Here is a 129,728-nt window from a genome sequence, read left to right as displayed (position 1 = left end):
CAGATACAGTAAAAGTCCGATACAGTGGGGCCTCGACTTCCAATGATATTGACATCTGATATTCTCAAGAACCGATTTACCTTCCATACGATCTTTTATTTTAAGGACTGATGATATTTCCAGGAACCGATGGCTTTCTGATGTAGCTGGAATGGTGCATTGGTGGAAATTTTCAGAAGTGTGGCACACGGAACATCATTAGTATGATTATTCCCAACAATTAGTCTTTGTTATTGTTCAACACAACTATAACACGTGGGAATCCACATGTTACAGTGCTTAGAACAGTTTCTTTGTCTTCTGTTTTATGCACTTGTCTAGTGTGTAAGCAGAGTGTATTTTTGTTAATTATACGAAACTGGCCTCTTCTGGAAGTGAATGCCCAGGAGAACGTTCATCACCAAGGATGAGGCTAGTTTACCTGGACATAAGCCTATGGAAGACGGGTTCACTCTCCCGTTAGGTGCCAGTGCCTATGGAGATTTTAAGTCGAAGCCTTTGCTGGTATCAATCTAACATCCTCAGAGATTTAAACAACAAAACATCAGAGACATGTGGGAGTGTTTTGGCACAGCAGTAAGAAGGCCTGGGTTACAAGATATGTCTTCAATGGGTGCGTGAAGTTTTCTGTCCTTCATTGAAGGGTTATCTCGAAGGCACTGCTCCTGCTGGCTAATGCACCAGGCCATAATCCTGACTTGTTCAATCTCTTGAGGCACAATTTGAATTTGTGCAAGTCAGAGCATTTCAGAACACTGAAATGCTCTGATGCCACTCGAACACCACTCCTCTTCTTCAACCAATAAACCAGCAAGTGATTGCAAACTTCAAGAAAATGTTTACAGGTTGCTTTGCAGTGACCTCTGTTGAAATTGCTGTCATCATCAAAGATTTTTGGAGGTCGAAGTTCAACATCCTGGACTGTGTAAGGCTAATCGTAAGTTCTTGGAATGATGCTTTCACCAGATGCTTAAATTCAGCCTGGAAAAACACTTGGCTTTTAATCATCCATAACTTTGACTGATTTGAAGATGATGGTGCTTTGAAAAATGATATTGTCACTCTTGGTAAATCAGTGGGTCTGGAGGTTGACGAAAAGGATGTGGAGGACCTTATTGACACTCATGGGCATGAGCTAACAACAGAAGAGCTACAAGAGGTGGAGAAAATTATGAAGAGTGACACTGGAGAGGAAGAGGACACCCAAAAAGTGTAAGCTGAAGAGTTGAAGGCTGTCATTTCTTGTTGGGAGCATTTAAGAGAAGGCCTGCATCCTGCAGTGAATTGAAAATGACTGATGATGGAGAGAAGTGGTAAAAAAAAAACACACCAACATTGAAAACACCGAACTCGTGATGTGCAAAATGGAAGACAAAATCATTTCTTACTTTAGAAAGCTACAAAAAAGTCGTCAAAAACAGTTCACTTTTGACAGTTTCTTTGCAAGTAGTGACAAAAGACTGAAAAGATGCCTGACGTTTGATCTAATCCCACCATCACTATGTTACTATTGATTTCATCAGCCCTGCACTTCAAGTCTAAGGTAAATGCTAATTTATTTTATCTTAAGATGTTTTATAAATATTTATTAAATCTTTATAAAACACTCATTTTTAATGTACAAATCAAGTATAACATGTAAGAAATACCTATTTTATGTATTGTTGGGGTCACCTACCAAGAGTTTAGAATGAATTACAGGAAATCGGTGTATTATTGGTTTCAACTTACAATATTTTCAACATACAATGGGTTTTGTGGAACAGATTACCATCAGATGTTGGGGGCCCCACTGTAATTATCCTTCCTGTGGATTCCTAATTATCAGACTTCTACTGTATTATTGGACTTTTATTGTATTATTTTATCTTTCCTAATTAATAGGGTACATGATCACTGATACAATTGATGCAAAGATCAATATCATATATAATTTTTAATATATATATAATTTAATATTGTTTACTATATATAAATTATATAATTATCTGCATTAAAAAATATATATATTGTTTTCCTTAGGTTTATTGCCTCCTATGTGTTATTTCACAGTACCAAGTTTTATCCACCATTGAAGAGCAAAGATTTTACATACTTGTACCTCGAGATTAGAAAGTAGTTGTGTGCTTAAACACAAGACTACTTTTTATTCATTTACAAACTTAGACTAATCCATTTGAAAGATTAGTCAGTAAATGTATAGAAATACATGTTTTGTATATAAATATATGGCCACTGCCTCCAAATGAAATATCTGCCATTATCTGTGTCATACTGAGGGATATCATTAAAAAAAAAAAAAAAAAAAATTCAGATTTATCCATTTTAGTCGTTAATTTTAAATCCCCTCTCATTGCATTCCTATTATGCCCGGTGCCAATTTAGATGCTGAATTCCTTCATTGTTCATCTGAATCAAATACTAACAGCAATGCAAATCATCATACAGTGAACTTCTTTACAGTAATTGTCCATGCAGTTGAGGCACAACCACTACTCAGAGTTGATTGTATGTTTTTTGAAATATACCTAAGAATGTATCATTGCCATTAGTTGTACTTGTGCTTATATTCATTGTTTATTCATTTACATTGATCACCATATTTACTATGATTTATTGTAGATATTTCTTTGGTAATATTGTCTAGCCAATTTGGTTTTACATTTTCAGTAACGTTCCAATAAAATAAATTTTCTGTGGATGTTAATATAAAAATATTCATAATAACTAAGTATAATATATAAAAATTAAGATACTGATCCACCCTCAATACTGAATCTGATTAACTGGTCCCTCACTTGAGCCATGTTCTTATGTAGTATTAAGTATCGTATATCTGTAAGTTCAAAGATTAGTTTTCTTATCGCTAGTTTTTAATATCAGAATTTTCTGGTGAGATACCAATTCCTCTTCAATGCATGTGTAGTTTATTTTATATTGAATAGAGATTTTTCAGTGTCATCTCTTGATTCAATCAGTAAGGTTAGTTGTTCTACTAGTCAGTTTTAACCAGGAATTTTATCAGAGTACATAGTCATTTGGAAAAGCAGGTTTTTTTTTTTTTTTCTCTCTCGTTGTTTTATTGTTTTTTTACATTTAATGAATGGCTGTTCGAGATCATGTTAAATACATACTACAGAAGATCAGAAACCTCAGCATAAGATTCAACAAGTTACTGATTCCAGCTTTTACATATTGCTGCATGTTTTCACAAGCTACCAGTATGTAGTAGGATGAATGTTATACCATTTATGTTGCAATACGAATGCTAATTCTGATATGGCTGAAGGTAAAATATGCATCAGCTGCATTATGGATGTTTTGGTGTGGATATTTGTCTGATCAAAAAGTTCATCAGGACTATCAAAGACATAGCTAATTCCATATCTTAAAAGACAGTCTTGTGATTCACTAACTCCCACTACTTTTTCACTCATTTGCCCTTCTGAGAAATGGTGTTGATCCTGTTGGTGCCAAATCTTGATTTGGTGCCTCTATCCATTTGGTCCACTCCTCGTACATGAATACTTTAAATGAAACTAATGATTTAATATGGGTTAGTTTAATAAGAAAAAAAAAAAGAGTTAAATTTTAACATATATGTATATATATTATTTTATTTGATATATATATCAAATAAAATAATGATAGAGCCTTACAACTTTATAAAGAAGTAAAACTGTTGCACTACAAATAAAGAAAAGAAAACATCAAGCAAAATTTAAAAAAATAAATAATAATAATAAAAAAAATTGCACCCTTCCTTTTGTTCCCTGCTTTAAAAGTTTGTTAATTGAGTTTTTCAATGGCTGCAGTTGGCCGAGGCCTTCTGGAATTACAGCAAACTCTGATTCAGAAACTGTCCTTACACACTGTGTGATATTTTTAGAAGGCCACTTGGAAGTTATGACCATACTGTTTATAGCCACAGCCAAAAATAAATACATTACTATATGCACCTAGTATACCTTTAGACATAAGATGCAGGGGGATTTTCCAGTGAAAAAAGGTTTATAATCATGAAAATACAGTAAACTCCAGACAATATCCAACCTCTGCCATACAATTTGCAGCACCAACAGCAATATGCCAGAGTGCGCCTCCTCTGGTTCATGGTGGATGGTATAGTCCCACCCCACACTAACTACATTTATAACAGAGAATTATTTTGTTTACATTTTTTCCCCCCAAAAAAATTTCGTTTAAAATAAGCAAAAACATACTTTTTAGTTAGTAGCTGAGGATCATGATAGAATAACGGATTAGTATGAAAGAGGTTGTTTATGCATGGATATGGCACTTCCATAATTTCTACTACTACCCAGGTAGTATGAATGCATCGTTTATTCATATCTCATATTGTGAACACCTTCACAATGAGTTGCCTACTTCGAATAAGTAACACTTCTCTGGTAGAGAAGTCTTCTCTACCAGAGAAGTATTACTTATTCGAAGTAGTGCAATACCTAGGCAACTCGTGAAGGTGTTACCAACAGTATTTGTGGACAACTGGAAAATGGTGTTCTGGTATGATAGGGCACATAATACCTTGACTGAAGAAACCTGCAGTAAGAGGGGGTCCTCTGATGGCATGGCAGAGTACCAAATACTGTTAAAAACCCACTCTATCCCACCATAAGCTGATTTTCATCAGACAGTGAAAGACATTTCAGCTATACATCTGCCATGCTGGCAGATAGAGGTGAGTTTGGACCCTATGCTCCAATTTACAAAAAAAATTGAGATATACAATTTATTAGATGAAAATCAGACTGTGAAATGGACACAATAGTAAGAGAAATAAGGATAACTGTACTTTATTGCTGGTATAGCTGATAGCACACTCAGTGATATGTTTTCACAGAAGAAAAGAATGCACTGTCCCTAACTTGTATCTGGAGAAATGTTTTTCAAAACTAACACATAAAAACTTGCATGCAGCCAACAAAACTTCCAAGGCAGTTTTACTTGGCATTTTTGAATGAAAATGACATTAATATCAATGCATTAGTAATTTATACTTGCTAGCTTTAAAGAGTTTCAAGTAATAACTTCTTAAAACTGTAAGTATAGAAATTTGCATAGTTGATATTCTATACAAATTTTATGTGCTTTACTTAATGCAAAATTGGCTGTAATTTTATTATAGTCCAATTCACTATTAATGTCATTTTCATTCAAAAATGCCAAGTAAACCTGCCTTGGAAGTTTTGTTGGCTGCATGCAAATTTCTGTGTTAGTTCTGAAAAACTTTTCTCCAGATGCAAGTTAAGGAGAGTGCATTCTTTTCTTTTGTGAAACACATATCACTGAGTGTGCTGTCAGCTATACCAGCAACAAAATACAGTTACGGTATTCCTATTTCTCTTAAATTTTATTTGGTGTTCATTTCTCAGTCTGATTTTCATCTAACAAATTGTATATCTCATTTTTTTTGTAAGTTGGAACACAGGGTCCAAACTCACCTCTATCTGCCAGCATGGCAGATGTATAGCTGAAATGTCCTTCACTGTCTGATAAAAATCAGGCTTATGGTGGGATATAGTGGGTTTTTAACAGTATTTGGGTACTCTGCCATGCCATCAGAGGACTTACCGCAGGTTTCTTCTGTCAAGGCATTATGTGCAGACCCTATCATACAAGAACACCATTTTCCAGTTGTTCACAAATACTGTTGATAATCTTTGCACTGCTTGCTGCAGGGGTGTTTTTTTTTTTTTTTTTGTCTTACTGTGATAAGTTTTATAGATGGAGTATCAACTGCCAAATCAGAGTTCCTTTCCACATCATTCAAAGGAAATTACATATTCAAGCATTCTGTAGGTCTCCTTTTTGTCAAACAGCATCTGTAGTGTATGTAGGTACATCACATGACTACCCATTACTCTTGTTTTGCATATACAAGCAGTATATACTGTGACAGAGGCTTCTATTATGGTTTGCATATGAATGTTATTGTAATAAATTATATTGCATATATTTCTGTGTTAATACTTATAGAATCACAGCCTGAGGGTTTCTAGTTATCCAAATAACAGTCACAAATGGAATATAATCCACTTTACAAAATATAACTCACCTCTAGAGAGGTGAGTTATCTTTGTAAAGAAGTGGTCTACTTTATTTGTGATGCATTTCTGTGCTAAAGTAATTTTATCTGTTAGTTTCCTGTCCATAAGAAATTAAATTTTATAAAATTTTACCTATAAAATGTAGACAGAAGGGATGCTCATACCAAGAATACTTCTGCAGGCATTTGCCCTTTATTAAATTAAGTATTCTGTATTATAAGAGAAAATCTCTTATATTTTGGAATTTTGAATCTATCGGTACATGCGTTTTATAAATTTTAGTATAAGCCTAGTTGCAATAAATAACTGTTAGTATTAAATATGAGAATTCAGTTTATGATCTCTTAAACTAAATATTTTTCTTGGTTTTGTTTTACTGATTATTTTTATGCAGAAAAAATTAATTCATTTTTCTGCATAAAATGCATTTTATGATTAGGCAGTTGCATTTGTTAACATGTTTTATTTATTGATATTAAAATATTTTTTATATTTTTAAGCTTTTATTAGTATCAGTTATCGAATAATCTTTTATGTCAACAAATTATTTAATATTGTGTATCCTACTCTCTCTCCGTCCAGCTGCATTTTTATAAATTTAGTATTGAACAACTTAAATCCCATTTCTTGTACTCTTATGTATACTTTTTAAGTTTTTGTAGCATTCTTTTTGGTATGAATTTATTGTACATGTTTAATTTAACCATTCTTTTTGGTGTGAATTTTTTTGTACATGTTTAACTTAGCCATTCTCACGGAAGAAACATTCTTAACATGAATTTATACAGTGCCATGTTTAGAATTACTGTTAGTTGAGGTTTTTTTTTTTGTTGTTTATATTAAAAGGTTAGCAACAACCACAATATTTACAGCTGATATGGAATCCATGTATGATGTGACAGACATCTTTATTGTACAATTATTTCTTATGTTAAGTGTTTAGTCTATTTAGTTATAAAGTGCAAGACATCTGACAGCTAAGTTTGTGAATTTGTGTACTAAGAAACAATTTGTTTATATATTTTACTAATATTTTTCAACATGGATACCGTGATAATAAAGTCATTCTTAGAATTGAATGTGATGCAATTTCTGCGATTCTTTTGTTAAATTATTAGTTCTTGTTAGCATAGTGAAATGTTGGGGTACAGATAACACTGGAAAAATTTCTGTGAGGGGAAGCTTGTGAATTTGTCCCTGCCTTCAAAAAAGAATTTATGAATTAAGAAGCAAAATGGGGGGGGGGGGAGGTAATTTTAATCTCCCCACTCAAATTTGGCCCATTACAGATTGCACATGTGATGTGATTATATGATAACATTCAAAGAAAAATGCAAAATAAAAATTTTTTAAAAAAATCTCAGTATTTTGTTTGCAGTAACCATCATTCTTGTATTTCAGTTCATATTAAACACACACACAAAGGTGTGATCCAAAAATGCAGTCCTTGAACTTTTTGAAAAGTTCAGTCATAAACTTCATTGAAAAATGAAGCTTGCCAGCATTTGGATGTATCTCCTTTGAATTTCAGGAAAGATTTTGACACTGTTGCACATGGAAGACTACTGTACAAATTGGAGCAGAATGGTATTAAGGGTAATTGCTACAATGGATAAAAGGATGGTTGAGTGGGAGAAGACAGAGGGTGGTAATCAATGGGCACTGCTCTTCGTGGACTAATGTTATTAGTGGAGTTCCAGAGGGTTCGGCGTTGGGCCCACTGTTGTTTTGTATATTTATCAATGATATTGATGAAGGTATATCAGGCTTAGTGTTGAAGTTTGCAGATGATACAAAGGTTGGCAGGGTTGTTAATGACAGTAATGGCAGTGTGCTACTGCAACAGGATCTAGAAAATTTGGGCAGATGGCTGAGAAGTGGCAGCTGAAGTTTAACATTGACAAATGCAAAGTACTGCATATAAGTAGAAGTAACCCCATAGCAACGTACCAACTGTGCTGTACTACACTTAGGGTGGTAGAAAATGAAAAAGACCTGGAAGTAATTGTGCAGTCAGATATGAAGTTTTCTGAGCAATGCAGACAGGCTGCAAGAGCAGGTCATGGGGTTTTGTCAATGATATAAAGGAATTTTGCTAGCAGGGAAAAGGAGGTGATTGTCCCTTTGTGTCTGGAGGCCTCATTTTAGGAAGGATGTAGATTTGCTTGAGCATGTGCAGAGAAGGGCAACAAGATTGGTGAGGAGAGTGAAGGGATCCTCTTACCAAGAGAGGCTTAAGTTCTGCAGATTGCAGCAGCTGGAGACTAGGCACCTGCAAGGTGATCTGATTGATGTATATAAGGCCTTGAATGGGTTGAGCACACTGAATTCTGATGCGATTCTTCCATTTGCTCAGATTACGACCCTAAGGGGGCATAAATTCAAATTGAAAAAGACAGTTGTAGAATAGATGTGCAGAAATTTGCTTTTAGTCAGTGGGTGGTTAATTGCTGGAACAAATTTCCATCTGTCGTGGAGGAAGTTGATAGGTTAAATAAATTTAAGGAGGAACTGGACAAACATTTAGAGGGAATGGTTGTGTGATTTTTTTTTTTTTTTTTTTGGCTGATGCTACATAAGCTCATACGCTTGCTTTCTTGCATCACATGCCACAATTACTACTACATGGTGTCAAGGAGGACTTCTGGAAACGTTCCTGTGTTCTAAGTTTCTTCAGCTTGAACAACCTTTTTTGGCTATGAGCTAAAACATTGATGGTTGCAGGCTGCATGAGTTCTTGCACGAAATGAATTGGGAATCACATGAACAGTTCCTTACCACTAATTATCATTTTTACACAATAGAACTTAATTTTGTTATCAATATTTATGTTTATAGTTTAATTTTTGTTATATTTAATATGTTATATTTAATTTTAATAAGTAAAAACAAACAATTATTGTTTGATTTTATACCATTTCTAGTATAGTAAGTGATTATATTTTTAAATACCAAGGAAGATAGATAAAACATAAGAAAGCAATATAAAAAATGATTATTAAAACAGATATTTTTAATGTATATTTTGTGATGTGCTGGATTTAAAATAAAGGGATGCATAACACTTTAGGCTACACACACAGCTTGCTCATCCCCTAAAATTGATAGTGAAAAGTTTGCAGGGGTATTGTCAAGATACAATTGGCAATTACTAGTTGATTTCCCTTGATTAGATCACAAATACAAGCAAACTGAATCATGGACTTTTGGAGTTGAAGGGTAGACAGAGCAAGGATTCTCTTATGGACTTAGACGCCTTCTTAAAACTTTACAAACCACTGTAAAGTCTTCTGACACATATCTCCAAATGCAGTTTTTAATGTGGGCTTTGGCTTCTGCTGCACTTTTCCATTTGAAACAGAATTTGTTGCAGATTCACTGTTCAGTAAAATCACACTTTAAAATGTGACAATGCTTAAAACACTTATTCAACACATGCTGATTGCAAATAATGGATAATTTATGTTACTATGTCTAGTTGTCACCAAATATGTTACAAGTTACAGCTCACTACAGTGTTCCAATTTCAAGGTGCAAAATCAGTCCCAGAAATCATGCATATATATATTTATTGGCTTTGCATTAGCAATACCTTCTGGGATCACCTTTTGCCCATAATATGGCCCATACACATCTTGGCATGGACCCCACAAGATGTTATGATGTAGTTGCACATCGTGTACCCATTATTTCCACAGTGTCCAGTAATGCTTGTATATTTTAGGTGGATGGTCATAGCATTGAATCTCCTTTTTCCAGGAGAGACTAAACGTGCTCAATTGTGTTGAGGTTTGGTGGTGAGGGGGGGTTTTGGAAAACTCTGGCCTTGTGGCATGGCATGTCTTGATAGATGCCAGAATTGTCTGTAAACATGTTCATCATGATGGAGTGTACAACCAAGTACATCCCAACATGATGTTGTAAGAGAGGCATTCCCAATGAGCTGTTCATTAGCAATGATCTAAGGACCCAAAGCATTCCATGAAAATAGTCTCCAAACTGTAACACTGTCTCCAGCCTGCCAAATACCAGCAATGCATCCAAGTGCCATTGCCCTGTGTTGCTTTCTCCAAGGATATGCCTATCATCATGATAGAGATGAAAACAGGATTCATCAGACCAGGATTTCCACATCAATGGTCCAGTGTTGGTGCTGGCATGCCCATGTGAAGTGCGGTTTCTTGTTTGACTGCTGTTAATGAGCTAATGCCCAGCTCATAGTCCATGTGGATATTGCTCTTGCTATTCCTGTATTGTACCGGGTGGTAAGCTGGGCTATTGTGAAAAGACAGTGCTCCCCATGGGAATCAGCTACATCTGTCCTGCTTGTATTACCTTTGGCTGTTTGTTCAACTGCTGTTGAGCCAGTCACAGTAGCCTCATGACACCACAGAATGGGAGCACTTATCCACATTGGCTGATGTCAAGATACTGGCACTTGCACATCTTACCCATGCAATTATTCCAAGTTTTTCAGTCAGAAAGATCTCGATGTTGACCCATTCTTCCTTGCAGACACTCAAAAACTGATCACCATGTATGTACAGTGAAACTTCTAACGGACATCTCTCTACAACGGACATTTTCAAATTCCCCAACTCACCTCCATCGGTTTTAACGTGTTTGCAGCTTCTGTCTAGCGGACATTCTCTGTAACGGATGCGGACAGGCAATCTGCACTGTTTCGTTTAGATTTTCACATAATTTGATCTCCCCATAACGGACAGCGGGCGCGCTCACGCCCTTTTTCTAGGAACGTTTCTTCCACGTATTGCCTCAATCGTGTGTTTATTTTCTGTTTCCGATTCTCTGAATTTTATCAAGGTTTACATCGCGGTTCTAAACCCTTTTTCAAGAATTTTAAGGCACGTGTAAAACTTCTGATGAATTCGGTGTGTGCAGGGGGGGGAATATGGTCGGCCTTTCGTCTTTTCAGTTTTCAGTTTTGTTCAGTGTCGTGTGAAGTGCACAATGTCTTCTCGTAAACATTTAACTTTAAAAGATAGTCGAACTCATTAATGCGTATGATCGGCAATAAAATAGTGTTCGCAATCTCGCTGTAAAATTCAAAATCGGGAAGACGCAGGTAAGCGACATCCTAAAGAAAACAAATGAACTGCTCAAACAATTTTGGCAACACGTAAATGATCAGGTTCAAAAATCATTCCCGAAAACTGTTGGACTTCAAATTTATTGCACACGTGCTAAAAAAAATTCCCATTAATGGGCCTATTATTAGGGAAAAGGCTTTGGAGGTTGCGAAATCTATGGGAGTAAATGAGTTCTGTGGGATGGCTAGACAAGTTCAAAACTCGGCATAAAATTTCTTGGAAAACCGTAAGTGGTGAAGGTGGATCTGTTGATACTGGGGTTGTAACAGAGTGGACCGTCAAATTGGAAGAGTTATGTCGTGATTTTGAAGCTAAGGATATTTACAACTGTGACGAAACAGGATTGTTTTTTTAAAGCTCTTCCTGAAAACACAATGAGTTTAAAAAACGAAAATGCCAGGGCGGAAAAATTTCTAAGGAACGCTTGACTGTACTATTGTGTACAAATATGCTGGGAGACTTTGAACAACCTCTTGTTATAGGAAACCCACAAAATCCTCGTTGTTTCAAGGGCATAAAGTTGAATCTTTTGGATGTTGACTGGAAGTCTAATAAAAAAGCGTGGATGACACGAGATATCATGAACGAATGGATAAGTCACTTTAACCAAAACATGATTCGTCAGAACAGAAAAATTATTCATTTCATGGATAATGCTGCATCTCACCCGCACATTGAATTGTCCAACATTCAAATCATTTTTCTGCCACCAAACACATCTGCAGAGTGTCAGCCCTTGGATTAAGGGATAATAAAAAATTTTAAACTTCACTACAGAAAACGTGTTTTAAGACATCTCATTGCAAACATGAACGATGTAACATGTGCGAGTGACCTTGCAAAGAAAATCAGCATCCTAGATGCGATTCAATGGATTTCCTCTTCAGTAAACACAATTAGAAAACAAACTGTCATGAACTGTTTTGTAAAGTCTGGCTTCTCAAACGCAAAATTGAAGTTGTGAACAGCAATGTGGAGCACCAAGAAGAACAAGTACTTCAACATCTATTGATAATGTACGATACTTCAGCTACAAGTGACCCTGGCTACAAAGATATAGACTCAAACCTCAGTACAGAAGATGGTGCTCTAAATATCAACGACATTATCATCGATATTTTTCAAGAAGTTCCTCATGAGGATGAAGAAATGGAAGGAGGTCATTCTGTTGAAGAACATATTAACGACGAACCCCCGATGAAAATAGAAGCACTCATACAAATCAATCATTTAAAAATGTTTTTCGCCGCTGAAGAAGATACTGAAGGACTTTCGTTGGTTTCTTCACTCCAAACAAATGTTGAAAACAAAATTATCAGCCGGAAGAAGGTGCAGAAGAAAATAAGTGATTACTGTATGTATTTTTCTTAAGATAAAGTCATAATATGCATAGCACAATTGTATGTATATTATTTACAAAAATATTGTGCAAAATCTGTATTTAATTTAATTTTACATTAAACGTTTAACAATTTTTCTTTCTTTTTTTTTTTTCTCCCTCAGACTTCTTGTTAGCGGACACTTCTCTCTAACGGACACATTTTCGTTCCCTGTGGCTGTCCGTTAAAGGGAAGTTTCGCTGTATTTTCTATAATCTTTTCCAGCCATACCTATTATTTTTGCCTCCACCACACCAGATGCCCATTTCTACACAAGGTGACATTGCTAATGCAAAGCCAACTCGGTATGTGCACTGCACTACCATTAATATTGTGATACTTGCATATCTACAAATAACCTTTATTTATGAAAAACTGTGTGTTGAAACATTAAGCCTTTATGACAGCTTGTCACTATGGAACACTCCACTAGTTTCTTATAAATATCCTATTTTCTGCCATTCAGCATTCAAAGCAACCTGTTCAGCTGTTTTTGGTACTCTCCTCACAGAATACAATTTATCCCATAAGTTCTCTGTGGGATTGTTGTCAGGAGGCCCTTGACACTAATGTCCTCAAACAATGCAATCAGTATAACATGGAGCATTGTCCTACTTGTACCACAATGTAGATATGTTACTGTCTGGAACATCTAGACAGACCTCATTGTTCATGGTTTTGTTCAAAATAACCGATGGTCCCAGGCTAAACCACAAACAATGGTCCTAGACCATCGTGCTGCCTCCTCCAAACTTCATTGTCAGGTGATAAGGCAGCTCCAGGCACAACTGGTAGGCCACGTACCTTTCCTCATCACAGCAAAACAGCTTTCCATTGGTTTATGGGCCTTACACCAAATTAATGTCTGGCATTAGTCAGGCTGATTAGTGGCTTGTTGATGGATGCATGGCCTTAATAACCCACATGCAGCATCTTGTGCTGAGTGGTGTTAACAGGAGAGACTGCTTCTACAGGGATGGGATACACTTAAATAGAAAGGGTGCAAGAATGTTTGCTGATGCTATTGAGGCGGTGTTAGGTGGGTCAGAAAACTGCTAGACTGGGGGGATACAAGGACTAATAGATTAACAGTAGCCACTGGCAGAGGTGAAAGTGATTCTTGCACTGCTTCTATTGGAATGAGCGGCAGAATGGAAAATAAGATGCAGGATATTTCAGAGACTGCTGGGAATCATTGGGGTACAAATAAACACATGGCTTGTGTTAGGGTGGCTAAGAGGAAGAGCAGGTGCATGTATACTTGCGTGTACACCAATCCTAGGAGTTTAGTAAATGAATTTGAGGTATTGCTCAAAACATCAAAGGCAGATATTGTTGGGATTTCAGAGACGTGGTGTCACACAGATATAAGGAATGCAGAACTGGAATTTGGGGAGTACAATGTCTACAGAAGGGAGGAGGGGTTATGCTATTAGTTAAGAAACACATAAAATCCAAGGAAGTGAAGCCAGTCGACATTGCTGGACAGTGCAGTGTCGAGTCAGTTTGGTGTAACATAAGCATTGGGAGATCAAAATTGAGAGTAGGAGTGTGCTATAGGCCTAATGACTCTGATGAGTATAATAAGAAATTGTACAGGGAAATAGAGTGGGCCAGTAAATCAGAGAGTCTTATAATGGGGGATTTTAATTTCCCAGATCTTGACTGGAATTTGGAGGCTGGTCACTCACACACTAGCAAGGCTTTTGTGGATGATTGGTTTCTACATCAGCATGTTCCCAAGGCAACTGGAGGGAGTAATACTCTTGATTTGATTATCAGTAGTGATTCTTCATGCATTAAGAATCTGCAGGTTAATGAACCGCTAGGTGGCAGTGATCACAGTGTGCTGAAGTGGGATTTACTCAAAGAGGTAACTACCATTAGGGGTAAAGGGAAGGGTTATTGCTTTTGTAAAGGTGATTACAATGGACTGAGACAGTATTTAAATTCTATACAGTGGGACCAACTGATGATGTTACCAACAGCAAATTCAAAATGGGAAGCATTCAAAGAATTTATCTTGGAAGCTATTAGGCTTTACATACCAACTAAGAAATATTGTTCAAAGTTTAGGCCTAAGTGGACGTCAGATGAACTAATGAAACATATGGCAGAGAAGAAAAATGCATGGGATGCATACAAATTAACACATGACACAGAAGCCTATGATAGATACAAGTTCATCTGTAACCAAGTTACAAAGGAGGTTAGGCAGGCAAAGGCAGATTATGAGAAATCTTTGGCAAGGGATGCAATGAAAAACAGCAAAGAGTTCTTTACTTATGTAATCTCTAGAAGGAAGGGGATGAATCAGATTGGTCTACTTGATATCGATGGGTCAACTGTTGATGATCCTGCTCAGGTAGCTAACAAATTAAATGAATATTTTGCATCGACATTCACACATGAGGAGTTATTCAGCAAGGGGAATGCCAAAGGTGTATTCAACTCTGCCAGTAAGCTAGAGAATCTTGTAATAACTGAGAGTAAAGTGGAGGAAAAATTGTTGAAGATAAATACAAGAAAGGCACCTGGGGTGGATGGGATCTATCCAGTTATATTAAAGGAGGCAGCAAAGGAAGTAAGCAAACCCTCAGCCATAATTATGAGAGCTTCCTTGGACTCAAGGGAAGTACCCATGGACTGGAGATGTGCAAATGTGACCCCAATTCACAAAGGAGGATTAAGGGGCAACAAGTAATTACAGACCTGTTTAACTTCTGTTCCCAGAAAATTAATGGAGGCACTGATTAAAGAAGCACTGCAGGATCATCTAGCCAAGACTTCAGTTATAGCTCAGACACAGCATGGTTTTGTTAAGGGGAAGTGTTGCCTGACCAATTTAATTGGATACTATGATGCAGCCACAAAAGAACTGGATGCAGGGAATAACTTTGATATTATATACTTGGATCTTAGAAAGGCTTTTGCTACTGTTGCACATGGAAGACTGCTGCACAAATTTGAGCAGTGTGGCATTGGAGGCAAATTGCTGCTATGGATAAAGGGGTGGTTGAGCGGGAGAAGACAGAGTGGTAATCAATGGACACTGCTCATCGTGGACTAATATTATTAGTGGAGTCCCTCAGGGTTCAGTATTGGGTCCATTGTTTTCTGTATTTATAAATGATATTGATGATGGTATATCCAGCTTAATGTCCAAGTTTGCAGACGATACGAAGGTTGGCAGGGTTGTCAAGGGCACTACTGAGACACTATGCTACTGCAACAGGATCTCGAAAGGTTGAGCAGATGGGCTGAGAGGTTCCAAATGAAGTTTAACATTGACAAATGTAAAGTACTACATATGGGAAACAGCAACCCCACAGCAACGTATCAACTCCGTGGTACTACACTGACAGTGGTAGAGAATTAAAGGGACCTGGGTGTTCTTGTGCAAGCAGATATGAATTTTTCTTACAGTGCAGACAGGCTGCAAGAGTAGCTCATGGTGTATTGTCAATGATATATAGGAATTTTTCTACCAGTTATAAGGAGGTGATTATGCCCTTGTATAAGGCAATGGTCAGGCCACACCTAGAGTACTGTATACAGGTCTGGAGGCCTCATTTCAAGAAGTATGTAGAGATGCTGGAACGAGTACAGAGAAGGGCAACAAAATTGGTGAATGGAACAAAGGGGTGCTCTTACGAAGAAAGGCTTAAGTTTTGCAAATTACAGTGGCTGGAGACTAGGCACCAGCGAGGTGATCTGATAGAGGTGTATAAAGCCTTGATTGGTGTGAGCATGCTCAATGCTGATGGGATTCTTCCTCTTGCTCAGAATAATCACCTGAGAGGGCATAAATTAAAATTGAGGAAAGACAGATGTAGGATAGATGTGATGAAATTTGCCTTTAGCCAGCGGGTGGTTGGTTGGTGGAACAGACTTCCATCCCTTGTTGTGGAAGTTGATAGCCTAAGTAAGTTTAAGGCTCAGCTGGACAGGTATTCCAAACAAACAGAAGGGTGAAGTGGAAGTGGTTATTTTTTATTTTTTTTTTTTTTGGCTGATGCTGCATAAGCTTGCTTTCTTGCATCAAATGCCTCTACTAATGCTAATGGTGTTAACGTGTGTCCCAGTGATCTCACTGTGGACCTACATTTGCGCATCATTCTTTGCATACCTCTCCTGTCACATTACATCAGCTTTTTCAGTTTTCTAAGTTGTTTCATGACAATTCCATCAAATCAGCCTCCAATGTACAGATCAATTGCCAACCTATAAATCTTTAATGCCATCAAAATGTCATATGTATAGATGGATTGTCATTCCATACTGGAAGTCCATTAACTCTTTTGATCACAGCATTTGCATTCCACTTGTACTACTGTCTTCTCAGGCTTAAAAGCATATTTGTAGTAGTTTGACAAATGGTGCCTGGGTGAGAACAAAACTATCAGTGGAGGGGGGTGTCCAAATATTATTAATAGGGCTGTATATATATATACACTAGCTAAAAAAAATATGAACCTTTATTCAGTATCAAATAACAGGAAATGCACAGTGCAGCATTTGGTCTGCAACCATTCCAGCAAAATATCACACGGCTGTGGCAAAGTTGAAGGAAGAGTACCTCGCTACAGCAAATTTATATTGCAGGGCAGTTCTGGGTTTGGTTGAATTCAGATGTTATTTTCATGGGGTGTCCTATATTTCCATACAGTATGACAGCTTTGCACTTGAAGTATTGTTTATCTGCCACATTTATGCCTTTGAGATGTGGAAGAACTGCTTGCTTTCAAATCATTAAAAATCTTTCAGATAGATACTTTTGAGAAATGTTGTCTCATTTCTTGAATTGTGGCTCCTAAATGTACCCTGATGACTTTTTTTCAAAATCTGATAGATCATGCATTTTCCTCATCCTGACTTCATATCACTGCAGTTGAAGGGCCTGTGCAGTCTTTATCTCAACAAGGCAATATATTCATCTGTCACTTTTCATTTGTAATATTTCTTCTGTCTGACTGTCTTAATACAAATGTTTATATTTTTCTTGGCTGGTGCATATATGTACATATTTTTTGGTATGAATTTTTTCATGCCAAATTGGACTTGCTAAGTCTGCCAGAATATAGAAAGAATATTGTCATGGGTTTATGAGCTGAAGGTGCCCTTATATTAACTGGATAATTGCATAGTACAGTACTCACTGATTATAACACTATTACTTATTTTTTTTTTATTTTATTTTTTTTTTATTTTATTTTTTTTTTATGTAAACCCCAAACACGAGAGGTATTAGAACCTATAGTACTTGGGTTGGAGGTTGAGAAGACGAAAGAAGATATTTGTTGACATTGGACTTAACTTCTGTAGACTAATTTTCAGGAAATACGTATGAAGGAAGGTTGGTCCAGAAAACTGCAGCTGAATGAATAAACGAGGAAGATAAAGTTGGTTCTGTGAGTTTGAAGTTGGACAGTAAATGGATGCTGGCTGGTGGTGGCACGTGTTCGGATTTTGAAAGAGAGAGCGGGCATTATAGAAGCCAATTCATAAGAACAGCACCCCATGGAAATATCTGTAAAAGAGGCATGTAGCAGAAACAGTACATCTATGAGACAGCGAGTGGAGAGACTCTGTTAGAGACGAATAATTAATTAACCTAACTGCCCTCTTCTGAATGGAATCAAGAAGCCCGAGAGAGGTTTTTGGGGGCACCACCCCAGATGTCGAAACAATATTCCATGGCAGGGCAGATTTGTAATTTATAGAGTGAGCAGATGTTTGGAAGAAAAGTAACGCCGAGAGCGAAAGAGAAAACCAACTTTTTTAGATGCAGAGGAAGCAATATTTGTAACGTGCTTGTGCCAAGAGAGATAAGAAGTCAGGGTCATCCCCAAAAGAGATATCATTTTGCCTAGAAATCAGTGTCACCAAAGATAAGCATAGGAGCAGAAGAATCCTTTTGGCAAGATATAAGACAAGACTGAGTTTTAGAAGGATTGAAATCAACTAAGTTGTCTTTGCCCCACTGGAGAATTACCTGGAGATCAGCATTTAAGGAATTCGTAACAGATTTTCGAGAAGTCGAAGCTGATTGAGCAAGGCAAGGTTTCTCAAATTGGAAAGGGGATGCAATGTGCTATCATCGGCAAAACTATGGATAGGATTTCCAGTCAATGGAAAAACATCATTAATATACAAGAGGAAAAGAGTGGAGGAAAGAACTGAACCTTTGGGGTACACCAGCATTAGTGGAGAAGTTAGAAAACAGAGAGCCATTACCCTCAGTGAGCAACCAGAGAGAAAACTGGATAACCAATTACAAAAAACAGTTGGCAAACCATAAGATGGAAGTATGTTTAGACCTTTATGCCAAACACGATCAAAAGCCACTGCTTGTTTACCCGAACCTTACCATTGAATTAGCCCATAAATGGGTAACATTAAGCCAGAACAGTGGATCGACACTGACGTTGATCAGACAGGTTTCTAGGTAGTTTAAGACTTGGCGATTAATTGATTTCTCCATTACTTTAGAAAGAGTAAAAGTAATTGCAATAGGAGGGGGATTTGTCACCCTTTTAAGGAACTGACTGGATATGAGCAAATTTCCAAGCAGAAGGAAAAACACCTTTGGAATAAGAAAGTGAAAAAAAAAAAGGCGGCAAAGAATAGGAGTAAGTTCAGGAGCACAGGTTTTGAGAACAAGTGGAGAAATACCATCGGGACCTGGAGCTTTCTTAGCATCAAGATTTGTGAAAATCCTTCTGACGGAAGACCACAGGAGGCATTGAATGGGGCATGTTGGGAGTGGTGTGAGGTGTTTTACCAAGATCATTAATACACGAGTTGGAAGAAAGATGGGATGCTAGCAGGTCAGCTTTATCCTTGGCAGAAGTGACAACAGAACCATCTGGTTTGGACAGAGGTGGGAGCAGAGATGGGCAAAAGTTCCAGCCAATAGCTTTGGCAAGAGACTAGAATGCTCGGCTACTATTAGGGCAAGAAGCAAGTTTTCTACTCTTATCCTGTTCAAAATCTAGTTTGGACTGATTAATAACTGCTTCACAATTGTTGCAAGCTTTGGTGTAGGCAGAAAATGAAACCGAAGAATTAGAAACAAGCCAATCACAATATGCAATGTTCTTCTCTTGAACAGCCTTAGCACATTTATTGGAAAACCAAGGTTTAGATAAAGGATGAGATTTTAAAGTGGAGTGTGGGATCAAGGATTCCATTCCGGCAAGAATAATTTCACTGACACAATCTTAGCAAACATTGACATCAGAAGTTTTGAAGGAAAAGAAGAAATCTCGCAGGTCATCCCATTTTGCATTCTTGTAATGCCAAACAACACGAGGTTTGGAATAGCCATGAGGTAAAGGCTCCATTGGAGAAGAGACAATCACCAAGTTGTGATCTGAGGTGCCTAAAGGACCACTCACTTCAACCGTATACTTAGAAGGGTTGTTTGTGAGAAAAAGATCAAGTGTGTTGGCTGTATGGTTAGGATTGTCCGGTATTCTTGTAGGTAAACGAACAATCTGTGCAAGGTCATTAGTAATTGCAAAAGCCTCAGCATCTCGACCAGTTGGTTCGGTGTGACTAGAAAATGGAAGCCAGCTGGAGTTGTGAACATTAAAATCACCAAGGAAAATTGCCTGTTAGGAAAGTTGGACTGGAGAAAGTCCAGTTGCAAAGAGAGGAAGTCAACAAGCTCCAAGTGATTAGTGGAGTTGGGAGAAAGGTAGAGACAACAGATGAATTTGACACAATGAGCTAGAGAAGATCGAAAAGAGGAGATTCCAAATTAACAAGTCTCTGACAGAGGATATTGGAACGGACATATGCAATAGTATCACCTTTGAGGTGAAAGGAATCATACAGTGAATAATTTGGGCAACTGAGATGAGCAGTAGTTGAATCAACCGATAACTGAGATTCTATCAGAAAAAGTACATGGGGTTTGGCAGACTGTAAGTGGAAATCGTTGAGATTAGAATTGAGACCACGTATATTTGTGAAATGAATTAGCAAGTGTTTGGGAGGTTTAGATCTTTTCGCAGATAAGCTTACTCTATTAGTTTGACAATTCATGGTGTATTGAATAGTAAGGAAAAGTGGGAGGGACATGCTGTATGAAGTAATGAATTTTTCGGATATGGCATACACATGGTAAGAATATACCCAGATCCTTGACATAATGTGGCTTCGACAATGTACTGAACAAATATTATAATCTTTGATTTATTTATTTTTGCAAATGAAAAAAAGCATAGGTAACTATTTGTAGTTAATCGACAAGTGTTCCGGTACTATTTTTTTTTTAGCAATACACCTGGATTTTTTAGCCAAAAATTCAGGGAATATTGTAATGTTGAATCATTATCTAAAATTAGTTTTCAGAAAGACAAATTCTAGAAGATATGAAGCATAGCATTAACTGGCACCAATAGTAGGGAAACAAAACAGAATGAGAAAATTAATGGAATTCACTGTTAGTACACCATGTAAAATCTATGCATGTATCTGAAATACCAATGACAGAAAGAGTGGAACAGAAAACCTTTATTTAGAATTTAATGATCAAGAAAAGGTGAATGACAAATAAGATGACCTAAATATATAGTCTTTCAAATTAGAAAAATGTAGCATCAAGGAAGAAATTTCTTATAAAAACTACAAATCTCAAGTGAGAATTGAAGGAAAGATTTGGAAGTGATCTAAAGTGAAACTTGGTATGAAGCAACAATGAATCTCATCACATTTTCATGAACCATTTAATGAAAGAATACAATTTGCTGACAAAATTTAATACAGAGTTGCAAAAACCTGATTACATAATGCTGAGAATACAAAATATTTTCCTGTTAACCCAAGATTTTCATGAATTTCAGAATAAATTAAAGGTTACAAGCAATCTGGTGTGAAAATTATCTGCACAGAAATGTTCTGAAAACTGAAGGAATAGGATATTGGTGGAGAAAAATTTATTTTGACAAAATTAACCAAAAACTGGAACAAGTTAATTTTTACATCTAGGAATAGTCTTTAATGAAGATGGAAGGTTAGACGAGGAAAATATTACCTCTTTATAAGTTTAAGTCTAAGACGTTAAGGAGTACATGAATTAATAAAAAGTTAGATAGGATTAGATTGGAGCATGACACAAAAATAATATCAGAAATGAGATGGATGGATAGCACTAACTAGAGTAAGCCCTTTCTTCTAATGGTACCAAAGAACCATTAGAAGAAAGGGCTTACTCTAGTTAGTGCTAAAGCTCCAAGAAAAATTACAGATGAAAAGTAGTGAAGGAAGCAGCACAAGTATATCATATTGCACTGGGCAGTATATGTATGCTTATGCAGTAAATTTTGCCCATGTACAAAAACCAAGACCACTAAACTCAGTCATTTCAATTATATGAACTAGCTCCACAAAGCTCACTCATTGCAAAAAATTTTCAAACTAATTTTCAAAAAATTTTTTAATATGTGAGATATCAAAAATTAAATATGGCTCATTATTCCCACAATAACTTGTATGTAAAATTAAGTCAGTTTGAAATTGCAGTACTATACTGAAGAAGTCACATGATAAAGTATGCAAGGATTCACTGAATTAATATTTAAAATGTCTTAAAAGCTTCAGGAAGCAATTAAAAGAAAATTAAAGAATTTTACAAATGCAACAAGATTTATTGATTGTTCTATTTTAGAGGTGAATGAGGTAAGCCAAGGTACTTGACCTTGGATGGGCAAAATATACAAAGTTATTTTTCTGTTTTGACTGTACACAATGTAGAATACTGGCCACTGAAGTTACTTCTACTCTTCATTGGCACAACACCAAAAGATGCCTCAATTTCACAATTTACATCACAAACACTCATAATGCAACATGTAGTTTATATTACCAAGGTGACTGTGTTACAAAAATACAGTGCAGAATGCTTAAAAATTTTAACAGCAATGGTAGGCACATATAATAACCAGTAACATACAGGACTAACTACAACACTCACTTTTTTTTTTTTTTTGCTTTATACATATTTTACAATTTTTACAAAATATTTTCCTACATTTTTACAACTTGACCAGCTATTAACTATCACCAGGAGTATCACCTAATCCAGAGACTCATGCTGGCCTGTAGCAAATCACAAATACATTGAGAACAACAAAACCTCTAAACCATTGAACTTGTGGATTGCAAACAGTACTCTTGTATATTTGTGCTACTTGAAAATTTATGATACATAAGTTGCTTCTTATGCACACTGTTCTTCATAAGGAATATATATACTAGAAATACTGAGCAACACAGAAATCTTCTTAGTATTCAACTTCAGGAACATTACCTGCACAGAAGAATGCTGGTTTCAAGAGGTATAATTCTACCTCTCAAAAATGCTGTACCATCAGATCTCACAATTCATAAACACTTGAACTGTTCTACAGTTATCATTATGCCAACTACATAAACAGAAAACATGCTAAAAAAAAAAAGTGAAGAATCAATTTTGACCAAACCATCAATATCCATGAAATAGTTAATATTACATGTAAATACTTTATAATGCACAAAGGTTTGCTAACACCTTCCCTTAAAATTCACCTGGCATCAATACTTGGTAAATACCTTCAATATAAACAGTTCTCTTAAAAGCACCGGAGATTTATATCACCTTTACGTACTCATACCAAAACGTACACTAGCAAACCCAAAGAACATATGTCACAAAAGACAATACACACATGTATACAAGAAATATAAATTGAATTTATATAGGATAGATCAAGGTAATTTAAACAGACTAAAAATTTGACACTATGTTGGTTATTAAAATGGCAGGTTTGACTTTGACGCATGAATAATACCGTATTAGCTTTTCCTTCTTTTGCATAAGTAGCAGATATCAATCCAAAATGAAATCTGGATGTAAATACTCCTAAGCCAGTGTTGTACACCAAAAGTAGGGAGAACTTGTGCTTTTCTTTAGTGGATATTTGTACCACTAAGTATTTTCATAAAGGACAATGAAAAACAAAAGGTATTTATGTAATACAATACACTTTTCCCCATTTGAATGGCACTTGCTTGTACCTTAAGTATTTTACAAAAGCAGAAAAAAGCATCAAACTAATGTATCTGCACTAAAAATGAACACTTTTGATTAATGTGTTTATAACATCCAGTGGCTTTGCTTTGTTTCCTTTCTGTCACTAAAATTCAGGACGAAGTACAAGAAATCAAAAACTATAAATGCTTGTTTTTAACTCAACAGGGCATTGTGCACTATATTTCAAAAACTTATGTATCACACAGCTGACACAACAGATGGAGGTGGAAGATCAGCCAAAGGAGAAAGTCCATCATGCATTGCTGCTGAGCCACAAAGTGATGCACCTTCTTCTCTGTAGAGCTGTTTTATGCTGTCATATATATCTTCTACATCCGTCTGCTCCATCTACAAAATATAAAATGTTAAATTAGCCAAAAGAAAACAAATCAATCAAGCTTTATACAAATAAAGATAAACAATACTTATTGAACTGCACTGGTGTGTGTGCACACACAGTTACATATATAAAGAATTATATTTAATTCTTCATATATAAATATGTATAACTAGAGGCTACGTATGTTGTAGATACTAGAGCCCAGCAAATATTAAAGCTCTAAAAGGAGCAAAATAAGTGTGCCATAAGCTAAAATTGAAGAGGAAAAAAATATATATAGAAAAGCTCTAAACACACTCACACACTAAGATTACTGACAATTATTAGTATAAGGATATAATGTATTCAAGGGCTAGCACCATTTAATAGATCACAATAATAAACAGCATAGATTATCCACTTCCGATTGCTATCTGATAGTAAACATGGGACATACAGGACAACAGGCCATATCATGAGAATGTAATATTCTAAATAATTTAGTAGCTTACTAGCAGAATAGCTGCCAGCTCAAAAGATAGCAGAGAGGAAAATTATATATGCCAATTACATATGATGAGAGTTGGGGGGGGGATGTTAGAAGAGGACAAGTGATAAGCTTCGGTTAAATTAAGCAAAGCAAATGGAAGAAAGAAGATAGTAATAGTACCACAATCATTCTCGAACACTAATAATTCATGGGGTATAAAAATTAGAATAAGAAATCCTAAAGATTTAAAGAGAAGAGCAAAACATATGCCAATGGGTAATCAGACATATCAAGAGTATAGCTGCATATTCCAGAAGGTGTGGGTCCTGGTAATTCAGTAAGACAATAATAAAAAAGCAATAATAAAATCAAACCAGATATAACTAATAAGAATATGGAGGATACTAAGAACACTCCTAAGGCAAAAGAGATATAAAAGCACCAAATAAAGGAATATTAAGATTTTTATATATATATATATATATATATATATATGTGTGTGTGTGTGTGTGTTTATAGGAGGTGTGGCAATAAAGTTCCCAGACTGGCGCAATAAAAATAACAGGTGAAGGGGCTCAAATCACCACCTGATTGAATACATTAATTTCACTATTGTAAAAGTTTCTGAAAAGACAGTGAAGATGTCCAAAGAGATGCTGTCGGTTCAGTTTTTTCTTTGTTCTCAACATCCTGAAATCTTTCCTTTGAGCATTTTGACTTTAGGAAAGAGGAAGAAGTACACTACTGCTAGATCGGGGAGTAGGGTGGATGGCTGATCTACAATGCCATGTTTTGTTAGAAAGATTGCCAAGTGCAGAATGGGCAGGGACATTAACATGCAATAAGAACCAGCACCCTTTCTCTCGAAATTGTGCCTCGCCTGGGAAAATGTGGTTCCTGCACTTAGAACTCAGCATTCTCTCCCCACCCCTCAGGTATAAATGTATTGAAAATCACACAGTTTGTCAAAAAAAAAAAAAAAAACACATGATCAACATTGTCTTGATCCTGGACTTTGGTAAACTAAACTTTTTTTCTGAAGTCCACTGCATGCTCTGACATTTCATCTCAGGTTATACTGAAACACTAGACACTGATGTCTAGTGACAATAGTAGAGGAAAATATGATTTTCTTGACAAGCTTGGATGAAGTCTTAGCATGATGTCTTAGAAGTCACAGCTTAAAATGTTTCATCACCATTAACAGTTAAATTTTGTATATTTCTGTTCCAGATTTTCCCCGTTTAAAGCAAAATTTGATATTTGTTCATTGTCCCTTACAATGTTGTAATGCTAAAGCTACTAACAAACTTGGTTGGTACTAGCAACCTGACAGTCTACTGGACAATCTTTGTAATGTCATTCTGTTGGAGGAAGTTTGGACTACAACATACCACTTCTGTTTATTTTCAAACTCACACAATATGACCACAACAGCACCAGTCCAGAAACTGTGGCTAAGCCTCATATGGCAAATACGGTAATAAGAGTGACATTCCCAATTAAACACCACATGCTCCTGAGAAGTAGTTTGTAAACCAAAAGTTCATAAATCAGGAGCAATTTTCTAATATATACAATGTAATGGGAGGATACATCTGTTAGTGTAGTTAGTATTATAGTTAATAGATGATGCAAGAAAGCAACTTAATACATACATTGCACTTTATTTTCTATACAGAGAAGAGCATTATGACATAGTAAAAACAAAGTGCAGTATATTATGCTATGTATGCTATATATTATGCTGTGCATTGATAGAAAAAAGGGTATAAATACAGTTTCATCATCTGATCTGACAATGATCAAGCTCCAGGTTTGAATTTGAAAGTTTGTAGTTTATTTTAAAACTGATTTCTTTTCTGAAAGTTCTTGGTTATAATAACCATGTACTGTACTTCACAATAAATATCATGAAAATAATTTTCTATGCTAGATAGGACCAGAAGATAAATGAAAATAACTGTGATTGACCTGTTTAGTTTAAAGAACTTGCTTAGGTGATTTCACTAAAGATTAAGAATAACATTCATTAGAATTTTGCATGTTATAACAATTCAAAATTTAGAACGCTAATTTCACAGAATAAGACTACTGTTCATGTCTGTAAAATATAGCTTAAATACATATGCACTTTCAACATTCATGCTCAAAATATTTCAATTTCATTACTTTTATTTTCAAAAGTAAAATGTACTATGCAGTTGAGAAAAAGTTAGCAAATTCAAATTTTGAGGATCATCAATCAAGTTTATGTTAATAAAAAAATAAATAATTCATTATCATAAAATTTAGTAAAATAATAAAAACCAATTTTCAAGAGCATTTTTGCCCCCAGAAAAAGTGTTTTCTGGGGCAACAATTTATGTTACCAACAGATTGTCAGAATTTAAGAGGGGGTAGAGTAAAGAGGGCATTATTCATGTGGGGACTAACGATAGTAAATGAACAAGACCTGACCATTTGTTGGATAAAAGAAAGACTGTGCTTAAAAAATGCCATGAGGTAGATCAGAATGTGTATATGTCTGCAATTCTGCCCAGACATGATAGGCAAGATTATATGCTGAGGATTTGCAAGTCTCTAGAAGGAAATTTTTTTTTTTTTTTTTTTTTTAAATCAGCATGGCTCACACTTGTAGGTAGAAGAAATCTAAGAGATGGTATTCATTTGAACAAAAGGCGATGCAAGGATTTTGCCAGTATCATTGAGGATACCTTAAGGGTTCAGGAAATGCTAGCTGTGGGTGGGGGGGGGGATAGATTTGTATTTATCTAATAACATGGGTCAAAGTAATTCTTGCACTCAACCTCAAGGATTCTTGTTTGTTGCCACAACAGCTGACATTGGCAAGATGTTCTGAGGGTAGTAACATTTCAAGTGAGAGGGATGAGAAAAAAGGGAAACAAAACTAAACTTTAAGGGGTGTGTCAGGTTAGTAAACTATAGAAGAATAGTTAATCTTAACTGTGTCTACAGTAATATCAGGAGTGTTGTCAATAAAACAGCTGAAATTGAATTCCTGGTTAGGACACCTAATGCTGACATAATAGGGCTAACAGAAACGTGGTGCCATCTGGAAATTGGGGATAATGAGTTTCACTATGGTATGTATAATGTACTTAGGAAAGATGGAAGGGGTGGTGCTGTCATGCTTCTTATCAAAAGCAGCCCGAGCAAACCTGAGGCAGCCACAGCGGACTCGCCAGACAGATCTGCCAAGTGTTTGCCAATACAGATATAACATTAATATTTTCTTCGTATAATAAATTAGGGACCATCTTTAATACATATAAAGAGACACACTAATATCCAATAAGTGACATCAACAACATTATATATTTAATTAAATGTCAATCCGGTTGTAACGCATGCTATATTGGGAGCCCTACCACAAAATATGGCACCACAAAAACTTCCAATACACGTGCTTATTACCACCATAATAGCTTCAGAACTAATCAAGCTGGCACTGAACTTATACAACACGTCCAACTCTCACAACCACAATCCCCTAATTAATTCAGCCATTACAATTATTAAATTAGGATCTAGTTACAAAATCTTCCAACACGAGGCACTTGTCATAGAATGGTGTCGCCATAACACTAAATTTAATATTCTAAACACGAAACTTCCAACCAACCTTTCACCGGTCTGGAACCTTATGCATGTAAAGTTCCCACATGTCTCAAAATGCATTATGGGAACAGGAATTCTTTAAATACATAATTCCTTTTCTCCTATCATTGTCAACCGAAGACGTTTTTCACAAAAGTCACTAATAATAATAATAAGCAGATCAACTGAGGTGAGTACTGTCAATTAAGCTCTTATTGCTATTAAGTCGATTACATAAAAAGGTAAACTGCAGCCGTTATCAACCCACTGCAGGATGGAAGCCTCCTCAACAATTCATATTGAGGGAAATGGACCATAATCTGCCATGCTGGTCCAGTGCAGGTTGGCAGATCGACCGTATTTAGCAGTCAGGGGCTTCAACCCCAGTCTATTCAAGGAGCGTGTGCTACTGCACTCCTGCTCCTGACCGGTACATTAAGAAGCTCTATAAATCAGCTAAATAGCTTGGTAAGCTATTTTGGGACAGTTACTCGTGAGCTGGATGTAGGGAACAATTTTGACAGTTTCTTTGGATTTTAGCAAGGCATTTGACTCAGTCCCTCATGAGAGGTTCCTGTATAAGCTGGAACATATTGGGATTACTAGGAAAATTCTAAGATGTATTTCTGGGTAGCTACAAGGCAGAGGGTTGGGACTAATGGATATTCTTCAGATTGGTATAAAGTTAGAAGTGGGGTTTCCTGAGGATCGGTTCTTGGACCACTGTCATTTCTGATTTCCATAAACAACACTGACAACGGGATAGAAGGCTTGATGTCAAAATTTGCAGATGATGTAAAGATTGGTAGAGCACTTAATGATCAGTAACCAAGCAGTGCTCCTTCAGGATGACTTGAACAGACTGGCAGAATGGTCTGAAAATCAGCAGCTATGTTTTAATGCAGCAATGCAAATTCTTACACTTTGGGGAATAGCAATCCCAAAATAAATTATACACTTGGAGTTGAATTAAAAACAGAGGAAGAAATGGATCTAGTAGTTATATGGGCAGATATGAAATTCTCTGAGCAGTGTAAACAGACAGCAAGGAAAGCCCATGGTGTCCCATCGATTTATTGGAAGTTATAGTCTCACTGTATAAGGTACTTGGAGACCACATTTGGAATACTGTGTTCAAGTATGGAAACTATCTGAAAAAAAAAAAAAAAAAAAAGACATTGAGCTTCTCGAAAGAGTCCAAAGACTAGCAACTCGCAAGATGAGATTAGAAAAGGGTGACCATATGAGGGAAAGACTCCAATTATGTTAGCTACCAAGCTTGGCAACCAGGCACTGAGGTGATCTGATTGAGGTTTATAAGGCTCTGAGAGGTGTTAGTAATATGAATGAGAATTACAGAGAGTTATAGAATTACAGAACTCCAGTAATAAATTGAAATTATAGGGGAAGAGGTTCAGACTCTATTGTAGGAAGTTTTTTTTTTAGCTAGCAAGTAGTCACCAATTTCTGGAACAGGCTGCCTTTGCAGGTAGTTAAGTTTGAGTTTGAATAAATTCAAAAGATCAACTAAATAGTTACCTATGTAAGGAGGAAAACAAATAATCTGTATTTTCTTACTCCCCCCCCCAGCAAGTGCAACAAAGCCTGTGGCTTCCTTGTGCTATATGGCTATTAATATTACTAAAAAGGATCACACAAGTCTTCATAGCTGGAGAAAGTTATGTACAATTTTAATAAATACTCATACCTTACGCTTAGCTGGCTTTGCCGTCAAACAGGGGCTGTTTTTAGGAGCAAATCTTGGTATGGCACAGCCATAGATGCTACCTAAAATTTCAGTGATTTGTTCTCTGCAATGAATAAGTTCTGTTTTTCCAACCTGAAAACAAAATTATATTTAAGTCACACTTCACTACGTAGAATGAATACATTTAACTGAGAATTTTTAAATTTAAAAATGAAACACTATGTTAAAACCCTATCTTGGTGACTTCTCAGACGGTAGAAGTTGAAATTAGTTTCTATAAAAGTTACATTTCCAAAAATGCCTGACATATTATAGCCTATAATTAGTGTTTGGAAAATAATTTTTTTTAGACAGACAGTACCCAATGATTTCTTTTTGCAACATCATGCTATTATTTTAAGAGAAATGCTCAATATCTACTAGACATTTGGGATTGAACTGATCAAAAAGCAAAAAAAGTAATAAGGAAACAAGCAAAATTAGAAAACTGGAATTCATTTTCAGCTTAGCTAACCTGACTTGGCCACCACTGTGCTTGATATTATATCTATGATTAAAAACTCTCCAGTTGCAAAGCTGTCTACATTATCAAGGAGCGCCTCCGTAGCCAGGTGGGAAGGAGCAACAGTGCGTAGCACACGCTTCTTGATTAGACTAGGGTTCGAGCCCATCACCACCAAATATGGAAAGGTCAGGGAATGACCACCGCATATTCCCGGCCGGAGCAATATGGCCTTAGTTGCTAATGCTCCTTAAAAAAAAAAAAAAAAACCATTATCAAGAGTTGCTCTCTCTCCAGTTGCAAAGCTGTCTAATTTTCTAACCTTCAGAAAATGTTTCATCCCAAAAGAAAACAATTTTGCACTTTCCTTGCCACTGGCCTCTTGCATTGTATAAAATGTTTTGGCAGCAGTTTTCCTTAAGTGAAAAAAAAAAAAAAAAAAACTTGATTGCACTATAGTTGAATTGTCTACACAAGTCAAAATTTAATCAACTATAGTTGATTAAATTTATACTTGTGTAGACAATTCAATATTTCCACACCAAAGTTGACTCCCAATTGGCAATATGAAGCTGCATCAAAAGGTTAGATGTATGTTTCTGTTTTCTCTCCACCAAAGTAATTAGTTATGTTCACAGACTTAATTTTTGAATAGTATCCCCATATGTACATACACTCAAAAATGTGTTCTAACAAAAACAAGATACAGCAGGCCCCCGTTATAACGCGGTTCGCTATACGCTGATTCGCTATAACGCTGTTATTATATTATAACCCGTGTCTGACTATAACGCTGTCACAGATCACTATAACGCTCTTTTACAGATTACATTTTTGACATATTTAACGAAATCGTTTCATTTGATGGAGTCGACAGCTTGAAAATGAATAGCAAAACAGCATTAAAACGTTTCCCACGCCGACTTGAGAAATTTTCCCACGCTCAGTGAAATTTTCTCGCACGCTAATTTAATTTCAGTACAGTGGCTTGTTACGTAGTTCCTAGATCAACATTTTAAAAAATGACGAAGTATATTGCTTGTAATATTTGCGTTATATGCATTTATCCGAAGTCTAGTCATCACTCAGTACCGTATTAGACAACGTGCGAAACGGACAGTTTACTCGAACATTGTATCATAATTAATGCAACCAACGCAGTTACATTTTCGAAGAATGAAAAAAAGAATGAAAAATCAACAACGTCTGAGCACAGTACGAAGACTATAAATGTAAGAAAAAGACTGAATTTGAAAATTAGACGTTTTGAAGCGAATCGATTCCGGTCAACGACAAGCGGATGTGTGCCATAATTTAGGACTTGCAACTTTAACTGTAAGAACAATTATAAAAAAATAAAGAATTAATTTTTGCAGAGGGAAAGGTAGCTGTTCCACTGCAAGCAACTAGGACTAGGCCGGCTATTAGGATTGAAATGGAAAGACTTTAATTTTATTGAAGATAATGTCCAATGCAGAATTCAGTTAAATTAAATATTAACAAAAAAAAAAAAAAAAGAGAGAGAGAGAGAGATTAGCCAATATGATGATCTGAAGAAAACTCGCCTAAAAAAAAAAAAAATGTGGAACCATTTAAAACTGGTAAGGGCTGGTAGAATAGATTTAGAATCCAGGGAGTGCAGATCAAGGAGCCGAAACTTTCAAAAAAGAACTTGTTAAAATTATTGAAGAGGGGTATTATGTGTTATACGTCTCAACAAGTTTTTAACATAGATGAAGCAGGACTTTTGTGGAAACGAATGCCTAAAAGAAGTTTCATATTGAAAGAAGAAAAAACATGCCAAGTTTCAAAGCGGCGAAGGATCAGTTGACGTTATTGTTGGGTGGTAACGCTGCGGGGGATTTAAAATTAATACCCCTTTTAGTTTATTTGGAAGAGGGCCAAAGTTCAACTCAAAATCCACACATTTTTCATGATTAAATTCATCCATTAAATTAAATCAATTAAATTCATGATTTTAATTGGAATTTTAAGTTTACTTTTGATACGCAAGTAGTTACCACATAAATATACGTATGTAATGCAGAATATTTTATATGTGCAAATATTTGAATATTAAATATTTTGACCGACATTTGTGCATCTTTTCATTACCGTTTATTGTTGATTAGGAAATATCCTATGGCACCGACCGCAGCTCACAAATACATATGTTACCTTATGGGAAAGCGGCGCTCGCTTAGCGCGGATTCACTTAGCGCTCTGTTTTTCCGGAACGAATGATCAGCGTTAAGCGGGGGTCACCTGTATAAAGATATTCTGTTTTGTATAACATCCAAATAAATATTTCAAAAATTACTTTTTTTTATTCATTTTTTGCACACTTGATATGGCCAATAAGATAATTTTTTCCACATCATACACTATGCTACTGCCACATTAGTTTTTTATTTGGAAATAGCATCACTGCTTTAATAATATTATCATGTGTATCTAGAGAAAATTTATTCACAAAGCACAGAACCAGTCCTCAAAATCGATATTATAGGTGATACATTTATTTTTTTTTTTTTTGTAAACACAAGGGGAAAAAAATTTTTAGTGATAATTCAGAATTATTACTAAAAATTAGTTGCAACATGTAAAATATCCTGCATGGTAATGGGATAAAGAAATAATTCATTACTTACATTAGATAATGAACACAAGGTGATTTTATTTTTATGCTGAAACCTCTCATCAGAACTGGTTACATACATATTTATATTACATAAAAAAGAATCCACACTGAGATGTAATAGGCTGTGATTTGCAAATTGTTGAAAAGCAAATGTGTAGCAATTGCTGTCGAAAGTGCTGCTTAACACAGCAGAAATGCAACTTAAGATGGAAAATGGCATTGCTATAAACCAAATATGAAGTGAATGTGCAAGGAATTGCCTTCATACAAGCATAGCAGGTTACCTCATTAATAAAATATTTGTGATTAAAATAATATCACTGTAAAGAAAATATAAAACCAAGACTATTGAAAAACACAAGCACCACAAAAACTTATTTCAGCTAAGATAACATATCACCATCAGGGTATGCTTCATTGGGTCTACACTGAACACAAATTCCCATCTGATCATAGATCAAATTTGGACAGAAAAGATTAACTTATTATTACCCATTGCACAAATTAACATGTTTTTTAGGCCAAGTTATATATTTTTCTTCCATGGAGAAGACCAATAAGTTCTTATGCAATTCATGCATGTGTCAACACCACTCAATGACAAGTCTTTGTTGGACAATTCTTTAAATTTGGCCTTACATCAGTAGGTAAATCTCACTTAACTTTTAGATCTGTGGAGCATGCATAATGATCATGGAAGCTTTGACATTTTAAAAATGTCTGCCCTGTGCTGGAGTAATAAACTGTTTCGGCCCCTCTATCAATTTTTTTCTGACAATCCCAGTCTCACATTTCTCTTTAATGATTCTTGATACAGAAGCCTGATTACCACCAACTTTTTCTAGGGGATACAGTGACTATAAAAAAGCCTTCTCTATCAAGAACAATAATTACACTTTACTTCCTCTGAGCCAAATGCTTATATACCATATAACTACTGAACAGAAATCTACAGCATATGCCAATAAGGGTATGCCTTTATACAGAGGGTTTCTGCAAAACCATGCTGACACAACAGGATGATAAACAATGCTTTCAGTTGAAAATTTTACATGTACAGGATGATACTAACAAAATAAAATTTAAGGTGGGTGATGCAATTTGCAGATGCTACTGTATATTGAGGCACAAATAAATCACAGGAAATACCAACACCACTAATGTCCAACAGACAAAACTACAACAAACATTGTTTTTACTAAGATTACTAAGCTGTTCTCTGCACTTATGTGCAGAGCCACACAATATCAATAAATTTAGGAGGTACTTATTTGAGAAAAAAAAAAAAAAAAAAAAAAAAGCTTGAATGAAATCCAGAAAAGTGTACCTTACATAAAACTGTAAAACCGTGGTTTCTGAAAGCATCCAGGAAACCAAACAAGTTTGTTAAGCGTGTATACAACATGACAAAATACTTATGACTTCCAGCAGAATGGAAAAAAAAAAAAATTAAGATTTTTTTTTTTAATTAAGAAATTAAGAAATTGTAATTTCTTAATTTACCATTCTACATGCATCTCAACTGTGGGTTGTTCTTAGCATTTTATCTGATCTATACTATAATTGATAAGTATACCAAGGTAATTTTTAAAAATGTTTTCATCACTATCATCATATTAACTGATACTTACACCGGTCACCTTTTGCACAGCAACTGAAAATCCTATCCACTTCCACCTAGTATACTCAAGTTCCAGACTGATAAAGGATAAAGCGACAGTACAAGGTCTAAATGCCAGTAACTGATGACATGGAAGACAAGCCTCAAGCTTTTCTTCAAGGAATCTTAGAGAACCACCACACTCTGAATTTTTTAAAAGATCAGGACAGCCAACTGCCAATATTGCATGAAACTGGAAAATACAAATTATCTAGTTATAACGTCCAGTTTTTTTCACAATTAAATGTGAATTGCATAAGGCTGAATTATACAAGAAATGTTCTACATGCAAAGACCAGACTCATAAATCACAAAAATAACTGTCATTCTTTTTAACACTAGACTCTTTGATGATATGCATAATATCATGGAAGTTTTACTTCCCAACAATAACATGCTATTACTTAGTTTCAGATGTACAAAAGTTCTAGGGCATGTCTTTTTCAGTTAAGAGAATCTTATTCCCATTGTATATGGCAATTATTTATTGTATTACATTGGTAACACTATAAAACTAACAAAAATAAGTTTTACTTTTATTGAGTATTATGTAATTCACCTCTTTAAATAAAGATGCATATACACTTTAATGACTTTTGATCTTTATCTGATATCAGAATAAATAAGGCACTGCAAGAGTGAGTGAGAGAGAGAGAGAGAGAGAGAGAGAGAGAGAGAGAGAGAGAGAGACCTTAAGAATTATAATAATTAAAAATAAATCTGGCACTAAAGATAAAATACTCCCTAATGTCATGAAAAGGAAATAATTTGAACATTTCACATTGTTTCTACAGAAACATAGTTCAGGTAGCATAAAAATAAGAATAACCAAGTACATTCCAGGGATGTTTATAATTATGCTGTAAGCAACATACATCATATTGAGAGAGAGAGAGATGTATGTTGCTTACAGCATAAATATAAACATTCCTGGAATGTACATGGTAATCCTACCCTCCCACCCCTCCAGTTAGTGAATGTACACCGATGCTAAATGTCTGAACTCTAAACAGATGTAACACTAATGATCCAATACCTTTATATACCACAATAAATGATCATTTTACAAATGTTCTTATTCACAAGTAGTAAGAATTAGAGGTACAAAATCTATCTTTCTCTAACTGCTGATATCATCTCATAAGAGATATTTCAAATCCAGTGCCTCGCATTCTCACAGCCTATTTTTCTGTAGCACCCCACCACATACTTCCTTAACTCCTACCTGTTCTTACTGCTGAAAATCAACATTCCATAGTTACCCTATGTTTCTCTCCTTATTTCAGTTAAGAGAACCCAACTAAGTTTACTGACATAAAAGGCTTGTTCTGCTTTTAAAAAATCTCGCTCTTATTACAGCAAAGTTTCTATCAATCTATGAGTGCACCCCAGCACCAATTCAGATTCTTTGGTGTTCCTTTTATCCATGTGTTTCAGCTATGCAAAAAGCATTGAAACCAGTGTTGAACCCAGCCGCGGGATTAGAGCATTTGCACCGGGGAAGAGAATGTAAACTTCGGGGGTACAAAATGTACCAGGGAGATGCCAACTTTAGGGAGGGGGGGTACATGTAGTATATTTTTTATTATTATTTAATATTTACAAAATATGTAAATGTTAAAACAAATGTTTATATTTATGCATATATAAATATGAATGTTATAATATGAGAAAACAAAATAGGAAATATTTATTATTTAACATCTAAATACTAATAGTCAGTTCACAAAACCACATTACTGACAATAATCACAGTTTAATAATATAAAAATCAGATTAAAATTTGCAAAAAAAAAAATTATACAAATCATAATCAAACATGCAAGTATTGTGTTGTAATAATCTTATTCTTCTTTGCATGTGTATCAACACTTAATTTATTAAATTTTCCGATAACTCATTCAGGCCCTCTAAGCTTATCTTTATTCAATCTTGCAATATTACAGTATAGACCGAACAGTCTTGTTTGTGGTATACAAAGGAAGAATTAGCCACAAGTAGACCCTTTCTGCAAAAAAAAAAAAACAAAGGGAACGTGAAAACCATAAAGCGAAAGTGCTGATGATTGAGTTAATGGCTGTAGACTCCCCTGAAAGCCGCGGGACACTTTATAATTACAACAGCATCTGTCAGGAACCAATTCGGGCTAACCTATTCGCTGCCTGTGATTTTGTTTGCAATATACAAACAAAGAATTAGTCACAAGTAGGCCATTTGTGTGAAACACTATCAAGAGATTATTTGTGTGAATAATAAAAGGTACCTGAAAACCATAAAACAAAAATGCAGACACTTGAAATAGTGGCTTTTTGTTACAATTTGCGCAGCCAGAAATATTGTCCATTTAATTATTTTGAAAATTGTCTCTCTCTTGAATTTGAGTGATTTATTTTTTCCCCATGTACCACCTAACAAGTACCACACTTAGTTGATGTGATTTTTCATGTTGCATTTATTTGCCATATATTTATTGAATTTGTTTTATATAAAATAAAAATTACTATTTTTCACAGGGGGGGGATTTTATTCCAATGGGAATGAAACATCCCCGGCCATCCCCCCCTGGATTCAACGCGGGTTGAAACTCTGATAGCTGCACAATAGATTAGAGATGCCTCTTACAATATGACATCAGCGGTTTAAGAAAGGCAAATTTGTACCCCTTGTTCTTACTCATTGCTCATGTCAACAAAAACTTGGTATAGGGCTTGTAATATGATACTCATTTATTAAAATAAATATCAGTGAAACATTGTCATGTTTCACTGATAAATAAATAGTGTTGAAATAGTTAATTTCTTGATGGATATCACCCACAAAGAAAACATTTAAACACATGATTAAAGCAAAAAAAAAAAAAAAAACACAGCTAACATCCAAACTGCTTGAAAAACTCACTCCAGTAGCCTACATATATTGTCTGGAAACTCAAAAGGATTAAAATAAAATTAAACTTCGAAAATCCATTGTAAGTTTATCTTACCAAGAGAGAAAAATACTTACAACATGTAAAAAATCAAGTATGGTTACTCTCCTCAAATTCCAAGATAGTTTTTCAAGAATGATACGCTCCATCCTCAGAACTTCTGAAACACTGCAGCCACATCTGCTGATGCTGATCACTTGTTGAATAGTTGGAACAATCTAGATAGATTACAGTTGCAAAACAGCTTTATTCACATGTCATTAATAAATAAATTTTATATACAGTAAAACACCAAAAGCAGAGCCACTAAGTTCTTACAGTAGACTCGATTTTCCAGGGTAGATGATAAAAATAAAATCCCGGATAATGATTTCCCAGTTAATTCAAAAATATCGAAAAATGTTCAGCAACGTACCTAATAATATGGTGATAGATAAAAAAAAAAAAAAAAATTACCACGCCATTTTCAAACTTTTGAATAATTTAAAGGTTTTTTTTTTTTTTTTTTTCAATTGAAAGCCCAACTCTTTTGCTTTTACCCATCATTTTTGGGATTTCTAAACAAAAAAATATTTACTATAAAAAAAAAAGACACTCCTGACAAATAATGAAACAAAAATTGTCTTTTGTTTTGGTGCGATGGAACACAACAATCCAGGTGACGCACAAAAACATTTGTTCTCTTTCTATTGTTTTTTTGAGTGGTGGGTGCAAAGACAGCAGGGGTTTGCCAGTTTACGACTTACAAAACACCTCTTTATACTTATTCTATTTATTAGATGAATTTTATGATTTTCGGTGGATACATATATTTTTTTTAAACTTTGGAGCCTTGAAGCGTCCCAGTTAACCTGGTCCCGGTAAATCGAGAGTCTGCTGTATTCTTATTTTGGTTCCCCCAAATCCACCCCCCTCCCATAAGTTCCTATTTAAACAAAGTTATAAATAATACAGAGACTAATGTGGTGCCACATACTAATTTCATCAGCTGGTTACGAGGAAAAGTGACTTCTTTATTTTGCTTGAACAATAAAACACTGTTAGTCTGTTCCTATGCCTTGAGTAATCATCATGTTAAATTATTTGTTTGATTAAAATAAAGAAGCCCATAGGCATGTATAACAAACATTTATTCACTCCATAAATTTTTATGCCTAATTTTGTTATTCCTTTGACCCAACTTAGGAATAAAAAATTAATACCTTTTAATACCAATATAAAAAACATTTTCACCAAAAAACTCAGAGGAAGCAAAGATTTATGCCAAAATTTAAGATTAAAGGTGTACTCCACATTATTTTATCATGTTTGAACACATTCCAAGAATACATCTCTCCAGAGCATGCTGCAGTCTAGTTCTGGAATAAACTGCAGCAAGCAAATTTACTTGCAACATATACATAACTACCTAAAGAAAAGACTTGAGTTACTTGAAATGTAACAATACATAGTTATTCACATTAATATGAAGAAAGACGCTATTATACCACATGCAAATGTTAAGTTTATTGAAATTGTTGCTGGACAGCAACAATTTCAATTGTTTATTGAAATTGGTGCTGTCACTTTGATGTTAAGTAATCAATCTGTAGTCACTACTTAGTTTTCTTGTAACTATTTTAATAAACTTTCTTATTTGCACATGGCGTAATAGTATATTTCTTCTTATAATAATATTAATGACTTATCATCTCTCTACCTTTCTAATTATATTTAGTATTACTTGAGTAGTTAACGTTCATACAGAGTAATTACACAAAGCATGACAGATAAGGTGCCATAGTTTGTGTTACCATTTTTGCCTTCATTTTCTGCTTCTATTTTCACTTTCTGTGTAATATACACAAATAAGTCTTGCCAGATAGCTGCTGCTGCTGCTACAGAAGTTAGGTATTCTTTTAAACAATAATCAAGCTAGTTTTCTGTCTAAATTATTATTTATTTACTTAACAAAACACATTAACATGTATTCACATGCAATTTTGAATTTCCATGCACTTATGTTTTTTAAGCGACTAATAATTTCATGTTTATCAATTTTTTTTTTTCTTCTTTTCATTTTCAGCAGTGATGAGTTTTTTATTGAAAATCACAAGGAGAAAAATAATTTACATTTTTCATTAAAAAAAAATTACATTTAATAACTATTGCACTCCATTAGAACAAGCATAATTCATTCATAAAAACGAAAAATTCGTTTTTATGTGAGATGCAGCATAATATATATATATATATATATATATATATAGTATTTGCATCAACTTTCAAATAAAACTGATTTAAGTAAGATAATATTTGAATTTCACAAGCCACCCATTCAAAACAGAATAATGTATGATACAAAGGCCATTTGCGCTTGCTTGTGCGCGCGCACGCACACACAGTAACGGAGAATGGTTACGGTGGAAAGTAAGTCATGCACATGTGGCATGGTCACTTTTTAAATGTAAATCCAAGCATGGTGACACAGCTATGGAATTAATTCATAACAGATTGTACTAATCAGAAGACCACGACTGATCCATCAAGAGGTCCATAACAGCATAAAACTGAGCATGACCTGATGGCATGTATTCTGGGAGTCACAGGAACAACATCATTCAAAAGAATGACCATGAGTGTAGTGAGATTATCAACATTCTCTGCCCCAATGAACTTTACTGTTTGCAGATAGAATGGTCTCCGTGTTCCTTGTATTTGAACCTCACAGAATGCATAGGGAAGAAATGGAATGATCTATTGCTTTCAAAAATTTACGAGTTGCTTTTTCCTTCCTCTCAATAGTCTGAGCCATGGTTCTTAAATAATACTGCTTAAAGATGAAAATGACTCCTCAATCCACATGCTTTTGTTTTTCACTCCACCAGTTCTAGGAGCAACTTCAATGTCTTTTCTTTTCATTCATTTGAACCACACAGCAAAAAAAAAGCACTTTTACAAGTTAATGTTCCACTAAACCTATGAAAACTGAGAACAAAAACTGAGTAACAGTGTACTTGACATTTCTGAAATTATACAAAGTGAAACCAAATGTTTTAGCAAAAGAATTACAAAAAGGCACATTAGCTTCTACTTCTAATTTCATAAATTTTCTGTTCATACTCTAACATGATAAAGGAATTGGAGAAGTCTACAATTACTCTACAATTAATTACTAAAAGTATACCAAAGATGCAAACCTGTACATATGATCGAAGAAAAAAATTTATAGACGTTTTCATTTCAACCATAATGCTATCTCAAAGAAAATATTGTTGTAACAACTATATCATAACTGGTTAATACAGAACATCATAAGCATATCAGAGCTTACTTATAATTTTGCTATATGTAAAAGTAGCAATTGAGAATGTTTGACATGTTATGTTAGAATAATTTCATATAAGCTATATATACGTACCTCTTCCTCTTCCGTGAATTTTGATGCCACAAAGAAACATGATATGGCAATACATTTCAAATATTTAGGACGTGCCTGTTTAAAGAAACACTATCAACATAAACAATTTCTTATTCTTTATTAATTCTGATTACTTTATTTTCAATGACATTATGCATATTATTAAAATTATAAAGTTTGCGATTAAGTAATATTTTAAAGTTAAAAATGAAATTACGGAAAGAGAACAAAAAAAAAATTGAACTCAAATATTAAGTCCTAATTATACTAATTTTATAAGTGTTAAAAGTTTCATCCAATCATTGCCAATATCATATTTTCATGGCTAAAACAATGCACTGTTGCATTGTCTTAGTGTATAGTGATAAGAAAAGAAAATGTCAGTTCTTTAAACAAAAAAAAAAAAGTCTTTTTAATGCTTGGAATCTTAATTTCAAGTAAAATATCTCTAATAAACCACATATACATCTTCATTCCAATCAAGAGTTCAAACTTACCTCACCTCATGTTTTCTATACAGTTTAATTCTAGTTTTGTATACTAGAAATAAAAGAAATACAAGAAAAGGATGGAAATACATTAGGCTGCTGTTTATTACGCCAAAGTTATAAATACTAATTTAATAAGTTGAATTTTTCATTTTTAAAATGCAGGCTAAATGTATATATCACTTGCATATATATGGTGATCCCTTGACTAATAAGGTTTATGTTTATTATGCACCTTTTGAGGTGCAGTGAGTTAGGGTTAAATTTGAAAGTGTCTGCAATTCTGCCGAGACGTGATAGGAGGGAGTAAATGATGAGAGCCTTGTCAATCAATTCGGCCGTGGAGAGATTGTGCAAGGCTCATTGCATAATTTTTCTTAGCATGGTATGTGCTTGTTAACAGGAGAGACTGCTTTTACAGGGATGGGATACACTTAAATAGAAGGGGTGCAAGAGTGTTTGCTGATACTATACAGGCAGCATTAGGTGGGTCAGAAAACTGCTAGCTTGGGGGAAATCACAGAATAAAAGGTTAATAGCAGCTGCAGGCAGAGGTGAAAATGATTCTTGCACTGCTTCTATTAGAATGAGCAGTGGCCTAGAGGTCAGGATGCTGGGGGGTTTAGGCACTGGTGGGAGTCATGAAACAAATAAATATATGAGCTGTTTTAGGGTAACTAAGAATAGGGGCATGTATACTTGCATGTACACCAATGCTAGAAGTAAAGAAAATAAATTTGATGAATTTGAAGTGCTGGTGAAGACATCAAGGCAGATATTGTTGGGATATCAGACTGGAGATGCAAACATATCCCCAATTCACAAAGGGGGATTTAAGGGTGACACGAGTAATTACAAACCAGTTAGTTTAACTTCTGTTCCGGGGAAAAATCATGGAGTCACTGGTTAAAGATGCATTGCAGTACCATTTAGACAAGACTGGAGTAATAATTCAGACACAGCATGGGCTTGTTAAGGGAAAGTCTTGTCTGACAAATTTGACTGGATACTATGATGTGGTCACAAAGGAACTGGATGCAAAATATAATTTTGATATCATATACTTCGATTTCAGGAAAACTTTAACACTGTTGTTCATGGAAGACTAGTGTAAAAATTGGAGCAGTATGGTATTAAGGGAAAGTTGTTCACAATGGATAAAAGGGTAGTTGAGTGGGAGAAGAAAGAGTGGTAATCAATGGATGCTGCTCTTTGTGGGCTAATGTTATTAGCAGAGTTCCCCAGGGTTCAGTGTTGGGCCCACTGTTGTTTTGTACACAGTAAACCCTCTGTATTCACAGTTTTGCAGTCGCCGATTTAATATAAAATGAAACCTAAAAAAATGTGAATTTTAAAGCAGCGTGAAGTTTTCCACCATAAAAAAACATGGGCGTGGCTAAAATTATCTTTCCCGGTCAAAACAGCGCTCAGTGGGTGGGGGGGACAGCGGTGACAAAATCTTGAGCGTGGATGTTTCTCGCTAATCCTTGTTCAGTATGTGTTATGCGCTTGTCATGGAAGGTTTCGTCGTTTGCTATTAATTATATGCTTATAAATTGAATAAATTTATCAATTGATATGCTTACAAAAGTGATAAATCGTTTTGCAGTGTAAAACAGACTTTTTCGAGTGTGTTAACGGAAGAAAGTGACTTTATTGTGGACAAGTTCTTTCTAACCCGTACAAAAATATGGCTACGAATAAAAAGGGAAATGTGAAAAGATCAAAGAAGGTGATGACATTAGCAAATAAAATTGAGTTATTATACAAAATTTCTAATGGTGAAGTGTCTCCTCAGTGGCAAAACATAAAATCAATGAGTCAACGGTACGATCAATCAAGAAATTTGAAGGAAAAAAATCTGCTGTAGTGTCCGTGAAAATGCACTAATTGCTTCAAAAATTTGCTCAAACTCATGATGTTAAATTAGAAAAAATGGAAAAGGCTTTAAATCTGCGGATAGATGACCGAACTCAAAATAAAATTCTGTTAAGTTCACTCATCATTCGTGAAAAGGTAAAACTCCTTTATCAACACTTTAGCGAAACTGGTGATAGCACTGGCGGGATAAGTTTTTTAGCTAGCAAAGGCGCTGGTTTGAAATTTCTAATAAATATTACATTTAATATTAAATTGTTTCTTATTTTCATTTCGATGCCATATGCTTGCATTTCACTATGATCTGTCAACATGCACAGTCATTATGAAGGTATGTATAATACATACATAAACAAAATTTTAGACTAGTTTTCTTATATATTTCATACTTTGGAACGGAACCCCTTTATTACTATGGGAGCCATAACTCAATATTCGCGGCATTTCTCAGGAACGTAACCCGCGCAAATAGTGGGGGTTTACTGTATTCATCAATCATATTGATGAAGGTATATCAGGCTTAATGTCCAAGTTTGTAGATGATACAAAGGTTGGCAAGGTTGTTAATGACAGAAATGGCAGTGTGCTAGTGAAACAGGATCTAGAAAATTTGGGCAGATGGGCTGAGAAGTGGAAACTGAAGTTTAACATTGATAAAGGCAAACTACTGCATATGGGTAGAAAGAGAAACATACCAACTGTGTGGTACTACACTTAGGGTGGTAGAAAATGAAAAGGATCTGGGAGTAATTATGCAGTCAGATATGAAGCTTTCTGAGCAATGCAGACAGGCGGCCAGAGCAGGTCAACAGGGTATTGTCAATGATATACAGGAATTTTGCTATTTTTCATTACGTGGCTTGACCTTTGTATAAAGCAATAGTCAGGCCACGCCTCGAGTACTGCGTACAGGTCTGGAGACCTCATTTTAGGAAGGATGTAGAATTGCTTAAGCGTGCACAAAGAAGGTCAACAAGATTGGTGAGGGAAACAAAGGGGTCCTCTTACCAAGAAAGGCTTAAGTTCTGCAAATTGTAGCAGCTGGAGACTAGGCACCTGTGAGGTGATCTGATTGAGGTGTATAAGGCCTTGAATGGGTTGAGCATGCTGAATTCTGATGGGATTCTTCTGCTTGCTTTGATTACAAACCTGAGGGGGCATAAATTCAAATTGGGGAAAGACAGTTGTAGAATAGATGAGGGAAATTTGCCTTTAGCCAGCAGATGGTTAATTGCTGGAACAAACTTCCAGCAGTCATTGTGGAAGTAGATAGCTTAAATAAATTCAAGGAGGAACTGGACAAACTTAGGAGGTAATGGATGTGTGAAATTGAGTTTTTTTTTTTTTTTTTTTTTGGCTGATGCTACATAAGCTCATACAGTTGCTTTCATGCATCACATGCCTCCATACTACTATAAACATGATTTGATTAATGACGAAAGTTTAATCTGTGGTCAACTTAATCAGCCCTCTAAGTCCATTTGTGTTTTTCTGCCTCTTCAGTGCAAACTGTTACTATGTGATTTTCATAATACTCTCTCTCATTTTTCTGCAATTTTATTAAATTAAATCATAGTTATGGCCCCAAAAGTGAGTGTAAAAGAAAAAAAAAAAAAAAAAAGTAGGAAGTTAATTTCCATGCAAACAAAGCAAAAAGATCATTATGAAATCTTTAACTACAAGTAAGAATTTATTATTTTTTTTTTTTTATCAGTTTACTGTATTAATTACAAGATGTATTTAACAATGCTTCCATAAATATTTATTTACTAATAAGAAATATTCAAATATTTACAGAACTGTATTTTATATAAAGTATGGTTTTCTGTGAAAGAGTTCGGCTTCTGATGGTCTTGGAATGAGCTTTTAACACACTTCACATACTTTATCAATGATAATTTCAGTTTACAATAATTTTTGGAACAAATTATGATCATTAATCAAGGGACCACTGTACTACAAAAATATAAGGTAACGTAGTTGCCTGTTTTGGAAAAGCACAGAGGCAATTAAAGCCATGAGCATTCAGCACACTGTGTCTAAGTGCATGTATCCTATGGTCTATTTCAGAGGTTCCCAAACCTTCTCAGTTCAGTGTCCTTAGTGTCTCAGTAATTTTTTCATGCACCCCTAGGCCAAAAGAAATACCTCACAGTTCCGTTTATTAAGTAGTTAGGCCCAAACAACTTAATAAGCATACTATGATTTTTAGTGTTTCACACCAACCATTGAAGTAAAAACCGAAAGATGAAAAACCAAATTCTTAAAATTTTAATATTTACAATAAATTTATTTACAAACAAAACAAAAATACCATATTAATGATGATAGCAATTTTAAAATAAGACAACTGTGATATACAGTAAATATACAAGGTGATAATACAAATACTGAATTTAAAATACAATAAAATATACTAGGTTAAAAGTGCTAAAATACTAACTGAAGCTTTCAAAGGCTTCTGCCTTCTTTCTCAACAGTGTACTTCTATTCTGCGGTGCATCATTAAATACCAGCAGGTTCGCGGTGCGTCTCACATAAACGTATACTGTTCCCGTCGGAACCGGAAGTGGCTCGGGAGCATTTCAGGCAAAAACGTTCATCCCCTCCAAGGATTACCGCCTCAAAGAGGGGATTGAATGCGTGTGCCCCTATCTCTATTTATATTATTCTCAATAGAACTAATTCATAAGCTCTCGAGCCACTTGCAGTCCCAAAATATTTTAAAATTGCTATCATCAGTAATATGGTATTTTTGTTTTGTTTGTAAATAAATTTATTGTAAATATTAAAATTTTAAGAATTTGGTTTTTCGTCTTTCGGTTTTTACTTCAATGGTTGGTGAGAAACACTAAAAATCATAGTATGAATATACCCAACCCCAGAGGCCTATTTGAAGAACTTAATAAGCATTTATGTCTTAACTTAGTAGCCATTTGAAAAATCAATATACATAAATTGAAAGAAAAAATATTTTTATTTCATTCTTAAATAACTACAATTACTAATTTTTTCCCTTGAAAATTTTAAATATCCAGCAGCAACCCCTGTGAGTTCGCTGTGGTGCACAGCTGGGGGACCACGGGTCTATATGAAGAATAAAAAAATTGCAACTGTCATCACCTGAGAGTGACTAATAGATAAGAACAGAACAAACACTGTTTTCACACTATGTGGAAGACAATGTTCATAACCACTGTTAGCTGCAAGGGCTGTAGCACGATGTATGCTTGTTGTTTGCCAGGACCTATGGTCCAATTCAAAGTGGTAGCATGTGTGGCAACGAATTATTTTTATATTCACCTGATTGCGAATGTTGTAAAAGTAGCTCATCTTTAAGAAGTGGGGCTAAAGTTACAGGGATTAAGGTTAGGATAGATGCAGGATGTTTACTAAGCTTAAAAAAAAAAAAAAATGAAGAGAAGATTCTGAAAATTTATGTTTTTTATACGCAAAGAGCAAATATAATAACGTAAAATCCACACAATTCCAGCTATTGGTATTTTTGCAAATGCAAGAAGATAGTTTACTACCAGTTTCTAATTGCTTGCAGTAACATAAAAACCCAATAAACCGGAAAGTGCAAATTGCTTTTATTGTTTTATGGTAGTGACCTCCAGAGATGTGCTTTAGAAAAATATGACAAAGACATTTAAAATTGATTCTTATAACCTAACATATGATAACGATGAAAGTGTAGTGCATTTTAATGATTTGAATTGGTAACTAATACAATTTACAAACCATGCTCACGACCTTTTATATGGCCTTAAGGTCATGCTCGTGACCTTAAAAATTACATTTTAGAGAGATAAATAGCTTAGTTATATGGCAAAAATTTCAACTTCCGAGATCTTGAAACGAATTACCAAAAAACAACGTGTTCACATTGTGATATTTTAACGATACGATGGTGTCTCTGGAACTGATTAATATTGTAAAGCGGGATACACTATTGTGGTTTGAAATGCAGTATTTATGAATGTTTAACATTCATTTTTTGCAATTAATGTTCATATTTGATTTTGTTGATACTTGGGGGAAAAAACTCAAACTCGAGAACTCGTAAAGCGAAAACTACCTGTATATTGTTTCTCTTCTTTGAGAAGAGAAAAAAAAAAATCAAGTTTCAACTTAAGCTGTTAGACTCATTACTGGCTGCAATACCTCTACACTATCCCCTTTTGAAATTATTTAATTTCTTCATTATCTGTTCCATGTAATTCAAAATGAAAACAAATTGCCGGAAAGAACATCTGGACAAGTACAATCTAAATTTCATAATACACAAATTAACTGTGTTACTACGTAAACTACACACACAAAACATAAATCTAAGTGCAAGTACATACCCTTACTGCATGCAAAAAACTATCCAGCAGAACAACTGTGAGGCATATGGTCTCTGGCATGAAATGTAATTTGGCATTTAACTCAACCAACCATCTTACTATGAAATCCCGATGCTCTGCAATTACTTCTGTTTCCTAAAAAATATTGGCAAAATTTTTAACAGTTCAAGACTTCATAAAAATAATACAAGCTAGCAAAAATCTGTAAGAACTACTTAAAGATGGTGGGTCTATGTTAATGCATTCTCTCACTTAGTAAAAAGTGATTTTCAGAAATGTTTGCAATTGCTTTTCTTGCTTGTTGCAAGAAAGACCAACAATAACCATTACACACTCACACCTGAAAGTATCTCTTTGTATGTAATATTACCTAGATCATCATAGTAGTAAAGTAGAAAATCATATGCAAATCCTTAAATCTGGAGATGTCAACTTAGTACTTGATAACTGGTGTGGCAATATCACAGCTGATGATACCACACATGCACACAGTAAACTGAGTCAAGAAACCAAGTACAGCCAGTACTCAGATTTATAGGTTACATGCTTAGAATTAGTTTTTAATATAATGATGTATATAAAAACTAAGTTTTCTCAGGAAACAATGTTATAATAATGGACCATGCTCTCACCATGGTCTAACATACAACTGTTTGCACAGAGCAACTGGAAAATCTCTTCCTATTTTGAAAGTCATAATACTCAATTAGTACATAAGTCATCATTCAATTGGCATTTCTTAACTAATTTAATGGCATTTAGTATGCAACTTTTCAGAGTTAAAGCTATCTGCCACTTTTTTTTTCACAAGCCTTGCATAATCAGAATAACATGACTACATTGTCTGTAGAACATGAATGAAAAATCTTGGGAATAGAACCAATCACATCCCAAATGGTGTTCTCCAATTTGTTGGCAGTGTTTTTTTTTTGTGTGTTTGTTTTTGCTTCACACAGCCACACAAAATGAAATCCACTGCCATGAAATTGGGATTCCTGGTTGAACACTGTTGGTCCACGCCTGTCTCTCCATTTTTAGGGAAACATGTGAAATTCAGCTAACTATATACATGAATGGAGAAGTGATGTGTGGGTGTGAGCATTCTGCTGTGAATCTTTCCAATTTCTTACATCAGTGAAAAGAAAAGTGTGCAGCGTTAAGATTTTCCCCCCATTCAATGCATCATGCAAAATAAATGGCCTATTAAATCAGTCAAAAGTTATTCTGCAATGCCATAAGACAACTGCCTGCAATTTATTCTAGGAAGTCATGTTATCATTCGAATGTCTAAGAATATATAAATTCATACACCGACCATTGAATAAAATTTAATGACTACAATCTTTACAAAAAAAAAAAAAAAAAATATTTACAATAAGTTCCAGTTCTGACCATGTGCCAATTGAACCACGTGGAGAAATACCACGTGTGGAGGTACCGTGAGCCTGCTACTTAAGGAGATGTTGCAGGAAGTTATATCACTGTTGAAGAAGGGAGCTGACGCTCCCGAAAGCTTCCGATTTTTAGCGCTTTTAATGTTTTATATTTTAGCAAATTTTATTGTAAATGATCTTTTTTATTACAGTTTTTAGCATTCCGTAATAGTTTATTGTAAATATATTTTTTTTTTTGTAAAGATTGTAGTCATTAAATTTTATTCAATGGTCGGTGTATGAATTTATATATTCTTAGACATGAGTTTTCCCGACCTCAGAGGCCTCTTTCAGGATATTATCATTCGAAGTTTGTCAAAGTTGCATAAAGGAACAAGCAACAAAGCAATACAGTTGCTATGAAGGAGAAACATTGCTACAGTGCTTCCCTCACTGTAAACAGCACTATTTTGTTTATCAGTAATCATAATATCAACAATTATTTCACATGTCAGTGTCTCTTCTCGACATGAAAATACAACAGAATAAGCTGCCTCCCAAGGTAGTTGAGGTAGAGAGTCTGATAAAGTTTAGAGTGAAATGAATAATTAATTGTTTTTCAATAATGGGTAAGTTATGATAATTCAGGTTGGGTGTTTTTTTTTTTTTTTGCTGTTGCAGAATAAGTTCACTAGCCTGATTATTACTAATTCTAAGTGGCATACAAAAATTGAAAACATCTTCAACATTTCCATTGATTTAAGAAAATTCACCAGAAATTTTGCTGATTTACAAAAACTTTTGGAAAATGTGAGCCCACAAAAAAGCCTAGTCTCACAATTACATGCCTGATAACGGTAGATATCCATGATATTCCAAAGTCCAAGAGACTAATTCACCTCATAAGAACAGAAAAAGGTAAGTTCTGAGAAAAGTAAAAAAGACTCTTCCCAGGTAGAAATTTCCAAGAATAGTCTCAGAGAATAAAGCTTTAAAAATAACATTTATTCATCCTACAAGCCCTTAACAAAAATGATCCTAACCCACATTTGAACCTGCAGAAGCATTCAAAGAAGAGAGCAAAGAATAGCTGAAATGGTCAATCAAATTGAATGGTCTGACAAGGCCACACTCAAATTATATGAACAGTTTAATTAACATAGCTGTGTTTAGTTGCAAATATTTCCCCCCCCCCCACTAATAAGATCACAGGTAAAAGCTCCCCAGACACGTTAAAAAAATAATGTAGTGCAACCCATCAATTGCAAAATTAATCTAAAAGATATTCATTTCATCATGATTCCCTCACCCCCAAATTATACTAACATCTTTAAATTTTTATATGAAACATCCCTGGGAAGACTGGTTGCCAGGGTGATGCAAAATGGCTGTCATTTTCACCTGATTTAACACCCTGCGATTTTTCCTTTAAGGTATCAAACACTAATATTCAGCATGCATGCAATTGTCACAATATGTGAATCATTATCAGTGGACTTACATGTGTGTATTATTACAGAAAGAATGCATTTTGTGAATGCCCAAAATGAAAAATGCTTTAAACACATTTCACAAGTGCAATGTTCAAATAAACATGTTTCCTGAATTTTGTCCCACCTTGTACATGGGGGTATCAAAAAGTTCATACCCTTACCTAGAAAGATGAAATTTCACAGGAAATTTAACCCTTTTCTATGTACTCTCCATGTATAGTAAAACATTTCTCACATCTATGGATCAGTTGTTTAATGTCTCGATCATAGAAGTCTGCACTTTTTGCCTGAAACCACGATTCCACTTCATTCATGACTTTCCTGAGACGAATCAACAAAGTTGGTGATGGCAACGGTTTCTGCAATCTTGGAACTCATCATGCAGAGACCTTAGACATGTGCAGATGATCATGTTAAGTGCTGTAGGCAGACCCGTAACTAATTCCCACTGCATTTGCGATGAAATGAATTGTCCCATGTCTTTCACTCAGTACCAGCTGCTCAACCTCTGCAACCATCTCACTGTCTGTGGATGGCCTTCCTTTCTGGTGGCTCATCAAAGACACTTTTACAACTAAACTGGAACTCCCATTTCCACTTATTTACGGTGTCACAGGATGGACAATTCTGTCCATACACATCTTTCATTTCTTTGTCAACCATAGCATCCTTCCTCAGATTCCGTGCTCCACCAGATCACCTACAGGAATGAAATTTCACATGCTAGTTATTGAATATGTAGATAACTTATATTAAAAATGGCATCTTCCTACTGATGATTTATCTAGATCAGGGTATGAACTTTTTGATACCCTTTCGTATAATAAACAGGCAGAGCAAACCTGATTATCCAACAATTTTTAATTGAATGAAGAGGAATACTAATAACCTTATAACAGTAAATCAGTGAGCAAGCCTGTGCAGACTTTTTCACTATAAAATAAGAGGAATCAATAGTTAATGTCACTGCTGTTCTCTGAATTAAGTCTAGGTTTGTGACTACCCCAATCATGAAAATATCCACAGTATACCAGGTTCGATTCCACAGTAGAGGAGTAAACAGTTGGCAGCAGCTTAGGAAAAAGTAATGATGAAAGTGAAGGAGGAAGTCTAGGTTTTTTTTTTTTTTTTTTATGAAAACCCCAAACGAGAGGTATTAGAACCTATAGTACTTAGTACCATGCATGGGTTATAGGTTAAGATGAAAGGAGATATTTGGTGACGTTAGCATTAGCAAAGGCACATGATGCAAGAAAGCAAACATATAGCATCAGCCAAAAAAAAAAAAAAAAAAACAAATATTCTAATTTCACCCATCCATTAGCCTTTAAATTCTGTAGACTGTAATTTTCAGGAAATACGTAGGAAGGAAGGTTGTTCCAGAAAATGACAGTTGAATGAATAAACGAGGAAAATGAAAAGTTGATTCTGTGAGGTTGAGGTTGGACAGTAAATGGATGTTGGCTGGTGGTGGTGGTGGCGGCGGCACATTTGGACTGTTTTGAAACAGAGCGGAAATTATAGAAGCCAATCCGGAAGAATAGTGCCCATGGAAGTATTTGTAGAAAAGACATGCAGCAGAAAAGGGTACATCTATGAAATAGAGTGGAGAGATGTTAGAGATGAGTCATTAATCTAACTGCCCTCTTCTGAATGGAATCTAGAAGCCCGAGACACATTTTGTGGGCACTGCCCCAGATGTGGGAACAATATTCCATGGTAGGGCGGATTTGCGATTTGTACAGAGTGAACAGCTGTTTGGAAGAAAAGTAACACCGCGAGTGAAAGACAAAAACCAAACTTTTTAGATGCAGAGGAAGAAATATTTGTAATATGCTTGTGCCAAGAGAGATTAGAAGTCAGGGTAATCCCCAAAAGAGATATCATCTTGCCTAGAAATCAGTGTCACTACAGATAAGCATAAGAGCCTAAAAATCCTTTTTGCAAGATATAAGACAGGACTGAGTTTTAGAAGGATTGAAATCAAATAAGTTGTCTTTGCTCCACTGGAGAATTACCTGAACATCAGCATTTAAGGAATTGGTAGCGGATATTCGAGAAGTTCAAGCTGTTTGAGCAGGTCGAGGTTTCTCAAACTGGGAAGTGGAATGCAATGTGCTATTATCAGCAAAACTATGGATAGGATTTCCGGTCAATGGAAGAAGGTCATTAATATACAAAAGAAAAAGAGTGAGGGAAAGACCTGAACCTTGGGTGGCACCAGCATTAGTGGAGAAGTTAGAAGACAGAGCCATCTACCATCACCCTCAAAGAGAAAGTCAAAGAGAAAACTGGATAACCAATTACAAAAAACAGTTGGCTAACCATAAGATGGAAGCTTGTTTAAAAGACCTTTGTTCCAAACACGATCGAAAGCCTTTGAGATGTCAAGAGCAACTGCTTGTGTTTCACCGAACCTTACCATTGAATTAGCCCATAAATGGGTAACATAAGCCAGAATATCACCAGTGGATCGACACTGATGGAATCCATACTGGCGATCGTTTATCAGACAGAAGATTTCTAGGTAGTTTAAGAGTTGGCGGTTAATTGATTTCTCCATTACTTTAGAAAGAGTAGAAGTAATTGCAATGGGATAATAATTGCATGGGAGGGATTTGTCACCCTTTTTAGGAACTGGCTGGATATGACCAAATTTCCAAGCAGAAAGAAAAACACCTTTGGAATAAGAAAGTGAAAAAAGGCAGCAAAGAACAGGGGTAAGTTCAAGAGCACGGGTTTTGAGAACAAGTGGAGAAATACCATCGGGATCTGGAGCTTTCTTAGCATCAAGATTCCTGAAAATCCTTCTGACGGAAGACCACAGGATGCATTGAATGGAGCGTGTTGGGAATGGTGGGAGGTGTTTTACCAAGATCATTAATACATGAGTTGGAAGAAAAATGGGATGCTAGAAGGTCAGCTTTATCCTTGGCTGAAGTGACAACAGAACCATCTGGTTTGGACAGAGTTGGGAGCAGAGATAGGCAAAAGTTGCGGCCAATAGCGTTGGCAAGAGACCAGAATGCTCGGCTACCATTAGGGCAAGAAGCAAGTTTTCTACTCTTAGCCTGTTCAAAATCTAGTTTAGTGTACAGTATTTGTGATACGAACTGGAAAAAAAAACTCTTGTGTTCACTTTCAGGAGGTTGTAGCTATGTGAATTGAGCTGTATTTGTAAAAATGGGATTTAGCATGCTAACTTCATCATGAAGCAATGGATAGAATTTAGAGTTAATAATATATATATATATATATATATATATATATATACAGTAGACTCTCGATTTTCTGGGATAGAAGGTAAAAAACAAATCCCGGATAATCGATTTCTCGGTTAATCCAAAAATTCAGATTTGTCAATAATAACATATTGCTACTGTATTATTATTGACAAATCTGAATTCTGCACGATACTTGTTAATGTCTGATCATTTTCATACATCCTTATTAGTTTAATTTTCTAATCCAAATCGATTGCTTTCCTTTTGTTGATAGATTTACTAGTAGCGCTGTCACTTATTCTCTTAGTTGGCACCATAACAGTCAAAATGAAATTTTCTGAAAAAGAACTTCACAGGATTAAGGGGGAAACACACTATTATCACCTCACACAATTCACATTTTACTAAAGCACATTTCTGGGAGGTCACTACCATTAAACAATTTGCACCTTCCTTGTTACTGGCTTTTCTGTTCGTGCATCTAATTATAAACGGGTAAACTCGATCTTATTGCATTTGCAATAAGACTGATAGCTGGAATTGCGTGGGTTTTTATGTTATTATGGTGAAATATGTCCCCTTCACTGACATCTTCAGTCATAAAAAAAAAAAACCATAAATAAATTGTAAGAATCTTCTCTTTCCTATATTTTTTGCTTGTTACTTTGTATCTCACTTGTGCAATTCGTGCATACCGTGATCATCTTTATTGATTGCTTATTTTATTTATTTATTATTTTTGTTTGTTTTAAATTTTCCAATCCTTAAAAAAAAAAAAAAATTGAGCGAAAAAAATTTACGTAAAACCGTAGTTGCCTAAGTCGGGGACTTATTGTATCGAAAAATGTTCAGCAACATACGTAAAAAATATGGCGATAGATAAAAAACAAAAAAAAAAAAAACTTACCACACACTACTTGCGTGTCCAATAGGATGCTTCCCTTATATTTTTTGCGATGTCGATTTTAAGTATATAGCTTTCCTATATTTTTTTACAATGTCGATTTGAAATCTAATAGCTTCCCTTTATTTTTTACGATGTTGCATATGGTTTGGTCACCAACATTATAATGGTTCATTAGAGATTTAACAGATGCACCGTTTTCAAACTTTTGAATAATTTCGAGTTTTTGTTTAACTGAAAATGCAACTCTTTTGCATTTACCCATCATTTTTACGATTTCTAAACAAAATTACTATAAAAAAAATTCTGACATTCCTGACAAATAATGAAACAATGTCCTTTTGCACCACAACAGAACACAACAATCGACACAATGCACTAATACAAACTAAACATTTGGCATTTTCCCTCCCTTTTTTTTTTTTGAGTGGTGAGTATGAAGACAGCGGGGATTGCAAGATAATAGGCACACTAATCTCCCAGTGACGACTTATAATGCCGCTTGTCACTTATTTATGACTCGCAAAATATCTGTTTATACCTATTCTAGTTATTACTTGAATTTTGATTTCTGGTTGATTTTTTTTTTTTTTTTTTTTTTTGAGTCTTGAAGTGTCCCAGTTAATCGAGAGTCTGCTGTGTATATATATATATATATATATCATATATATAATCTATTAGGAGGTATATATATATCACTAACTTGATAGTCATTAATATATAGGCAGGAAATACGGAAAGAACAAAATCTTGAGAATTGCTAAAATTAATTAAGTCAGCTATTGACCATAATACATAGTAAGCAATCAGAGAGGAAATTAGCCCAATTAATTGTAAATACAAATGAATGCCTTAGAAATAACTGAGGATATTCTAAAAGGTTTCTCCAACCAGGGGTGGGGAACCTGCAGCCTTTTGTGTTACCAGTTGCAGCCTTTTGTATATTTCTCTCAAATGTAAAATCTGCCTTTTATTTCATGACATAACACCAAACTAAATATTTTTGAGGTAAATTTTATCTATTCTCTTTTTTATATATATATATATAGTTATTCTCCTTATATAATTTAGTTTAAGGAAATGTGACATGAAAGAATACACAGCTGTTCTAGACTCCTTGATTGAAGAATACAATGAAAGGTTTGATGATTTTGAGAAACATGATCTCACACTGAAACTAGCTTTTAAACCATACCCTATTAATGTCTCCAAAGCACATGACTTATAGATGCAATTAACTGAGCTCTCAGAAGATAATATTCTGAAGTCCCTATTTGACGCGAAGAAGGATCCTTCTCAAATATGGAAAAATGCTGTTGAATACTCACATCTACGTCAATATCATATTTTGGCACAACCTACTGTTGTGAATCAACATTTTCATATATGACACAAATTAAAACAAGCTTAGAGATCTTGGATGATGGATATTCACTTGGAGGACCAAACTCAACTAAGCTCAATGATGTTGGAACTAAAGGTCAGACTACTATCTAGCATTAAGCAGTTGTAAAAAAAGTCATTAAATAGTTTGTTGTCTAAGTTCATCCATTTTTAGTTTTATCATCATACAATAACAGGCTGTAATTAAAATTGTAAATATGCCTACAAAAATATAATTTTTTTGTATATATTAAATCCTCAGATTAGTTAAATAAAATATGGCCTTCCAATGTAAAAAAGGTTCCCCACTCCTGCTCCAAACTGTTCCTTGGAATGTTTATTAATTGGAGGAAAGGCTTCAAGTTAGCAGCATAATAGTTAGGAACTGCAGTTCTCCATTTCTTTTGAATAGTGGAAAAGAGCCCACAGAATAATAATAGGGTTTCATCTGCTTTCAGGAATTGGCAATTTCAATTGGCAAGTATGAACAAATTTCCATGCAGAAGGAAATGTATAAGTGGAATCAGAGTGTAAAAAGCTGACAAAACAGGAGTTGACTCTGGAGCACAGAGTTCAAGAAACAAGTGGATATGTGCCATCAAGACCTGGAAGTTTCATGATATCAGACCATTCAGAATTTAATTTCTGCTGGAAAACTGAAGGAGGCATACTGAATGGGATGGGTTCAGGCAGTTAGGAAGATTTACCAAGTCGACAGTATGTAAAACAGGAAATATGAATGGATAGAAATACAGCCTATTAATAGCTCTGGCAAGACAGTTCAATTATTATTTGGGCAGAAGAAAGTTTCTCTTTAATTTTGTATAGAGTCCTTTGGTCACTCCCCCACCCAAATTCTCTATTCATTCTGTTATTGCAATCACTGCCTTTCTATAGCTCCATGTCAATTTCATGCAAGAATTTGGTGCATGACAGTTCGGGTGTAACACACATACACACTTCCCATTTCACCTATCCATTCCCTCAAATAGGTTGTCCAGTTCTTCCTTCAATTTATTTAAACTATCAACTTCCATAAAAACAGATAGAAGTTTGTTCCAGCAATCAACCATTCAGTGATTACAGGCAAACTTCTGAACAATCAATCAGATCACCTGCGCTGCGTGGTGATCTGATTGAGGTGTATAAGGCCTTGAATGGGTTGATCACGCTGAATTCTCATGGGATCCTTCCCACTTGTTCAGATTACGAACCTAAGGGGACATAAATTCAAATTAAGAAAAGACAGATGTAGAATAGATGTGGAAATTTGCCTTTAGCCAGCAGGTGGTTAATTGCTGGAACAAACTTCCATCTGTCATTGTGGAAGTTGATAGGTTAAATAAATTTAAGTTAAATAAACTGGACAGGCATTTGGAGGGAACGGTGTGATTTTTTTTTTTTTTTGGCTGATGCTGCATAAGCTTGCTTTCTTGCATCACATGCCACTACGTCTATTTTGCAACCATCCTTCCTCAATTTGAATTTATGCCACCTCACACACAGTCTCAGCAAGAGGAAGATTTCCATCAGCATTAAGCTTATTCAACCCATTCAAAGACTTAAACACCTCAATCAGATCACTTCTCAAGCACCTAGTCTCCAAACTGCTATTTGCAATCACTGAAGCATTGTGGTAGGAGCACCACTTTGTTCCAGTCACTAATGTCCTTCTGTGTACTTGTTCCTTCCAGTAGCTCTACATCGTTCCTAAATTGAGGCCTCCAGACCTGTATGTAGTGCTAAAGACATCCTTATCCCTACTAGCTCAGAAAACTTCATATCTGACTGCAAAATTACCCCCATGTCTTGCATTTTCTACTACTCTAAGTACCACACAGTTATGTTACTCTGAGGATCCTGCTGGTTTTTTTTTTTTTTTTTTTTTGTTATTTGGTTTTTAGGAGCATTAGCAACTAAGGCCATATTGCTTTGGAGATATGCGGTGGTCATTCCCTGACCTTTCCACATCCTCCATATTTGGTGGCTCACGGGCTCGACCCCCAGTCTAATCAAGAAGCGTGTGATATGCACTGCTGCTCCTGCCCACCTGGCTACGGAGGAGCCCGAGGATCCTGCAACCCACATGTAGTACTTTTTATTTGCCAATGTTAAACTTTAGTTGCCATTTCTCAGCTAACCTGCCTAACTTTTATAGATCCTGTCACAATAGCTTACCATCATTCCTGTCATTAACAACCCTGCAAACCTCTGTATCATTTGCAAACTTGGGCATAGCCTGATATACCTTCATCAATATAGTTGATAAATATAGAAAACAACAATGGTCTAACAACGAACCTGGGTGGCTACACTAATAATGTTAGTCCATGAAGAGCAGTGTTCATGATTACTACGCTTGTCTTCTCCCACTCAGCCATCCTTTTATCTACAGCAGCAACTTGCCCTTAATGTCACACTGATCCAAATTGTACAGCAATATTTTATATGCAACGGTTTCAAAAGCTTTTCTGAGATCCAAATATATAATATCAAAGTTATTTTCTGCATCCAGTTCCTTTGTAACCACATATTATCCAATCAAACTGATCAGACAAGATTTCCCCTTCAAAAACCCATGCTGCATCTGAAGTATAACTGCAGTCTTGTCTAGGTGATACTGCATTATTTCTTTAACCAGTGACTCAATTATTTTCCCTGGAGCAGAAGTTAAACTAACAGGTCTGTAATTACTCTTGTCACCCTTTGATTCCCATTTGTGAATTTGGGATGCATTTGCACATCTCCAGTCCGTGGGGAGCTCCCCAGAATTCAAGGATGCTCTCATAATAATGGCTAAGGGTTTGCTTACTTCCTTTGCTGCCCCCCCCCATAATATAATTGGATAGATACCAATCATCCCAGGTGCCTTTTCTGATGTTTAACTTCAAAAATTTCTCTGCCACTTTCCTCTCAGTTATTACAAAATTATTTAGCTCCCTGTTAGCGTTTGACAAACTTCTGGCCTCCACTTCCCTAAAGAATTCCTCATGTGTGAAATGTACATACAAAATCTGGAAAGTTAAAATCTCCCATAATACATTCCGATTTACTGGCCCACTATTTCTCTGTACAGTTGTTCATTGCACTCAGTCATTAGGACTATAACACACTCCTACTCTCCTTTTTTTTTTGCTTTCCCAGTTTTGTCACGCTAAACTGATTCAAGATCGCATTTTAAGTTTATTTTTAAGTTTGTTTTCTCTCTAAAAACTATTATGGTTATCAACATTCTATAACATATACAACTGTAAAACTGATATCATGAGATCAAATAAAAAGGTAACAATTAAGTCCATCTATGTAATAGATGTATAATGGCAACTGTTTTCCCCCAAAATTTACTAGTTGCAAGTTCTGCATTATGAATGTGGAAGCAAATGCAGCCCACCAGTGCCAAAAGGCTGCCAACCACTACAGTAGTTAGAATACTTTGAAGCATCAAAAAAAAAAAAAAAAAAAAAAAAAAGAGTCAGAAAATGTTTGAGCATGGAGGAGTTTAATCGAAAATTAACTGAGCATAGAAAATGAGAACAGCATTTCATTTTCTCAAAACGATCTTACTTGCTTTGGAAGTCTGCTCAGCTAACTTTTGTGTGGTTGTGTGTGTGTGTGTGTGTGTGTGTGTGTGTGTGTGTGTGTGTGTGTGTGTGTGTGTGTGTGTGTGTGTTGGGGGAGACCTAAATTCATTAGGAAGGTGTAAACGTAAAACACAAGAATACAATTAGCAAAGCTTTATACATTAGTAGTGGTGCAGTGTCATAAATCCCATGGCAAACAATTTGCTTAGTCTACCCCTTATTAATAATTTACATTACAATTAAGACCCTTCCTTTGATCTCTTGCCTCAACATTACTCAACTGAGGAATCTGTATTCATTTTAATTGTATTGATCCTTTGCAAGTGTATGTTTAAACTATGATGCATGATTACATATAACATTTGAAGTGTAACTTTTCTAATGCTGAACAATTGCGAAAAGGTATACTAATCTGTTTGCAGTTTAATTGTGAAGAAATCAGTAACAATTCATCTCAATATTGTATACAAAGCTGTAAAATTCTCACACCAAAGTAGCATGCTTAACATTGCATGTATAACACTGAATTACATGAGAAGTGATAGAGTTGCAACAGTGAGAATAGACGAGTAAAATGGAGAAGAGTTTCAGCAGAAGCTAGATGTGAAGTTAAAAATAAAAAAAATAAAGTAGATGCCTAAAACTAAGCTGAAAACAGTTGATTTTGTATGAATTGACTACAGAAAACTGTACATATTAATGGCCCCCCCCTCCCCGGAAAGTAGAAGTCATACTTGGTTTCTTAATCTTAGAAACAGTTTAAATCAAAATTGCCTTGTAGACACTAATTAGGAGAATAGTTAACAATCCATTCCTTTCCAAGTGTTCCTGCAATATACATTAAAAAATGTGTTTTTATATTTTTTTTAAAGTTAAAAGGCAACAATTTTAGAAAACACCTTGAAATTGCTGAAGCATGAATGAAAAGTAATGAAGATGTTTTAATGCATACTAGTCATTTCTTTCATTATCACCAAGGAAGTAATATTAAAGGAAATAAAAACAAACAGAAGTTTTATTCTATATTTATTATTTGTTGAGAGAAAAGAAAAAGTTGGGTGAAACTAAATTTACGAACTGATTCTTTAACTAATATGGTAACTTTCATGTATGAAATTGATGCACAAGATTTATATATTGACTTTATCCGAAGTTAATGTTTAACCCGAACCAGCACAATATTCAAGAAAAATTTGGGGAAACCAAGAATACAGTAACTTTATTTTAACATTTTTATACTATTATTTTCAGGCAGGTACCATCTTGATAAGAAATAAGACTGTTCATATATATTTGAGTCATCAGCTCACCAATAGCTCAAACACTGAAATGAGTTTCAATACCAGTTCAGCTATGTACTGAAACTTAAGATTACCTGGTAAGATGTAAAATATATTAAATGAGCTGAAAGAAGAAACACCAACTTTCTGTGACATAGTTATCAAGTTTACTGGAAGGCAGTTGCACTCCTGAAGATCTAAAACATAACTAAGGCCTCAAACTAATGCTAATATAGCAGGACAAAACTAAAAATAGTGCTTAGCATAGCATTAGGTAGGTTGGTTGGTTGGTGTTTCCCAACCAGGGTTCTGTGAGAAATAGTGGAATAAATAAAATAGTATTAAAAGCATTATAGGGCAAAGGCCCCAAGCTATGTGGGAGTTTACCGATGCTCGGGTAAGTGCAATTGCATCATTTTTATATGTAGCAAACTACCAAAACTAGGTAAATGGAATTTTCAATTATATCTAATATTGTGAAGACCTTCACAACAAGTCGCTATGATATTGCACTACCTCGAATAAGTAACAGTTCACCAATGGAGAAGACCACTGCAACACCAGGGTACCCGCCCACCCATTGAAGAGAGACTAAAAATCCTTGAAAGGGTGCAGTCTGGGTGGTGGTTTCCAGCGAGAGTAAGTAACAACAGTCTTCTTCATTGGTGAGGCATTACTTATTCGAGGTAGTGCAACTAATGAGACTCGTGGCAGACAAGAAATGCACAGTATGCATACAAACTATCAGGTGACACAGAAGCTTATGGTAGATATAAGCTAGTCTGTGATCAAGTTACAAAGAACATTATGCAAGTAAAGGCACAGTACAAGAAATTTTTGGCAGAGGATGCAAAGACTTCTTTACTTATGTAAACTCTAAAACAGGCATGGGCAACCTTTCCTAGTTCGGAGGCCAAATTATCATTCTGTCTCCAAGTCAAGGGCCGGACCAAATTATTAAATAAAATAAATTAATATTAAATGAATTAAAACAAGTTGCTACTTCATATTTCATTTATTTATAATATAATGCTTTGTTATAAAGCTCTACATAAATTTTATAATATAATGAACGACATAATTTATTGTGAAGATTGGCCTTGTACTTGAACTATGAGACTATCAATATTGATAGTCTCATAGTTCAAGTACAAGGATAATTGCATAGAATTTGAGGTTTTCATCCGTTATTCTTGTCTGAATTTTTGATTTATTGTATTTCATCCTTGAAAAGGCACATAAATTTGTATATTTTTCTTCCAGCAAATAAAATTTATAAAAATCCATCAAAGCAATGCTGTTAAATTGTGATTTTAGCACTAAATCCGCCTGAAGCTCAATAAGTTCTATCTGTAAGTTTTCTGGCACATCATTTACATTAGCATCCATCGGACGAGCAAATATAGCGAATGTGGAGTCTTTGTTTTGGAAGTCAGCAAACCTTGTATCAAATTGCTCTATTAGTGCCTTCAGTTCTCCATAACAATTATAAGGGATATTTTTATGAGTTGCTAGAGTAGGAAAATGATAACAATTTTTAGCTCTTATCTGACTTTCCAACAATCTTAGTTTATTACAAAAAGCTTTGACATGTCCATGCAGTTCATGAACCAATTGTCCTTGTTTTTGCAATTTGAGATTCAGTTCGTTTAGGTATTCGATGACATCTACAAGAAATGCTAAATCACATACCCACTCATCATCTTTTACTTGGTTAATTGTGTTTCCTTTTATGTCCATAAAATCTGCAATGTCTTGTCTAAGATCATAAAACCATTTTAACATTTTACCTTTACTCAACCACCTCACTTCACAATAATGAGACATCTTCATAATCCGAAAATAGGTCTGCCAAATACTCCTTAAATTGGCGGTGATTAAGTGCACGTAACTTAATAAAGTTAATACTGGCTACTACAACCTCCATAACATTTGTGAATTTAATCGATTTTGCACACAGATTTTGTTGGTGGATAATGCATAGAACTACAGATCCATCAGGAAAATTTCTTAAATTTTCCTGATGGATCTGTAGTTCTATTGCTGTTTCATGAACTATTCCAATAAATCCCTTCTGTGGACCAACCATTGCAGGGGCTCCATCAGTGCATATGCCAGATAGTGAACTCCATTTAAGCCCAAATCTCTCGAACACTGTGTTGACTGTTTCAAATATATCTTCACCTTTTTAACGTTGTTCCTTTTAATGGCTGAAGCACCAATAATTCTTCTGTGATGTTGAAATCCGCATCAACTCCTCGAAGAAATATTGCTAGTTGTGCTGTATTGGAGGCATCGGTGCTGTCATCCAAAGCAATTGAAAATGCTTTCAATCTAGCAATCTTCTCTTTTAAACTTTTTTTGATATCATCAGCGATAATTTCTATCCATCGAACAACAGTACATCTCGACAAACGAATATTCTCGAAGTCTTTTTTCTTTTCAGGACATATTATACTTGCAACATCCAGCAGACATTCTTTGATAAATTCTCCTTCACCAAATGACTTAGAATGCTTAGCAATTTTTTCGCTTACCACAAAGCTGGCTTTGACAATGCTGTGTTCTTTGCTTGTTGAACATTTGCTGCTGGATATCCAAGTTCTTCTTCAACTTCTGTATTTCATCTTTTCATAGTTGTTGATCAATTTTTTGGCGATCTGCATGTCTCGAAGTAAAGTGTCTCTTCAAGTTGTATTCTTTGTTGACAGATACGGATTTCTTGCACAGAAAACATACAGGAAATCCTTTATTCAGAATAAAATAATCCTCCGTCCAGGTTGTCTTGAAATTGACGATTCTCTGCATCTACTTTTCTTTTCTTTTGACATAACCCCTGACATTGTCCCAAATTTATAAGCGATATTCAGAACTGTCAAAAAAACTGTCTTCTACACCGCAGGCACCGAACTGACACGTTGTAACACACTCACACACGCCACTAGTTAAAGTGAGAAAGAGACCTTGGTGGGAGAAAACATGGTGTGTTTTGCACAAGTCATATGACATCACAGGCATCTCCGTAGCCAGGTGGGCAGGAGCAGAAGTGCGTGGCACACACTTCTTGATTAGACGGGGGGTTCAAGCCCATGACCACCAAATACGGAGGATGCAGAAAGGTCAGGTTGTTGTTATTGTTATTTGGTTTTTAGGAGCATTAGCAACTAAGGCCATATTGCTCCGGGATATGCGGTGATCATTCCCTGACCTTTTCCGCATCCTCCGTATTTGGTGGTGACGGGCTCGAACCCCGGTCTAATCAAGAAGCATGTGCTATGCACTTCTGTTCCTTCCCACCTGGCTACGGAGACGCCGGAAAGGTCAGGGAATGACCACCACATATCCTGGAGCAATATGGCCTTAATTGCTAATGCTCCTAAAAACCAAATAACAAACAAACAACAAACACGACATCAGCTTAATGTGAGTTAGTAGAACACATGTTTTCTCCCACCATGAATCAGACAAACTTCACTGAAATAAATTAGGGCCAGATCAAAAAAAGTAGAGGGCCTGATACGGCCCACGGGTTGCCCATATGTGCTCTAGAAGGAAGGGGATGAATCAGGTTGGCCCACTTGATATCGATGGTTCGACTGTTGATGATCCTGCTTAGGTGGCTGAGAAACTGAATAACATTTTGCATCTACATGAGGAGTTATTTAAGGAGGGGAATGCCAAACATTTATCAAACTCTAAGAGGCAAAGGATTTTGTAATAACTGAGAACAAAGTGGAGGAGAAATTGAAGTTACATAAGAAAGGCATTTGGGGTGGATGGGATCTATCCAGTTATGTTAAAGGAGGCAGCAAGCAAAAGAAGTAAGCAAACCCTTATCCATAATTATAAGAGCATCTTTGGATTCAGATGAAGTACCTGCAGACTGGAGATGTGCAAATGTATCCCCTATTCACAAAGACAGTGACACGAGTAATTACAGACCTGTTAGTTTAACTTCAGTTCTGGTAAAAATTATGGAACCACTGGTTAAAGAAGCATTGAAAGATCATTTAAACAAGACTGCAATAATAATTCAAACACAGCATAGATTTGTTAAGGGGAAGTCTTCTTGCCTGACCAATTTGATTGGATACTATGATGTGGTATCAAAAATGCAAAAAATAAGTTTGATATCATATACTGGGATTTCAGGAAAGCTTTTGATACTGTTGCACATGGAATGCTACTATACAAATTGAAGCAGTATAGCATTAAGGGCAAGTTGCTGCTATGGATAAAGGGATGGTTGAGTGGGAGAAGAGAGTGGTAATCAATGGATACTGATCTTCATGGACTAATTTATTAGTAGAGTCTCCCAGGGTTTGGTGTTGGGACCATTGTTGTTTTCTATATCTATAAATGATATTGATGAAGGTATATCACACTTAATGCCCAAGTTTGTAGACAATATGAAGGTTGGCAGGGTTGTTAATGACAGCATGCTACTGCAACAGGATCTAGAAAATTTGGGCAGATGGGCTGAGGTGGCAACTGAAGTTTAACATTGCATTTGTCAAAGTACTGCATACAGGAAGCAGCTACCCCAGAGTAACCTACCAATTGGGTGGCACTACACTCAGGGTAATGGAGAATGAAAAGGACCTGGGAGTACTTGTTTGTTGTTGTTATTTGGTTTTTAGTAGCATTAGCAACTAAGGCCATATTGCTCCGGGATATGCAGTGGTCATTCCCTGACCTTTCCACATCCTCCGTATTTGGCGGGGGGAGTACTTGTGCAGTCAGATATGAAGTTTTCTGAGCAGTGTAGATAGGCTGCCAGAGCATCTCATGGGGGTCTTGTCAATGATATGCAGGAATTTTTCTAGCAGGGAAAAGGAGGTGATTATCCCCTTGAATAAGGCAATGGTCAGGCCACACCTTGAGTACTACAAACAGGTCTGAAGGCCTCACTTTAGGAAGTATATAGAGCTACTGGAATGAGTACAGAGAAGGGCAGTGAGATTGGTTAGGGGAACAAAGGGTTGCTCTTACCAAGAATGATAAGTTCTACAAATTGCGATGCCTGTAGACTAGGCACCAGCAAGGCAATCTGCCTGAGGTGTATAAGGCCTTGAATGATTTGAGCAAGCTCAATGTTGATGGGATTCTTCCTCTTGCTCAGATTGCAAGCCCGAGGAGGTATAAATTCAAGTTGAGGAAAGACAGCTGTAGAAATGTATGCAAATTTGCCTTTAGCCAGCCAGCCAGCAGGTGGTTTCTGGAAAAACTTCAGTCATTGTGGAAGTTGATAGCTTAAATATATTCAAGGGAGGAAGAAATGGACAAAGTTTCGGAGCAAATGGATGGGTGAAATGGGAAGGGTGGTGTTTTTTTTATTTTTTTTTAAGCTGATGCTGTATAAGCTTGCTTTCTTGCATCATATGCCTCTACTAATGCTAACGCTAGTATCATGGCAACTCGTGAAGGTCTTCACAATATGAGATATAATTAAAACGATGGCATTTACTACTTCGGGTAGTTTGCTATGTATAAAAATGATGCGATTGCACTAACCCGTACATCAATAAATAAATTTTTTAAATGCTGTGAAAAATTCCAAATAGCAATACTAGAGTACTCTCTGTGTGCTAACAACTGTGTTTTGTTCAATTAGTATTTAAGGTAATATTTAGTTGTATCATGTCAGTTCATTTCTGTTATTATAGAAAGCAGTGCAGCAAACTTCCTGGAAGCAGTGTCCTATTATATGCAGGTCAAATTCCATCAAGTTCCCAAGATGCATTGCTTAGATACATGGAAATTTAATATGTGCACGGATCCATATTGAAGATAAGCTAGTCAGTAATTGTGTTTAATTTTTGTGAGAAATAAACAAAAAATTACTGAGTAGCCTGTCTGTAATATGGAGCTTTGCACATTAAATCTCCACCTGTCTGAGCAATGCATCATGGGAACTTGGAACTGCATTTTAAACTCTGTCTTCCCTTTTGCCTTTCAGCCAACTGATGAATATTTCGAAATCCTTCATTTAGATTTTTGGAGTTACAATTTTTAGGTTTTACAGTTACATAGTGATTTTATAGGTACAACTGGGGGAATGGGTGGTGCACTTCTTCCTCTGGGCTAAATTACTAATGTGGTAAAATTCTATTTTTAATTTAGTTCTTATTCATGTTTTCATCTTTCCAATGAACTTCAAAAGATAATATACAGATAATGAGGTGAGCACTGATAAAATTAAACTATTGCTATATAATTAACTTCACTAACCAGTTTAATTAAACAGGATTTTCTCTTAACAAAACTATGTTGGATATCCATCACAATTCCATTTCTATCTAAAATAAAATGTCCTTGTATTGCACTCTTTATCACTACTCCCATAGTTTTCTCTGCCAGTGAAGTCAAACTGACTGACTAGTAGTTATCGCTTCACTCTTTGAACAACAATGTATGTATGTACTGGCAATAGTTCACCATAGTCACTTGCCACTTCCCTTAAACCTACTGGGTACATAAACTCCAGGAACCACATTTACCTTTAGGCTCAAGTCTCTAACAAAATTTTTCCTATCATATCAATATTGCTAATTTCATGCTTCACTAGCACAGTTTTTCTGCTATGAAGGAGTCTTATCTGTAAACATCAATGCAAAGTAACTTCACTTCATCCTTATAACTGGGAGTTATCTAAGACTTTCTCCACACCTGTTACACAAAGGTTCAATCCAATTAGTTATATTTTCTTTGTATTCACATACTTTTAAGTACCTGTTATTTGCTCCCTTAATCAGCAATTTCTCATAATGAGCCTTTGCCAGCCTAACATTGTGTAGTACTATCACAAATCAACACAATAGGCTTCAGTACTAATTTTCTCATGACATCTTTTACTGCTCTATTAAACTGGCTAGCTCATTTTTCATCCTTCTCATACTCATCATCATGAACTTGGTCCGGCTTAGGTCTTTTAAGAACTGTTCCGTTGTAGCTCTTGGAGGTGGTCTTGATCTCGCCATCATTGTCTTGGTCAACCAACATCTCTCTTGCCTGTAGGTTTGTAGTTAAAGGCTAATTTTGGGATCCGGTCTAGGTTCATTCTTTCTATGTGGCTGATCCATTTTTTCTGATACTGTTTTATGTCATTTACTATGTTATCTACTTTTAATTTCTTACAATATATCTAAATTTGTTTGGTCGTCTAGTCTTGTAAAGCCTAATAATGGTCTTAAAAATCTCATTTGTGCTGCTTATAGTTTGTGTGCATCTTTCTTAATTATGACCCAAATCTCCAGCTGTAGAAGAGGGCTGGTTTTGAAGCGATGTTGTGCAGTCGTAATTTTGTTTCAGTTGTCATTTGTTTTCCCGAAGTGGTGTTTAATCGTTCCATTCATTTTATTATATATTTTTTCCCCCTTCTCATACTATATTTTTTAATTAATGGTATATATGCCTTCTTTGACTGATCTCTCACTCAGTGTCAAACTGCTTTTCTGAAATTAAAGCTCTCTCCCCCTCCCCCCAGATACTGTCAGCCAATGATCATGTTGAGAATATTCGGCACGACGACCAGGTCAGTGGAGGAGTCAGGGAGCAGGACACCTAGTCTCCTGCTCCCTGACCACATGGAGGCATGCCAGGGACTGCTTCTAGCTGAGACTCTTACTGGGGCTATCAGGCAAGTCTGGGAGCCCCAAGGTATGGAAGGAAAGGAAAAGGAATTAAGAGAGAGATATGGGAGTAGTAAGGAAAGTAGACAGAAAGCAAGAAGATGAAAGAAGGCAACCCCTGAAACAGAAGAATAAGACTTGGTTAGGGTTTGTTATTTGGTTTTTAGGAGCATTAGCAACTAAGGCCATATTGCTCTGGGGATATGTGGTAGTCATTCCCAGACCTTTCTGCATCCTCCGTATTTGGTGGTCACGGGCTCGAACCCCGGTCTAATCAAGAAGCGTATGCTACGCACTGCTACTCCTGCCCACCTGGCTATGGAGGCACCTCTTGGTTAGAGTAAAGTAAAGTAAAGAAGAATACTAGTGGACAGAAAACTATCTATCCTGACTGTACATAGGGTAACTGATCCTAAGAGTATCCCAGTCAACTTAACTGAATACAACCCAATAAAACAACAAAAGCCCAGACTATAGCTGGGACAAGATCATTCTGATCTAAAGAATAATTTTAGATTTACGAATTAAATAGACAGAATAAACATATAAAGCCAAATGTGTAACTAGTACATCGGCATAATAACAATAATTAACTCTCAAAACAAAACTTTCATAATTGTTAACAACTCCAGTGCACTGCATCAATACACACTAATCTCGATGTAACAATTACTATATAACACAACTTCCATAAATTTACATCACCGATCCATAGACAACAGTCTATAAATGATGGAACAAAACATTTAAAGCCAACAATTCCCACATCAAGGCTACAAAGCATTTAGGCCACAAACCATTAATTCCAAGTTTCGTCCAAACACCAGAAACAAAACAATAATATACATGCATACTTCTACATTTACATTCCAAAAGAGTGTTGTCTAATCATCTACTCAGCCTGAACTCACTACATTAATAACCTAATCTCAATAATATCCATAGAGCACTAAACATAGCTAAATAGTTAACTTCTTTAACACTCAAGAATAACTACCTTTTATCTTGTCATTAATCATATACAACCTGCCTGAGAGCCTTAAACAACATAAGCTATGTTATCATTACAGTTGCATGCTGAACACACTAGTACTTACTATTTAAACATTCAAGGCATTTAACTTGTTATTGGGTTTGCATAAACCTCGTTTCAGCTCCATCATAGTCAACTTCCTCTTTCCAAGACAGTTTGTCGGTAAAAGTTCAAGTTTGGATTCACAAGGTCTGGGCCACAAGTTTAAATTTATCTTTCTTTCGGTTACCAATGGAATTGGGTTTGTTAAACTCTATCCTCAGGTAATCAATAAAACTCATCCAGACAAGTACTTGAATCCAACCAAGAAACTACTAAAAACGTCTTAACATTATAACAGCCCTTCTGTCACATAATAACATTATCTACTTCATTAAAAAAAAAAAAAAAAAAAATATCAAACTTGATAAAAGTTTATCAGCTCAACAACTGTTTCTTCAGTGATTGAACTTCATATAGTAATGCACAAAGTTGTAATTTAAGATTGGTACACTTCTTACATTGGGAATAAAGAAAAGAATGATCAAGCTAAGCTAGGATTACCTGCTAAACTCCCTTGAAATGTATGCTACAGGCTATAACAAGTGACAAACTCAAGACTCACATGTGAATCCTCTATGGCTACTCTTGTCTGAGACAATATCCTTAGAAGTATTCAAAATGGATCTTATAACAACCGTTATTAAGACACTGGGGTTAACCGTTATTAACCCCAGCATGTACTGACTTGCATATGACATACTGAACAAAAGTTATTTCCGGGAAGGGGGGGGGATTATGAGTAAAAAACACAAGAAGTTCTTTAAGATCACATTTATCATTGCATCATCTATCTTCCTTGCTACAGTACAGGTATAATTCCACATTAGGATTGTTTTAAGAGGCAACCTTCATAGTTTGATTTATCATATGAAAGCACCTGAAAAGACTTTAGGTCTTTTTCTGGTGCAGATTCTTCACCTGAATTACTTTTATTCATTTTGTTAATAGTAAAAAGGAACATTAACACATCTGAAGATATTTTCAGCATTTTTAAATAACTGAAAGCACAATTGAGGTTGCTGCAGGGAAGTTTATAAGCACTTTGAGAAAATCTCAATAAATACACAAAGCATAACTGATTTAGCAGCACGACGAGACATGAGCTATTACAGACCATGGTGTGTAAGACAGCCAAGTGGTGATGAATTAACAAACAAAAGGATGATGAGCAGCAAGGACTTAACTGAATTACAACAATAATAATAATAATAATATTACAATAAATATTAAGCAGATAAGATCTATCAACTGAACTTAAAAGATCCTGAAAGGAATGCAACTCAGCATTATATATATATATATATATATATATATATGAAATATGCATAATATAGATGAAACCACTAAGAATAGGGTAGTGGTTTCATCTTCAAAAAACCAACACTATGAAGTCTATGACAAAAGTGAAGCACAAAGACTGAAACACAGTCCATCCATGATCCACCACAGTACAAGCATGCCATTTCTCAAATGTGATTTCCAGATTCAGAAGCATGTTTAATAATTCAAGAACTAAGTAAAAAAAAAGAGTTATGGTAAAGTTTTTACAGATCAGTTTGGCAAGCTATCAAAGCAACATGTGCAGTTTTACAAAAATGGTGGTGGAGGACAGAAGCAACTTACCTGTCCTCTGATATATATTTTTTTGTGCTACTCCATCAGAACTTTTTTCCATCTAGTTTAAAAATTAATCCTTTGTCCTTTAATTGATCCTTTGTTGCAGGTAAAGTAACATTTTCCTGCGATATAGAAGTTATGGGATAGTGTGATGTCCGATTGAAAGAAAACTGATTTCTTCACCTTTAAAAATCTGCTACACATTCAAGTACATTTTAACTTTAAAATATTACACTTACCTGTTCTGTAGGATTCCATTTTGAGTAAAGGAGGGGTTTCCACTGTTCCTTTTCCTTTTTTAAGGCTTGATCCAATATCTTCATCACTCTCACTCCAAACATTTTGGAATTCATCGGGTAAATATAAGGCAGTAATTCCTAATATCCTATATACCTCCTTACCTCCCACCTATGCAAAATATATCAACTATCAGAAGAAATTCCCAACTTAAATTTTATAGGGGCTGACTACCCTAGTTGAAAAATTAAAGAGGAATAAACTTTGGCTAACCTAGAGTATTTGTAGTTGTCTCTGACTAAAACGAAAACCACAGACCAAGAAAACTACAATAAATGTCCTTATAAAAAGTTTAAATATGTGCAGTTATACCTTAGCTACATTGAACAATACTAACTGAATTTTTCACATTAACAGCTAATGTCTAAGGTAGATAGAGCAACTAAATAGAGTTAAGCCGTTCAAGAGCAGCACCACAATTTTTCAAGTCTGCCGTATCATTTGGCATGTTCTAAGGGCATTTAATGTGTTTGCAAGTTGGTCAGTAAGATTTAAAAAAACAAACAAACAAAAAAAAAAAAAAACAACTCTATAATATCACCAATTTACTGATTGTAATCCAGGCTCACTACTTGAAATGCAAGTCAGTAATTTCCTACTGTCATTGATGGGATCAGAACCAGAACCTTCTGGATAGATAAGTAAAGTCACTAAACAACAGCAGCCTCAGTGGCTAAAGGAAGTAAATATGCAAACTGATATAAGAAGAAGCTTTTTCTTTTCTTATAATCTTTACAAAAAAAAAATTTTTTAGCTTAAAGTTAAATTTATTTTAAAAAAATAACATCCATACTCCTCACAGAGTATATATCATTTCTAAATTTAGATGTTTTTCGTTTTAACATGACTGAGTATCACTTTTACATTTATACTTTTTTTTTTAATGAAAATGCCAAACAAGAAAAGTATTAGAACTATAGTACTTAGTACTATACATGAGTTTAAAGCTAAGACAGAGATACTCATTGACAACAGAACTGAATTTCTGTAGACAGAATTTTCAGGAAATTGTACACGAAGGAAGGCTGTTCCAGAGAACAGAAATAGAATGGATAAATAAGGAAAACATCCAATTCTGTAAGAGAGTGTTATCGAATCTGATATCAATTCAGAAAAATAATACTCATCGAGGTATCTATAGAATCGTCATGCAGCAGAAACTGAATATCTATGAGGCATAGAAATAAAGATCCTGCACTGGTGCAATAAAAAGAACAAAGTGAAGGAACTCAAAAATGGTTTTATTTTTATTCAAAGTAAACACAACCTGGCTGAATACACTTATTACACCATTCTAAAATGTTTCTGAAAAGAGCCAGCCAAGATGCCCAAAGAGATGTTCAATTCAGCGGTTAAGTTTTTTTCTTTATGTCTTAATGTCCTGAAATCTTTCCTTTGAAGGCAGTTTTCACCTTGGAAAAGGAAAAATTCCACTGTTGCTAGACTGGGAGAGTAGGGTGAATGGTTTATCTGTACAATGCCGTGTTTCATCAGAAACATCTTGCAACATGTGCAGAATGGGCAGGAGCATTGTAAAATAAGAGGTCATTCAACAAGAACCAGCTGCCTTTCTCTCAAAATTAATGTCACTCAGGAAATGTGTATCAAGAGTCTTTAAAATAGCTGCACATAGAATGGAGGCTGTGGCACAAATTTTGCACAGACCTTCATTCTCCCTAAATATTCATGCAGAATTTAATGAATCATCTCCATATCATCAGCCATCATTCTGAGCACCAAATGGATCTCCTGCCACAATTTTCCAAATTTTTGCAACCATGGCCTCATTTCACAAGGTTAACAGATGCCAACTTCTTGGGTCATCATGAACGTCCTCATGTCTGCTTTGAACCACTTATAGCATTCAAACACACTGGTGTGACTTAAGGTTTTATCAACAAATAGTTTAACATTCATTCATACATTTCTGTTAGATTTTCCCAGTTTAAAGCAAAAATTTGAAATTGTTGCAAAATAGTGACACAATGTTAATGTACTAATGAAACTGGTTGTTACTTTCAACCAGACAGCATACCAGACAATCTCTATACTATCATCTGTTGGAGGAAGTTTGAGCTACAACATACCACTTCTGTTTATTTTCAAACAACTGCACCATCACAAGTCAGGTAACTTTACTGCCACACCTCATATGAGATAGAGCAAAGGAATTTTGTCAGAGGGAGATCATTAACTAACCTGAATTTTGAACAGTCTAGAAGCTTGAGGTATTGGGAGCATCAAATATAGGAACTATATTTCATGGTATAGCAGATCTCAGATTTGTATAAAGTCAGTGCTGTTCAGAAGAAAAGTTATCCTGAGAACTAAAGAAAATCCAATTGTGTTAAGCAGATATGATTGTTTTCACTTCCATCATAATGGAAGTGTAATTTTCCATTAATAAGGGGATGAAATTTGTTCTATAAAGAACAAATGGGAGTGCTGAAGCCCCAGGGCCTGGGGCTTCAGCACTCAAAAAAAATTTTTTTTTTTATAATTATAAATTTTTGTAATCAGGGCACAAAGGAGATTAGGCAAGAGAAGACAGATTACAAGACATCTTTGGCAAAGGATGCTAAGAAAAACAGCAAGAACTTCTTTACTTATATAAACTCATTTATTTATATATGTTGATGATCCTGCTCAGATAGCTAACATACTGAATGAGTATTTTGCATCTACATTCACACATGAAGGAAAATGCCAGAAGTTTATCAAACTGTAACAGGGTGCTTAATGATTTTGTAATAACTGAGAGCAAAGCGGAGTAGAAATTGTTGAAGTTAAACATAAGAAAGGCACCCGGGGGTGGGGGGAAGAATCTATCCAGTTATATTAAAGGAGGCAACAAAGGAACTAAGCAAACCCTTAGCCATAATTATAAGAGCATACTTCTTCTCAGGGGAAGTCCCGACAGACTGGAGATGTGCAAATGTATCCCCAATTCACAAAGGGAGATCGAAGTGTGACACGAGTAATTATAGACCAGTTAATTTAACTTCCGTTCCGGGTAAAATAATGGAGTCACTAGTAAAAGTTGCATTGCGGGATCATCTAGACAAGACTGCAGCAATAATTCAGACACAGCATGGGTTTGTTAAGGGAAAATCTTGTCTGACTAATTTGATTGGATACTCTGATGTGGTTACAAAAGGAACTGGATGCAAAAAATAATTCTGATTATATATTTGACACTGTTGTGCATGGAAGACTACTGTACAAATTGGAGCAGAATGGTATTAAGGGTAAGTTGCTACAATGGATAAAAGGGTGGTTGAGTGGTAACTATTTCTTTGGCAATGTCAATCAACTTGAAAGGGCCACCAGGCTGTGTCTGAATATTATCTCCATATTCAAGATGAAATAAGTTCTGGAATCAAAACTTATTATTATTGGCCATATGGTGCAAGGAAGCCTGAGGCTTATGCTGCACCAGCCAAAAAAAAAAAAAAAAATTTCTGAGTTACCCTGAGAGAAGTACAAGGGAATTGCCAAGAAGAAGAATGACAACATCCATCCCAGGACTCTGGGCACGCCAAGCCCACAACTCACCAGATGTGAACCACTGTTTTGTCAGGTGTCAAATTATAAAAAAATCCCAATTTGTCATTGTAGATGTCTTTGATATTGAAATCTTTCCTGATTTCTGCCCAAACATGGTCAATCCATTCATTTGCTATTATTGGATCTGCAGATTGAGATTCTCCACTAATTTTTGCATAAATGGTGTTATGTCGGTTTTTAAATTGATCCAGCCAACCATTGTTACGTACAAAATCATCACGTCCAAATTATTTAGCAAATTTTTCCACTTGAGCCTTCAAGATCAGACAGTCTATAAAAAATCTAGCACTTCTTTGTGTAGTGAATCATTGAAGCAATGCTTCAATGTTTGTAATCTTGCACTTTCTAAATTTTTTTTTTTTGGATATGTTCTTTTCCAGTGCCGATATATAAACATGTTTATTCTATTCTTCCAATGTCGATACTGTTAAAGATGACAAAGAAAACTTTTTACACCACATTCTAACTCCCGAATAATTTTGAGTTTTCGCAAATCGAGACTTTTTTTTTTTTTTTTTTTGGGAGGGTTCGTTTCTAACTGATTTTACTTTAAATTGACAGTAAAGTGATCTGCATACAAACAATTATCATTTCCAAAATTCTTAGAAGTCCTGAATTGGTTCAGTGAATATAAGGCAATCTGTAAATAGGGTCAGAACTGGATTAAGGATGAAACAGGCCCCAGCCATATTTAAATTTGAGGTCCCTTTAATATATATATTGCACATACATATAAATACAAATACTACATAGGTTTATATTGTGAATAATAATTCCTCGATAAAAATGTAAAATAAGAGGTCAAAAATGTTTTTTTTTAACTGAAAAATAAAGTAATAATAAAAACAATTTTAATAGAAACTTTTAAATTATTTATTGTACAATAAAAAGGTTAAAAATATATTATTATTATTAATAGCCATATGGTGCAAGGAAGCCTTTAACAAGTTAAGTTTAAGTATGCTTTTATATTACACGTTTTTTCATTCTTTATGCCCTATTCTGCTAGAAGCATTGCCTAAATCCAGTCCTCCAAATGCATTAAGCATTTCATCTAATATTAAAGATTCCCAGGAAGCAATGCATTTTCCAACAGTCACCAAAAGTAACTGACTGGGCTAAGTTTAACACTTTTGAATTCTTCTTTAACATCAAACCTAAGGCAGCATAAAGGAAGCAAAATGTTGATAACATCATTTGGGCAATTTCAATCCCTGTTCAATCAGTCATCCATCTGTCTTGAAAGTTGGAGCAACTGACTGGCTTTGCACATTTCATTAGCATTAGTAAAGGCACATGATGCAAGAAAGCAAGCTTATATAGCATCAACCAAAAAAACCCTTTAATTTCACCCATCCACTTGCTCCAAATGTTTCTCTTGTTCTGCCTTGAATCTATTTAAGCTATCAACTTCTACAACGAAAGATGGAAGTTTGTTGATTGCTGGAACAACATGCTGGCTAAAGGCAAACTTCTGCACATCTATCCTACAACTGTCTTTCCCCGATTTGAATTTATGCCCTCTCAGGCAATTATTCTGAGCAAGAGGAAGAATCCCATCAGCATTGAGCATGCTCAAACCATTCAAGGCTTTATACACCTCAATCAGATCACATCGCAGGTGCCTAGTCTCCAGACACTGTAATTTGCAAAACTTTAGCCTTTCTTCGTAAGAGCAACCCTTTGTTCTGTTCACTAATCTTGTTGCCCTTCTCTGTAATCGTTCCAACAGCTCTACATCCTTCTTAAAATGAGGCCCCCAGACCTGTATACAGTATTCAAGGTGTGGCCTGACCATTGCCTTATACAAAGGGATAATCATCTTATCGCTGCTAGAAACACCTCCTCAAAATGAATTTTTATTATGCTGTTGTTCTGTGGAGTGAAAAAGACCTAGTTATACTTTCAGCCACTAATACTTTCTGTGAAGTTACCCATAAATAATCAAGTGACTACTAACACAGGCTACAGCTCTCAAAAACTAATGTGCACGTCCATAGATCTCTAAGTAAATCTAAATACAGGTAACCCTTGTATAACACGGTAATTAGGGTCCTATAAAATGCCATGTTGTGTGAAACCATGTTATACGGGACTAAGAAAAAGTACAAAAAGGGGGGTTATGTTCCAAATGCTAACAAAAATACACTATTTTGTTAACAAAACTAACAAAAATATGCCACTCATATCTTCTACTCTTTAAAAAATCAGTAATCTGGGTTTGTTTACTTTTGCTTGATAGATCTTTGTGAGTTTCATCATTTTTGAAGCTACCTTTTGAACTTTGTGCTCCTTTCATTCAAGAATCTGCATTCAAAAAATAAACTCAGGTCTTTTCCACCTGATGTGGGGAGGAGGGCGATTATGGTAACTGTGCTACCCACGAGAGCTTCAGTAGGCTAACTTTATGCCTTTCCATATGCTTTTTAGTGTAAAATTTGGAAGTTTAGAATTGTCATCTGTGCTATCATCCTCTGAATTGATTTGGTTTTACCTCTGATGCGATTTCCACCAAATCCGCTTTACCAGCCGCCATTTCCACCAGTAATTCTTGAATGTCTTCAGTAATCATATCTTTATAGGATCATCGGTGACTAAGGCTATGTTACTCTGTGTCTATTGTCTATAAATTGCGTGTATTCTGAGGTTAATTTTCTGTTTTACTGGACGAAAAACCAGAGTTTCTGGGAGAAAAAAACCATGCTGCCCAAGCCAGTGTAACCCAGCCATGTTGTGAAAAAGATCCAAAAAATTACTCCCGTCATCGACGGGATTCACACTCAGGTCTTTTCCACCTGATGTGGGGAGGAAGGCGATTCTGTCAACTGTGCTACCCATGAGGGCTTCAGTAGTCATATCATCAAAACCTTCTCCCCCATTACCAATGTAGCAAGTTCTGCTATTGCACCGATTCTGTTTTCTGTCAGTTAGACCATATTTCCTAAATGAACCGACTCTGGCCATACATTTTCCACACGCATTTAATGTTGACGGTTTTACTTCTTTCAGCGATAAAGCTATGATTCTGATACAGTCCACAATTGAGAAATGTTTCCATGCCTCCATTACTTCAATAGATTCAGAATTAATTTTTTCCAAAATTCATTGTAATGATTTTCTGATATAATGAGTTTTAAAGGTGAATATAATGCCTTGATCTAATGGCTGAATGAAAAAGTTATTAACCCAGTACAACTGTGGCAGTAAGAACATAACTTCAATGTTTGGATGACAAATCTTTTGGATGCCCTGGTGTGCTATCCAATAGTCATAAAACTTTGAAATCTAGATTTTTCCACAAGTTCAACAAGTACAATAGCACAGAGCATAACACGGAGGTTTTCCAACAAAATAAAATATAGAGATTTCTCAATAATTTTTTTTAGACTAGCAAAGTCAACAGCGGGAATTCAAAAAGAGTGGAAATATTGAAAAATTACATCCAACATAATAACAGGGTTTTCCTCACATAAAAATACCCTGTTATGCAAGGTTTACTGAAATTCTCTAACCGTGTTATATAAGTACTGTGTTGTGCGAGGATTGCCGCAATTTATCAATCGTGTTGGAGCAAAACCCATGCTGTAGAGGTGCAGTGTTACACGGGGGTTGCCTGTACTAAAATAGCAGGAATGTTAAACACCCCACCATAGCAATGGCAGATTAAATGGGACTTTGATCCAACTGTCCTTTGCTCTGATTTCATGATTACTCATTTACAAAGTGGACTCAAACCACAGTTGGTGTTCTGAGCTAAAGGGGAATGGGAAGATGAATTCTATGAACACTAATTCTACATCAAAGCTTTCCAGCATATCACCTTGCATGAAGGATCTCTGTGATCCTTGAATTAAGAAAGTTGTGGTGTTCAATCCTCCTTTTCACGAATTGCAATTTTATCACATTTGTGTGTATGGAGTTTATATGTGTAGACAGGGTCGGCAGAAGTGGGCCTGCATTGCAGGCAGGTGCGTTTCGAAGTGTTAGTATGAAGTTTCATTCTTTCTCTAAATTTTTGTAAATGAATTAAATAATAATAATTAGATAGTCAATATAATTGCTGCAAATTTACATATTCTACATAAAAATAAAAATAAATTGCCATTTGTTTGGGGGCACCCATTTCAGCTTTGCAGGTGGGCAACATCCAGCCTAGTGCCGGTACTGTGTGTAGATATGTTTGTATATGTTTGCCCTGGATAGGTATAAGTTTCTTAAGTGAAATATAAAATAAGCTGGGGGGAGAAATCAGATAACTGGAATTCAGTATTCTTTGTTCTAAACAACATTAATCTTAGCATAAATGTAGTAGAGCAAAAAGGTCAAATTTCATATTACTATTAAGATTCCTGCATAGCCTTCACATTTTCTTTGTGAAATTATAAATATCATACCTTGTCACCAAGTCGATGTAGAAATTTTCCCAGATCTGAACCATTCATAGACTAGTTTTTTGACGTTTGACTCTAGATGTCTTAGAACTTTGATAGGTGGATCAATTACAGGTTCGTAAACACTGGAGTCCTGCAGTATGGCGAGGGCCTTCTCCAAATACTCCGATCAGTCTAATATAATGGTACAACATCCCTTGTCAGCAGGAAGTACGACGATGTTGTTGTCTTTTCTGATGGAGTTAAGAGCAGCATGCTGTCAATGGTTGAAGTAGGAGCTCACTGGTCAAGTGCATCAGAGGATGGAGGCCATTCTGAAGCGGATGTCATTAGCAGTCTCTTCATGGAGGTTGTCTCTACTCCCATGGCGATTTGTGGTCTCGAGAGTATGACAGCGAATTTCAAACCGGAGCTAGGAACGTCGATCTGCTCAGAGTTTAATTGCTTGCTGCTCAAATTCGGAACAAAATTAGCGCTATTAGTAGGACGAGTGCTTGCTCTCGAGGAGTAAGTTTCTCTGGTTAAGTTTTTTTTTTGATTTGGTAGTTGTTGGCGCATCGGCTCCTGTGGCCATATTGCACCTCCCAAGGTTTTTGCAGTACTTTGATCCAAGCCCAAGGCGGGAATCGAACCCGCGACCTTTGGGTCGGTTAAGTTAATAAACTTCCATTGTTGTCGGTTACGGTAAGCATCAGACACACAGTTTGCTTGGCGACAAAGAGTATGAATTAGGCTAGAAAATGCTGCTGGTGAGATTTTACCTTTTAGTTCCTGCATTAGTCTTGATTTGTTGAAACCGGCTCTCTGAAGTTCAGTGTGGAGGTGACTGATCCACATTTTCAATGTTTGTAGGTTGAAGTTGAAGCAAGCTTAATCCATGAGAGTGCTGTTAAAGGGGGCCTTATAATGAAAGCCTTTGGGAATGATGCAGTTGGATTTACGTCTGTGTGCAAATGTTCAAATGTTGTTTGTTCCGAGCTAATGAAATGAAGGTCTTCTGAAGTTCAGTACAGATACTGTATACGTGGTTGCCATAGAATGAACGTATGAAGGCAAATGGGCCTGTGGCACTGGATTCCACGATAAAACTTAAAAGACTAAGTATGGAGCTTTCAGGGTAAATGAACCCCTTCTTCAGCAAAAGACGTATACAAAATACTAACAAAATATAAACGTTAGAGATGGTATTTATTTAATTTTAATTCTAAGTGAGTTGCATGTGCTCTAATGCGCACATAGCTGTGTGATTGAACATTATTCACTAGATTGGCATTCATTGCTGGTGCACGGACGAGTGTGGGTTTGCTGCCAGCGCTCGTCGAGTTTCAAGACTGTTGATTCCAAGATAGGGTGTAGCCTCGTACCCTTGCAGCAATTCAAGGCTTTTGGACAGCATGATATGTTCAATGATTCTAGCCAAAGATGGTGATGGAAGTGTCGGGATTGGTCTATCACTTCACAATCGCATCTGGGGTTAAGGTCATGATGTGTTGAGCAGAAACGTTCCGTGATTGCCAAGTGGTCAGAGTCACCTAAGCAAATCGATCTGTCATGCTCTGCAAGGCAATTCTGAAGGCATCTAGAGCTCTCCCCTATATAGCAATTGCCGCAATCATTGCAAGTGAATTTCATGAAATTCACCTATAGGCAATGGGTTGTCAAACAGTAGAATAAGCTGCCTCCTAACATGACAGAGGCAGCATGTCTGGCTAAATTCAAAACACAGTCACCTTGTGGTAATGGGAATAATATAAATATTGTTATACACACACACAATTTTTTTTTGGCTGAGGTAGAAAGTGTCAGCTTTCTTGCATAATTTGTCCTTACTAATAATATACATTAAGTAATACAAAATTAACTAACCAAGGATTAGTGCTTTGTATAAATGATTGATTTCCACGCCAATTTCTGTTTTTGCTTTGCCAACTATAGACCTGCACAAATTTAGTTTATGGACAAGCAACTCTTGAAATCGAAAATTTTACAGAACAATTATCATTAATAAGATCTCATTTTGAATAACCATATATAGTAATCAAGCTGTGCAAATAGAATTCCTTTAAATAAATCTTATAATATATATATTTACTAATACAGCACATTCTTCTTTAAAAATACCTCGACTAAATGGAAAGAACAACTGATCAGTTCACCAAAGAACTGCTAAGATTCAAACCTTCATGAGAGAATGTAAATACCAGATTCAGATCACTATCCAAATTGCTAAAGTTGAAAATAACTGAACATAACAGAAAAAAACCAAAATGAAATAGGCATGTCATAGTACATACATTATTATCTACATACATTATCTGAAAACCATTATATACAAAAATAAAGTCTTGACACCAATTCAGACTATTACTAAGGAGAACAATTAAATTTATTTCAGCCATATAAAGCTAGAACAACCAACAACTATTGCTATGAGAATAGTGTGCAACTGGCTAGCAAATATGGTTGTTATTTGGTTTTTAGGAGCATTAGCAACTAAGGCCATATTGCTCTGGGGATATGTGGTGGTCATTCCCTGATCTTTCCACATCCTTCATATTTGGTGGTCACAGGCTCGAACCCCGGTCTAATCAAAAAGCGTGTGCTATGCACTGCTGCTCCTGCCCACCTGGCTACGGAGGTGTCCCCAGCAAACATGAACTGGGCAAGCAATATTAGTATTACTAGTGGTAACGCAAGTCCATCCTTTCTTTGCAAGAATAACCTTTTGTGCTCCTAACTATTCTTGTTGTTCTTCTTTACACTCTTCCCAACAGATCTATGTCCTTCCTAAAATGAGGCTTCCAAACCTGTACACAGTATTCCAGATGTAACTTGACCACTGCCTGCCTAATAGAACAGAATCACCTCTCTGTCACTAACTATTGTGCCCACCTTTGCATCTTCAGCAAATTTAGTCAAACTTGAAATTTCAACGACACCTACCCCTGTAGTTCATCACATTAGTCCATAAAAAAGCAGTGGCCATTTATAACCACTGTTTCCTACCACTTTATTCCTTTATCTATAAAAACTTCCCCCTAATGCCAACATTGCTCCAATTTATACAATCTTCTGTGTGGGAGAGTATCAGAGCCTTTACTGACATTAAGTATATGATGTTGAAATTATCCTGTGCATCCAGTTCCTCTGTGAAAACAGTTAAATTTTGTGAGGAATGATTTCCCTTTAACAAGCCTGTGCTGTGATTGCCTTATGACTCCACTCCTATCAAGATGATCTTACATTTCTTTAATTATTCCATTATCTTCTCTGGCACAAAGGCTAAACTGCCAGTTCGACAGTTACTCACTTCATTCTTCAGCCCACCCCTGAATATGAGTTAGATATATTTGCACATCTGCAATCCATAGGGATTCCATCCATCTTACATTCATTCTCATTTGTCTAGGTGGCATATTCACACTATTTACAGATGACTAATGCAATATATGAAATAAAAGTTGTCAATTAAGGTATTGTTCAATACAAATAAATTTAAAATAAGTTTAATTCAATAATCAGGGCTAAAGTAATCATGGTAAATATGGGTATCAATAAATACTTTCAAATAAAAGCATAAATCATCTTAAAACTGTTTGGTAATATCATCGGCAATATCTGTTTATCCGCTTGAAGGCAAATACAAATAATAAACAAACAAGCTAGTCCCCTAATAATAACCCCAACGTTAATGCTGAGATTAATGTCTGATGTGAGCCTATTATTCATTTACTACAGAGAAAAGGTGTCGAGTCTATCCCAGAGCCCTAGTCTGAGTATACATTTTTCCCCCTACAAATAATGACCAGTAAGATACTAGGCTGCTTTCATTAAGTTTTCCTCACCAAGTACACTAACGTTGTTCTGACAAATACTATCTCAATTTTGAATTAAGGAAATTTGCACTGATCCTGGAAGCTCTTCTCAAGATAACACTTTTCTTTTTTTGTTGTGGTTGTTTCGCGATGAATATCTTAAGATACGATATCTTCAAAGGATATTTAAAAAAATCATTGGTGTCTTGTTGTTTCATAACAGATATCTTAAAAAAAAAAAAAGGGGAAAAAAAAAAGATATTCTTTTATTATGGATATAATGGAAGAATAAAACGACAATGATCAAACACTATATGGATAAGACTGATACAATTAGTCAAAGCAGGGCTTCTTTTTTCTTTTAATTTTAAAATTGAAATATTATTTAAAAATTAAATAATTTCAAACAGATAAATGTGGATTAAAGAAATGTCGAACTACCTACTATTAAATTGATATAATAATATGATATGTATTCAAAATACTAAATTTGATATATTTTAGAATAGCAAACCAATCAATTATACGTTTATTGAAACCAAAGTGCTCCGATTTTTTTATGGCAATTACGCCCAAATAAAGAACATCAACGCCCACATAACAAGTATATTAAAACAATAATAAACCATAGTAAATTGGGTAATAAATCGATTAATATGTTGCACATCAACACATACATTGAAATAAATCACGAATACTGTTTATATTTACGCACAGTATCGAATATGCAATATTTAGCAGACAATTTAATAAACAAAGCAGTTTATTCATCAACAAATGAAATATCTGAATTGCATACGTGGGTATCCATACACGTATAGTGGAAATTTCCATTGGAACGTGTTGAAAATTGGAACGAGTATACACAATGACCACCCAGTCCTATTTCAACTACTAACACAATTATGAAAATTTGAATTCAAATTCCACTCAAGGATAGCCTACCTCAAACGGCTTTTGAATCTTCGATTCACTGTAATTGTGCATGCGTTATTGTGCTAGTGTTACGCAACGGAAAACGAAAATATCACAGAAAAATTATTGAAGTTGTTCCCTAAATATGAAGAATGCCATTGTTTTTAACACAAAAATCACCGAGACGTTACTGCCATGTACTCTCGCCTTTAAAGAAATCAACACTACCAACGCTTTTCTATTAACTAGAAAGCAGTCACAGCGCTCCTGGACATGCCCATTTCTATACGTCAGCGAAGGTGATTGGTCAGAGTAATAACAGCTGACATGAGCCTATCATATCTTTCCACAAGGTCATGTTTTGTTAGGAACGGATGTTAATACGCAGTTGCAAAAGGTGAATATTTACATCCTACAGGAAAAGTGCTATATTTTGTGTGCAATGTACAAATGCATAGAGTGTTATTATTCTCAAATGTAGATATGAAATTAGAAATGACTTCTCTGGCTTCTCCAAACTTTATGTGGTCGTCGACCTACCATCCTAAGGCTTCATTTCCTTCAACAAAAGCTATTTGTTAGGCATACACATGTGCAGGCTTCTATGAATTGTAAAATTTTTTGGAAGTATTCAGTAAAGAAGAATAATAAAAATCAGTTGGCTCACGAAGCCTTGTAATAACAGATAAGAAATGACAACCTATTATGTCATGTGTGTTGTTGAATAATCACCCTTACTTTTGCATGTTTGGAGCAGAAAATATTCCATCCGCCATAGGTTGTGCAGCTCGGTTTGCGGCTCTGTTCCGTTTGGTTTACATATACTGCACTGTAATTTCATTACTTTCTTTTTTTAAGGTAAGGCTTTTTTCAGATGGAATACCCAGTGGCGGATTACCCATTAAGGCAATGAGGCACGTGCCTAGGGGGTTCCAGGCTTTGGGGGGGCCCCCAAACCAAGACATTTTCCTATAGTGTTCTAAAACAGATTAATGTTTTCAGTAAACATCATAAAAATCTTGATTAATTTAAACGAAAATCTTGATTAATTTAAGCGAAAATTTAAGAAAAAAATTCAAAAGTACAGAATTTCATTTATTTGCCACCTAACTTTTATTTTTTTTTTTTTATTATTATTTTTTGGGGGCCCCAAATATAATTTTCTTAGGGGCCCCAACTATCCTTAATCCTTCACTGGGAATACCTTTTTTTTTTTTTTTTTTTTTTAACTCTCGATTCATAATTTTAATTCAATCTTAATTTGATGGGACTCTCCAGTAACTGAGTACTATTTTCAAAACGAAATGGCAGTCTCAATGCGTGAGAGAAGAAGTTTCTTTTTCAAGAATATTATGGAGCACAAGGTTCAATAACATACTCGGAGTATACAGTGGCGGACAAAAAAACTGCAAATACTGTACTTGTGAATTTTGCAAATAATGTGTTTTGCCCTACATTGTGGATTGCAGAAATGTTCGAAATGCATTTGTTAATGGGATATATATCTCTGTGATTGAAAGCCAATAAAAAGACTCCACCTGATATACCTAATTGCCATAAATATCTTTCCAAAGGGTAAAATGCGTAATTAATGGAAATATGAGAAATCATGCAAATGGCAATCATGACAACCAAACATACATTTTATTGCATTTACGTGTACAAACTGAAATGACAAGTTAACGTAATAGTATTATGTACTGTAAATCAGCAAACTAAGTCCTCAATATTTTGTTGTTCCTCCTCGAGCTGCAATTAGCCTTGGATAAGGCTAACGATCTGGCATAGAGTTAATCAACTTCTGGATATACAGTTGCCTAATTTCGTGGTACCACACCCTTATAACGCTCTCCTGCAGCTGAAGCTTACTGGTTGGCTTCTTCTGAGCAATTTTAGACGACATTATGTACCAGCAATTTTCAATAGGGTTCAAATGTGAACTGTTGGCGGGCCAGTCCAACACTGTAATGCCAGCATTTCTGAGCTATGACTGCACTTGTGAGACAAGAAATGTGACAAGGTGCTGAGTCCTGTTGAAAAATGCAGTGTATGTTTCTACATTCACCGTTTCGTTAATAAACTTAATTCGCCCACCCCCTTTGCTTGTTATGCATCCCCAGACCATCTGACTGGCGGGGAACTTTACAGTCGGTGGTATGCCTCCAGTTTTCGTCTTCTAACATATCGCTTTCCATCCGAGCCATGCAGACTGGAGCCTTTAACTCCCTTTGGTGGGACAGCTTCTTTACTTGCCTCAGAGCTGCTCAATGCTCCTGACGACTCTACAACTTAACCTGCAACTACTTTCTCCACCGTTCTGTACAAGTCATTTCTGGAACTCAGAAACTTAGTCATTCTGTCTCTCGAGGATGCCCACAAGGTTCAGAGCTTGGTCCACTCGTCTGGAATTTGGTTCTAGATGAGTGGCTTCTCCGTTCAACTCACAATGCTTCTATAATAGCATATGCGATGATCTAACCCTTCTTGTCCTTGGTAATTCTCGTGCTTCTTTGGAAGTACTGCCAGAAGCATTATGAATTATCTGTGCTCTTGGTCCGTTATTAATAAACTTACCATTTCTGCTAACAAGACTAAGCTCCTTTATCTTAAGGGCAACCTTAACATTTTCAGGCCTCTGACTGTTAAACGTTTTGGTCGTTCTCTCTCTCTCTCCATGGTTTACTCACATAAATTTTTGGGTATTATTCTAGATCGTAAGTTAAATTTCCAGAAACATATCTTACACTTTCATGATAAAATAGCCAATTATACATCTATGCTTGACTGTCTTTCGCATCAATCCTGTAGAAGTACGCTTTTTTTATTTTATTTATTACTTAAAGCGGTCCCGGCCAACCAACCCCGCTGTCAGTTACACATAATTTGTACGACGCCGAATGATATCACTGTGTCTTCTTGACTTCTATCCCCTGCTGGCCTCAAGCCAGTCCTGAGGTGGGATCATCTGCTGGCACCACCTTACACTTGTGCGGGATTCCCCCTCCCCCAATTTTATTAACCTATTTTTCGGGCCCAGAGGCAAAGAACATGTTCTGCTCCCTACTTAATTAATGAAAATTGCAAAAACAGAAGACAGCCAAAGACGCTGGGCCCCTTAAGAGGCCGGGCCGGAAGGTAATTGCCTTGCCTGCCTACATGGTAGCTACGCCACTGACTCTTATATACTCCCTTGTTTGCCCAAGTACAGGGAAGGAATACCTACGGTATTAATCATCGTACCCTTCGTCTTTTGTATAAAGTGGTGTTTGTTCCGATTTGTACTTCTGGTGCTGGCGCCTGGTTTTTGTATACTAAGAAGATTGTCATCCAAGAGAAACTCTCCTCAATCCAAAGACGTATGCTCTCAATGATGAGTCGTACCTGTCGCACTGTCTCGACAGCTGAGCTCCAGGTTTTAAACGGTTGCCTACCTCTGGATCTCCAAATCGCTTATCGAGGTTTTTGCTATTACCTTAGACATGCCATTCCAGTTGACTTTTTAGACTTCACTCTTAATATCCACTACAATCCTGAAACAGAAAAAACTCGTTGCTGGAACCATCTGGTTCAACTCTGGCAAGATCGGCTTCTTCTTCCAAAGGTATGGTCACAAGGAAGTTTATTCCATCTGTGTCCTTTGCCTTACAGAAGTCTATTCTAAAATGGTTCAATCCGAGTCTCCGCACTCTTTTTCTTCTAACTGGCCATGGTTCTCTTCGTGCTAAATTTACTGTGTTTGTCTGATTCTCCCCTCTGTAACCGTGGCAGCCCAGAAGACTGGCAGCATGTTCTTTTCACCTGCCCATATTACTTGGATCTTTGTCAGACTCTGTCTACTCTGTGTCAACCATTCTCTCCAGGCGTCTCTCTTGGATGCCAAAGAAAAATTTCATCTTCTGCAAGATTTTGTGCATAAAGCCTTTGCCGGACGTGGACAACTCATCAGTAGTGCCCCAATTTCAGGAACTATTCCTATTCCAGTCCAGACCAGCATCTCTATCGTCGCCATCTTGTGATACCACCACCATCGTCACTACCACCATTTTTTAGCTCAAGTACCATCTTCACCACCATCTTCGATTTGGACAGTTGGTTATCAAACTTGTACGACGCTGAATGATATCACTGTGTCTTCTTGACTTCTATCTGCTGCTGGTCCTGAGGTGGGATCATCTGCTGGCACCAACTTACACTGGTGCTGGATTTCCCCCTCTTCCAATTTTATTAACTTATTTTTAGCTTTATTTTTTCTGAATTTTTATTTTATTTTATTTACTTATTTTTATTTTTAATTTTTCAGATTATTTTTTTTCAAAAATTTATTTTTACTTTAAAATTTTTATTCCTTTAACTTTTAATTACTTTTATTTTTATAATTTATATTAATTTACTGTTTAAATTTAATTTTATTTGTTCATATTTTGAATGATTTGAACATTCAGTACATGACACTCGAGGTTTGCTTCGGTTCGCGCTCTGTGGCCCGCCTCCTCGCGGCGTAGACGCGTATCAGGACGCACCACTCTGGTGCTTGTTGCTTCCTGATAGCAAAGCTGCCAGAAACAACTAAACAACATAACAAACACATACAAGGCACAAACATAGCGTTACACGCATTTCTGGCCTTTCTACCGAGTTTTTGTAAGATCACAGTGTACCACGGCAGAGTTGAACTAGCGTTTGGGAGCCACCTTACATAAGATACTATACATGTCTACATGCAAGTTGAATTTCGATTCGTCAGAAAAGATGACGGTGTCCCATTGCTCTTTGGGTTCAAATCTGTACAATAGCAATGGGACACCGTCCCATTGCTATTGTACAGAGAGTGGTTGTCATAGTTTGGTCGGAGACGCTAACAATAAATAAATAAAAAGTACAATAGAGATAAATTCTTCCAAGGAGTGTGACAATATTCCCAGGCTGCACTAATACTATTTTTTTTTTAAAGCGTCTGGAATGAAACAGGAAATACCGTTCCTTCCCAAGCACGGAAAGATTTTAAATTTTATTGATTTTTTCCCAAACACGAAAAAGACTTTTGGTCTCTGAAAACTGTCGCCCGGATAATGTCGCTTTCTGGCTTTTATGTTAACATGGTCCTGCTCCTAACATTAATTGGCAAGACTCATATCATACTTCTCTCCTGCCATGCCTAGGCAAAATTACAAACCCTTTCACCTAAGTTCCAGCTCACGGCATGTCCTTAAGATTACGTCATAACTTACAACTAGGTCAGTATGATTGCCACTCGATTTCAACGTACTTTCTGCTAGTGGCACACTGTTGCCAACTACACTAGGTAAGCCGACAATAAACGCAGACACTACAAACACATGTGGTGCAATTTGCAGCTAATAACAGACTACTATAATATTGTCCACTTTTTCCTATTCTTCAATGTTTACTCGTACTTATCTTACTTTCCGATGATGACCGCGCTCATCGACAAAAAGTAAGATAAAATACACACGCACACATACGCATGCCTGTGTCCATGCACGTGTGTGTTTATTTGAGAGTCTAAAATTACAACTGAAGATGTCAAAGTAATTTGTATTTAAATATTAAATCACATATAAAAGAATCTTGACATTGACAGATATATGTGTGTGTGTGTGTTGTGTATTCTAAATTTACTACTGCTTGTCTCTGTTCTGTCATTTCTTTGTGAGATGTTCGTTACACGACCCTGGCCTACATTTAGGTTCTGTGCGATTGTCTTCTCACGTTCTGTGGTTACGTTTCATTAACTGTTTTATTTGAAGCTATTTGTTCTAGGCCTCATCATTAGTGTATAACGAGTTTAAAGAAAAGTATCCTTTATTTCGTCTCATAGAAAAAAATCCTATCAGTTATACGCGCGAGTCCATTTAGTCAAATAAAGCGCTACATGTAATTACTGGTTTCGTCACCTCCTGATTACATCCAGCAACGTGTTCACTTTAGAACTAAGTGACATTACATTTAATTACCGGATTATAATTAGAAAACTGTTTTCAAGTTCTTTTTTTTTTTTTTTTTTTTGAAGGGGGATGGTAAATTGGAGTGCTATTTTTTGTATGAATTCAGGAGATAGGAAACTTAGTTCCAATATTTTTATATACAAATCAATTTGTACATAATCGAAATTTTTTAAATGAAAAACTAAAACTTATGGGAATGAAACAGTTGTTTATTTTAAAAATACCGTACATAAATTATCTTCGTTCACTTAACCATTGGATAGGTTATACAAATCCTGTAGTTTCCCTGGCCATTCTGCATAACAAATAAGACAGCCTACTTCCAGCAAACATTATAAAGATGTTAAATTACTTCAATATCAACTGTGAAAAACTCTGCACAAATAAAACGCATAATATATATAAATTTTAGAAAATTCATACCGAGAGATTCAGATGTAAACTTCTGTATCTGGAATATCCGGAATGAAGGCATTGGCTCCCATCTTACACTTGGACAATTAGAGAAGACAACGTTGTACTAAACAAAGCCATTTTGCAATGTAAACAATATCTTTTAAATAAATAAAAAAAAAAAAAAAAAACTTTGACAGGACCACTAAACTAAGTCAGAAGAGTTAACAATTTTCCTTTCTTTTTAATAATTCTTTCAGCATTCATGGCTCTTAGGTTATCCGAAGATGCGCGTGCATTACTACACTCTCACGCTTGAGCAAGTTAGCTAGGTCGGGACTATTCAGGGCCACCGCAAGTGGGTAGGCGAGGTAAGCGTCGCTTACGGTTCAAGAGGGCGCCGAAATTTTTTTCAATATTGTTTTCTGATTGGTTAATGCTTATCAGTATTCAACATTTAGGGCGAAAAATTTTATTTTGCTTACTCACATGGGAACGCAGCGCTGCTGGGTCTATTACTGTATATTATACCATATAAAATATATAAAATTACAATTTTAATGTATTCAATGTAGTTCAACATAAATTCCTAATAACATTTGATGTTCAAGGGGCTCACATCTGATGAGTATGGGCTTGGCAAACCCTGAGCTGGATATCATCATTCTTCTCTTTCTTGCTTTCTTGGTGATTCCCTTCTACTTCTCTCTCTGTCTCTCTCTCAAGGTAACGCGGGAATTTTTTATTTTTTTTTGACTGGTGCAGCATAAGCTTCAGGCTTCCTTGCACCATATGGCTAATAATAATAATAATAATTCCAGTTGATATTCAATGGGGTAGGGGAAAAGCTGAAGATTTCACGCTTCAGTTTGTAAAAACATCCCTTTGTCAATGACTGTAAGGGGTTAAAATAAACTGACATTAAAAAAAAAAAAAAAAAAAAACACAACAATTTCAGTTGGGATGCAAAGTAAAATTTGAGATATATTTTTTTATTACACCAAAACTGTTATAACTTAGAGTATGCTGAAGTGGTCCCCAGTATTTTCAAGAAGTCGTTCGGTTGTTCTGATTGTAGAACCGATTCATTGAAATTCATTTCTTTGGAACTTGCTTGGTTGTGAACAAAATTTGTTATTACTCATGGACTCCCTATTCTGATAATGCTGTTATTAATACTTTGAAGATAAACGTTCGACACCAAGTCATCGGATGAGGGTTTCACATAACGTCGGTTAACAGTGTCTTTAACTGTGCATAAAGACACAATGAATGGAATTTTCATTCTCCCCCCCCCTATCTTCCCTGCCGAATATCAACTGTATTTTTAAAACGGTGAAGAATCAGTTGTTCAATTGCTATCGCTAATGACTGCGATTATTCAAATATAAAAAAAAAAAATCGCAATGTATATTTTTCGATACTCTCTGGCACCTGTGGGTTAATTTCGACTTTATAAATTTCTCGTTATCAGTATGCTCCACGCAAAAATTTTTGGCGCAGGTATAAAAGTGTACTTTGAATTTTTTTGTGATTGCTTTTGGGTTTTATCATGTTTCACCCATTACATTATTAAATCACGACTTATTTTGGTTTTTTGTCTAAGTCATTTCATTAAGTTCACAGACACAAGTTTCTCAATATGTGAATTGCATCTTAAAGTTATTTTATGTTTTTGCCCTCGTGGGTAGCACAGTTTGTAGGATCGCCGTCCTTCCCACCGGGTGGAAAAGACCTGAGTTCGAGTCCCGTTGGTAACAGAAGGAATTTTTATGGGCCCTTTTCACGTGGCTGAGTTAGTCAGTCTCAGGCAGCATGGTTTTACCAGGAAACTCAGGTTTTCAGTCCAGCAAACAAAAAATCTACCTCAGAACACACGCGATTTACAGACAATACATACGCCGATGCTCCTAAAACTCAACTACTACAACAATATACACTGTGCTGCCACTTTATTAGGTACACCCCCTGCTGTGCACACAAATGGTTTGTCCCACAACATTGCAAATCACACATGACCACAGTTGTGGATATAAATGCAGCAGAACAACCTTTCTAGTATCAGTTAAGCGTACAAACTGTAGCAAGAATGGGGAAAAGGAGTGATCTAACGGACTTCGAACGTCGCATGGTAGTAGGTGCAAGACGTGCTTGACAAAGCATTTCTGAAATGGCAGTTCTCCTGAACTTTTCACGCACTACAGTTTCAAGGGTGTATTGAGAATGGTGCAACGACACTCCTGTGGGAAAAAATCGCTTGTTGATGAAAGAGTTCAGAGGAGGATGGCTAGAATTGTGCAAACAAACAAACGGGCCACAATGTCGCGCATCACGTCAGAATACAACCTTGGTGCGCAGAACAAAATATCGCAAAGGACCACTAGTCGCACTTTGTCCCGAATGGGCTACAAAAGATGACGACCACATCGCGTACCTTTGTTATCAATGAAGAACAAGCCAGCACGCCTCCTGTGGGCACAGCAACACCAGCACTGGAGTATCGAGGATTGGAAAACAGTGGCTTGGTCTGACGAGTCGAAGTTCCTGGTGCATCATGTTGATGGAAGGCTCAGAATTTGGCGAAAACAATATGAATCCATGGATCCGTCATGTCTGACTATTGTGCAAGGAGGTGGGGGCAGTGTTATGGTGTGTGGGATGTTTTCTTGGCACACGTTGGGTCCATTTATACCCATAGATTCATGTCTGAATGCCACATCGTTGCTGACCAAGTGCATCCGTTCATGTTGACAGTTTATCCTCAGTCAGATGGTTACTTCCAGCAGGATAATGCACCTGTGCACAAAGTCCGAATCACTATGGAATGGTTCCGGGAACATGACAATGACTTTGCTTTGCTGCAGTGGCCGGCTCAGTCTCTGGATCTTAATCCTATTGAATATCTTTGGGATGAGCTGGAAAGGGCTGTGCGCTGCAGGCCTACACCTCCGTCGAATCTCAAGAAACTGCGTGACGCACTAATGTCTGCATGGTACCCCATCCCTGAACAACGTTTTCAGCATCTTGTTCAATCCATGCCTAGACGAATTCAGGCTGTTTTGAAGGCTAAAGGAGGCTCAACACGCTACTAGGTAGGTGTACCTAATAAAGTGGCAGCACAGTGTATTAATTATTGGCCTATTAAACACAGATAAATCTACTATCATAATATAATATGGCCCAGAATAAAGAAACCTGAAAGGTGGCGACACGTACGCATATCAGTGCATATGTACTACTGCCTACGTGAGTAGCAAAGTTGATAGAATTGTCGTCCTCTACACACTGGGTGGAAAAGACCTGAGTTCGAATCCCGTCTATGATTTTTCTCCTGGAAACTCGAGTTTTTCTTACACCAAACAGAAAATCGACCACAGAACACACGCAATTTATAGAAATATTATTCATGGTGCAGTACGACCTAAGTTGCTGATGCGCCTAAAACCCTACAATAACCAGCCTTGAAAATATTTATTTGAGACTAGTTCACTCACTTTATCTGATCTTTGTGATCCTGTACCAAAAACTTTGTTATCGCTGTAGCACGATGGTTATAATCACCGTCTTCCCCAACACCATGTGGAAAAGCTTTGGGTGCAAATCTTGTCAATTACGCAAGGAACTTTTATGGGCTTCTCATTCCTTGACTGAGTCTTAAGGCGAGGATAGCAAAGTTTTTTTCTCCCAGATTCCTGGGATTTTTCGTTCAGAAAAAACAGGCAAACTGAGAAGTGAACACCCGCAATTTATTGATATATAGTAATACACATAGATGGATGAGTTTCTCTCTCTCTCTCTCTCTCTCTCTCTCTCTCTCTCTCTCTCTCTCTCTCTCTCTCTCTCTCTCTCTCTCACGCACAACCGAAATGTAATTTTTTTCATTTTTGTACCAAGAACTTTGCAAGAGCTATGGAGAAACATAACACGTGTTTGTGCACAATTACATGTCACACCAACAGAGGCACTCTCAATGCGGTTTTTCCACACAATGCGAAAACGGGGGGGGGGGGGGGGAATAATAGAGTTCAAATTGCATCTAGACAGAATTTGGACCGAAGGCTTTCAAACCTGGACACGGTACGAAAAGATTCCATAAGGGTTCCTCCCGTCCATACGAGCAGTACCCTGTAGAATCATGGGCTCTTTTCATATTGTGGCCGAGTTAGTCAACCTCGTACTGGGGGTCCATGGTTTTCTACTTCTGTAGTCTCATAAATTTCTTCTAGCTAAAACAAACAAATCTACCCTGCCATGAGGAATATGTATAAATGGCTCTTTCTTGCTTATATTCTGCAATCAGTTCATCTGATTTCTTGGATGAAAAACTCGGGTTTCCGGAGTGGGAGCGAAACCAAGAGATCCTCACCTCAGACTGACAAACTCGTTCGCACGTGAAAAGGTAATGGTTGGAGGAAGGATAATTAAACTGTCTAATGTTTATGTAGGAAATACTGCGAATGATCAGATTGGTGTCCAGAACCCTTCAGGGTTAATGTTTGAACTGCACTCACTATGAATGGAATACTATTCAATCAGTTCTGAATTTGTGTCAGGTGATATGTGGATGTTGTTCGGAATACCACGATTTTTACAGAACCATGGGCTGAAATATTCAGTTCATGCTATAGTTTTATTCATCCTTTTTTCATGTGCAGAACCTAGTTACTTTAGATATTTCAATTCAGCATTTCTGGTAGTTTAAGTTGTGTGCCGGACACTGCAGTTCCTTGATAAATAGAAGAGACATTTTATGTCCCTCTGTTGTTCAGGCATATGGCAATCTACATCGTTTTCCGTTAGCCCATTTTAGAGATGGTGCGGGATCGGACAATATTCCGAGATTTAAGAGGTTATATGAGCCATCATAATTTCACGAATGAGCCATCATAATTTCACGTATGAGCCTAGTATGACCCATCATAATTTCATGAATCTGAATTATTCGAGTATCTGAATAACCAAATATTACCACCCGTGCCTGAACGACGGGTGGTAATTCTTGGTTCAGTCTGATGGGTGGACCATTCGGCGGCCTACAAAAAAAAAAAAAAAAAAAAAGAAAGGAACCTGTCAAATTAAGGCCATCCGAGAACCAACTTATAATAATAATAATTTTCTGTTTATACTCCGGGACGACCAGAGGAGTTCACAAGATAGACAGATTACAAGAAACAGCACCGTATTCAGTAGTCACCGGCTTGAACGCCGGTCACTCAAGACACGTGTATTTATGCACCCGCGCGCCTGACCACTAGGCTACGGCGGCCTATCTGACATGTGTAATAAGAATGTCCATAAATTCTGTGTTCTCTGGACGATTTGCCTGTTTGCTGGAAGAAAAAACAAACAACGATTTTCCGGACGAAATCCTTGCTCTTCACGCTTGGGAACGACTAACTCAGCTACGGATTGAACAAAGCCGATAAAATCATAAAAGTTAATTGCGTCATTGACGAAAGCGAACCCTGCTCTTTTACACCCACTGTAGGGATGACAGTGATTATTACCACTATGCTACCGCGCAGACAATTCTGTGGGATCGTAACCTGGGAGAGGGTAGGCCTACTTCGGTGACTGTTTCTGTGTAGTCTTCTCGACCCTAGCTGTCTACAAAGTATTAGTCGAGTAAGAGATTAAGGTAGGTGTAAGATCCAGCAAGCGTGATACTTTGCCCTGTTAAGTACAAGAGCATCGGTGCGCTATTCACATGTTCTACTTCAGATAGCCATGTATCAGACGTTTGGCCAGACTACAGGGCTGATTTATTAAAGCATTTGTTACATCCAGATGTGATATCGCGACTGGTAGAATAACCACCAACAACTGCTAATTCTGTAGTTGAGTCCTCTATGACAGATAGTTTAGCAATGGAGACAGGTGCGGTTATTTTCCTTCCATTTGAAAATGACAATATTTCCGTCTGTTTCCCTGCACGCGTTTTAAAACTCGTTTCATTTTTATGTGCGGGTGCTATTTTACGAACAAAAATTTTGATCTATGCTAAACAGGAAACAGAGTAAATGATATCTGTTTTAGATTTTCTGAGATATAGGGAAGGATTACTGAAAGAGAAGGGCTGTTGGTAGTCTCTCTCTCTACATCTGATACTATTAACCCAGGGGCTCACATCTGGTGAGTATGGGCTTGGCATACTAAGGGTCCTGAGCTGGCTGGATATCATCATTCTTCTCTTTCTTTGTGATTTCCTTCTCTCTCTCTCTCTCTCTCTCTCTCTCAGGGTAACTCAGAAATGTTTTTTTGGCTGCTGCAGCATAAGCCTTAGGCTTCCTTGCACCATACGGCTAATAATAAATTATTGGTGGTAGATGACTCTCATCGACCGGTGCGATACCACCACTTTGCTTATGGAGGCTCGAAGTGGCGAAACCCATGTTTAGTCTCTAGAGCAAAGTTTCCGGCATTCTCCCCCCCCCCCCCCATAATTCTCTTTCAACCCATGCACGGTACTAAGTACTATAGATTTTGATACCTTTCGTGTTTGGGGTTTTCATAAAAAAAAAAAAATTAAAAAATAAAATAAAATAATAATAATGCAAATACAATTTATTTATCAAGAGAATATGTTTACAACAACAACAACAATAATAATAATAATAATAATAATAATAATAATAACCCAGTAATTACCCAGTGGTAACATACTCCTTCGGGGTCATAGATTGGACTAACACCGAGCTGGAGGATATCATGAGAAAGACAAGGACAATGATGACCAAGAGCTGCCACCACCCGAAATCTGCCGTGGAGAGACTGACAATTTCCAGGAAAGAAGGAGGAAGAGGCCTGATTGACCTCATTGACCAACAGAAGACAGAGATAGTTAACCTGAAGGATTACTTCCCGAAACACACAGCAGTACTCCAGCAGGCCATAACGAAGATAGACAAGTGGTATACCCCACTCAACCTAAGCGAGGAGTCCCTCCCCAACCAGGAGGCACAAACGAAGCTAGAAAGATGGGCAGGGAAGACACTCCATGCCAGACACTACAGTGATCTCCAATGGCAGACACTCAAGATCGATCGCATAGATAAAATTGCTTCCAATGCATGGCTCACGAGCAGAACGCTCTTCCCCGAGACTGAAGGATTCATGCTCGCCATCCAAGACCAGGTAATCAACACCAGAAACTATAGAAAATACATCGCCAAGGATCCCCTAGTTTTCAATGACACATGTCGACGATGCCACTTGGCCTCAGAAACGATCCGACTCATCACCGCGGGATGCAAGGTGATCACCCAGACTGGGTACACTCATAGACAAGACCAGGTGGCCAGAATAATACGTCAGAAGCTAGCAAGAAAATACCAGTTGATCGAAGAAAGTGTACCGTACTACAAGTACGAACGCCAGGCAATACTAGAGACTTCAACCCACAAGATGTACTGGGACCGCGCCATAAGCCTAGTGGTTAGGCGCGCGGGTGCATAAGTACACGTGCCTTGAGTGACCGGGGTTCAAGCCCGTGACTGCTAAATACGGTGCTGTTTCTTGTATTCGGTCTATCTTGGGAACTCCTCTGACCGTTTGGTCGTCCCGGAGTATAAACAGAAAGTTTATTTATTTATAATAACGGATAGGGCAATCCTGCACAACAGACTGGACATTACCCTTGTGGACAAGAAGGAAAAGGCTACCTGTCTGATTGACATAGCGGTACCCAACACTGGCAACCTGCAGAAAACCCATGGGGAAACAATCAGGTAGTACACGAACCTAGGCCAGGAGATCAAAGAGATGTGGCATATACACAAGTAACGATCATCCCAATCACTGTGTTAACCACAGGTATGATACCAAAGACCCTACATAACAGCCTAGCAGCAATAGGTCTCCCAGCGAACACCTACAAGGAACTCCAGAAAGTCGCGATCCTGAACACCTGTAGGATAGTCACAGAGTTCTTCGACCGACCAACAGTAACACCAGACATAACAACAACCACCCTGTGTACTTTATTATTATTATTATTAGCCATATGGTGCAAGGAAGCCTGAAGCTTATGCTGCACCAGCCAAAAAAAAAAAAAAAAAATTCCCGCGTTAACCTGAAAAAGAGAGAGAGAGAAGTAGAAGGGAATCACCATGAAAGCAAGAAAGAGAAGGAAGATTATATCCAGCTCAGGACCCTGGGTTTGCCAAGCCCATACTCACAAGATGTGAGCCCTGGTACTTGGTAGCAATACCCGTCAGGAGGTGGAACCCCAATCAGGGAGAAATAGTATAAAAGCAATAATAATAATAATATTTCTCAGAATACGAAGAACTAATCTTAATTCACCAATTTTATGAAGCGTTAGTGAATTAGCATTAGTTATTCGTATTCTGAGAAATCGTATCATATGTAAAGAGAGAAATTTTGACAGTTTTCATTTCTGTAATTAAATAAATTAATTTATAAGTAAAGAGGGAATCAAATTTTCTTTGTTCTGTATTTTTCTTGGCTGTTCTCTATACACGAGTTATATTAAATGAAAATGAAAATCGCTAAAAGTGTCATTTCAATAAATTTTTGATAACCTTTATCAATTAATGATCAAACAGTGTGGTTTGGTATTGTGTGTGTGTGTGTGTGTGTGTGTGGTCTTCTCGGATATAAGGTCAATATATAGTATTATACTGTAATAGTGTGGATTCGTCGGTCGGTTTTCCTGCTTAGGGGAAAAAAAGTATGAGTTTCCGGAATATAAACTCGTGTAACAGTACCCAGACCTAATAGCTTGACCACCTGTGAAAGAAAGATAAAAAAATGTTGTTCCCATCGAGACGGGGTCCAAACTCAGGACTTTTCTGCACGGTGTGGAAGGATGGTTTTCATTATACTTACTATGCAAACCGTGTAGATTAATGGTCAAACACAATTTTATAATATTAGTAGCGGACCAGAAAAAAGCACAATATCTGCTTCTCCACACGAGCGAAAAAATACAGAAACTTTCCAGACATTGACGGGAATTTGTGGGTCGGTTGCTCACACACTAGCAAGATTTTGTGGATTTCTTGGATGACTGTTTTCTACAGCGTCAGCATCTTAGAGAGGCAATAAGAGGAAGCAATACTCTTGATCTGGTTATCAATAGTGATTCTTCATGCATTTAAGAAACTGCAGGTAGCTATTGTCAAAGGTAAAGTGAAAAGCTTTTGCTTTCGTAAGGTTGACTACAGAGGTCTCAGACAGTTTTTAAATTGTGTGCAATGGGACCAACTGATGACGTTACCAACAGCAAATTCTAAATGAGAATTGTTCAGGGAAGTAATAAAAGAAGTTACTATGCTTTTCATACGAACAAAGAAATACTGTTCAAGGCCTAGAACTAAATGGCTGTCAGATGAACTACTGAGACACGTGGTAGAGAAGAAAAGAGCATGGGATGAATATAAATTATTAAGTGAATACAGAAGCCTATGGTAGATATAAATTAGTCTGTAATCCAGTCAAAAAGGAGGTTAGGCAAGCTAAGACAGATTAGCGAAGTCTCTGGCAAAGAATGCAAAGAAAAACAATAAAGATTTCTAGATTTCTAAGCTTATATTAACAGTGGAAGGATGAATCACATTGGGTCATTTGATATCTATGGATTGACTGTTGAAGACCCCGCTCAGATTTCGGAGAAATTGAATAGGTATTTTTCAACAACTACATTTACATGTGAGGAATTCTTTAGGGAAGGGGTGGCAGACGTTTATTAAACTTTAACGAGTAGCTAAATGACTTTGTAATAACTGAAATAAAAGTTTAGGAGACATTGTTGAAGATGGACTTATAAAAGGCACCTGTCTGCGGGGGTGCCACAGTGGTATTGTCACTGTCCTTCCCACACCGGGTGGAAAAGGCCCGGGTTCGAATCCCGTCGGCTTTTTTTCACTCCGTGGCTGAGTTAATCGGTCTCAGGCGTACATAGCAAAGTTTTGCGTCCAGCAAAACAGGTAAATTGAGCAGAGAACACACGCGATTTATAGACAAAATAAATAAATATATGGGTAGATGTAATCATTTACGAGTGACCCTAATATCATATCATAATTTTTTTTATGAAAGGCACCTGAGTAGATGGAATCTATCCAATTATATTAAGGGAGACAACAAAAGAGGTAAGCAAACCCTTAGAGAGCATCCTTGGATTCAGAAGAGGTTCCTATAGTCTGAAGATTCGCGAATATATCTGCAATTCATAAAAGGGCTTCAAAAGGCGACAAGAGTAATTACAGACCTGTTAGTTTAACGTCTGTTCCAGGCAAAATAGTGGAATCACTAGTTAAAGAAGTAATGCAGGACCGCTTGGAGAGGCATGCAATTGTACTGCAATCACAGGATGGATTTGTCAAGGGGCGATCTTGTCTAACCAATCTGAACGGTTACTATGATGCAGTGATCAAGGAACCGGATGAAAAAAATAATTTTTATATCATGTACTTGGATTTCAGCAAGGCTTTTGTTACTGTTTCCCATAAAAGACTGCTATACTAACTGGAGAAATGTGGCATCAAGGGCAAATTACTGCTAAGGATAAAAGGACGGTTAAGTGGAAGAAGACAGCGAGTGGTTATCAATGGGCACTGCTCTACGTGGACTAATGTTATTAGTGGTAATACAGTTCAGTGCTAGGTCCATTGTTGTTTTCAATATTTATCAATGATATTGATGAAGGTATATTAGGCTTAATGCCTCAAAGTTTGCAGATGACACAAAGGCTGGTAGGGTGGTTAACTAGTCATCGGGTGAGCTACTGCAACAAGATCTAGGAAAATTGGTTTGAAGTTTAACATTGACAAATGCATGGTATTGCACATGGGTAGCAGTCACTCCACGGTAACTTATCAACTGTGTGATGCTAGACTAAGTGTAGTGAAGAAAAAAGACCTGGGGGTAATTGGGCAGTCAGGAATACTGCTAGGACAGTTCATGGGGTTTTATCAGTGATATACAGAAACTTTAATAAGGGATAAGGAGGTGATTATTCCTTTGTATAAGGCTATGCTTAGGCCGTATCTTGATTGAGTACTGTATACAGGTCTGGAGGCCTCACTTTAGAAAGGTTGTAGATCTGCTGGAATGGGTGCAGAAAAGGGCAACCAGATTGGTGAATGAAACAAAGGGATGCTTTTACCTAGAGAAGCTTCAGTTCTGCAAATTTCAGCGTCTCGCGACCAGACACATGTGGGGAGATCTGATTGAGGTGTTTAAAGCTTTGAATGGATTGAATAAGTTGAATGTTAATGATATTCTTCCACCTGCTGAGACAACACAATGAGGGAGGTATAAATTCAGGTTCAGGAAGGATGGTTGCAAGATCGATGTGCGGAAGTTTGCCTTGAGACAGCTGATGGCTAATTGTTGGAACAGGATTCCATCTGTTGTTGTGGAAGTGAATGGGTTGAATAAACTCAAGGGAGAACTAAACAAATTCTTGAATGGTACGGATGGGTGAGCTGTGTATGTTTTTTTTTTTTTTTTTTTGACTGGTGACTATATTTGACTATACAGGGTGTCTCAAAAATACTTGGCATGACTTCAGGAATGAGTTCATCATATGTAGACAATAAAAATATTTTATATCAACATAGTACCGGAAATGCTTGGTTCCCGAGTTATTAATCGGAATGTCTTATCTCCCGCAGGTGATTTGCTTCATCACAAGGTACTGTGGACATGTGGACATGTGTATATGTAAAGGGCGGCTCCTGGAACGTTTGTTCAACTCCGCCTCGTATCTCTGTGAAGAACAGTAGCACTACAAATGGGCCAGATATGTGTGTGACGTCGGTTTGTGTGTATTATGTGTGTGTTTTGTTGTTCTGTTCTGGCCGCTTGGCTACCCAGAAGCATCAGTCACCTGGACAGATGATTCTGGGTACTCGTACACACCACGGGAAGGTGGGCCAGTCCATGTAAAGCACGTACGGTCTCAAGAGAGACTCTGACCCACCTAATGTTGTCAGAAGGTAGGGCGGGATCCTCTGGGGGCCCATTCCAGAGGGAAAAAAAAAAAAAAAAAAGGACTGACAGAATCTGGTGGTTTTCCATTCCGACCATGTACTCAAATCAGGAGCAAGCGGATATGCACTTTATGTACGGTTTGGCGGACGCAATGCTCTGGAGGCTGTACGAAAGGTTCCCAGAACGAAGATGTCCGGACAGGAAAACGTTTGAAGGTATCCATCGCAGCCTTTGTGAACATGGGACCTTTACACCTCGTGCTGCCGACAGAGGACGACCAAGATCTACGACTCCTGAAGTAGAGGAGGAGATTTTGGATGTCGTGCATGCCACTCCTGTAATCAGCACACGCAGAATAGCAATGTAACTGGCTGTTCAACGTTCGACTATTTGGAGAGTGTTGCGAGAACACCAACTGTATCCTTACCATCTGCAACGGGTACAGGCCTTGTCACCAGCAGATTACCCTGCCCGAGTAATGTTCTGCCAGTGGTTCTTGCAGCAGTGTGGTACAACTCCTCACTTTCCTGCCTTAGCAATATTCACAGATGAAACACAGTTCACACGACATGGAATCCAAAACTTTCACAATCAGCATGTATGGGCTAAGGAAAACCCACATGCAACTCTTCCATCAGATCACCAACAGCGGTTCAGCCTCAACATCTGGCCGGGTGTTTTTGGTGATAAGTTATTTGGGCCCCATGTACTTCCAAACAAACTCACAGGGCAGGCGTATATTCCGGTTAATAACTCGGGAACCAAGCATTTCCGGAACTATGTTGATATAAAATATTTTTATTGTCTACATATGAGAAACTCATCCTGAAGTTTACAAGAAATTACAAGAAAATCCCTGGTACACCATTCTCTGTGGATGCTTTTAGTTATGGCTCTGTTCCTGGAATTAGCCATTACTTTCTTAGTCATTTTCATTGGGATCATTATAATGGTTTAACCAGGCGTTTCCAGCATCCTGTGTGCTGCAGTGTGGTAAAGCATTTATTTTTTTTATAAAGAAAAGTTCTTTGCTTTTAGTATGTGTATGGGAGTTTACAGAAGGGAAATTAAATGATACAGATGTGCGAATCACCCTTCATTTTGTGTTAGTTCCATTACAAATTCAAATTCCATTAATATAAGTGTATGTTCCATCAGTAAATTTTATTACATGCCTGGTTTCAGTTCTGATTATAGTAATTAATGAAGTTATGCCGTGTATTTTTGAGACACCCTATATAAGCTGATGACTGACGACTATTTTTGACTGATGATTTGACTATACAAGCTTGCTTTCTTGCATCATTTGCTGTTATTACTACTACTACTACTACTACTGTTGCAGCGTCAACACTTCTCGAATAGGGAATGATAAATATTGATCATTCTTCCCCTTTCACACGAGGACAAATTTTATTATAACAGGGGGAATTCGCCTAATATTTAATACTGAGATGGCGAATAAAGAAGAGAACAAGGCTGTATCAAGACTTTTAAGCATCTAGATGCAAACAAGAAAATGCTGTCCCTCCGTCCCAAATTCAGTAAGGTATTCATCCGGTCGCTCTTTCGCCCCAAACATGTAAAGGTCTAAGTTCATTTAGCCCCTCCTCTGATAGCTGTTGCCTGGATGTGTTCGCTTCCAGACTTCCATGTTCAAGAGGGAAATCTACCGAATATCCCGATATCACATCTGCATACCTATGATCGGGGCATTGCCCTGATAAAAAAACAGATGTACTCGACAACGATGACATTAAATATCAGTCAGATGTGTTTTCACTTTGAGGAGACCAAATTCTACAAGCAAAACATTCCCTCGACAATGGCTGCTGTTACTAACTTGTACTATATGAATGAATCAAGCCCTTCGAATCTATTTCCCTATGCTGTGTTCTGAGCACGCAATGTCACGTCTACTGCCAGAGCATTGTCCAAAACGAAATGCAAATTGTTTTCCATCAGAACACCTTTTTTCCAGTCGTCGAGTGTTCAGTCTTGAAGTTTCTGTCACTTGCAAGTCGCAGTTGTTGGTGGTATGGGAGATAGATGAGACTGGTGGCGAATTATCATAGACTTTGGCTGTTATATCTCAGCTGGTTGAGACTTATCGTTTTAAGTACGACATGAGGCTGGTTGGACTTCTGGTTTTGTGTTCCCGAGTTGAATGTCTTCACTGTCACTTGGCTGTTGTCATGCACTAAATGTTTTACCGTTCTTTCGTCTCGTACATCCATTTTTAATTTTCTGCATTTTTTGTGATGTATGATTCTGGTGTTTTCTGTTTTTCTATTTGTGTATACAGTATTGATGAAAATAGCGACCGAAAGGAGATCGGCGTAAATGAAATGTAAATTTCTGAAATTTCCTGGGTATAATATTTTATAATTAGTAAATTTGCTATTGGGCTGTTGCAACCAAGTTCAAATTGGGAGACTCCCTATCTCCTTGTTATAATATAAAATTTATAGTATTACTGTATAGATATATCTGATATTTATAGTATCAGCTGCACAATCAATCTCTGGCTATTACTAATATCAAGTACAGTGTTTGTGTTCAGGTGACTCTTCACCATCTCTTCAAATACAATGGTTGAAACAAAGAAAACCGCCGTAACAGAATGGTCAAACGCGAGAGTACATTTGTATGCGCGTTTGAGTTGACCGTGGTTCAACCTTGCATGACTGCTAAATACGGCAATGTTCTTGTATTTCTTTGTCTAATGAATTCTCTGACCATACGTGGGCGTTCTGGAGTATAAATAGAAAAAGAAACATAACTAAGTGAGTACAGAAAAAGAAAGATGTGGCACAGAGACCAAAACAACACACAGAGAGGCCCTGATACAGCTTATGTAGGGTGGCCAGATTTTCACAGATGAAAATCTAGGCAAAACAAATTATGAAGATGAAAAAATGGCGAGAAAACGCACTCTGAAGAAGTAAAATCGTAACATTTATTGAACTCACGTATTAGAGTGGGCTCGTTTGAGAACCTCGTGGAGAGGGATCAAAATTTGTAGTTTCGCTTCTGCAATTTTGTTTGTTTTCTTTATTTCAGTTAAGTTTTCATATTAGCACGACTACCATATTCGCTACTTAAAACTGTTATGCATACTGCGCATTCAAGTCTCATTCTTCCTTATAAACGCATTCACACACAAGTATTTTACTGAATGGGAAGAAAATAAAATATTTTAATTTTATTTTCTAGTAGTAATTATTATTTTTTCATTTTTCTTATAATCATAAAATGCTTCTGATTGCCTCGATTATTTTAGACTGAAAAAAAAAAAAAAACAATTCAATAGGAAGTCAATACTGTACTTAGTGCATCAGCAAGTAGATCGTACAGTTGTTACTGGTGATTTTTTATAACGTTCTGGCACTTCCACAATGTTATTGTAAATGTAAAATGTAAGAGCTTTGCCATACAAAAACAGTACAATAATATTAATTGCATACTAAATTAACAAAATTATATATTATTAATTTCCACGTCGTATAATGGCCGACCGGGCTAGCCGGGTGGGTAAAGTGCCAGCCTTGCAACCCAAAGGTCGCGAGTTCGAATCCTGCCTCGGGCTTGGATCAAAGTACTACAAAACCTTTGAAGGTGCATTATGGCCACAAAAAAAAAAACCGATTCGCCAATAACTACCAAAAAAAAAAAAAAGAACTTCGTATACTTAGTTCTGAAAAATTGTTTTATGAGACTAAACGGGGTCCCCAAAATCTTTTTATTGGACATTACTTTCAAAATCAGGACAATCACGGAAAAAACGGGACATTGTCACCCTAGTCATATAAACCCTGAATATGCTGAACAGCAAAGCTTTAAGTAGTTTTCAGATCCCTTTTGAGCATTTGTGGTCATATGAATTATTTTAGTTTTGTGATTTATCATGCAGTTGATATAATACTATATATATATGACATTAATATACTGTATGTATACTCGTATAATAGCTTTTGCTATTCAACGTCTGTTAAAATATATATATATTTTAAAAAGAAATATATTTATTTATAAATTTTCATTATATATATTGAAAAAATAATAATTTTCCATTTATTTTATTTTTTTTTTATAAATAAGTTTTGCTAGAATATATAAGTTGCAGTATAAAGTCAAGAATTAATTTAATGGTGACCCGTAATCAATACGCATTAAAGTACTGTAATATTTGTAATAAGTACTGTAAATTGTGATACTGCATAAATAAAATTTTGCCGACTCCCTCAATTGGTCACGACAGTTTTTATTAGAGATTAAATTTTGGTATATTTTAAAAAAATTCTTTTAATCGATATTTGCAAAAATAAAATATACAAAAATACGAAAATAGAATGAGAAGATAGAAAGGCATAGAAAGTTGTCAGGCAATGTTTACCGCTAGTTGTGTCGTGTGTTTATTTTAATTGAATGTAATTCTTTAGATTTTCTTTCGAATTATTACAATTTTCTTATTGACCACATTGGTTTAATTATCTCCTCATAAAGGTATGTGTGATTTGCTTTTCTTGTATGCGTTTAACCATTCTTATGGAAATTTATCTTTTGTTAACCCTATTTTAGTGCCTCTTGGTTCAAATAGGCCTAGCAAACGAGTTATATTTAATTAACGTGTAATTAAAATTCTTATTAAGCATAACTAATTTCAGCTGGGTTTCGGTGCAGCTAAATTAACTACTGATGAGTGCAGAATGAAGTGAACTAATTTTGCAAAATTAGTTTGATTAATTTCTTTTGGCGTTTCCAGAAGCTGAATGCATAAAAGTTTATTTTAAAAACTCCCTTTTTTTTTTTTTTTTTTTTTGTAATTGAGTTTCCGATTTTCACCGATGCGCCATAGAAGAGAATGAATATTAAGAAAAACATCGTAATGCAAATCATCCAGGCCATTGCATCAGAAATAATTGCAAAGCAGGGCACGTTTACGTTACATCAAGTGCATAAGCTTACGCCCACTATTTATCGCTTTAAACAGTACGTTGCGTGCCAATTCCACGTCATTTTCGCTTACCTTTCCTTAACCCTTTTTGCTTTATTTTAATGGAAACTTTTCCAGCTATTAAGATATGCGTACGTGTTATAGCTGCAAATACTGTATTTAATCAAGTCTAGATCTCATAAAACAGAACGGTTGATAGCGCTTTCTGTAATTTTTAAGGTCTGTTGTGAAGGGATCAGGCTCCATCTAGGCGTCATGTACAGTGTGTTTGTTGCTTTAAATATTTGAGACGAGGCAACTAAGGCGGTTAGGCGTCCGTGTATTGTGGCTGTAAATTGCCTGCTATAGACTGTTTTGCTAGATGAATAACGGGAACTCCTTGGAGAAGAAACCCGTAACCTTTCGGAACTGACTTACTTGGACACGGTGTGAAAAATAAGCCTATTAAATTTTTCCCCTTCTCAGTGGTATTTAAACTTAGGCCTTCTTCCACGGTGTCAAAGGACAGTGGTCAAAACCACTGTGCTATGCTAGCCACGAGAACAGCGACGTGCAGGTACAGTATTTCGTATTCGTGGGACATTGTACCTGTATTGGATACCAGATATTGTGATAGGAATCCTTAGCAGGGGTGGAGGAGGAATACTTATCTTTAGTCACTCTGTTCCAGCAATAAAGCATTATGCCTTTTATAGGCACCTAATGCTGCTGACTAGTCGCCCTCCTAAATACTGCTCAATTTTAGGACGACTAAACAAAATTTTGGGGATTTTTAACTTGGCTGTTTCGACCATTGATAGCATATACATCGATGATCGAAAACATTATGACCACCTACATAATATGATGTTGGTCCTCCACGTGCAGCCAAAACAGCTCGTACCCGGCGAGGCATGGACGCTACAAGATTTCTAAATGTGTCTTGTGGTATCTGGTATCAACACGTAACCAGCAGATCCTCTAACTCCTGTAAGATCCGTGGTTGAGACGCCGCAGATCGGAGTTGCTTTTCCAACACAAACCATAGATGCTCGATGGGATTGATGTCTGAGGAATTTGGAGGCCAGGGTAATACTTGGAAGTCTTTCTCATGTTCCGCGAACCAGTCTCGAACAATCTGGGCGGTGTTGCATGACTCATTATCTTGCTGAAAGATGGCACTTCCAGAGGGCAAGACCGTTGCTATGAAAGCGTGTACCTGGTGAGCAATGATTTTTAGGTAAAGTGTAAAGCGTTTTCGTGTCTAACGGCACCAGGGGTTTCCCTCTTCACCGCGTAGTTAACATTGTCGTGCGATACAGTATGCTGTAAAGGCCAGAGGTTTAAAAGTGTGTGGATCATAGGGTGTGTGATGTCATGTACCGTTGTTGATGTTCTGGCCATTTAGCCGCCAGACCTCTGCTGAGGCCCGACGTTGCCCACACTTCGCCCCGTGTAGGAAGACCAGGTACCCAGTAGTTAAAATTTACTCTGGCAGGTCTTGCCACCTAATTTCCTGAAATTTCAATTGTTAGGACAAAAAAAAAAAAAAAAAAAAACGATTTAACGTTCGATTGCGAGGGGACAACGCTTGCGGTATGAGAGGTCTTTAAATCGGCAAAATTTTTTTTGAAAAATTAAATTTTGGCGTGTGGGACATACGCTTTGTTGCAGAAAGAGAAGGGTGGGATTCTGAAGGCTGGGGGCAGAAAGATAGGAAGAACTGGTCAATAGAGAAGGCAATCCCAGGCAGATGTCAGCAGAGACTTCTCCTCCCCCCACGTCAGGGAGGGAAGAGATAGTGAGCCCGGTAAGGGAGCCGGCTCAGATCGCCAGTAAGGCTCAGCAGCAGTTTGTCTGCTGTTTGTCAAATCGTACGTTGTGATATCCCAGGCAGGTTCTGGTACTCAAGTTTGTTTTCTTTCATTGCGATTGCCATTTCCAGGATGATGTCCTCCATGGTTGCCTGGTCAACTAAGTTGCCAGCAGGGTACAGTTTCCGCTCTTTATTGGAGTGTATGTTGTCACGCACGGTTTCCGCAGGTCAGCGACCCAGTGATTTCTACCAAGCAACACCGTTTTGGGTGGTTGTCGCATCCGGGTCCTTATGGAGAGAGTCCCTGTGTGTTGCCAGGTCGATGGTTTATCCAATCCAAGTGGATGTATCCCGGCGGGGGGGGGTGTTTCTTCCTCAGTGTTTTTGGGAAATGAGATGGGTTTCTTCCAGATAGTTGTACACGTCCTGCTGGACGTTCATGTAGGCAAGAGCGTTCATTGGGCTGGTGAGTCAGGGAGGTTGAACTGTGTGTGTGTGTGTGTGGTTGTCGCTCAGGGAAGGTTCTGCAGAAGAGGTCCTGCATGTATTTAGTCAGCGCCTTGTAGCTGTACTCCTGTAGTACACGGTATTCCTGGTTTTGTAACACGTGTTTCTGTGCTTAGGCAGCAGCCTGGGTCGTCATATAATTCACAGTGGTGCTTAAGGTGCTCCCACGTTTCTGTCTGTCCGCAGTGGCAAAGAGGTGTGCTGCTGAGTCCAAAGACAATTAGTTTTTTGTCGGAGGGCACCCTGGCCAGTGAGCAGATAGGTAGTTAGTAGTCCTGGTGATAGCCAGTGTGGATATTTTGGATAAACGAGTATCTGCAGTATGAATTTCCGCGTTATTGGGCCCTTTTGTGAGTTAGCCCATTGTGTTTGCCAAGTTTACTGTAGGTGTAGGGTAAGCCTCTTCTTCTTCTCTGTTCTGATGTCGTTAGTTAGGGCTCTTGTAAAGTTTTGACAGGTGGCAGTTTTGCCCTTCGAAAGGTGGTGGAGGAGATCACAGCGAACTGTTTCCAATTACAGGGGCACGGCACCCATGAGAACGTGGAGTGCATGGGTGCTAACTGTATTACAGGCTCTGGAGATGGTGAGCAGGACGTGGCGCTGTATTGTTTCAAGCCTTCGTCTGTTAGTTGCAGTAGTTGCTTTGTGTTACCATGCTCTGGCCGCATATAAGATGATTGATAGGAAGACGGCTTTGTGGTAGAGGGCCAGGGTTTTCTTTCTCAAGCCCCAGTCCTTGCGAGTAATTCTTGAAAAAGGGAGGATTACTTTCTGATTTTGTTGCGAACCTAGGTAGTTGATGTGGGGAGTGAAAGATAAGTGTCAGTCCAAGATTATACCAAGGTGTTTTAGCTCTGTTGTTAGTTTTATTGTTGGACTTTAATTTGGGGTGATGTGCTGATGTCTAGGGTCCCTCGAAGTAATATTGAGCATGTCTTTGTTGAGGTTAATGTTAAGTTATTTTGATCGACCCATTCCTGCAGGATGGCTAGCGCCCGGTTTGCTGTGGTTTCTAGTTGAACCCTAGTGTCTTTAGTAAGCATCAGAATTAGGTCATCTGCATAGGCTTGGGACTTGACGTTTTCAAGGTTCAGATTCAGGAAGCCATCCAGGACCAAATTCCAGAGAAGTGGTCCCAGGACTGAGCACTGTGGGCATCCTCTATAGATTGATCTGGATACGGAGCATTACAGAGCTGTGATTGTGACCGATCTGTTTGAGAGGTAGGAGCTGATGCATTTGTAAAGGTTGGTTGGTAGGTTAGACTCCCGGAGTCTGCCAATGACACTTGGCCACCAGAGGGTGTCAGACACCCTGGAAAAATCCACTGCAATGACAAGGAAATATTTTCTATTTGTTGTTGTGGCAGCTCTGACAATGTTCTCTAGGGTATCAACAGTTGAGCATCCCTTTCAGAAGCCGAACTGGTTCGGAAATTGTAGTCCTGAGTTTGTGTAGTGTTGCTCGATTCTATTTCACAGGAGGTGTTCTAGTGTTCTAGGAGTTTGCTTAGCACTGTTAAGAGTGCTATGGGTCGGTAAGACTCTGGGAGGTCCTATGGCTTATTTGGATTTTTTAGTACAAGTTGGAGCGCCGCCATCCTCCATCCTCCATCCGCCATCCTATGCTTCATTTAAGCATTTATTGTATAGGCTCAGCAATTGGTCTGGGATGGTTTCAACTGTCCTTTTAATGATTTCAGGGTCTAGAAGGTCTGCGCCTGGGGATTTCCTGTTCTGCAGTTTAGCGGCTGTGTTATCCAGTTCATTTCTCATAAACCGTTCCTCTTCCTGTGTTGTGGTGTAAGTACAGTTTTGGTCACAGAGCAGCAGTTGTTCTGAAGTGGATGGGTCTAGGTGTCCTGGGGAGATGGCATCCAAGATATTATTTGTGGATTCTTGCCATGTCTTTGTATGTTCTCCTTGTGGTTTTTTTGGTTGCAGGGATGACTTCGCCTCTTGGGAGTTTATTCGTGGTTACTCAGTAAACCACTCCCCAAGGGGTGTTGTTTCTCATTGTGGTGACGAGCTGTTCCCATGTACGCTGTTTCCGTTCTTGGATCTTAGCCATGTATTTGTTTCTGGCTGCACGATAGTGTTCTTGCATTTCAGCCTCAGGCCAATTTCGCCTGGTATGCTGGAAATATTTTCTTGAGGTGTTTGCCTAACATCTTAGTTGTTGGAGCTCCGGGGATCACTAGAGACAGCTCTCGGAGATGGATTTTCCTTTTGTTGTATTAGCCACTTCTGTGATTAGTTTGTTATTTCCATTTGATGTTAGCGTGTATGCTCTGCAGGTATGTTATGGCAGATTGGATGTCCTCCCCGGCCTACTGTAGAGTGAGATCATGTAAAATTCCCCTAGGGCTGTTAGTATGTAGTTGCACACGGCTCAGGAGAGGCAGTAGTTTGTCAGCTTTCTTACGGTGTAGGTGGGGTTTCTGATTGAAATTGCTGCCCAGGGGGTTTCTCCATTTGTTTGAACGACTTTGTAATTCAGTGGATAGCGTCTGACCTCTTTACTGTGAGTATAGAGCGCTTTTTTGAGCAAAATATTAACATTTTCCTTGTGAGCTTTCTTCGTTAACTTGCAGCCACTGCCTTTGACCTTTGAGCATTCAATGATGTTTAGGTAAAGTATAAAATGTGCTTGGGGATCAAATGGCACTAGGGGTTCTCCCATCTCTGCATAGTTTACATTGTCAGGTGATACCGTACGCTGTAAAGGTGTCAGAGATTTAAAAGTGTGTGGAGTTTTGTACCATTGTTCCTCTGGCCATTTAGCTGCCTGGCCTCTGCTGAAACCCGATGTTGCCCCACTTTTTCCCCTTGGAGGCAAACCAGGTACCCAATGTTCTAAGTTCACTCTGGCAGGTCCTGCCACCTAGTTTCCTGAGATTTCAGTGGCTAGGACCCAAAAAAAAACTGCAAGTGTGAAGTTTAAATTCGATTGCAAGGGGATGGTGCTGCTGAACATGACAGAAGGTCAAAGGTGGTAGATGTCAGAGTGCCTGGCACATGGATGACTGGACCCAGGGTATCCCAGCAGAACATCGCCCAAAGCTTGACACTGCAGCCACCGGCTTGTTTTCATCCCACAGTGCATCCAGGCGCCATCACTTCCCCGGGAATGCACACGCACCCGGCCGTCAACATGGTGTAACAGGAAACGTGATTCATCAGACCAGACGACCTTCTTCTAATCACTCAAGGTCCAGTTTCAATGCTCGCATGCCCATTGTAGGTGCTGTCGCCAGTGAACCATGGTTAGCATGGGCACTCGGATTACTCCTGTCACCAGCATTCTAATCACCAGCGAGTTGTGCCACAATCGCCCTTCTGTCGCCATGTACCATCCGGGAGAGCCTTCGCCCACCTTGAGCATTGATGAGCTGTGGTCGTCTAACACCCCACCAGCGGTTCGTGGGTTTTCCCTCCTCAGACCACTTTCAGTAGGTACTAAACATGGCTGACCGTGAGCGCTCCACCAGCCATTCTGTTTCTGATATGCTCTGACCTTCTAAAGCTTATACATAAACCTGGTAAACCTGTTAGTGATACTAGAGGATATAGACCTATTTTGCTGTTGGCAAATTTTGGAAAAATCGTTGAGAAGTTGTTACTTTTAAGATTAGAACATGTGTTTATTAAGTCTAAAATGGAGTTTATAGGTCAGTTTGGATTTATAAAAGGTCTTTCAACCGAAGATGCTATAAATACATTAGTGATTTTTAGTTGACAATCAACAAGTAAATATGTTTTGGCATTATTTGCAGATTTTGAAGGTGCGGTTGACAAAGTGTGGTACAAGAGCATATTATGCTCATTAAGAAAAATAAATTCTCCTCAAATATTGTATCAAACATTAAGAAATTATTTAAGTGGTAGGAGAGTTCAGGTATATTCACAATATTTGAAAATTGTTAGATCTATTAGAGGCTCTCCGCAAGGATCGGTGCTCTGTCTGGTGTTTTGGAATTTGATGTTAAATCAGCGTCTGGAGAAAGATATTCCGCATTGTAAGTTGGTTGCGTATGCAGATGATTTAATTATATGTACTGAGGGTAAATCCAGATTATTAGAGCAGACGATGGGAGTTATAGTAAAAGTAAAAGACTAAATATGGGCAGGTGTAAATAAACTTAAGATCACAGACAGATAGTAAGACAGTAATGATGTTGAAAGGCAATTTAGACTACGGAAGGCAATTGCAATTAATAATTAATGGAAAGCAAATACCTTTGAGATCTCCAATTAAATACTTAAGAATTTTACTATATGACAAATTATCATTTTTCCCACATCTTGATTATATAAGTAATAAGATAAAAAAATTAAGTAACAAAAACTGATGGGGACTTGGGGAAAGGGTCTTGTGTTTATATTATAAGGCTGTATTTCTCCCACTCGTAGTATACACTGTCTCTGTATGGTTTAAGCGTGTAAATATTGTTAAGTTTAGTCAAAAGTTATTATCCCTACACAGAGTAATAAAGCATTTTATGTTGGCTTTTATAACAGCATTACAAAATTTTGCAAGATTAGTTTTTAAGAAGAGGAGAACACTCTTTTCTGTTGCTTGCAGTTCATAAATTCTGTACACTTTTTTTTCTCCCTCGCTTAATTTGGCCTTGGGGAGGGGGAGGATTTTTATTTTATTTATGTTTATTTTATTATATTTATTTATTATTTTATTTATTTATTTTTTTTAATTTAATTTTTTATTATTATTTTCTTATTTTTATTTTACTTATTATATATATATTTTATTATTTTTATTATTTTTTAAAATTTTATTATTATTTTTATTTTTTGTAATCTAGTGAGTTACTAGAACGCGGGATGCTTGCACCAGGATAATTATTAGTATTGACTGCTTGGTGCTGTATTGCTATGTGTTTTCCATAAATGGAATGGCAGGTTGTTTTGTGTATTTTTTTCCCCCTTAGCTTACTTTGGCTATGTGGGGAGAAATTTAATTGAATTTTTTGTTTGCATTTTATTTTAATTTGTCATTTTTATTTATTATTTTTATTTATTTTTAATTTTTATTTTTATTTATTTTTAATTTTAATTTTTATTTATAATTTTTATTTATTTTTTTAATTATTTTATTATTTTATTTTATTCTTTTTATTTATTTTTTATTTTTATTTTTATTTATAATTTTTATTTATTTATTTTTTTTATTTTATTATTTTTATTTATTTTTTATTTTTATTTTTATTTATAATTTTTATTTATTTATTTTTTATTTTATTATTTTATTTTATTCTTTTTATTTATTTTTTTATTATTAATTTTTTTTTTTGCTGGCACTCAGGTTTGGGCAGCCTAGGTGCCTAGAATGGGCACCAGGAAGCAGCTGCCCAGGTGTGACTGCTTCCTGGTGGTGAGGTGGCCTGAATATTGTGTTCATGCCACCTGTCATATTCATAGAGTACATGTTTGACTATAATTCTAGGTGGATTTGGACGAGAGTCTTGCGGCCACCATAGAACAGAAACAAAGATGAAGATGATGATATTCTCTGACCGAGTCGTCTGGCCATTACAATTTGGCCTTTGTCAAACTCACTTAAGTCTGTTGCCTTTCCCATCTGAAGAACACGAGTAGCACTGATTAATGGTGCTCAGTATCAGGTGTTTTTTAATCCATGTCCCGACGGGCGCACGCGTCGTAGTTAACCTGCAGTTGCTTCGATTTGCATAAACACTTGCTGGTCATAATGTTTTGGCCCATCAGTGTATTGTACACTGAGTGGACAGAAATTATGGGATACCTACCTCATAGATATTCTATGTACGCCCACTTTTTGCCAGGATAACGGCAACCACACAGCAAGGCATTGAGTCCACTAGTTCACGAAAACGTTCCACGGGCATTTCTACCATGCTTTCTGCACCACTGTACATACTTCTGTCGAATTCCTGGGTGGAGGATCCAAAGCTCAAACCGACCTTTTCACAGCATCCCAGAGATGATCCACAGGGTTCATGTCCGTGAATGGGGAGGCTATTTCATGTTGGTAAAATCTGTGGAATCCCCTTCGAACCAAGTTCTAGTCACAATGGCTCTGTGGGGAGGCACATTGATCTGCTGGAAGAGTCCATTTCCCTGTGGGTGCTCGATGACCATGAAGAGATTCAGATGATCTGCAAGTACAGACACCTAACCCAGATGCGTCTAGATGTACCAGACATCCCAATGTGTGCCAGTTGAACATGCCCTAGACCATTACTGACCATCCACCTGCCTGAACAGTTCCTTGTTGACATGACAGGTGGATAGCTTTGTGCGGGTTCCGCCAGATACCCATCCTTTCGTCCCCTCGAAATAACTGGAAATGGGACTCATCAGACCATGAAACCAGTCTCCAATCATCCAAAGTCCAGTGCCGATGTTCTTTCCAAGTTGTGGCGTTGAGTCCTGTGTCATGGTGTTAGCAATGGGACTCTAGTGGGGCGGCGGCTTCCATATCCTATTGCAACTAATGATAGCCTGGTTGTCTTGGTGAGAGACGTTTTTGGCACCTCTCTCATTGAAGTGGGCGGTGATTTGTGCTACTGTCGCTCTCCAGTTGACTGAAACAATGCACAATGCGAGACAGATGTAGACGTCCACGTTCATCCACCACCTTTCTCTGCCCACAGCTCTGTCCACGATGAGATGTTATTCTGGAAATGGCGTATTCCCGATACACTCTTGATATTGTCAAAGGGGAATAGTGTGCATAGTGTGCTTAGCGTTATTATCGGGCGCCACTTGTGGTTTCCTACATCTGCTCCATATATATGCTGTGAAGAAATACAGTACTACTGTAAATGCTAGGAAGTGTTATATGTTGAATTTGTAGTATTATGTTGGGTTCTGTTGTGTGTCCTGGCATTTGGCTACAGGACCTCTGATGACACCCCATGTTATCTGCACACATACCACTAGGAGGTAGCTAGGCTGCCCATTATTCTCTGGCAGGTCTCTGTCAGGGTTGTCTCAGCTTCCTGAATGGAGACCAATTAAAAAAAAGAAAAAATAAGGTAGACTGCGGTAGTACAGTGCGTACGGGAGAAGAGGTGGGGTAAAAGTAAGGGGATGTAGGTGAAGGCGTCCCCTAAGTTGACAGTGCAGTGTTTGTCCCACCAGGCGAAAATGGGAGGAGGATAACCCCAGGAAGGGTAGAAAAGCCACTCAGCGAGAGTACTGAGTATGACCGACATTTGGCTGGTACGGTAGGTTCCGGTGGTCTGGGTTAGCAGGTAATCCTACTCTGGATGTTCCAGTGTTAGCAAGTCGTTGTTGGTAAAACGGTCAAGTAGAGATTTTATTTCCGATTTGGGGAATTCCCCTCACGGGTTTGTATCCCTAGCTTGATTTGGTTGTAGAATCCTGCGTCTATCAAAGAGTGGAGGTGGAATTCTTACCTTGTCACTTTTGTTTGACAGTACGCTTATTGTCGTGGCCCTTCCCCCTCATGGTGTGGATGGGTACTATGGAGCAGCCATCCTGGTGATCGCTGCTCCGTAATAGCTAAGTAGCCAGATACCACAAAACAACAGGACAAGACACACACTTCACAGACATAACACCATACTCTTTGTATCTGGCCATTTTACAGAGCTCTGTGTTCATCACAGTGTACCATGGTGGATTTGAACTGACATTTAGGTGTTGCTGTACATAAGACACATAATAGAGATCCAAATATTCCTACCATGCATCTTCCATTTCCACTTCTGTCTTTGTTATTATTTATTTGTTTCTTCCCTCATTTTCCCCTTCTTTTTTTTATTGATTCTAATCTGCAAATGGCAGTGGATTGGTGCTAAAATCATCACAAAACGACCCGGAAAAACCACCGAAGCTGATGGAACGTGACAGAAGAGCCCTGCAAAGAATCTTCTGCTCGGAACGCAGGTCCACATTGTCACAACATAGATACACAGGCCCTCAGTGAGATGACTGGGGGCACATCATATCAGCACCAGTACAGTGCGCAAGAAGCTGAATGATATGGATTGCCACGGTTGTGCTGCTGTCTGCAAGCAACTAATCGCCCCGACTAACTCCAGACATTGTCTAAGTTGGTGTAAGACACATCGTTCTTGGACCGTAGACCAATGGAAAACTGTGCTTTGGAATGACGAGTCACAGTACATGGCATGCCAGTCTGACGGTCGTGCCTGGGTGTTCCATGACCATCACAGACGTCACAACCGACCGAACAAAGCTACCTGTTGGACGGTATCATCCCGAGAATGAATTTTGGCAAGATGTTCTAGGGTTATTTTTCATGGTTTGGCCTGAGACCATTTTTTGTTTTAATAATATAATATAATAATACAATACAATACAATACAATTTATTTTTATGAAGAGAATTTGTTTACAATAAATGAATTTGTTAAGAAAAGTAAATTTCTTGACAACAAGTTGTAATTCTTCATTTACAACAGTTTTTGCATATAAATTTGTATCTAACAGAAAAGATAATGAAATCACAACACAGTACATTCCACACTGCAAACAGAGATAGCAATTTATTTGCATAGCAATTCTAATCTGCTGTATCATTGAGTATCAAACATTTTTTTTTAAGAATTTTAATTTGGAGCTAGAATAACTTCTCCTGAGCCTGAAATCTACACTAGCCAACAAGTTGTTTATTATATTCATTGTGTGCCTATCTCCAAATCTATTTAGTACCCTAGGGTGAGGCAAAATAATTGCTTTTGGGTTCCTTAAATTATGTGAGACATTCCTTTGCAGATTTGACTCTTCAAAAATAATGTTAAGATTTTTCGAGATTAAATTTAACTTCAGTTTTTGAACTGGATAAAGTATTTTATATTTCAGCAAAAATTGCCTTCTCTTATTCAGGTAATTCCAAGAGTTTGTCCCTATTAAAAGTTTCAAAATCCTGTTAATTAAGTAGTTTATTACCCTTATTTCAGTTATATTTTCTCATGCCCATACATTTACTAAATAATTGAGTTGGGAGTCTACTAATGCATAATATAAGGTAACTTATGTTCTAAGATTTAACTTATTCTTAATGTAGTAAAAAAAGTACACATAAAATCTCATTTTTTTGTACAAATTTGTTATGTGCATTGCCCAACTTAGACTGTTGTCAATCCATAACCCAAGGTAACAATGATTTCAAACTTCCTCCACAGTTAGACATTTGCAATTCTGGAAATTCTGATCATGTAGGCATTCATGTTTATGTAATTTAATAGAGGGATGAATGTCCAAGGTTTGATGAGGAGGTCTAATTACCAAAAATTTAAATGCTAATTTATTATCATGCAACCAAGTTTGTAAATGTATTACATCCTGCTGTAAATCTTTAGCCATTCTTGTCAGGTTCTTTCCAATTGTATATAAGATTATATCATCTGCATAAATTTTTATAAAGGAGTTCTTTATTACTTCGAATATATCATTTATATAGAGGTTGAACATGATTGGTCCTGCACGAGTGCCCTGAGGTTCTCCTCTCTTTACATTATGTGATTTTCCCTTTGTATTTTCTACTTCAACTGTTATTTTTCTTTTGGTTAAATAACATGCTAAGAGTTGATTGATTCTTTCCCTTATACCATATTCAGCGGCACATTATAGCCTTAGTAGCTAATGCGCCAATAAAACCAAAACCAAACCCATTCCTTTATACCATATTTCAGTAATTTTCGTTGCAATATTGGGATATCAATTAAGCCATATGCTTTGGTCAAATCTATAAATAAAATTATTATGAAGTTGTTGTTTAAATGTAAGTTAAAAGAGTCTACTAAATCCTCTAATAATGTCTGTGTGCTCTTGTCCTTCTGATATGAGAATAGAGAGTTGTTTAACAGTCCATATTGATGTAAATATTTGCTTATATGGGAAAAAATATAATTTTCTATTTTATATTTTATATTGGTCTATAATTGCAAAAGTCATCTGGTGATCCCTTTTAATATATAGGAATTACCTTAAATGAAAGTAAATTTGTAGGATAGCTTCCTGACTCTAACATCCATGCTGTGAGCTCCACCAAGAGAACAGAGAACTGTTCTTTATTTCTCTTTACTTCGGTTACTGTAATACAGTCTAGTCCGTAAGATTTCTTGTTCTTTAACTGTTCTATAGTCTTAAGAATCTCAGTATATTGTGGAGTTAAGACTACACAAGAGTTCACTATCTGAGGAAGACTATCTTGTTGATTGAAGGAATTTTGGCAATAATGAATATAATATCTTTTGAGATCTAATACAGCTTTGGCAAACCTATTTACAGCCTCATATTGTTTGTACCAGATATCTGTTCTAATAGTGTTTTAATTTGATTTCCCCTTGATCATTTCTTCCTTGAACTTAACAGGTTATTTATAATGTTCCATTTATCCTTTTGAGTTACCTGCTTATCCATAAAAAGTTGACTGTAATAAGTGTTTTTTTGTTTTCTAATCATACCTGTCAATTTATTTCTGAGTGTTTTATAATTGTGATAATGTTCTATCTTTGATGGACAATTTCTATACTGCCTGAAGTATTTATACCTTTGTACCATTAATTCCTCTATTTCGTTAGTCACCCACGGTTTCTTAAGCTTAATCCTGATATTCCTAGAATTTATTTTACAAGCTGATTGATTTACTTTTTTCTCTGTATTAAACCTTGAATTGTTTATCATTTGTATTATCTTATTTGAAAAGACATTTACATTTGTTGTGTAAGATACTTGCTCTTGTATTAACATGCTATCTATGTTCTGTTTCAGTTTACCTGTTGATAAATAATTTTTCTTTGTAATGTTTGTTAATTTTATATCTTCACATGGATGTTGTTTTGAGTACATATCTACTATTAGTATACATGTTCTGTGATCTGAAAATTGATTTAATAGTATGTAAGAATTAGCATACTTCAACTTTATATTTGTTATAAGCTGATCTAAACAAGAGCTTACTGTTCTATCACCCTCCATTATTTGTTGCCTAGTTATTCCAAATAAGGTATGTTCAAATCCATAATTGTTTAAGATTGCAGAGTATCTGAGTATCACATTATCAGTTTTATCGGTTAGTAAATTAATATTAAAATTTCCTACTAGTTTTTTTTTTTTTTTTTGGTAAATGTTGGCGCATAGGCTTCTGTGGCCATAATGCACCTCCCAAGGTTTTTGCAGTACTTTGATCCAAGCCCGAGGCGGGAATCGAACTCGCAACCTTTGGGTTGCCAGGCAGGCACTTTACCCACCCGGCTAGCCCGGTCGGCACTCTCCTACTAGTGTGGTCTTATCAGCCTGTATGGGATGACATACAGGCTACTAGTGTGGTCTTATCAGCTTGTATGTCATCCCATTGCAAAATTATGTTATCTAATTCTATTAGGAAGCTGTTTATAGAATCTGATGGTGGCCTATAAAAAGCACAAATCATGAATGTGTTTTCTGGATCGTCTCCTAATAATTTGACACAGCAGTTTTCACAAGACTGAGTTAAGTGGTAAACCTGTATTGCCTTAAAGCATGTTCTATAGTATATTATTATTCCTCCACCCCTTCTCAACTCTCTCAGCATATAGACCTTGTCATAACCTTGTATGTTATAATTAGAAATTTCATCACTTTTTATGTTAACCTCTGTTAAAACTATACATAAAATAAATTCTTTCATTACATTTATATATTGCAAGAAGTTAAACCAATTTTTTCTTAATGACCTGATATTTAGAGCTACCAGAAAGAACTGATTTTTATCAATTATAAGAGCTTGAATATTTGGATTATTTAAAAAATGTAAAGGTGAATTGGAAATCTGTGATTCCTCAAAAAGCATACCTGATATCTTAATTTTACCTTAGATCTAGATTTCAAGAAATTTCAATTATGCACAATAAAAGAGTCTATTTTATGTACTGCAGATTCTTTGAACTCAAAATTCTTATGGCTCTTGAAGAGTTGTTCTTCTTCACATAAATCCTTCCATGTTTTAACCATAAAAATTTGTAACTGTGAGTTTTTACTAATTGTTTTGTTTCCCAAAACAATTGCTTGAGGTGAGTTGTTAAGTGGTCATTTATGTAGATTGGAATATTGCTATTGTTCTGATATACATCATTTGCTGTCAGTGGGATCTCCTTTGCCTTTCTAATTCATTTTTCCTTTACCACATGATTTGAAAATTTCACAATTAGTGTAGGCTTGTCATTTTTTTTTCTTATTATTTGTACTACTTCTTCTTTATTGTGTTGTAGCTTCAATGCAAGTCCTTGCTGCTGTATAACAAGCTCTCTAAGTTGTGTTGGTTTGGTGAAGCTCCAAAATAACTAAGACTTGCAGCGTCAGAATGTTGTGTCTGTAAATTGCGTGTATTCTGTAATTGATTTTCTGGACGAAAATTTCAAGAGTGTGGGAGTAAAACCCTGTAACCCTTGCCTGAGACTAATGAACTCAGCTACATTGTTAAAAAAAGGACATAAAAATTTTCCTTTCGTTATTGATGGATTTGAATCCAGACCTTTTCCATTTAGTGTGGGAGAGGATGGTGCTTATAACCACTGTGCGCGGAGGGCTTAGAATTTTGTACCAGTGAAGTTCATATAAGGATGGATCAGATTACCTAGTGTGGAAGATGCCATCTTGAGTAAACCTGTACATCGAAGCCATTCTGTACTATGCTCGTTGCCATTATTATTAAATTTCTGTCTGGCTCTTTCAGAAGGCCCCAAAAAAAGTTAGCAGGTTTTTGAGGATTAGCCCAGACTATAGGTATGTCTTGGCTGACTGTAACTTCCAGCTCATTTGTATCAATGTCGCGAAAGTTCCAGTTACAGTATAAAGAATACCTGTTGCTCTTAAGAGAACTCACACTTTGAACGTACTAATTCATGAATGCATTCCCATATTTCTCAGATTCTGTATGATAAGTAGCTACAGTGGTACGCCTCTACCCCAGGAAATTGACGCTGACTAAATTTGAACCTCATAATTAGCCCTGTTTCAAAGAAACAAGTTTTCTGTTTCTCCATACCAATCTTTTCTCCTTGTCAGATTTCACTTTCACTTTATATATATATATAGTACAGTGAGACACCAGTGCACCTGTCTGAGTGTAAAGAACTGTGGGGTGAGGTGGGAAAAGCCCAGGAGGGCTTTTTTATGAATTTAGGAAAACAAAAGTATGCCTAACACGTGGAATTGTTATTGTTATTTGGTTTTTTTAGGAGCATTAGCAACTAAGGCCATATTGCTCCGGGGGGGGGGATATGCGGTGGTCATTCCCTGCCCTTTCCGCATCCTCTGTATTTGGTGGTCACGGGCTCGAACCCCGGTCTAATCAAGAAGCGTGTGCTATGCACTGCTGCTCCTGCCCACCTGGCTACGGAGGCGCCACCACGTGGAATGGTTTTGAAAATAGGACGAATACGTATAACGTATGGTCCCGCACTCCGACGAGGGCTAAGCAGCTATTGTCGAGAATGAGTGATACAATATTTTTAAAATGTACTCTTAAACAATTTTTATCAATTGACAAATAAATGGATTTTTGTAATAAGTAAAAGTTAATGTAATCGTGAAAGGAGAGAAAAAAAGAATATATAATAGATATATTCTATTATATATTATAAAAATTATATATATAAATTATATATTATATTCTATTATATCTATTATAAAAGAATATATAATATAATATAATATAATATACAGGGTGATTCACTACCAGTGCGACAAACTTGCAGGAGGTGTAGGGGCCACAAAGACGAATCGGAATCACATAGCATTGCAGGGTCCGAAATGCCTTCGTCATGCGATAGAGGACGTTGAACGGGAGGTCGCGTGAACAGCGATCCCACTAGAAGTCAGCATTTGCGAACCGTTTCTGTTGAAGAAACCAAGTAGCGAAAGTCCTCCGGAGTGGATAATCCGCAGGCTCCAATGGTTGGACGCATTGCAGATGGTATGAACTCATTTGGTTTGTTGACAGTATCCTCCATACAGTGGATTGGGAAATGCCCAATCGTTGGCCTATTGCTCGAGTACTCCTACTCGGATTGCCTTCTGCAAGACGTAGGACATTCTCCTCATTGTCTGGTGTCCTCGTCGTTCGCTCTCGATTCATGGTACCTCTCGTGAAACAACTAGTCTCACGTAACCTTCTGTGCACACGTGCGAAAATCGTATGATGAGGAGCACGCCTGTGCGGGAAACGTTCCTGGTACAAGCGCAGAGCGGCGCGCCCGTTACAGTCCGCAGCTCCATACGCGAGGTGCATGTCGGCCAGTTCAACGTTTGAATACTCGTCCATCCTACTGCCTCGGGAACCGGTTCGGAAATGCTGACTTCCAGCGGGATCGCTGTTCACGCGACCTCCCGTTCAGCGTCCTGTACTGCATGATGAAGACATTTCGGACCCTGCAATGCTATGTGATTCCGATTCGTCTTTTTGCCCCCTATACCTCCTGCAAGTTTGTCGCACTGGTAGTGAATCACCCTGTATAAAGAATATATAGAAATAAATGATCATAAACCAAGGTACATATTATCTTATCAAGAAGCCACAACGTGACCATGGTTTATTGAAACACACTGTGCTTCATACCCCCCAGGGGCTCACATCTGGAGAGTATGGGCTTGGCACACCCAGGGTCCTGAGCTGGATATCATCATTTTTCTCTTTCTTGGTGATTCCCTTCTATTTCTCTCTCTCTCTCTCTCTCTCTCTCTCTCTCTCTCTCTCTCTCTCTCTCTCTCTCTCTCTCTCTCTCAGGGGTAACTCGGGGAATTTTTTTTTTTTTTTTTTTGACTGGTGCAGCATAAGCATCAAGCTTCCTTGTACCGTGTAGCTAATAATAATAATAATACTGCAACTTTGTCTTTGCCAAAAGTTTAATGTTTTTTAGCCATTGTGTTCTTTTAATTGACTGGCCATACTTTTGTGTGATCTCATTTGTTCGAAAGTAATGCAGTACCATTGCAACTTGCTAGGAAGGTAAAAATCATTGGGTTAACTAAGCAGTTTAAATCCTTTTATTCGTAAAAAAAAAAAAAAAAAAATTGAGATGAGATGAGAGCATAATCCACCTAATTCCATTTAAATTAATAATTATTTTATTTTATTTTATTTCATTATAATCTAACTACTGATTAAAAAAAAAAAAAAAAGGATAAGCATCAGCTATTATCAGTCCTGCAGGATAAAAGCCTCCTACACAATTCATGTTGAGGGAAATGGACCGTAATCTGTCACTTATTCCAGTGCGAGTTGGCCAAGTCTACCGTCAGGGGCTGGAACCCCGGTCTACTCGAAGAGTGTGGGTTACTGTACCCCTGCTCTTGATCACTCGGTTACGGAGGCCTAACTGCTGATATTAATATTTAACTAAAATTATTAATTTATTATGATATAACTAATTTCATTTGTTTAATTATTAATTAAACAGATTCATAATTTTATTTATTTAATAATACCTATTATCATTATTTTATTTATTTAATAATATCTATTATAATTATTTAATTTTATCCCCAGAAATATAAAACTGTATATGCTTATTCTTCATATTCTTTATATTGAAACCATTTTCTACCCAAATTTGAAAGGGAAAAAAATTAGTAACCCTATCTTTCGAAGTTAGTCCTGTCTTTCATTTTCTCCTTGAATACGACTTAAGATGCGATAAATGCCATAATAAACAGGCGTAATATAGTCGTAAGAAACAATCAAAAATTTCCTTCCTGTTCGGGTAGGATTGATTTGGTTATCTAGCATGGGAATCTTTCTCGTTCGCTCTCTCTCAGTATATTTTTCTGACATTTCCTTCCCATCACGAATCTTTATGTTTGCTAGAATTATGTTCTGTAGTGTCACCTGGCCATAACAACTTAGGAAATGTCATGCGATCGTAATCAGAGAAAGTATGATCAAAACATTGTCAAGGTTACTACAGAACTAGCAAGTGCCCGACAGCTTCTACGTAAACCTGCGTACTTCACGTCACACAAGGACTTTTCACTAGTTCTCTGAGTGCTTTCTATGTAGTTATTTTTTTCCAAACTTTAGCAGACAGTGTGTAGTGAAAATACATTTGACCAAATCATTTCAAAACTCCTTTATGGCATTGTTTCTGCAGTTAAACTGATATCGAATTTTATGCCAACGAAGCCACTACCACGTTTTCTTTATTAGAAAGCAAACGGCAGTCTAATTCTATAAGAAGCATCTAAGCATGTCTCGCTTAGCCGTCTGTAAGATCTATTTCTGTTTAATTTTTTCTTTTACAGTGATTTCATTTCAAGCTCAAAAAATCCGTCATTAGATGTACAAAATGAGAAATTCACATTTTAGTATTCCATTTCGGAAAAATTCTATAAGGATCCTGCATAAGGAATTTTGACATGTTGCTGATCAAGATGTATTATCACATCTGTCAATAATTCAACCCTATTGCTAACATTTGATTCCACGTTTTTTGTTATTTTTTTTCAAGATCGGAATTCCTCCCGTGCAGTATCATGTTTCATTTATTGACCTCGAATACATAAACCCTCGACAACCGTTGTGGATATGTTCCTGAAAAGTACCGTATTTGCCAAGACTAAGGTCTCATAAAAATAAGGGGTTAGGGGGAATAACAATAAATATGCAGATAAAATATATGATGAAACATTAAATTTATTTGCCATGTTTACAACATGAAAATGATTACGAGATTGACAACAAAGTGAAAAAGATGTACATGCATGCGAGTACCCACTGCACTACCCACTAGACTCGCCCCCATGATCTACAGGAGGCGGGAGCAAAAAATAGACTAGAATTTTGTTATACAAACAAAACCGCGTCGTTTCAAATCCGTGGTTGGGAAGAGTTGGGAGGTATATTAAATAACCTTTAATATAGTAAGTAAGGATAAATAGGTATATAATATTTTAGAGTGAAGGAATAAGAGGGTTATCAAAAATATTTTAAGTAATTCAAGTAAAAAGGAGATGGATTAGTACGTTAGTTGCAGCATGCTAATGAGAAACTTAATTTGATAATCCGTCAAAAAACATGAATCGATTATAAATTTACAAATTATTATTTTAACGGCAGCGGAGCCTTTCGCTCATATCAGTATTACGAGCAATGTCTTTAGATATGTTTATGTTTGCCAGAGGATTTGCAGGCTGGAAAACCGGTTAGCCGATCTCAGGCTAAGGCCTTCTCCTCTTTAACTGAGACTTTAGTTAGCCGATCTCAGGCAAAGGGAGAAGGGGAAACCCTTCTCTCTCTCTGCTTGAGATCGGCTAACTACAGTCACGGTTAAAGAGACGTATAGAAATTCATTTTCTCCAGTTGTTGATGGGAATTGAACCCAGAACTTTCCAAACGAATGATAGATAGAGATGCATGGTTATAGTTAAGCTGTATAAATTTATAGAGGACTGTTCGTTTAAGGAATACACTTCGTGTGTACGAGTATACGTTTCATTTTAAAATTCTAGCTACAAAACCCTTAAAAATCCCCCAAATTATTTTAGTATTATTATACCCCACATCACTATCTGTACACTGGGAATTTCCGGTATATTGATTAAACAGAAAAAAACCAACTCTTTGTTTATTTTTTAATACTTTTAATATGTTTCTGGATCAAATAAAGCATTTACGTATACTGTATAGCTGCTGTTCGGCGTTGCATGTACCTTTACTCTCTTTTAACTTGAGATTTCAACATAATTTTAATACTTACTAGCCACTGAATTCCCACAGAGACAGTATGAGGTCAACCTCGTAAGGTAACCTAAAATAACCACTGTTATCATAATTTAATTGGTAGCTGATCGCTGGGGATTTTTATGAGGAGGGCTTTATTCCATATGCCATTTCATTTGCTGTCATCTTTTGATTACCGCTATCATACTGTTAATATGAAGGTCATATATACATACTTCAATATATACAGTACTACACTGATACAGTTGCTAGGGTCCCAAAGGCACTTCCTGTGCCAGTCTGTAGACCTACTGGCACCATAATAATAACCAGCTTTGAAAACAGTTTCAATGGGTTGATATGAATATCGTGAACTTGTATTAAGGGAGAGGGGTAGCCTTCTTTAGCTGCATTTGTTTTTAATTCAACTACATTTTTTTGTATTTTTGTAACCATTATTTTTTTATGAATATCACTACATAAGGAATCCATTGAATAAAGTAACTGACATTGATTTTGGCTGTATAAAATTTTGTATTGGCATTGAAATTCATACCATGATAGAAGCAGCTTTTAAGGAGAATTCTCTAACATAAATGAAAATTTATGGAAAGAACCACGCTTTGGGAGACCTACTTTACACAGCAGAAAACAATAAGAAATAGGCCAAATAATTAAGATTGTTAAGACAACTTTCAGTCAGATTATACGTACACAAGCTAAGCACTGGAGTTCGTGTAAAAGGCTCTGATCTGTGGCTTGCTACACAGTCCTGATGTTTTACTATTGAAGGATTCGACTACGTCTGAGTACGAATTGCAAATGGATGGCTATAATTGTCTCAGTGAAAATTCTAAAAAACCTAGATCTAAGCCTTCCAAATGCCCTTCGCAATTTATAAGGGTAGCAAAGATATCCTGATTATTCATCTAGCTTTTATTTGGATAAGTGATAAAGATCATAGAATATATGAAATATCAACATTATTACTTCTTAAGATGATCATGTTTAATCCTTTAAAATTGAAAACTTTCCAACTGTGAGCGTATACAATTCGCTTTGCTACCAAAACCGTTGGGATTTAAAATCCCAATACGACAAGATCAGTTTAAAATACATTATATTTGGTCTTAATACGTATAACATTTAACCTTTGTGGAACACAAAACACCGGTTTATGGTGTTAGTATAAGTGGTGACAATGGTGCAAGAAAGCAAGCTTATACAGTATGAGAAAAAAAAAAAAACACTACCCACATCACTTGTCCTTCATCACCTCTAATAGTTTGTCTAGTTTTTCCTTCAATTTATTCAAACTACTGTACTCACTTCCACAGCACTAGATGGAAGTTTCTTCCAACAATCAACTATCCCCTGGCTGAAGGCAAACTTCCTCACATCTGTCTTGCTTCCCTTCTTAATTTGAAGTTATTCAGATTTATGTGTGTAGTCTGAGCAAGAGGAAAGATACCATCAGCACCGTGCTTACTCAATCCATTTAAAAATTTCAATCAGATTTCTTCGCAGGCGCGTAATCTTCAGACGGATTCACATCCTTCTTAAAATGAGGCTTCCAGATCTGTATGCAGTACCCAAGAATTTGTGGCCTAACCATTGTCTTATACAATTGGCATAATTACCTCCTTATTCCTTCTGTCGAATTTCCCATATGTCGTTGACAAAACTCCATGAGCTGTCCTCGTAGCCTGTATACATTGCTCACATCACTTCATGTCTGACTGCACAATTAACCCCCCCCCAGCCCTCTTTCATAATCCACTTCTCAGCCTATCTTCCTAATTTTTCTGGATCTTTGTGTAGTAACACACCCCGCTTACTGTTATTAACGGCCTTGCCAACCTTCGAATCATTTGCAAACTTAGAAATTAAGCCCGATGTGTTTTCATCAGTGTCATTAATAAATATCGAAAACAACACTAGGATCGGCACTGATTCTTGGGGAACCGCACTAATAACAGTAGTCCAAGAAGAGCAGTGACCATTGATAACTACTTTATTTCTCCTAGTCAATCATCCTTTATCTACTGCAGTAACTTTCCCATAATTACACCCTACTCCAATTTGTAGAGCAGCATTTTATGTGTGAACAGTATCAAAAGCTTACCTGAAATCGAAGCATATATGATAGCAAAACTGTTTTTTCGTACAGTTCCTTTGTTACGGCATCATAGTATCCAATCAGGCTGGTCAGACAAGATCATCCCTTAACAATTCCATGCTGTGATCGCAGTATAATTGCATTCCTGTCTAGAGATCCTGCGTTACT

At 36.7% G+C, this 129,728-nt stretch overlaps 2 protein-coding genes across 3 annotated transcripts in view; one reads left to right on the top strand and one right to left on the bottom strand.

Moving 5' to 3' along the window:
• The window catches only part of LOC150088029 (uncharacterized), a 46,200-nt gene extending 43,610 nt beyond the window's left edge, over nt 1-2,590 (top strand). Inside the window, exon 6 of the mRNA XM_090370543.1 lies at nt 2,023-2,590. Coding sequence (XP_090226669.1) covers nt 2,023-2,112 — 90 coding nt within the window. The 3' untranslated portion in view covers nt 2,113-2,590. The remainder of the gene's footprint in view (nt 1-2,022) is intronic.
• Nucleotides 2,591-22,196: 19,606 nt separating this feature from the next.
• LOC150088028 (cyclin-I-like) lies at nt 22,197-84,390 on the bottom strand. 2 transcript variants are annotated; one of them, XM_090369297.1, is made up of 8 exons: nt 84,203-84,390; nt 71,427-71,595; nt 47,627-47,761; nt 40,909-40,983; nt 37,586-37,726; nt 34,554-34,775; nt 29,780-29,911; nt 22,197-23,989 (listed from the first exon to the last, which is right to left on the bottom strand). In XM_090369297.1, exons 2-8 carry the CDS (start codon nt 71,538-71,540, stop codon nt 23,840-23,842), a joined length of 969 nt encoding a protein of 322 aa, XP_090225423.1. In that variant the 5' UTR covers nt 71,541-71,595; nt 84,203-84,390; the 3' UTR covers nt 22,197-23,839. The 2 variants fall into 2 exon arrangements, with proteins under 2 accessions (XP_090225423.1, XP_090225424.1); XM_090369298.1 differs by lacking the exon at nt 71,427-71,595.
• Between the last annotated feature and the right edge of the window lie 45,338 nt (nt 84,391-129,728).

This window comes from Mastigoproctus giganteus, chromosome 3, assembly GCF_048544385.1.
Source record: "Mastigoproctus giganteus isolate SK-2022 chromosome 3, ASM4854438v1, whole genome shotgun sequence".
Classification (NCBI taxonomy): Eukaryota; Metazoa; Arthropoda; class Arachnida; order Uropygi; family Thelyphonidae; genus Mastigoproctus; species Mastigoproctus giganteus.
The sequence above is the reverse complement of the archived record's forward strand: the minus strand, read 5'-3'. Positions and strand labels throughout refer to the sequence as shown.

Bases quoted from the DNA above. Each gene is read 5' to 3' on its own strand.
- LOC150088028 (XM_090369297.1), bottom strand. From the start codon at position 71,540: ATGAATTCCAAAATGTTTGGAGTGAGAGTGATGAAGATATTGGATCAA. The intron at 29,912-34,553 runs GTAAGTATCAGT...TTTTGTTTTCAG, and splicing joins CTGTGCAAAAGGTGACCGGT to GTTGGAAAAACAGAACTTAT. The intron at 23,990-29,779 runs GTATGAGTATTT...TATATTTTGTAG, and splicing joins CAAAGCCAGCTAAGCGTAAG to ATGGAGCAGACGGATGTAGA.